Source organism: Ammospiza caudacuta, chromosome 7 (genome assembly GCF_027887145.1).
Source record: "Ammospiza caudacuta isolate bAmmCau1 chromosome 7, bAmmCau1.pri, whole genome shotgun sequence".
NCBI lineage: Eukaryota > Metazoa > Chordata > Aves > Passeriformes > Passerellidae > Ammospiza > Ammospiza caudacuta.
The window spans coordinates 40,241,414-40,383,116 of record NC_080599.1 but is presented as its reverse complement, the minus strand read 5'-3'; the positions used below and the strand labels follow the sequence as shown (position 1 = coordinate 40,383,116).

At 47.9% G+C, this 141,703-nt stretch overlaps 5 protein-coding genes across 7 annotated transcripts; 2 read left to right on the top strand and 3 right to left on the bottom strand.

Annotated features, from left to right (window-relative positions):
- Positions 1-44,650: 44,650 nt before the first annotated feature.
- On the bottom strand, positions 44,651-45,982 carry FOXD2 (forkhead box D2). Its single transcript, XM_058808903.1, is given in 3 exon segments — positions 44,651-45,145; positions 45,147-45,190; positions 45,193-45,982. Coding segments are annotated over 3 exon segments (1,329 nt in total).
- A 15,411-nt stretch (positions 45,983-61,393) lies between these two features.
- Positions 61,394-62,554, bottom strand: FOXE3 (forkhead box E3). Its single transcript, XM_058808929.1, has one exon. It carries the CDS (start codon positions 62,552-62,554, stop codon positions 61,394-61,396), a length of 1,161 nt encoding a protein of 386 aa, XP_058664912.1.
- Positions 62,555-92,429: 29,875 nt separating this feature from the next.
- Positions 92,430-107,209, bottom strand: CMPK1 (cytidine/uridine monophosphate kinase 1). Its single transcript, XM_058808297.1, has 6 exons — positions 106,980-107,209; positions 98,051-98,197; positions 97,024-97,176; positions 95,453-95,529; positions 95,272-95,368; positions 92,430-94,806 (listed from the first exon to the last, which is right to left on the bottom strand). The coding sequence occupies exons 1-6, from the start codon at positions 107,052-107,054 to the stop codon at positions 94,765-94,767; spliced, it is 591 nt and encodes a 196-aa protein (XP_058664280.1). The 5' UTR covers positions 107,055-107,209; the 3' UTR covers positions 92,430-94,764.
- Positions 107,210-108,843: 1,634 nt separating this feature from the next.
- Positions 108,844-126,291, top strand: STIL (STIL centriolar assembly protein). Its single transcript, XM_058808513.1, has 15 exons — positions 108,844-108,944; positions 109,271-109,386; positions 109,488-109,675; positions 110,654-110,901; positions 111,691-111,774; positions 111,892-111,978; positions 113,612-113,759; positions 114,874-114,983; positions 115,792-115,906; positions 116,699-117,748; positions 119,035-119,185; positions 119,917-120,142; positions 121,974-122,166; positions 122,758-123,011; positions 124,819-126,291. Exons 1-15 carry the CDS (start codon positions 108,853-108,855, stop codon positions 125,630-125,632), a joined length of 3,876 nt encoding a protein of 1,291 aa, XP_058664496.1. The 5' UTR covers positions 108,844-108,852; the 3' UTR covers positions 125,633-126,291.
- Positions 126,292-129,623: 3,332 nt separating this feature from the next.
- Positions 129,624-141,096, top strand: TAL1 (TAL bHLH transcription factor 1, erythroid differentiation factor). 3 transcript variants are annotated; one of them, XM_058808564.1, is made up of 5 exons: positions 129,629-129,929; positions 131,215-131,364; positions 132,558-132,986; positions 133,751-133,842; positions 138,003-141,096. In XM_058808564.1, coding segments are annotated over exons 2-5 (942 nt in total). In that variant the 5' UTR covers positions 129,629-129,929; positions 131,215-131,362; the 3' UTR covers positions 138,422-141,096. The 3 variants fall into 3 exon arrangements, with proteins under 3 accessions (XP_058664546.1, XP_058664547.1, XP_058664548.1); XM_058808563.1 differs by lacking the exon at positions 131,215-131,364 and having other exon boundaries at positions 129,624-129,929; XM_058808565.1 differs by lacking the exons at positions 131,215-131,364; positions 132,558-132,986 and having other exon boundaries at positions 129,840-129,929.
- Positions 141,097-141,703: the final 607 nt, after the last annotated feature.

Here is a 141,703-nt window from a genome sequence, read left to right as displayed (position 1 = left end):
GCTCTGGAAGAGATCCAGTAGATGGGCAGCTTTCTTCTATCCAAATTTAATTAAATTCTTGACCTCAACCATTAGATTCTAGTGCCAAAACCTTGAAGTTACAGGGAAAACTGTCAGCAACTAGGCAGGACTGTGGCATGCAGCTGTGGTGGGGACTCTGCCAGACCCAGCATTGTAGATAAATTTGCTCTTTCTACCAGATCTAATTGCCAGATGACCTGAGGTCCACAGCAAGCACCAAGGCAATGAGGGACACTGCTACAGTGGTTAATGGATCTGCTGCAAGCCACAAGCAAAGCTCTTTAGGGCTCTTTGATGCCGTGGGTACATTGCTTTCTGATTAAAACCAGCTCAAGTTTGCTTACATGTGCTGCAATCACATCCTAGAGACCTGCTTAGTGCAAAGGGTGCACTCACTATGACAAATATTAGATGTCCATTAAAAGGAAACAGACTTCCAAAGCCAGAGAAGGAAAGATTAAGGGAAGAGGTGTGAAAAGAAAAGAGCAGAGGAATAGGAATGAAAGTCTCAGAAGCAAACTCAGGATGTAGAGAAATAAGAAGTGATGTAAAAATAACACAGGAGGTCAATCACAAGTGATACAGTTCACTGTTCAAAACATGTATATCTTAAAAACAATCTGAACTTATTCAATCCAATAAAAGCACCAGTTCTCATTACACACTTACTATAGGGAAGTATTATTTCTGTGTTGGCTTACAAATTGTCTCCCTCTCTTTTTCTCAAACTCATCGCAATCTTAACTAATACAAGTAAATCTCTGCACATGAAATATGAGCCACTGGCAGCTCTCAGGCTCACTTTTCATCCCAAGCCTAATGGGCAAAGCACTGTGATTTCATTTCACAAGCTTTTCCAACTGAGCTCAGAGTCGATCATTTGCCAGGGTTTGACTCTTGCAAACAGCCTGCTGGAGCCACTGAACTCACAGGGTCAAATCCATCAATGGTGCAACCCCAGCTAACCTGAGACACTTCAGGCCAGAGACTGGTTTGTTCCAAAGCATTAAACATCCCTCGAGACCTGTGATCACAGAACATTGTCACAACACTTAGGCAGCTATGGTATGTTAATTTAAAGTTGTCAAAATACGCACACAGCCCTGCTTGTGCTTCACTTGGATGCACACAAAGTCCATTTATAACATGGAGAATGTCCCCAGAGTGCTACAGCTCCATGAGATAGTAAAGGGGCTGTCCAGCACAGTGGGACAGGCTTCCAGTGGAAACTCTTTGCCTCTCCAGTACAAGGTTCTTGCTCCTTCAGCAGTGCTACCAGGCTCAGCCACTCATTTAGATGCCTAGAGCAAACCCATGTATTTCCCATCTTAAGTAGCATCAGCACTTGGTCATCCTCTCCAGAAAGAGGGCTCTGGTAGCTTAAAGGAATTTTAAAACCCCTAACTCTCAGGCTAAAAGCCTATAAAGCTCACTAGATAGTGGGGTTTCCTACACCCAAGGGAAATAGAAAGATGGCACATGTATTCTGATGCATTTGCTGCTGAGTGCTCTCAAATGTGGCCAGATGAGATGCAAACACCTCCTGATAGAGTTAAAGGCTGCTATAAAGAGTGGAGCAAGTCAGACCTCAAAGCAGTGGGGTCCCATGACTGAAAATTAAGCCTGTGATTACACACAAGAGCTGATCTCCAATCAATTCCCCATCTCAATTTTTTTTTCCCATCTATTGGAAATTTCTTCCTGCAACAACATGGAGGAAAGCCAAGCCTACAGGAAGAGATGTGCCAACCCTTCCCCACTCTACAAAGGGGCCAAAAAGTGGGTCCTGGCTCCATGGCATTCTCAAACACTAATCTAGGAGCACTGGGGATCATCCCATGGTAGATATCCCCAGGACCACTGCTGAGGGAACCAGAGCTCTGTGCTAGAACTCCATGCATACCAAACCAGGAACATTGCCTTTTGCACTCCATCCTGGTGCAGGAGGACTTGGTATTACAACCCTGCTCCACCCCTCTCCTGAGCTCTTCAGAAAACCCTAAACAGCCCAAACCATGGCTTGCAAGAGAACCAGATCCCCAACTCCTACCTACTGGAGACTGCTCCACTCCAGAGGTGCCTTGGCCAAAACCCCACATCTTCCCCAGCAGAGTAAAGCCTGGAGCCACCCCCATTATTCCATCTCCATGTCTTTACCAAAGTGCTGCTGGGAGGAAACACTTCCCACAGAAAACACAGCAAAAGCATGAACTTGATGTTAAAATTTTCATTTTTGATGAAGGCTTCAGTTTCCAAATAGGGGTTAGGGGACAGCAAGGGGGAAATGGGTTGTCAAAGAATTCTCATAGTGCTTTCTTTAAGTGCTTTGTTGGATCTGGATACGAAGAAATAAGAGAAAGGATAAAAAGCGTGGTCAACATGCTACGAAATATATTAGAATCATTTCAATCCTTGGGAAAAGTATTTTGGTTCCCATTGCTAATAATTATATATCATAAAATGTCAGAAAAAGCATTGTGGCTGCAGCCTGTAAAAATAACCTCATCTTACAATAAAATACTTCATTATTGCTTTCTGTTGCCCTAAAACAGCAAGCTACAAGAAAGTGGAAATTTCCAGGAAATGCATTAATTGGAAAATAAGAACATGTTGGATTCCTCATCAGAGAAAAAACCACTTTTACTGAGCAAAGATCATTATTAAAATTCAAGTCATGCAGCTCATACTCTGAATCCAACAGGCAAGAACTTTCCATAGTTACTTACAGTACATTTTCATAGGGTTAAGATGATACACAGTTCGTTCTTTTTAAGCCAATTATGCAGAACAAACAACATTATTTGGGTGGATCTAGGAAAGCAAATAATATTTGTTTCCAAAAGAGCTACATGGAGCATTTGTTGACTATTCTGCTAGGTAGCTCTCCAGTTATTCACTTTTCAGGGGAGTTGGCAGGAGCCAGCACTGCAGCCTGACTTGTGGCTACATCCCTGTTACGCTGAATAATGGGAGAAGGGAAAGTTAAGCCCAGAATCAAACCAATACAAGTTTTAAAAAGTCAGAAGCCTTAAATTATGTTGGTGTTTCCACTTCAGATGGTCTCAGTGAAAAGAGCAGTGTTCCCACCACCACACACCCTGTTTGTTCTACAGTAACTGCAGTGGGTGTAAGCCCAGGAGGAGAAGAGAGGGACAGAGAGCACCTCACATCCTTTGGACTCAGGGATACCAAAAGCAGCTCTGGATGCAAGTTCAAGCTGTCCTAGAGGCACAGTTTGATTTACAATTGTTCAGGGGCCTGGCAGCTCTCTGCCAACAGCCACTCAAGGATGCTCATTGGCAGAAAGGGGATAAAATCCTGAGCACAGCAGGTCCTTCTTAGCTGCAGGTTTTGTGCCATGAGCACCAGCAGGACAACAAGAAGGAGAAAAAAATATTCACCTTATCCTCAACTTTGGCACACCTGAGCTACCAATTATTCTTCTTTCTCCTGGGTTATTTCACCCAAATTCCTAATCCTGTTCTTGAAACACCAGAAGAGAAAAAAGAAAAAGTAACTGAAATGCACATTTTACAAAGCTCTGCTGAACTTGGCAGTAGGCTCTGGATGTCCTCAGAGAGCTCAAAATTTAGGGCCTGAATCAATTCCTACTGGAGCTTTTCCATTCATTCAACAGCAGAGAAATTGGGATTGTCAGTAAGAAGACAGGGGAGGCAACTGCATAGGAAAGAGGACAGCCCGGATGCCTGGGTTGCTTTCTCATCTTCCTTTCCCAAACTCATAGCCCAACAAGCCCCTGCACCTCCCCACAACTGCTCCCCCTTCACCCCACCTTTGCAGACAGCATTCAGGCCATTTTAGCGGCTGCAGTTCTGCCCAAAATAATTTCACCCTTTTCAAAAGAGTTTCCTTCCCCATGATTCATGAGCTCACAGACCAGAGGTGAAGCCTGGGAAAGTCCAGCCCAGAAGGGAACATTTTGGATAGGCATGAATATGTAAAAGCAGGGTGTGGAGACTGCACACTTTGGTTTGCCAAACCCAGGCTGCCCAAGTGCTAGAAAAACCTCTTCCCTTCCCTGGGACAGTGAGCAGAGCAGGGAGGTGGGAGGCAGCTAAGCATTAACAGCTTGTGCTGCGGAGTCAGGGCCTCCATGGAGGTCAAAGATGTTCATTCCTGGAACATCCCCAGCCCCTGGCCTCCCCTGGAACCTGGGAACACAGCCACCTTTGCCCCACCTTCCCTGGCTGTGCCAGCCCCACGCTGGCCACCACCCAGATTTGGGGCCACTCATTCTCATTCTGGAAGTTAAAAAAAGGGGGAAAGGGGAGAAGAGAGGAACCAAGACATGGAAAGGTCAAATGATTTTGCCAAGGTGAAATGGCCCATCAGTGGTGGAGCTGGCATTGGAGCACAGGAGCGCCTGTTTTCTGCACCACTGCTAAAACATCCAGACCACCCTGCTGCCTCCGAGACCACACCGCCTCTGTGAAATGTGTGGAAATTTGCAGGCATTTTCCCTGATTTTTACAGGGATTTTTTTTGTTGCTGTTCCACACTTGGCTCACAGCTGTTTGCCAAAATCAAATTGCTGAGGTGTTTCTGTCTCTTTAAAACTTCACGAACAGACACTTGGATAAAACCCATCAGTGAATTGCAGCTGCAGTGGGGGAATTTGATTTAGCCATGGCAGGCTGAAAGCAAGAAACCCAAACTGAGATCCAGCCCAGTCCCTCTGCCACTGCAGGCTGCTCACAACACACAATCCCCCTGGCATCACCAACTTGCTGTGAAAGGTGCTGGTATATGGAGAACCAGACTGCTCTTTCATTCCTCCCAACAAATCAAGCAGCATTTTCTGCAATAACTGTTTTACTCCATACTTCCAAAGGAAAATAAATAAGAAAATATTCAGGTGGCCTCCTGCTCCAGTGTCAGCAGGTTCTGCTGCAGCTTGCCATCCATATTTCTGGAGGATGATGACAATTTGCTCAGTCAAGCATCTGCACCTTACCATATTTCCCCAGCTGGTCACCACTCTGCTCTGCTTGTGAGACAAGCACAGCCCCAGCATCTTGAAAGCCAGACAGAATCCTCTCCTGTTCCTTCTCAGAGTTCATTCCTAATGGATGTGCCACAGATAAGACTTCATTCCTGCCCTCAAGGTCCCTGCCAATTCCCCTGCACCATGCACCTCCCTACAGAGCAACATCCAAGCACATCAGGTGTATCAGAGGAACTGAGAAAGATATTCAAGGCTTACCCCAGGCAGAGGCAATGCTGCAAGCAAAGCACATGGAGATGATCTGACTATTCTTTCCTCCTTAAAAAAACCCAATGTAAGACACCAACACATCTGCAGTCAAATCACATTCTGCAACTTGCCACCAAGGTTCTGAACAGCAAACAAAAGGTTAAACAAACAAACCCTGAGCAATATCTCAGGCTTGACAGATGCAGGAAAAAAAAAAAGAAGCTTTCAGCCAGTAACATTTCTTCCCCAGCTGTAGGTTCATATTTTTAATGTCAGACTGCAAAAATAATAAAAGGGGGGTGGGGGGGGAAGAAGACAAAGAAAAGCAAACATTTAGCTCACAACTGGATGGGAAATGAACTGGAAGCTCACGTTTGTGTATATTTTTCCCTGGCGAAGAGAAGCCAGCTGGTATGTTGGAAGGTCCTGAAAACCTGTCCTGACATCAGCAGAAGTGTGAGCAGCAATACCTCTCCCGTGCTGGCTCATGCATTTTCTCCTATCTCACTTCATCTCTCACTGAGCTCGAGCAAGCCCACACTATTGCAGATTTATCGCCATCTGAAAAACATTAAATATCTCAGGGTTTCAAATATTTGCAGACAGCTGAAGAAGTGGCTGTGATGGAACTGTCTCTTTCTGGCATAAAGCTATCAATTTTCCATGAAAGTTGAGGCCTGGATTTTTTTTTTAATTCTATTTTTTTTTACCCCTGGTAAAACACTGTAACAAATGACTCGCTCCCCTTTTAGCAAGAGTGAGGAAAGCGGACAGTCATTATTACCAAATGTGTGCATGCACAAGTAACTAAGGGAAAATAAATCCCATTTGAAGGTTAATTAACTAAGGCAGGGTCACAGCTTGACAATCTGCCCTCAGCAAAGGGGAAGCACAACATTGGAGGGTCTATGAAGCAGAGCCATAATGAATTGTGACTTGAGGCTTGTCTATACAGGGAAATTACCGCGCAGCCAGCCCAAAGCGGGATTTATAGTGCTCACTCCACATTTATAGCATTAGACCCTTTGTGCAGACTAATTAGGAACTAGTTTACCTCCTTTACCTTCTGACAAATGCTACTTTGCACAGAAGCCCAGAAAAGCAAATTGAGCCCCATCAACTCCTTGGTTTTCAGCCTCACTGCTGGCTTTGCTCAGTGAGGAGCAAGTCCAGGTTGGAGAGTAATAAGGGGGTGAGGACAGACACATTCAGCCCCCAGAATGTGAGCAAGAGCTTGGGCTTGAGCCAAACACCCTTCAGTGCCCCAGATGTGCACAGAAACAAGCCCGCAACAATAGTCACATCCATCCTTGTACAGAAAGATGAGGGTGAAGCACTGGAGGAGCCAGGGTACATTTGACATCTCAGCATCTCATTCAATCCACTCCTCTCTCCATCCCTGCCTGGTTGTGGTGCCTCTCATAGCCTCACAGGCCCAGTGGATCAGGAAAAACCACAGAGGTTTAGCTCTGGAGGCTGCAGGAGTCAGAACAATGCCTTTGAGGAGAACCACACTTGCAGTGCAAAACAGGAAGGAGTTCTGGTGGCGCAGACCAGGGCTGAGACCAATCTAGATTTCTTCCAAGGAAATTTCTAAGAACAACCAACTGGCTCACTTTCACTCTCCCTGGCCTCTTGGCCAGGCTGAAGGGCACCAAGCCAACACCAGGCCACCACAGTGCTGAGCAGACACACCCATCACAGAGGTTTTGCACAGGTCGTTCTACTGTTACCCCTCTGCCATGCACCAAGCACAGAGGCTGCATGGAGTCAGTGTGATGGAGGGGGGCTGTGTCAGGCACCAGCTGGCACAGGGACAAAGGGCAGGGCTGGCATGGGCAGCATCAGGCCCAGAAGGGTGACAGGATCAGGCTCCCACACACTGATTGATTGACAGCTAAAGTCAAGTCCTTTAAGGCTGCTTCACAGATGCAGGGTCACACATGTGAAGGCAGTCAAGACACCAGGTGCCAAAAAGTGCTGGGGTAGGTCAAATATGCCATCGGCAGTTAAAAATAAACACACTTCTTTTGGCATTTTGGCCTTTTGAGGCACCATACAGACAGGGATGTTAACATATGTCAGGAGGAGGAGGCGTGGGAAGAGCTGTCATGTGGGACCCTACAGAGACCTCAAAGTCAACTCACCTCCCTGTGCTGCTGTTTTCCTGCAGTAACAGAAGAAAAGTAACCTCCTCTGGGGGAAAATTTTCCAAGTCTTAAGGGGTGGCAGAGATAAGAAGGAACCCAAGCCATGGCTTTCAAGGTGAAACATGGCTGCTTTCACTCCTCATTTCCCCCATACCAGAGAGGATGGGCACATTTTAGGGGTAACCTCAAGGTGCAGAACACACTTTTTGTCCAGCAGGGTCACCAACACAGTGAAACAGGCCAGCCAGTGGGGGACACACCATATGGTGGGCTAAAAGCTCCCCCTTTTGGGGAGATCCCTTTGGAGACAGCTCCAGCACAGGGAGGAGGTGTCTGGCAGACACATTTCCGTGCTAAAACCAGAGATAAGAGCAGAAATGACTGCCTATCTCTCATCTGCTGTGGCAAGAATGAAAGGGGTTCACTATGAACATTCACTCCCTCTCTTCCCCTTGGGGCTTGGAAGTCCACCATCTCCTGTCTGCAGCAAGTTTTTCATTTGTCACTTTATCTCAGTTTTCTTTTCCTGCTTACCAACTGTAGGTTTCACAAACCTTCTGAGAGATCTGCTTTACTGAAAAGGAAATGCTTAAAGCCAGCTTGACTACAAGGTGAGCCCTGCTGAAGGCTCAAGTCAGCTGGTAAAAAAGACTGCCTTTTCCCCAGTATACCAAAACCCAAAGGACGTGGAGATAAAACCATCAGAGAAGCTGCTGAAATGAGAAACAGGCACACAGGCCACCGAAAGACAGAGCAAACCCCAAGAGGCACCATCTAAGCAGAACCATATGGCAATCTTAGCCCAGCCATCAAGAGATGGATTCTTTTCCTACCCGGCGCCTGCCTGTGTGCTCTCCAAGTGCCTCCTTGAGTCCCTTCCAGCATGGAAGCATCCCAAGTGACCTGCCCAAAGCGATAACACGAGCTAAAACCTCCTGCATGACCCTTTTATTTCTCTGTCCTCAATCTTGCTTCTGTTTTCCCTCCACCCCTGCATTTTTTTTTCTTTCCATGCATAAATAGTCTTTCACTAGTCACATCCAACCCACCATCATCTAAGACTCTTTACTTTCACCTACTGGATATTGGGAAAAAATTCTTCACTGGAAGGGCGGTCAAGCATAAAGACAGGCTGCCCAGGGAAGGGGTGGAATCATTGCTCCTGGAAGTGTTCAAAGAACTTGTGTTCAGGTGGTGCTTGGGCATGTGGCTTAGTGGTGAACCTGACAGTGTTATGGTAAAGGTTGGACTCTGTGACCTTGAAGGGTCTTTTCCAACCTTAATGCTTCTGTGGTTCTCAACCCAAGCACCTCACAAGCTTCCACAATGCTGGCATCACACTACCCACACTGATCAACTACAAGACAATATTCCATCATGGCCCACCAGATGAGCTCTTTCATGAGCAACTGAGGGGAAGGAAAAACACCAGTGAGAAGGGGATTAAAAAAAAAAAAATCTGTGGGTATGTAGTTGTATTTCCAATGGTCCATTCCAAAGTAGATATTCGCATTCATTGCTGGTTATGCAGATTTCATGCCCATGAAAATATAGATGGCCCCTTCTCTATGAAAACAGCCGGGGGAATAAAATAGGTATAAAGCTATACAGTACAAAATCTGCAGGCTGGTCCTATGAAGTCACAGCCCACCGATGTGTGCATACTGTCATATATTTACCTAATAAAATATAAATAATATTTTATGCAGGAGTCAGTTTATGAGGCTGTGTGTATGCAGAAATGGGAGGACCTGTTATACAGGAGGGAGGGAAGGTTAAAAGACCTGTGTTGTCACACTGATTTACAGGCTGATTTAAATGGTATTTAAATATGATTATTTTGGGGGATGTGGGTGGTCATTCACAGGGGAATGCCAATATCATTATGAAAAGGATTTTCATTTATTTCTTGGGCTCATGTAGTTGTATGAAATCTAAATACAAGAAACTGCCAAAAACTCTAAACATCCATTTTTGGGTACATTTCTACGGCACCTTTACCCAAAACACCACAAAAAACAGGTAAGAACCTTTATTCCTCAACCTCTAAGAGCAAGGCTGTAACATCCATGGCACAGACAAACCCTCTGGGGACAGAAGATGTCCAGCAGCCTCCTTCAGCACAGGGAGGAAAGTGGCTTTCACCAACACTGTCCTGACCATGAGGCTTCTCTCCCTCATGCCCTCACCCACCTCATATTTCTACACTGTGCACACTCATACAGACTTATTCTTATTTTAAGAACATGAATATATACATCTGAAAACCCAAACCATTAAAAAGTAGTTGGCTCAGACTTTTACTGGAACACGTGCACAAATATGTTGTTTGGATATTTTTACGGCCATTAACTTTTCCATATATAACCCAGACCTCCCATTAGGTGTTGTGAACTGGATCGCCTCTTTACTTGCCAAGTTATATTTCAATTAAATTAAAGTCACCTTTGGTCCTAATGAACCCCCGTTGTTTGCCTAATGCCATGATTAATTCCAGCTGCAAGAAATGGTATTAGCCTGGGTGGGTACATGGTTGAAGACTCTGATTCTCCTCCAAGATTTATGGGTGTGCTAGAGAAGACTCCATAACTCATGTTGCTGAGTCTATAACTTTTCAGGCAGTAAACAGAAGCCTCTGCCACAACAGGCCTCCAACTGGTGGATTCACCCTTAATTTGTTCCTGCAGTAGGAACTTGACACAATTCTTCAGGCAAGGATAAACTCATTTTTTCCCCCAAAGCTCAGTAGAAAGAGAGGCATCCCAGGCTCTGCATAGACACTTGGTGACAGACACCCTCACCTGCACAGCCAGGAGGGACTGAAGCCTCTGCTCTCCATCCTGACCCTGCAGAAGGGAAAGGTTCCCTCAGACCATGCTGCCACACCAGACTCACAGGGCCCAGAAGAGAAAATCAAACAGGGCCCAGATTTTGTGCTGTGGTCTGAGAAGTGCTGAGCTCTGGTTTTAGGGCTACACATTTATTTTGGATCCAAGACGAGTTATCCAATTACTAGTTAGCATGGAAAAGTTGTATTGGAAGAAGAAGTCACAGGCCACTGAAACCCCAGGTCACTCACATACATGTCCAGCCACTAAGATGCTCATAAGGAAGATGATGGCTCTCAACACCCTTGCTCAGGGCCATCATAGGGATCCTAGACACACCTAGAGCACATCTAGAGGTGCTCCAGGAGATGCAGACATGAGAGACCTGTGAACCAAAACCCATCCTTGTGATGAGGTCTCAGCTGTGCCAAAAAAGGTATAAAGCAGATAGTGCTATAGCAGAACCCAGACATTAGGCACCCCAGCACTAAAGGGCAAAGCTCCATCTGAGTGCAGAATCTTTCTGAACAATCTCCTATGCAATAAAGATCTGCATGATCAACAACCCCTGCTGAGCTTCTCCTTCATCACTGCATTAACCCCCTGTGACTCCACTTGCACTTACAGTCATCATGGCACCAAATGGCACAATCTCACCCCCTCCCCACCTCTAGTGGTGGTGCCTGCCAGGCACAGCCCAGTGATGGAGGAGTTGTGCCAGCTCTGGCCACAGCCTCTAAATTCCCACTGTACCAGGACATCCTAAAGAGAGCATCATAGTGACCTACAAAACCCTTAAGCTCTTTTATTTAACAAGTATACTTATGGCCAGCCCCTTCTTCATTCCCTTCCCCTCCTCCCCTCTGTATTAAGGCCATAGAAGTTGCCTGAGTATTCAAAAACATGACAAGATTATCAGTCCTTTTATTAGTTCCAGTGGCAACCTGATACCAGGTCCCATGCTGGCCACTTGCTTCACACCTCCCAAGGGAGCATAAGCCTTCCTTATTCATAGCTGCAGAGATTTCCAGAAAAGAGAGGGAAATCAGCAAGTTTCCAGAAAATTAAGTACTGTTCAGAGACTGAACAGGGTAAGAGCAGATGGGACACCTCAGCTGTATGAAAATTTCTGTCCTATCTCAATAAAATCATCATTACAGAGGTGAAAAAAAAAGTGTTCTGTTGCCAGAACCCTGCTTTAGGTTTGTGTCTGTGTAAGACAAGACCTGTTGCTTACATCCAAGGCAGTCTTTCCCTGGCAACCAGCCTAGAGGATCAATTCCTAGGAGAATTATCACCTATTTAAACCCAGGTATATCATGAGTAGCTCAATCTAGATAGAGTTTAAGACAGAGATGAGAATAAGGAATATGATTTCAGAGGGGCCAAGGCAGCAGAAGCAAATATTCCTGATTCCAAGGCTCAGAACTCTTAGTCCATACAGCAGCTCAACACAAAACACAGCCTGAGCACAACATGACCATATTCAGCTCCCATGACTTCTCTGGCACCCACCTCACCTAGACCAGCACTGCACTTGAGCAAGAGTGAAGAGGCAGAGCCAAACCATGTTATGCAACTCCACAAAGAAATACAGAGGTTCAATGTGCTTCAGACAAACCCAAGAATAACCATTGCACTGTGGAAAGTATTTGCCACTAAAGCATTTTTCATTAGAAGTGGCATTTCTGAGCATTCTATCCTGCTGAAAAGCAATACCAGCCTCACATCAGAAATTCTTTAAGGGAAATTTCCATTGCTATAATTAACTTCTATGTTGAGATTGTATTGTTCCTTTTGCACAGAAAAATCTCAGCAAAATTTCCATGGTTTAGAGGCAGCCAAAAAGGTGTCCTATTCCATTTTTCAGGAAAAACTTGTGGTCACAAGGCATCTAGGAGAACTTCAAGTTATACACGGGGTGCAGAGCAAACACAGGGTAAACATCTACTCCCCTGAAACCCAAGACAAGCCAGATGAAAGGCCCAGCTCATTCTGTGACACTGGAGCAGCTACAGAGCCCTATCTGTTGGCCAGCAGTTGCCATGGGACCACAGAAGAGTCAGAAATAATACAAGATCCAGGCTTGTACAGCATGTTTCTTCTCCCAGTACACCTCTTCTTACAAGCTTTATTATTAACTAGCAAAATATGTGAAGAGAGCCCAGAATGAAGGCAAAACCTTAGACAAGGAATCTAAAAGGAAACCCAGGGAGCTCAATCAAACTGGGCCCCTCACTGCAGCCATCTTCTCATCCAGCTTGGCTCCAACAGTGAGAGACCCCCACACATGAACTGATATTAGTCCCCACATGACCAAATTCACTTTTTCCAGACAGGAACAGCCCTGAATGAAGCCCTGTAATTCCCCTGATCTCTGGTTTTGGGTTGCTAACACATGCAGATCAATAGACCAGCCACTACAGGAACCTGCCCCACACATTATTGCAACACACTCTGGTTTGTGTGATGTATTTCAGAGATGTGGAGGGGTAGGCAAGACTCTCCAAGGTAACAGCTAGAACAGAATTTTACTCAATTACCTGTGCATTGAGTGCAGTAACTTCCAGATTTCTCTGTGCAGCTTGTTCCTCGCTATTTAAATAAAATAGGAACATGCTTGATTTCTACTTTGAATATAGATCTAGTAATCAGGTGCTGGTTTTATTCACACACCTCCAAAGGATATTAATAATTCCATTTCCTCCTGGCAATAGCAGTCCACATACTGACAAACTAATATTAATTTCTTCTTTCTGAGATGAGAATATTTAACTTTCTTCTCTTAACCTCAAGACCTAATTGCAAAGATACTGGTGCACTGATTGTTGAGTTCTCCATCCCTGTAAAAAAGTCAAAGCCATTCTCCCACTTTTTATACGCCTTGATCAGACTTTACTGAACTTAAAAAATAAAGCTGCTGTGAATTGGGTGGGGAGAGGCAGAAACAAAAGAGAAAAATAAAGGAAGTCTAGTTTATGTCCATCAAGACAAAGGAAGCAAGAACTGTTCAACTGTCCCACAAACACAGAAATATGATCACCTAAACCCCACAAAGACCTCAGAACCAGATTCATCTCATGCACACTGCTGCCCAGAGAATCATTAGGAGACCAGGGAAAGGTGAATGCATTCTGGAAAAAAGCCACAGGAGAGTAAAGGTTGCAGCCATGATTGCATTGGATTCATTGCTCATAAAACCCTTATTTTCCTCTGCAGAATTTTCTTACATTTCAGGAAAAAGACCAGAAACAGCCTTGCTGTTGAAGCTGCACATTTCCAGGATACAATCTGGAGCTCACATGTCAGAGGGAGCAGACTCATGTCAGAGGGAGCAGGCTGAGAGTTTGTGAGGCAGCTGACCATATTCCCAGCAGAAGACACCCTGCCCAGGAACAAGGCACCATCTCAGCTTTCCTGCTTCCAAGCCAAGGGCCTCAGGCTGGTGCTCCTCTCCCAGCCCCCACAATACCTGATCTGCTGCTGCCTCCCAGCATCCAAGCAAACCCCAGGATTGTCCATTTCTGTGGGTGCTGGTTCCCAGGATCTGAAGCTGGTGTTGCCAGATACAGGGATTCCCTTTATGAAAGCCACATCCTGTTCTGCTACTGAATCTTGGTTCAGGAGAGTTATCTATAACACATCTGCCCTCACCCTGCCACTTCCAGACCACTGACAAGTACAATTAACACCAGGTCAAACATACCACTCCACATTTCAGAGACTCTGGTTTCAGCTGTTGTAATGAAGATCTCTGATCATGCCAATGACCAGTAACAAACACCAGGACATAAAGCAGGGTCAAGAAACACATGCAGGATTTTTCCCACCAAATCAGTGAAGATTTTAGTCTGTATTTTGCTTACTAACTGAAAGAAAAGGGATTTGTTAGGATTACTGTCTCTGTACTAATATGAAACCTACTAACATATAAATACTATATTTATATGTATTGGCTATTATTTAACTCTGTATAATATGTAAAATAAATAATATTTTACATATTATACAGGGTTAAATAATAGCCAAAAAATCAATATAAAGTTGAACAGATTTATCTTGACCCTCAGTTATTCAAGAAGACAAGTCACCCAGAGGAAAAACAAACAAACAAAAAAAAAAAGTAAAACAGACAGAAACCATATAATTCCCAATTTTTTTCCAGGCCTGCTTCAGTCCCACTGATGCATCTTCACTCCTTATTAAAAAAAAAATGCCCAATGCCTTATCCAGAGACTCTCATAACAACAGAGTGAGGATATTCCAGAATATCTCAGCAGAACATGAAGCTAACAGGAGTAGCAGATTTATTCTTTACATCTTTTAGCAACTTCAGCTTGAAACTGATTTTGTTGTTGTGGCATTAGACGCTGCTCAATCCCAGGATTTGGTTTCACATGTAGGGAACAGCCTGTGAAGGCTCTGGGTGGAGCTGCAGGGACAGGCACTTCAGGGGAGCACAGCTTCTGCTCTACTTGTGGTTTAACCCAGGAAGAAGGGAGAATTCCCAGAAATCCCATGTGCTGCAAATATCCTTTCCCAGGAAGAAAAGAAATAAGTTTGACATGGTTTCACAGAGCCAAAAGAGCTGGTTTGTTGGACTGATATTTGGTTACACTCCCAGCTACACCTGATCCCCTTCACTGCTCACTCACCATCCCACAGGGAACACCTGTAGCAAATCATCCACTTGTCCTAAAACAGCACATTTGGATATGAAAAACTGAAAAAATGAGACTTCAACAGCAGACTCACATCCTATGAAATGCTTCTTCTGCTACTCTGGACCTTTGCAAGCAAATCAGACTCACACTTGGCTCAGATGGTTTGTTCACCACAGAATCTCAGATTCTGCAGGTGACCTTCTCTCATCCCACCAGCCTGCACTACCACATGGGACAGCTGACACACAAATTACACGCAGCCCCTTATCTTCAGAAGGCTTCCAAGACTGCTCTTAAAAGGTCTGCACAATGTAGCAAAAGAAAAGAATGTTTCTTTTCAGCAAAAAAAATTCCACATTCCCATCAGATTCTGTTCACAAAACTTACATCAACTTTTTAACCTTCCCTTTGACAATATAACTCAAAGTAACCGCCATCCATGTCACATCTCAGTCCTCAAACCTGGAAGAGCATCACTACTCATCAGAAATGGAGAAAGTTGCCCTAAGCAACACCACGAAGAACTTAGCCAGAAGGAATTTTTGAAACACTAAAGCAGAATTGTGAATAAATATGAATAGGATAACACTGCAATAATCTCCACGTGGATAAAATAAACCAATAGCAATAAATACATGATGACAAACAGCTTCACCTTTAAACTCATCTCTCCAAGAAAAGCAAACAGTTCTCACCTGTGAGCCCATGGTAGATGGTGACACACGAGGATAAGGCAGCTGCATAGCTGGTGGAGCTTCTTCCTGGGGAGCAAATCTTGTCCTTACCTTACAATCCCAGTGAAGTTTACAGCCAGGCATTGCTGTCCTGAGGGACCACCAGTCCCAGCTGCTGACACATGAGGGAATCTGGGCAGAAGGCAAAACAGACTCATTACAAATGGCCAAAACGTTCCTCTCTCTCCATACCCCAACCATCCAACTCCATCCATCAAGAACACCTTTCTAAAGCAAATCCTGGTGGGTACATGGAGCGTGGACTGCCCTGGTAATAGAGGCTCAAAAGGTGAAGGCAACATCCCACTGCAAATGGGCAGAACAATCCAGGGCAGATCCTTCCCTTCCTCAAATGACATTCCAGGTAGAGTCACCTCCTGGAGATGGAGTGTGACACTTCAGTCAGACTAAGCTAACACTTTTCACCTGGGATACTCATAGCTAAGCCCAAAATGGATTTGTTGGCAGTGTTCACCCCTTGCTGTCATATTGCTGGCACCTGGCCCTACCCCGGAGCAGTAAAGCAGACAAAAGCACAGAGAAAATTATGGGATGAACTCTTGGAGCAACCATACACTCATCTAGAGTTTCAGACCCTTCATTTGCAAATCAGTTCTGGCTGACACTATGGCAACTGGGCCACACGAGTCTTCCTTCTCCAAGGGGAGAGACAAATTAGCCCCATTCCCATTGCTTATTTTTTCATGCTCAGCACTAAAAGCTTTATCCAGACTACAATTATTCCATCATTGACTTACAGCACAGGCAGCTTTAGAGGATCATCAGAAAAGAAAGGAATGTCTCTTCAGCAGCATCTCTCAACTGCTATGCCTTGGAAAAAAAAAAAAATATATATATATGTATATATACAACCATGCAGATGGCAGAGTTCTCAGAAGATAATGGAAGGAATTCTGAGCATTCAAGATGACTGCAATTTAAAATCCTTCAGTTAAACTACAGCTATTTTGCCAAAGTTTCTTTTAAAAAGTGAAAGGCTCATTCCACCACAATGCAACTCTTTCCAACCCATGTACTTCAAGAAGAAACAATGATTGTTCTCTAAAAATGTTTTAGAAATGCTTTTATCAAAAGATTAGGAGAAAAGGGCTAATCTTTTTAAATAATTTTTTTCCCTTCCTCAAGCTCCTTTACCTTTCCCCTACCATTTTAGTATAGAAAAAGAGGAAATGCCACTTAAACACAAAGTTCAGCTCATGCTTTTTCATTCCATCAAAAATAAATTCAGAAAGTAAAGTAAAACACTTTTTTCTAGGAAAAAAAAGTCAGGTTTTTAGAATAAAAAAAATTTAAAACCTTCAATAAACTTCCTTTACTGAGTTTTAACCTGGTGCTCTCTCCAATTAGGGCTACCCATTTAAAGTCTTTCTAACAGAGGCATAACAAACCTATACTAAGCTCATTTATTGTTACTTGGTAGCACAAAAATTTCTTTTTTCCAGCTAAAACACCAACCTGCAGTCATAGGCTCAGGAAGAGCTAGATCAGAGGTCAGAATCCCTAATCCCAAAGCCTCCTTTAATTTTACAATCAACAAATCCATCCCTGGTGAATATTCCAGAGATTACTTTCCAAGCAGCAGAGTGAGATCGCCTGCCTAACTGGAGGATAAGCAGGTAAGGAGGATAAACAACTTGCACAAGGCCTGCTGGCAAACCAAATGTCCTATCCTCCCCCTCCAAGCAGGGAACACCCCTCCATCCTCACCCTGCCTAGCACCTTCTGCTGCACAGCTGAGCCTGCTGGGGGAAGAGGGGTTTATATTGGAGAGGGGTCTGGGCTGGGCCTGTTGTCACTGGGTGGGACCTGTTGTTATGGGGTGGGACCTGTTCATTGAATCCTAGAATCACAGAATCACAGAATCATAGCATCACAGAATGGTTTGAGTTGGAAGGGACCTTATGAACTACCTAGTTCCAATCCCCTGTCATGGGCAGGGACACCTTCCACTGGACCATGTTGCTCCAAACCCAGTCCAACCTGTCCTTGAACATTGCCAGGAATAGGGAGTCCACAGTTTCCATGGGCAGCCTGTGCCAGGGCCTGGCCACCCTCACAACAAAGAATTTCCTACCAGTGCCTAATCTAAATCTCTTCTAGTTTAAAACTGTTCCCTGTTGTCCTGGCACTACCTGCCTGTGTAAAAAGTCACTCCCTCTCTGTTTTAGAAGCTCCCTTCAAGTACTGGAAGGCTGCAATGAGCTCTTCCTGAAACCTTCTGTTTTCAAAGCTTAATAACCCCATCTCTCTTGCCTGTCTCCATAAGAGAGCTGTTCCATCCCTCTGATCCCATTTGTGGCGCCTTTGGGCCCACTTCAGCAGGTCCAAGACTTTCTCGTGTCGCAGGGCCCAGAGCTGGATGCACTGCTCCAGGTGGGGCCTCACAAGGGCAGAGCAGAGCAGGAGAATCCCTTCCCTTGACCCTCTGGCTTTGGACACAGCCCAGGATTTGCCTGTTCTGTGCTGGGTGCATGTCCAGCCTTTCATCCACTAGACCCCCCCAAGTCCTCCTCCACAGGGCTGCTCTCCATGACATCTTCTCCCAGTTCACACCCACGTCTGGAATTGCCCAGTGACCAGCATCTGCCACTCGGACCTCTTGAAGTTTGTAAGTTTCCCATGGGCCTGCTTCTCCAGTTCCCTCTGGGTGACATCCCATCCTTCAGGAGTGTCACCTGCACCACCCAGCTTGGTGTCAGATTTGCTGAGGGCATTCTCAGTCCCACCATCTGTAGGAGATGGAGATTGATGCCATTGATGGAAATATTAAATAGCGCCAGTGCCAAGACACAGCTCTGAGGGACAGCACTTGTCACCGGCCTCAGAGCCCTTGACTGCAGCCCTCTGGCTGCAGCAATCCAGCCAGTTCCTTATCCACCAAATAGTCCTCCTTTCAAATCCATGTCTCTCCAACCTGGACATAAAGATATCATGTGTTGAAGGCCTGTTGTGACAGCATAGGGCTAACACACACACAGAGTGGCAACCAAGCTGTGATAGATGGCACCAGGGGCACTGCTTTCCTGGCTCCAGAGCAGTGCTGTTTTGCAGGGTTTGGGTTCTTTAAATGATCTTTAAGCATCCAAAGTGATGGCACCTACTGGCTCTCTGGAGGGGCACAGCCAGGCTGAATGCAACAGGATCCTACAGTGCTCCACACAAGCACTTGGCCCCACATGCTGCCTCCAAGTTAGTGGGTGCCTGGGTTGATTCCTTGGCCAGAATATTTGTCTCAACAGCATTCAAGAAACAGAGGACTCCAAGCCAACTCCTACAACAATTAAAGTCTCCAGTGCTATGCCCAGTAGAATCCACACTGAAACTTCTGCCAAGACTCATCCAAGTGCTGGCCTAGGAAAGCAAGAGAGAAATTCCCTTAGACAGTTTGCAAAAGCTCAGTTTTAGCTCATGAGTGCTGCAGATTTATCAGAAGAGATGGGAAGTGTCGAGCATACCTTGACTGGCTTTCTTCATGCTGAGCTCCATCATGTGCTTCATCACGTGCTGGGTTGGCCACAAGCCTTTTGGATGTGAGCATGGAAACCATTCCATGAGAGTAGAAGCCCAGCCAGGGCTTTGGTAGGTTCTGTGTGGTATTTCTGGGACTTTCCACCCAGAGAAAATCATTTAAAACTGTGCTTTTCTGCATATGTGCTAAAACCTGAGAAATAGAGCACCTCCATGCTGCAATAGATGGAGTAATAATTTCATGTTCCAAATAACAGGGTTCTTCCTTCTCTGACCGCAGAAGCAATGATTGGATACAAAGGTTGAAGGACCAAGAGATCCCCTTCAGCTCCTTTTCCTTGAGATTGTCTTATATACTTCTGAGGGAACAGACCTTGAATTAAATATTTTTAATGTCCTAGCACATGACAACTCAGAAACTAGTAGGGTTTCCAGGCAACTGCTGCATTCTCTTGAGAAAGCAGCATCTCCATCCTGCTTTGCCCCTAGAAATACTTCACTCAAACCATGTATGAATGGCAGAGATGTATCTGGATGTTCATAGAATAAATGACACAAACTGCTGTCACAGCTTAAAGTCTGTTTTCACTATGGTGGGGTGAAATGAAGAGCTTTATTTACCTGCAAAAGCAGATATCTCTTATCTATGTGTGTATATAAATAGTGCCTTCCCCTGAGTGGTGGAAAAAGTCACTTTGCTCCATAACTCCATGGTAAGCATTGTGTCCCACTGAAAACCATGCCCAGAATAAGTGAATTAGAGCCAAGTATTCCCCTTCTATGCAAATCAGGTTCCAATGAAGCCAAGAACAGCTCAGTGTTTCCAAAGACAGAGACCAAGGATGCCTCTTGGCACTTGCCCTCTGTGTGATCTCAGAGCTATGAGGATGCCCTGGGAGCCATGTGGAGTGGGACAGGAGGGTGCAGGCAGCTGGGAGATGGGGTTAGGGCAGGCAGAGAACCCCAGTAAATGAGCACACAGCTTGATCTCCAGCTGCCAACTGCAGCAGCTTTCCAAGAAGCTCTCTGGTTCCTGAGCTGGTCCCATTTTGTGGGCACAAGGTCTTTGCAATATCTCAGGCACCATCTGCTAAGGCACAGCAGATATCCTAATGGGTTATCTCACAACCAGATGCAAATACACCAAAAATCCCACTACACACAGATTTCCTGGACGGTGGTGAGGAAAGGAGCCCTAACTCACTCCACATTTGCACTGTTTGATGAGGTACCTGTGTGCCACCACTGCACCCACATGTCCTTCACCAACTCGCCCAGCCCTGACTGCACACATGTGATAGGTTTTCAGAAGGAGGTCAGAGGGTTCATTTGGGGATATCCAAACTATTTCAAACATATTTCAAACATAGCCCCATTCCTTTAAGCCACGGTGGCCTAGGAAATGCTGCCCCTTTCTCCATGCAGCACAGCAGATGCAGAGTGAGGAGTTTGAGCACAGCTTTAAACCATTGCTGGAGATGCATCAGCTTTCCTTGCTTCCCTCGAGTCTCCACCTCGTCGTGTCTCACGTAGCCCCCAGTCAAAGCAGAAGGCAGGATAAACATCTGAGACAGTCGGGAAAGGCTGGGTATTCCTCCCCTTTCTGCATGACCGCCATGGACTTGTCTTCCAGGGTTTCACAGCTCTCCCTGGGCTCGACTGTTCCTTTCATTGCTCCATGCCTGGCCTCTCCTCCGTCCTCCCCACGACTCCTCACAGTCGGGGGTCACTGAAGCTCGAGCTGCCGAGCCTCCCCAAGACCCTATCCCTCATTCCCAACCCATGAGTCACTTCCTCTCCTCAAACCTCACCTTTCAACTTTCATTTTTCATTTACTTATGATTTTCTCTCTATCCCCATAGGGGTTTTTGCTCTACAGCATCCAGTTGCAGCCCTGTTGGTGCAGGCAGGAGTGCTACCAGTGGTGTCAGCAGCAAATGGAGAGGGGTGAGGACATCACATAAACACATGAGGCTAAATCCTCCCTCCACGCAACACAGTGCCAGCCCCTGTGGGGATGACCTGGCTTACATCTGCTGAAAATCTAAGCTGTGTTGCTGCCATCACTTGGGGTTCCTTTCCTCTCAAAAAAATAACATCGTCTCTCAAGAAAACAAATCCATCTGAAAAAGGAAAAAATTCACTTTTTTCACATGATTTGAAACTGGCACCTTTTTATGATATTTCATGGGTATTTTGTGTTGAAATTATTGTTATTTTTGGAAACCATCAGAAATACAGCTTTTGGTAGGAAAATGTAGTGTCTGGCCAATAAAAGAATTATTATAAAGATTTCAAGCAGTACACTGTAAATTTATATCTAATTTTAAAAGAAGTATGAAAATACAATTAGTAATAATTTAGTTTAATAAATTGTCATTTTAAAAGAGCTTTTTAAAATCCCCTTTTTTCTGTGAAGCATCAAAAACTTTTATCTCATCGTAAAACCATGCAAGCTGAGGTTTGGGTGTTTTGCCATCCTCAGCTCATGGCAAGCATTAGCAAAGGGGCTTCTGAGCAGAGGGTCTGTCTGGGACTTCTGGCTTAATGGTCTCTGATGGGCACATCCTTTATGGCTCTGTCTCAAATAAAGCACTGAATCTTCTGTGGTTAAGTAATCCTTATTCTTCTACTGCATCAGCTATCAATAGGAAAGTCCTCTGTGAAGAAGTGGATGTTCAACCAAAATGGCCAGGCCTGGGATTTTAGGATCTACAATAAGCTGTACCTATGGTCAGAGCAAAGAAAATTCAATAGCCACTATGGCCCCTTTCAAAATGTCCCTCCTCCTTTGAGCATCCTCCTCCTGAGCTCTTCTCCCCTTGCACCCTCACTAATGCTCAGTGGCAGTCAGTGCCATTTCCTCAAGGACTTGCCAGCTGAGCATTCTCCCTCGTCACTGAGGTGGTGTAACTGTCCAAACAAAGTTCTTCTTTCTGGAGTGTCTTTTGAAGGTCTCCATCCTCAGCCCAGATCTCTCCAAACAGGTTTTTTCTTCCAAGAAAACATTGGGCAAAGATACCTCCAGGAATTCATGAAACAGGGGTAGTAAATCCACAACCACCCCAAGAGAGAAGAGCATACTTCTTAACTTATGCCACCTTCTGACAGCAAGCTCAGACCCTCCAAGGGCTCAGGTCTGAGCCTGTCCAAAGCCACCAGTCCTTACCCTTGACCAAAAAATCCCAGGCTATGTTGGGGTCTGGGCCTGCCTCTCTGGTTTACTGCTGGCTCATGTAAATCCCAGTTTTCTCCTCCTGCTTGTTACACAGAACCCAAATGCACTTTCCCAGAATCTTCCCTAATGCAAAGTCCAACACTTTGCCAGGGTTTGCTCACTCTGGCCATGCTTGAGCTCTCCCTTTGTCACTGCTGGAACAGTGACAGATGCAAACCAGGGAGGGAAGAGTGAACCCTGCCAGGGACAGGGGACTGCCCTCCATGGCTGGTCCCCTCAATTCCTGGTGACCATCAGCCTGTGGCAAGGGGTCAGTGTGGGTGTGCAGGGAGCAAGGGACAGACAGGGCTTGGGAGGGTGCCCTGGTGCCTGCACTCACCTCAGGAAAGCCTGGTGGTGCTAGAGGATCTTCCACATCCCCAGATCAGCAGGCCAGAGATGAATTACTGGAGACAGCTGAGACAGGAGGCAAATGGCATCACACTGAAGCCCAACAGGGCCTGTGACTGTGCACTGTGGGATCTTAAATATTTGGAGAGCAAAGGTCAGGAGAACAGGACACTTCTCAGAGATGATTTTCTTCGCGCCCCAGGCAGGGACATGGAACTGCTATGCCTGGAATGGCCCTGGGTGTTATCCAGAGCCAGCACCCGTACGGGTCACCCTGAGGTGCCGTGGTGCCCGCAGGCAGGTCTGTGTTCCCCAGGCTTTGGCTGCCACCAGGGCCCAGCACAGTGCCCTCCCTGAGCCTGGCCAGTGTCTGTGACAGACCTGATGTGGTGCAGGCCAAAGGCAGCAGAAAGGAGCCCTCTGGCCAAGCCACATCCTCGCTGGGGCGTGGCAGGAGCTGCTGCCTGGTGGCTGATCCTCCTTGCCATGAAGGAGGATCATGTCCCCGGTGCCTGCTGGCCAGGCCCCCGGCTGTTTCCAAAATAAACACTTGGGCATGACAACGCTGACATTTGCTTTCCACAAACAGGCACTGGGAGAAGGAGGCGGCTGCGTTCCTCTGTGCAGGCTGGTCACAAGGCAGGAGGCAACCTGCTCAGTGCAGGGAGTTTGGGATCATGTGCCACACACCATCCATCCTTCCCCCAAAAAGGGCATCCCCCCACCACAGGGTCAGAGCTTTTGATGTCCCACATCTGGCTGGTGGCTATCGCTGGGGTGTAGGCAGGGTTGGTGAGCCAGGATTTCACCTGTTGGCTCTTTTCATGCTGGAAGAGGTTTAAAAGGCATCTGGAAGGAGGTTATGAGGGTGGAGAAGCTGCCATAGATATGGACATTGAGGATCCCAGGGGTCACCACAGCCCAACCCACCCACAGGAACAAGCCTCTGTGAGACCCCTGATGGAGAAGGGTCCATTGGGACACTCACAGATGACAGGGAGAGGTTTTAATAAGGACACCCACCTCAGGGTGCTCTCTGATGCTTCAGCCTTTCTCACCTGTCTCAATTCCTATTCCCATCTGGGAATCAGGTGAGATCCACCTGCAGAGTACTGGCATCCCTGGGATTTCCCCTGGAGGGAGGGCTAGGGACAGAGGGCAGTCCCTGGGAATGCAGTGCCAGTCAGTTTTATTCTGGGAGAGATGCCAAAGCTGAGCCCAGCTGCCGAAACAGGGGCTTTCCTCACGAGCAGGCTGCTCTCCTGCTGCCCCTGCCCTTGGCTGAATGCTGTGGGGAAAGAGGGGAGGGATTGTACATCCCTGTGCCTCACCCCAAACACCCCCTGAAGGTGGGGGAGGCATCAGTATCCCCCCAACCACAATCCCAAACTCTCACGCTGGAGCTGTGTGAACATTGCTGTCACGCTCACTAATTACCCAGAGAATTCAGCTCGGTGAGAAATTAAGGGATTTATTTTTCTGGTTATTGCTCCAGCCACGTTAAGGCATCTGGAAACAACTCCCACATCTTAAAGCTGAAGCAAATATTGAAGGACAAGTTGCAGCAACAAAAGGTCAGGCTGTTAAATCGCATGTCTATAATTAACACTCCCAGCCCATTACAGAAATGGTCAGGAATCACAAGGCTGAGCAGGGAAACTGAGGCACAGAGCAGCAAAGCAGCATCCCCCAGGAGCAGATCATGGTTCTGCCTCATCCCCAGCACCATCCTGATCTCCCCTTGGAGGAAAGGCTGGACAGAATGCTTGCTGAGCCAGACCCAGTCCTGTCTCTTGGAGAGCAGCAGGCAAAGCAGTTTTGGAGGGTATTGAGGGCACAGAGCCCTCAGGGCCTGCGCTAACCACGGTGTGGGTGAATTCCTCCAAGCTGCTGGATGCTTCTCGCAGCTGCAGAACAAATTCAATAACAATACTCTGAGCAGTGCCTTTTTAATAGGCACGAGGTGAAAAGAACCCGACGAGTCAATATTTGCGAATGAAAACAAAATAAGCCGAGCTGTTAGCACAGAGGAATGCGAGGGAGGCCGGAGGCTGCCGGGGTAATTATTATTTCATCTGCCAGACAGCCGCGGTCCTGCCCGCTGCCTCCTTCTCCCTCTGCCCACGCTGGCTGTGCCCCAGGGAGGGCAGGGGGAGCCAGGGACGGGGCAGAAAAAAGCAAATTTGGAAATTTGGCTGCGGCAGCAGCGGCGTGTGGCTGGGGCTGGCTCAGCGCTGCCCTGGCCCGGGTATTTAATGTCAGCGCCTGGAATGTGCTTAACACAACATTTTACAAGGGAACATTAGTCAAGCATCTGCACTGACAGAGCGGGTCAGCGATAAGGAGCCCGTGCATGGGAGCTGCAGGGACACAGCTCTTGTTTCAGGCTGAGCAGGGCAAGCCTTGCAGAGCTGGTGCCAGGGCAGGCTGAGAGGGTCAGAATGAGCCAGGTGGCCCTGCTGTGGGTCTAGCTGTCCTGACAAGCATCACACGGGAGTGAAAGTGCCACAGTGACACTGTCCTGCATCCCACACTCCCCCAGCTATTGCCTGTGGTCTCTGAGAGCTCCCCTCCAAACCTCCTTCAAGGTGAGATCTGGGGAAACCTGTCCAAAAGCCATTACCCACCACATGCCCTTGTTTGCAGGAGTGCTGGTGTTTGGCTGTCCGTGGGTGGGAGCTTTCTCATGACACTTCTCAGGCTTTGCTCCCTTGCCACGGGGTCTCTTGAGAAAACAGCTTCCCCCTGAGCCAGCACTGTCAGGCCATGGCAAGAAGCATCCATCCCTAATCAGCAGGAGCAAGATGTGCCTGGAAATCACCCAGAAATCAGGTCAGTGAAACATTAGTCAGCTTTGCCTGTGACCTGAAAACAGCACTTCCCTCTGTCTATTCCTGGAGCTATCCCTGTTCATTAGCCTTCTTGGCCCCTAGGCTTAAAAAAATCGCCCAGTGTCATGACTCTTTAATAAGATGTCATCTTCAGCCATGACAAACACGAGCACTCAATAAATAATGGCCCTGCCATGTAATGTCATGCCTCTGCCATCTGTTGTAGCAATGACTGTGCCTCGCTCACCTGCCACCCTCTCCCGGCTGCTCTGTGTGAGCAGCGAGAGCCAGGCCAGGGCTTGGCCATCCCGCCCCTCTGACAGCTGCCAGGCTTAGCTCTGGGGTGGGCAGGGCAGCCAGCACTGCTGTGGGGCAGGGAACATGCTGGGACACAGGTGGAGATGTGTGATCCAGGGCAGGAGGGAGGGATCATGGCCCTCGGCACCTGTCTGCTTCAGAAGATGCAAAGGGACTTCCTCACTTTCCTCCCTCTCTTCTCCTTGTTCTCACCTTTTTTCTCATTTCATTATATTCTTTTTTCTTAATATCTTTTTCCTTCTGTCTGTTTTCCTTTTCTATTTCCTTTATCTCTGCCTAACACTGCTGCATCTCTGTGCTGGTTTCCTGCTGGCCTGTTTGAGCACGGTCTCTCTGCTTTTGCTGCAAACTCACTTCTACAAAGCTCTCCAAACATTGCCTAAGGGACAGAGCAAAGCTGAAGGCATTTGGAAACTCCCTTCAGCAGTTTTGGAAGTTTCCCTTGTCCTCCCCATCCTCTACCACTAGTGAGCCTTAAACCCTTTGTGCCTCGATTTACCCATCTGCAGGTCTGGGATTCATGACCCAGAGCAAACCTGTTGCCATGGGGTGGGTTTTTCACACTGGTTGGCTGTGGACACTTAACTCTGCTCCCCAGCTCCCTCCTCTCTGAGCCACGGAGAGGAGACTGCACTCCAGAGCAGCTGTTGCTCCTCACTGCTGAAGCAGCTCCTGTTTCCCTTCTCCACAACCCATTCCCATTCCCGCCCCTTGGTACAGCCCCATCCCAGGGCTGGAGGGACACAGGCATCAGGTGGGAGTTGCAGAGCCAGCAGGTAATTGTTGGTAGCAATTTAAAAATAATTAAAACAATTTTCAAAATGGCTGTGATTAATGAAAGCTGACTCTGAGAGGGATTCAAGTGTGCAGTGCCCTCGGTGTGCAAGGAAGGAGAAGGACACTGCCTTTCAAGATGCCTTTTTTGCCCCCTCCCTTTCCTGTGAAACTTGGGTTACAGCAAGTGCCTAAAGGATTGCAGGACGTGGCAGTGCTGTTTGCCATGAAAACTAATAGGGCCATGCCTGCTTTCATCAGGAGTGTAACCAGAGCCATGGATGATGTTTTAAAAGGCACAGCAGCTTCAAGTGCAAGCAGGGATTTATTAATGAAATCGAAACCACGCTCGAGGCTTTGCGAGTCTTATTTTAAGAGTCTGAAGGAGAGGGAGTGGGCTGCCTGGCTGGGTGGGCAGGAGGCAAGGTGGCCACAGCTCTGACACTGAGCAGTGGTGACAAGCAGAGGTGGCAGGGGCTCACAACACTGCTGGGCTGCTGTTCTTGCTCTGCCACAGGTTATGTGCCCACCCCTGCTCGTGGCACTGAGCCTCACTGTGCTTCAGCTCTCAGCCTGCACAGGGGGATGTGAATCACTGTCCTACAACACCTTTAGAGAGAGATTATACTTCTCTATAAATAAGAATCTTGCTCCAAGGATGCTTACTGTCTCTGCTTGGTTTTGGGCCCCTAAAGGACCTAAGGCAGTAGCCAAGGGCTCCCATAGGATCCTACAGCTTCAGAGAGCAGCTCTGGGACCTTTTCCCATTCTGGCACTGCTGTGCATGTGGAGACAGGATGAGACAGGTTAAAAATGTCCCAGGAGGTGGTTAGACCAAGCAAATAGATGCCCAGACTCTGAGGGTCTCTGGTTCTGCCACAGACACAAAGTCCATTCATGCTTGAGGTCCCTGGTTTCTGCTGCTTTGCAACAGAGGCAGAGCAGTGACCGCTGCTGGAAGGTTGAATTCCCAGTTTTGGCCAGCTCTCTGTGCTCCTGATGCTATTCAATAGACTCAAACAACTCCTGTGTGCTGGTGGATGTGTTCCCAGTCCTCAGTCAGGCTGCAGGAGGCAGCAAACACAGAGTGCTCCTTCTCCTTCAGGAGAGAGCTGAGTATGACCTACAAGTTCATCTGAAAGCTGAATTTGGTGCTAGAGGAAAAGGACAGTCTGCTCCTGAGAGCATGTCTTGGTTTAGCCTGTCTTGGTTTAGCAGACAGCTAAATACCATGGAGATTGTTGCTCAGTCCCTCTCACCCCCATGGGGTACGGATGAGAAATAGAAAAAAGTAAAACCCATGGGCTGAGAACAGTTTAATAATTGAAATTAGTTACTGTATAGTATTAAATAATTAATAATAGTAATGGAGATAACAAAAAGAGAGAGGACTAAAACCCAAGAAAAACAAGTGATGCAAGACACAACTGCTCACCATCCCATCCCCAAGCAGTAATAAGTGGCTCCTGGCCGACTCCCCCCTGTTTATATACCAAGGATGATGATCTATGGTATGGATTATCCCTTGGGTCACTCGGGGTCAGCTGTCCTGGCCGTGCTCCCTCACAGCTCCTCGTGCACCTCCACGCTGGCAGAGCATGGGAAACTGAAAAGTCCTTGACTTAGGGTAAGCACTACTTAGCAACAGCTAAAACAGCAGTGTGTTATCAACATTATTCTCATACTAAATCCAAAACACAGCATTGCACCAGCTACTAGGAACAAAATTAACTCTGTCCCAGCTGAAACCAGGAGAGAGCATGATTTGGGTTAGGGTCTGTTTCTCCATCCCAGGGACAGTGTGGCTGGTTAGCAAGTGGGAATTGTGCAGAATAGATATTCCTGTATCTATTTATCTCTTTTTAAAAGAGAAGAAACCCTGTAAAGAAAGAATTTCTGTTTGGGAAAAGCCTGTTGGAAAGGCTTTCTTATCCTCAGATGCCCTTGCCATCTGCACACATAAGAAACCCTTCATAAGGTTCTCATTTCCTCTTTACCTTTTTTATATAGCCCATAATAAGATCCCTAATTTTAATGGACTGTATGGATCTCACTAGCAGGGAATGGCTCTAGCAGAGAGGCTTCTGTTTCAGCAGGATCAGCAGTGGAGCTTTTGGTCCACTGCAGGTGTTGGTAGGATTTCTGCAGCCACCTCCACAAAACCCTCCCTTCCTGCCAGAAAATGCTCAGATGGACATGACCCATGCAGTGTTTGTGGAAACTTGCCCCTCTCCCTCAAATGCTTATGAAGCTGTACAAGGAAAATTAGCAGTACTTTGCCAAGCTGGAAGATGTGGAGAGAGAAGGGATTGTTCAGTCAGAGAAGGAGACAATGGAGCCACCATGCTTCTGGAAGCAAAAGGTACAGCAAGGGAAATTCTACCTAAATATTCAGAAAATAATTCCTAGTGAAACTAGTGACAAGGGAGTTAGAAAAGCACATGGAAGGGTGACTTCTCTGGGCTGATCCTTTAGGGAAAAAAGACCCTTAAAGGTGTGACCCCAGGGGAGTGCAAACGGTCACAACACGACACCACACCAGGCCTGGCTCTGTTTTAAAACCCTCTTAATGGCTTGGGTGAGATGCAGGGCAGAGTGAAACCCAGCCCAAAAGATGTTTTGGCTTGGTACCCCTTGCTCAGGGCACAGCTCCACTTGGGTGTCAGGAGCCTGGCTGGGATCTCATCTGGGAAAACCAGCACATGGGAGCTGAGGGAGCTGTGACTGCAGATGGGTGAGGGTATTGCCAGGCAGGATTCACAGAGCACATGTCAGCAGTTCTGGGCTGGTTCCTGGGTTTCTGACAGCTCCTTTCTCCCAGAGTTTCTGGACAGGAGACAAAACGTGATTTCTTGCTCCTTGCACTCAAAGACGGCTGTGAAACTCTGATTTATGCTGAACTCTCTGGAAAAGAAGAAAGCTTGGCTGTGGAACCAAGTTCAGCTCCCAGCCAGGAGAACCTTGTATGGGATCAGCAAGTTTTAACCATGCAAATCGAATTTGAGTCCAAACAGAGCCCTGTTTCATGACTTCTGCCTCTCCCTTTCTCACTGCACAGGGTCAGGCTACCTTTTCCCTCAACAAGCCCTCACATCCATTCCTAGAATCAGGGACAGGCCGGGATGTTGTAGACAACCTTTTTTCCTTTTTGTCCTTTCTTTTCTCTTTTATTTTTTATCTTTTTTTAATTTTTTTTCTTCTCTCCTGCAAGGCACAGCCAAACACGTCGCAGCTCTGTCTTTCACTGAGATGATTCCCAGCTGCCAAAATGTACTGGAAGAGGTCCACCTGCCTCTGAGCCTGTCACCAAGCCTGTCCACCTGTGTCTGAGCATGGCCTCATGCTGTGTGACCCCAGGCAGTCTGGAGGAGTGCTCAGGGCACTGGGGAGAAGGAATTTCTTGGCTCAGTTGTCAGCCATGAAGGTGAACGTGTGACCTTTGTTATCCATGCCTTTGTTTCCCCAGGTGGATGCAAGCAGGCCAAAGGCCACCACATGTCCTTTTTCTCCAGACCCAGCACCTCCTGGATAATCCTGAAAGTGGGTTATGGGAGGGATATTTGAATGCTGCTTGGGATGTCTGCAGTCACAATAACAGCAAATCCTCACCCTGTTACACAGGAGAGAGCCATTCAAAGGCAGCACTGATGCACCGTGGAGAGGTGACACCTCCCATCCAGGCCTGCTCACACTGGCAGAATCCAAGGTGCTCATAAGGCCCACAAACCTCTGTCTGAGACAGGAAATTTGTGCCCAATAATCTGGTTCAAGGGGAGGTACAACAGGCCCTGTGTGGATCCTGATGAACCTGGACATCTCCCTGGTATACACACAGACATGGAAAGACAGGCAACAAATGCACGTTGCAGAAGGGAAAGCTTGGATTAGATATTGGGGAAAATTAACCTGAAGATGGTTCAACACAGAGGACCAGTGGTGTGGGGGAATCTCCATCCTTGGGGACATTCAGAACTTTGCTGGTCAAAGCCCTGAGCAATCTGATCTAAGCTGATTTTGCTTTGGGGCTGTTGGACCAGAGATCTTCTGAGGTTCCCAGTAACTTCAATTATCCTATGACCTACATCCAAAGCTCTACCCAAGATTTGCTTGCATCATCTAGAGTTCAATGAGCCCATCTGGTTTTCTGCTTCCAAATCAGCAGGATCCTAATTCTCCCTTATGATTTAATCCCTTAATTCATTTGGCGTGGTCCTGTAGTGTGTGGCTGGAGGAAAAGGAAACAGCGCAGCAGAAGAGAAGAGAGAAATGCAACAAGTGCCCCTGAGATTAGTATATTACTCCTCTTCTTTCCTGTTTGCCTTCCTGCTGTTCTGCTTCCATGAAAATTTGTGGGATCTCATCCAAAGCTGCAGAATCTCCCCTCCAGCGGTGTCTAGGGATGGATGCTTAGAAAGAAAATAAAAGAAACAGTGAGCACAGAATTATTCTCTCCCTGCTACTCTCTGCCAGCCTCTGACAGCTGAAGCCTGAAGGACATCTGAAGTCAAAGGCCACATCCAGACTTGAGCACTTGGTAGTTACCACCTGAGAACCTGCCAGCAGAGTGAGAGCCGTGACAGAGTGAGTTTTACAGGATGACCCAGGGAAAGGTATTTCATCTTCTTCATGTGAAACAGGCTGTCCAATTCTCTCACTGGACACCTCCCTGTGCCCTCTCACCTCACCAATGCTGCCCTGGCAAAGTTCATCTGAGCTGTGGATGCCTGGGGAGCTGGATGGTGTGTCCCAGTACCCTGTGTTTCCTCAGAGGTGTGAGTGAGCTGAAGCACAGCTTCATGGAGGAATATTACCTACACACATACTCACTGCCTTTGTCCACCAGTGCAGCACATGGTGGTGGTAGGAATTCCCTCTCCATGGTGTTTTGGGGTACTCAAAGTTCATACAGCTGCAAGAGGAGAGAGAGGGGATGCCTCGCCTTCCCCCATGCTGACACACAGGGCTGGCTCCGAAAAGATGTCAGTGGAGTTTGGAAAAGAAGCAGAAATATGTATTTCCCTAATAAGCTGAAAACTTCAATAAATGTTTTCCCTCAGTAGGATGTAGCTGAGGAATCTGGGGACCATTGCTGGAGCCAGCCTCTCTGAGAGGAGAAAGTGAAAAGCCAGTCCAAGTGCAACAAATGCCTGGACAATAAAGGGATCTGAAGGGGTTCAAGGGTAGGAGGGATTTTTTTGTCTCTCTGTTGTTGTTTCTTGATTAATATTTACATGTCAGAAGCAGCACAGCACACCTCCAGATCACACACGGGATCTTTTTCTCCTTACTTGGGCAACAGAACATGTGGGCAGGACAATTGTGCAAACAAAGCTGTGTGCCAAGCCCACCACACCGAAGGGAAGAAATAAAAATACCAGTTATTTAAAACACGTGTATTAACAGAGGGGTTGACCTCTCCCCTGCCTTTGTGCTCTGCTGACACTGAGGAGGGAGATGAAAAACCTCATTGGAGCATCAGAGTGGCCCCAACCCCTGGGGATGGAGGGGCAGTGCTGCACTGGCCCATGGGCTCTCTGGGGCACCCATTGGCACCTGCTGCATCTCTCCTGATGGCACAAGCTGGTTGAAGTTCCCAGCCTTCCCTAGCAGGGAGAGGTACAGCTTTGGTTCAAACAAGGGGGAAAGGCAAGTGGCTGCAGTGTTGTGATAGCTGTGGGATCCTTCTGGCATGGCTGAGCCTCACCTGCACGTGGCTGCAGCATCTCCTGGGTTCAGGGACAATGACAGCCACAAAAGGTCAGGATTCAGACAAATCAACTTCATGCCAGCAAGGCTGTGGCTCTTTCTCCTTCTCATGCCCCTCTCTACACTCTTCTTCCCTGCCTCCCCTCTTCAAATGCAACCAAAAGATTCCAGCCCAAATGTTCCAAATTTAGGGATGAACAGTGTTCCCAGCATTTTTGCTTTGTAAGGGTGATAGAGGGATACAGAATAGCAAGGTGCTGCTGTCACCCAGCCCCTTCCCACTGGCCGGCTTTGCACCAGGCCTCCAAACCCTGAAGAGAAGTGCCAGGTCCTGCCTGGGGTTCTCCACTCCATGAGCCATTGCAGTGACCTGATCTGGGTGCTCCAGCACTGCCCCAGGAGGTGCAGGGCCCTCGGGGAGATAATGAGAGTCAGAAAGCCAGAATGTCTTATCACCTTGTTTGAGAGCAGAGTCAAGCCCTTCAAATGAAAGCCCTTTGGAGAGAGGAGATGATCTTCCCTCAAGTGTCAGGCACATTTCAGCAGTTTAGAAATGGAACTAATGTGTATGATGTCCTCCCTCCACCAAGCTCAGCCTTGTAGCACCGGCTGCAACATCAATCCTGGACCTGGTTCTGACAGAGCTGAGCACCTGTGCTTGATTCAGACATGGAGAGCCAGGGTCAGGCCTCAGGTGTGTGTTTCCAGAGGAACTTTCAGCTGCCATTTTTTAGTTCAGCCTTCCCAGGTTTGAGCTATGTGTTTTTCCCTATGCAGACCAAAGAAGGGGTTAAACCAAGCTTACCTTTTCAGGATCAGGACAAGACAGTCACTTGGCTGGAAAGGGAGAAAGATACAGCCTCCTTCTCTCCCCCTTCCATCCCATTCCTCTTGCCACCCTGTTTCTCTCCTGCAAAGCTGCTCTGGTTGCTCAGTGATGAGCTGATGACAGGAGAGGGAACAACATCCTGTTGTCCTGCCTGTCCTTCCCAGATCCTGACACCTGTCAAGGGCAGGAGGGAAGGAACTGAACACGGGATTTTCCCCCACCTAGGGCTGAGGCCACTGGCTTCCAGTGAGATTCCAGGTCTGCGTTCCCCCTGTATCCAGCTCCTGTTTAAAGTCGAGGGGGAATTGTCCCCAGAGGTATGCGAAGTTGCTGGTTTTATTCTTCCAGTCCTGAGAGCAAAAGGAGCATCCTGAGACACAGCCTCGAGTCTGCTAAGGCAGTCAAATCCCAATTCGCAATCATGTTTTATCCACGGGATGAGTTTTGGGATGGGCTCAGCAGAGACACCCAAAGCTGCACGAGGGCCGGTGCTGTGTCTGGGCTCTGGGGAGAGCGGCTGGAAGGGATGAGACGGGAGAATGGATTTGCCAGCTCTGCCTTCTCTCAGGACACCGGCCAGCCCGCCCAGCCGGTTCCTGCCTCTGCCCCCGGGTTCTTCCTAACGAGGTTTCCAGCTCGGCTGCAGCCCCGCGTTGCTTTCAGGACCGCAGCGGTCCAGGGCTGAGCGGGGCTGCGGAGGGAGGTGGGGATAGCCCTTCCCATCCCCCGGGTTCTCTCCTCCACGCTATTAGGGAGGGCTCGGGTTACACCGAACTAACGCGAAAGAGGGGCAAAACTGAGGAGGGGGCGCAGAAAATATCGTCACTGACTCGTGGAAATGCGGGCGAGGGGGTTATAAACCCTGTGCCGAGGATACCTCAGGAAGGGGCAGCTCGGGGCTGCTTTCTGCGGTGGTCCCTGCGTCCTGTGCAGGAGTTTGTGATGGAAAGTCTGCAAAAGCCATTAGGACTTTTGTGCTGGGGCACTAGAAAAGCAACGCAGACACCACTCACTTTTCTAAATAAACATTAGTCTTAAAAAGTTTGCACTGCTGACCCCCGCAGCTCTGATTACTTGTAATTCTCTGAACCATATTTTAAGGCTTGTAACTTTTTTTTTTTTTTTTTTTTTTCGGGGGAGGGGGCGGGTTTCGTTCGTTCCTTCCTGCAGCAGCCGTGCCACAGATGTACCGTGTGCTCCGGGGCCGGGGGGTCTCTGCCCACCCCCCAAAGCAGGTCCTTATTCCACAGCCCTGCAGCCAGAGCCCCTCTGCATATTGAACTCTCCCGAAGAAGTTTTTTCTTCTTCCTTTTTTTTTTTCCTTTTTATTTTTTTTTCCCTTTTTTTTTCTTTTAGCGGTTGTGAGCACATCGATGCAGGGATGCTGATCCCCTCTCAGTGCAGGGACGGTGCGGGCTGCGGCCCCATCCCCACCGGGCTGTGCCCTGAAACACAGGGAACTCTCCCCAAATCCCCCAAAGAGCCGCATCTTCGCGGCACGGCGGAGGCAGCTGCACCGAGGTATCAGCAGCATAATTGGAAGGGTCACATGTTAAACCCTCGCTGTTGTTCGCCGTAATGTAGCTGTGTCCCCCGGCTGCACATTTACCGATTTCTCGCAAACCAACCATTGTCACAAGGTTCATTCCAGGAGGAGTGATCCAATGGGTTGCCACGGCAACTATAATGACATTAAAATAGAGGCGGCAGCCGACCCCCCCCCCCCCCCCCCCCCATCCCCCTTCCCTCCTCTCCCTCCTTTAAAAACCGGCAGCAACCCGGCAAAATTCCGCACCTTCCCGTCGGGGCAGCCCGGGAAATAACACGGGCACCCAGCGGAAAACAAACTGTGTGTGGCGGGAGCTTGGTTTGTGTCAAACCTTCCCAGAGAACGCGGCCGCGGGAAGCCCCGAAATGCGGCGAAAATGACCAAAGTGCGCAATTTCCAGGCGGGAACGGCGAGAGGAGCCCGGGGATGAGGAGCAGGGATCCATCCCTGCCCCGAGCACTGGGAGGGAGCGGGGAAAAGGGTCCAAACCTAAAGGTTCTAAAGGTTCTAAAGCCCCCCGAGGCACCTGTGGGTTGGGCGGTGAGAGCCTCTCCCTCGGGCCGGCCCCGCGCTGGAAATCCGCTTTGCGCCTCTTGATTTTCCGGGAAACGTTCTTTTCCGATTAATTTGCCTTTATTATTTCTTATCGGTTCTGCTACGGTGCTTTCACGTATTTTTTATTTTTTCCCACGAATTTTCGGGCCAGGAAAGATGTTTTTAAAAAGGACCCCTGTTACCAATTATCACAAGACGACCTTCCCTCTCGATGAATATTTCTCTGCTCTCTGTCCCAGGTACATAAATAAGTGCGACCAAGGAATATAGTGCAAAAGCAGAAGGAAAATTCTGGGAATATCGACTATAATATCATCTGGATCTGGCAGGAGGCTCCACATGTTTAATTTCCGTATAGGACAGAAATTCTGCCAGTTTTTCCTCGTCGACAGCTGATAGCAGCGCCTGAAATCGAGCCTTGCAGGATTTCACTGACGCTTTCCAGAATATTTTTCCCGATCTCTCAGTGAGGTCGGGAAACGAATAAATTCTATCAGTTTCTCGCCTTTTTTCCCCTTGTGAGCCCGTGGGCGAGAGTTTGCCGAGCAAGAACAGAGTGGAAAGACCTGACAGCTCCACTCAGAGCCGTGGTTTCGTTGCCTCCATCAAAATGTGCCCAACACCTGCCTGCGGTTGGGCTAAATCCCCACTCCGGGAAGAAAGGGAAACGTGTCCACTGTTGGCAGCGCCGAAAAAAAAAAAAAAAGTAAAAACAGGAGGGGGTGGAGGGGGAAGAATTCAGCGCAGCCCGAAGCGGCGCCGCCCGCAGCCGGTTCACACGCGGTTTGCGGCGGCCGAGCGGCTTCCTCCGGCCGGCCCCGACGGCGGAGCTGCGGCAGCGACACTCGCAGCAGCACGCCCAGAGTCCGCCCGGGACAGGGCCACGCTGGGGATGCTCCGAGCTGACCCCTCGGAGCGGATGGGGCAGGTCCGGGGCTGCAGGGTCCGAGGGTACGGAACCTCCCGAGCTGCCTCCCTCCCCCGCACACAACTGCGGCTGCCACCCACGTCTCAGCAGAGATGGCCAGGGTGGGATGCGGGACCACCCCGCAGCTTGGACACAGCTTCCCACCTCAGGCTGCTGCTGGGAAACGCGTTGGGGCTGCGCTCCGGGCCGGCCGGGGCGGGCGGGGGTGGCAATCGCGGCCCCCGGGGGGACACGAGGGTGCGGTCAGTGCCCCACAGGAGCTGTGGGGGGAGAAGCAGCTGAAATTATGAGAAAGGACCGGCCGGAGCCGCGGGACAGACGGAGAGGAGGCCGCGGATGGGTGTCCCCTACCGCAGGGCCGAGAGGGGTCCCTGTCCCCCGGTACGTGTCCGTGGGTGTGGGACCCTCCCCGGGAGAGCAGAGGGGACCCAGCCTGCGCTCAGCGCGCTCCCGCTCCAGGGAGACCAGACATGTTCTTTTTGACGATCCCCTGAGCTGAAGAGCCGTCACAAACGTCCCTCTGAAGTGACCCTCTTGGCAGGGACTTATTGAAAGACGTACCCAGAGTAGGAGCATGCCTGAGGAGAGATGGCAGCCTCATGGGACAGGGAAGAAAACGAAATTAAAACCGAGTTTAAAACGAGGAAAGAGATAGAAAGGTGGGAAACCGAAATTATCTTCCTTATGAAACGTGTCGGGCTTCTAGGGAGCAACTGCAGAAGGGAGGCCTTTCCACTAGGGTGGATAAATTTACTCGTGTCCCACATGACCGAGGATGGGGGACCCGGGGCGGGGGGGGGGGGGGGGGGGAAGAGAAAGGTCATGGGATTGGGATTTGGGTTGTAAATCACAGAGGAGATGTGGATTTCAGTGCCGCGTTAGGTGGCAGCGGCCTCTGGTTTTGCAAGAGAAGTAATTAAATAGGAGAGAGAGAAAAAAAAATGGGGGGGGGGGGGAAGAAGAGAAAAGAGCATTTTAGGAATAACACGGTGAAATCTCAGGCGGTTATGGGTGGGAAGGTGCGCTGGGTGAGCGCCTCTGGGAGCCGCTGCTCGCCATGGGAAGGGACTGTCCCCGCGTGTCCCAGGGCCGGCGGAGGGTGCTCGGCTCCGCATCCCGCCCGGCCCCGGCTCTCTGGCCGAGCCCTGGGCGCTCCTTTTGTTGCCTTTATTTTGTGGCCACGTTTCTCTCCTGGAAAGAGGAGGTGGCAGGCCGGAGGGAGCGGGTCGGCACTGCCCCACCAGCTGATTCCCATTTCGCTCCCCTCGCCCCCTACGCGCCCCACCGGGACCCTGCGGAAGGGGAGCCGCGGTCCGAGGCGAGGGGCGCGAACCCTGAAATTTTTCGGCCCCTTCCCAGAGGAAGGAAGTTTTTCCTTCTCTGTTTGGTTTGTTTCAATTTAAAGAGTGAGCGGCGGCACCTCCATGCCCGCCCCGCCGGGCTCCGGCCCCCAGCTCCCAGCCGGCTGTGGAGTGTCCCCACACCCGAGGTCTTGTCCTCTGTCCCCCCTCTCGCTCTGGCGATGGCCGATGGGGGGACATTATGGGGGCTCCCAGCTAATCTCGTCCTGGTGGGGGGAAAATTCCCACGGACTTTGCAGGGAGTGCAGCTGGAATGAAAGGCGATGGTGTGCCCCGCAGAAAGCCCTCTCTCACTGCTCAAGAGTGGTTTGCGAGGGCGGGGGGTGAGCGGGGGTTCATCCATGGCCTTTCCGAGCGCTCTCCGCTCGCCTCCGTCGGCGGGGAGCAGTGAAGTATCTGGGAATTTTTGTGAGAGTGAAAGGAATCGCCGGTGTTGTTTCAAGGCGCTTCAAACCCGCGGTACTGACGGAAGAGGAATCTAATTTCACTTAAAAGCCGAGCTAAAGCAAGGAAAACGAAATATGAATGAAACGGATAAAGACGGCCCCGAAAAGCGCTTCTCCGCCACCCTGCGTCATGGAGTCCGAGCCTCGGTGACCAGGAAGGACCGAGGGCGGGAGAAACGCCACCAAACCGGCCGTGAGACAGATCCCAGGGCACCGACACTAAATCTCCCGTGGAGAAACTGACGGACAAACTCATTGCACCCCTTGGGTCTCCCTGCCGACCTCTCATCGGGGAGATTGTGTCCCTGGCAGGTTTCACGCTGCAGTGGCAGGGAGGGATGAGTGTGGTTCGCTCATGAACCTCATTCACCGGGTCCCAAGGAAAGGGATGCGGGCAGCCAGGGCGCTTGGGAAGCGGGAATCCGGGAAAGGCCGCCGGGCTCCAGGCTGCTCGGTACCGGCTGCCCAGTGGGGCTGAGCCCCTTGCAGGGCTATTTCGGGGCGCATCCCGGTACCGTTCACCCGAGGACATCATTAGCATCTGAATGATGAGGAAGGATCAGAAAGCGCGGATAAAACCCTCCGCGAGCAGGTTTTGTCCCGTGCTGGATCTCAGCGTCACCTGTTGCTGCCACGGGCTTGCGGTGCCCATGTACATCTCATTTAAGAAATAAATAAAGCGCGAATTGGTGCCGCACAGGACCAGGGAGGAGCGGCACCGGCACACGCTCAGCCCCGCGACCCCGCATGGGCCGGCGCGTCCCGGAGCGACCTCCCCGGGCAAGGCACCGGCGGGGCCGTGGAAGGGTGTGGGGCGTGGGCTCCAGGTACCCCGCTCCAAAAACTCGCCCTGAACCGCTCTGCAGCCACCGGGCACAGGCAGGGGAAGCGCTGAGCCCGGAATCCCCGCCGGAATCGCTCCTGGTTCAAAGGAATGGAGACCTCCCTCGCTGCGGCCGAGAGAGATTCCCGGGCATGGACACAGCTGGAAATCTGGACAGAGTGGGAAAGTGGCCCTCGATGTACCCCAGAAGAAGTGGGTGAAGCAGGAGAGACAGCGAGAGAAAATGGAGGAAAAAAGAAAGGGAGAAAGATGAAAGGAAGGAGAAAGAGAGTGGAAGGAAAAGGATAAATAGAAAAATTAAAAGGAAAAATAAAATAGAAAAATATATAGAAAAATAAATAGAAAAATAAAACCAGAAAATCGTTAAACAGGGTAAAAGCAGAAGAGAGAGGAAAAGGAAAAATGAAAAGGGAGAAAGACGAAAAAGAAGAGAGAGAGAAAAAACAAACCAAAATAAAATAGTTAAAGAAGGGAAAGAGGGAAAAACCAAAACACAAAGAAATTTAACAGGATGGGGAGACAGAAAATGAGAAAAAGAAAGGAGAGAAATAGAGAGAGAGAAGAAAGAGAGAAGGAGAGGAGAGAGAGAAAGAAAGAAAAGAAAAGAAAGAGAGAAAGAGAGAAAGAAAGAGAGAAAGAGAGAAAGAGAGAAAGAAAGAAAGAGAGAAAGAAAGAAAGAAAGAAAGAAAGAAAGAAAGAAAGAAAGAAAGAAAGAAAGAAAGAAAGAAAGAAAGAAAGAAAGAAAGAAAGAAAGAAAGAAAGAAAGAAAGAAAGAAAGAATTAGACATTAGACGAGTAGAAGAAGGAAAAGGCGAAAGAAAGAACGAAAGAGGGAGGAAAATAATTATAGAAAGATGAAAAGAAGGGAAGAAAGAAAGAAGATGGGAAATTACAAAGGAGAAATAAAAAGTGAAAAAAGAGCAGATGATAAATAAAAGGCGACGAAGAGGAAAGTCAGACGAGCCGTGGTCCGGGAGGTGAGGGCAGAACGCGGAGCCCCTGCCCCTCTCCTCGCCTGACAGACGGACACAGGGCGAGCACAGGTCCCTGACCTACCGCGAGCATCTCCAGGAGATTTCAAAAGCACCAATTTAATTTCCAAAGCAATTTTCCCGCGGCTGAGCCAACAGCTCTCCCTGCCCTCTCCACATCGGAAAACGGGATTTTTTAAATTATTTTTTTTAAAACCATCTCGTTTCTCTACGTTTTGCTCGGGGAAGGAAAAAAAAAAAACGAAAGAGAGATGGAGAGGGAAAGAAGATGCTGCAGGGCAATGTTTTCAGGTCTGGCATTGGGGCACAGGGAGATTGGGCGTTATTATTAAATCCTAAATTCACCGTGAAAACGGGAGTTTCTGCGCAGTCACAAGGAAAGGCCAGGGCAGTCCTGGAGTAAGGATCAAACTATTGGAAAAGATGTTCTTGATGTCTTAAGGTGGTTTTTATAATCCAGGATGATTTATTTTTGTTCGGGGCCGCGAGAAACTAGAAAGAGAGAACAAAAAATAACTACCGGAGAAAGGAATAAGATGTTGACCTTTCCTAATTCTCCAAATCAGCAGTAATGGAAAGCAGAAGGTGCCAGGGGAAGAGGCAGGGGGTGAGGGCCGAGCGGGGCCGGGGTCCCGCACCCACAGCCCGCAGCGGGCGAGGGAAGGGCCGCTCGCTCCCCTCCCCGGGATCCGCGCCGCTTAACACGGGCTCAGTTAAGCGAAAGCAGAGAAAGAAATTACACACACGCAGCCCTCCCGCTGCGGTCCCGACGGGGATATTCCGGGGCAGGATCGTTTTATCCCGCCCCGACAAACCCGAGGAGAATCCCCCGTTTTCCGCCTCTCCCGGGCTGCGCACACACGGAAATCCGCCGCGGAGTAACTGCGCAGAGAGCGTCGCGGTTTTGCTGCGAGCCTTTCATCTCACATATAGAAAGCAGAGGAGTGGGGGCACATTAGGGAAACAAAAAAAAAAAAAGAAAAAGAAAATCTCCATGAATGCGCGACCAAAGCCAAAAGCAAGGCAGGAAAATCTGCACTCCCCCCGTCCTACTCGGAAACAGCCGCCGATCCGAAAGGGAGAAGTGTTAAAAAATAAAATACCCAAACGTGCAGAAAAGGATCAGGCTCCTGGAGGGCTTTGCCCGGGCTTTAGCACTGACAAAACCAACTCCCAAAAGCAGCGCCGAGAACCTGGGCTACAGAGCCTACGCACGGGAGGGGAGGAAAAGGGAAATGCTAAGTCGCCTTTTTGGCCAGGGACTCCCAAGCAGCGACTGCAACAGCTAATTATTTTCCTTTCAGTGCTCGGTTATTGCTGGTGTCCTCCTCGCCTCCCCTCCAATAAATAAATAAAACCCTCCTTTAGGCAGCGAGGCGTGAAAAATGATCCTCGCCGAACGCTTAAAAATAACGTCCCGTGAAGATCGGGGCCGCGGAGCCAGCCAGCGCCGTAATTAGGGGCCATTATCCGTCCCGCCTAGCCGAGGAGAAATTTCTCGTGAAACCCCCGAGCCCAGCCCGGCCAGGGCATTCCGGAGCCAGGGGAGACCCCCGGGTCCTTCCCCCATTCCGGGCAGAGCCGGGTCCCGGGGGCGCTCCCCGAGCCACGCAGACACTGGCAGGCGGCGTGAGACTGATCGGGGCACGGAACGAGCTGCGGAGCTTCAGGGAAATTCAGGGAATGGGGAAAATTCTGATGTTAGAGACGCTTGGCGGTCTGCCCCCCAAAATAAACCCTCGGCGGCGCTTGCGGTCGCAGCCCCCGCAGGTCCGAGCGCGACCCCTCCTGCGTGGGTACCACGTTAAGGGGGGGATCCCCCGCTCCCCGAGTCAGGTCAGCTTCAATCCTATCCGGGTACGGCGGCTTAAAAGCCCACCATGACTCCGCCAGGCGAAAGGAGACGAACGGAGCCGGGAAAAGGTGTCCCAGTGGCAGAGATCGCCCCGATCCCCCTGTCCTGAGCGTGTGGGGGCAGGGGGCTCTCCAGGGAAACACCGCTTCCCTGCAGAGGACCCCCCTCCATCCCTTCCAGCCCCGAGACCACCAACTTGGAGAACCCATTGCGCCGGCGGGACTGCAGGGGCCACACGCCTCCTTCATCCCTCCGGGCATCCACTGCCATTTCTTATCCGCTCCTGGCACCCCTGGCTCCTTTTCCTCCTGCGCTTCACACACAAACAAGCCAAAAATTATTTAAAAATCGCTACTTTATGTTAAAATAACCAGCCCCCCTTCTGCCAGGCACACAACCACCACCCAGCCTCGCTGCACATCGCTTTCTTCCCTCGGATCCCGTCTCCTCAAAGCAGGCTCGGTTATTAAAAGAGGCTGAACAAAGATAGCCCCGAGAGCAGCTATCAGCGCATTTTAACTTCATCAAAGACTTCGGGGGAGAGGGAGAGGAGGGGTCTGGCACCTTCTAGTAATGAGCTTGTCAGGAACACCCCTGCCAGAGCAATTGAACAATTTGCACACAAGCAAAAGAAAAGGAGAGTGGAGGGAGGGAGGAAGGGGAAATGCTACAAAAGCCCCTTCAATTTCCAACCATGTGCTTGGCAATCTGGAAAATAGATTCATTGGCCTCCTCTTTTCTCCCATGTCGAGTCTTGTAGCCCCTTTTGTACTGGACATGAAAGGGAGACAACCAAGTGCCGGACACGAAGATCGCTTTTCAAAAGCAAATGTGTGTGAAGGCGAGATGTGAGACCGCTCGCTGCGGGGAGGCGGCACGTTCAGGAACAACATCAACAAACTGCGCGGAGGTTCGAGGTGGCACAGACAGGGGCAGCCAGGGGGGATAAAAAAGGGATGGGTGGGGGAAGAGAAAAGAAAAGCCGATCCCCCCCAGCTCCCCGGCGCACACCGCCCGGCTCCTGCTCCTCCTGAGCCCCGAAGGCCCCGCACAAAGCCCCGTGCCCGGGCACCGGCTGCGGCCCCGCTCCCTGCCTCGCACCGCTCAGATTTTTTTCCCTTTTTCTCCTTCAGCTGGCTGCCCGGTCAGAAAGGCCTCGATTCTTTCGATCAGGGTCCCTGCCAACAAGCAAACCAAAGAGCCACGTTTGGTCCCTGAAAAAAAAAAAAAAATAAAATGGAAGGTGGCGGGGAGAGAAGTTTGGAAGAGAAGGGAGCGCTTTAAGATGTTTATTTACTTTGTAAGTTGTTGCAAAATTTAGGTAGAGATCAAGTTTCATTCGGTCATTCAGATACTGCAGGCCCGAGGGGGACGTGTATGCGGGGGGGAAACCCTCCAACTTATTTTCGCATGTGTCAACTTTTCCAAACAAAATAAAAGAAGGTTTGGGGGGGGGGGGGGGGGTTGGGGAGGGAGTGAAGCAGGGAGAACCTTTTTCCCGGCCGCCACCTCCTTCCCCTTGAAAACACGCGGGGTAATTTTTTGGTTTTGGTTTTGTTTGGGGGGTTTTTATGTGCTATATTTTTGCTTGGTTGTTTTTGGTTTTGTTTTTGTTTTTTTTTTTTTTTCCCTAGGAGATACCAAAATCCAAGAAATAAAAAATAATATTAACAAAAAAATATATATATCGGGACATCTTTTCTCTCGGATCTTTTATCCGGACGGTGCGGGAGCCCGCGGAGCAGCCCCGCGCAGGATGCGCGCCCGGCCGCGGAGGGGCTGCTCAGCCTCAGCTGCCGAACAGCCCCAGCTTTGGAGCCTCTGGCTTCCCCGAGGCCCGAGCGGGGCTCTCGGCTCTCAGCGTGACAAAGGACATGGCAAAGAACGATTTGAATTGGTTTTGTTTTGGTTTTTTTTTTTTTTTTTTTAACCAGGTCACAAACATTTATTAATTTACACCAACGGTGGACAAAATTCTGTTGCCTTTTCCACATCAAATTATTCACAGATTCTCTCAATAAAATAGATATGACGGATGCACAACCAGTGAAGAGTTAACTGGACTCCGCTCATTAGCTCCCGAATAATCTATATACAAATAATTACCAATACACCAAAAAACCCACGCACGGAGGGGGTGGGAAAACGGGGATTTAAAAAAAAAATAGTATGGTAATGCTCCAAACTTCCTGACGGATCCGATTTTCTTTTAAACGTACATTTGAATGTCTAATTGAGAAAAAAAATAAAATGAAAAAAAAAAAAAAAACCGCAGTCCTGAGTTTCACCGACTTTTCTTCTTCTCAAAAACAAAGAAACCTTAAACAGTGCCTTTTCAAACCAAACCCGAAGCTTCAAAGAAACTAAAAATAAGATCGGACCATTAAAACATTTTCTTTGAGAGCAGGGGAGAGACGGACACACATGGCAAAACCACCCGGCACGGAGACGTGCAGGAACCCGAACGGGCTCGCTGCGAGCGGGGCCGTCCGCAGCTCCCCTGGCCCATCTGGGGACCCCGCGGAAAACCCGCACCTCTCAAAGGAAACATTTCCGACCCCGAGACCGCTTCGTTCTTCACATGCCCCCCTCTGCCCCTCACACGACGTTGCGTGTTCGAGCAGCCCAGGTCCCAGCTTATGTTACGGCCGCTTTATAAATACGCTTTGGCGCTTGTAGGACCAAATCGTGTTATTCTTTCCCTCCTCCCGCCCTCCCGATTTGTTGGATTATTATTTTTTTTTTTCCGAGCAAAGAGAGACAAACAGATCTGGATGCCACTGAGCCTGGAAATTAAGTAAAAATTAAAAAAAAAAAAAAAAAAAAAAAAAGGAAATATTTCCTACCTTAAAACACAACAGGAGGAGATGGGGGGGGACACGGGGAGAGGGAAGGGGAGCAGTTTCGGAGGAGCGGGGGAGAGCTGGAAAGGGGCCGTTTGCTTCGCTACTCTCCCCCCCATCCCCCTCCCCTTCCCCAGTCCCCAGCACACTTTAAAAATGACAGCTGCTGAGGGTTGTGATTTTACTGGAAAAGTTCTGGGCCGGCTGGAGGAGCGGCTCGTGTGCCAGGCTGACCTGGGGCTGTGCCGGGGCCAAGGCGGGGCTGAGCACGGCCAGGACCTGCGCCGGGGGGCCCGCCTGGCCGGCGGGGTAGGGCGCGGCGGGCGCGACGCTGGGGTTGGTGCTGGGCGGCGGGGGCACGGCCCCCCCGATGATGTTGTCTATGGAAAAAGAGGGCCGGGAGGGGTGGTTGGTGCCGCCGCCGCCGCCGCCGGCGGGCGAGGGGTCCGGCTTGAGGGTCTGGAGGAGGGCGGCGGGCAGGGCGGTGGGGCTCAGCTGGGGGTGGTAGAAGGACTTCCTGCAGTTCAGCTCGCCGCCCAGGAAGGAGGGCAGCCCCGAGGCGGCGGAGAAGACGGAGGCGGCGGCGGGAGGCGGCGGAGCCGGTAACGGGCAGTGCGGCGCCGGGAAGGGGAAGGCGCCCGCGGCGCCGCCGCCTCCGCCACCGGGATGGTGGTGGTGGTGGTGGGGGTAACCCTGGAGCTGCAGGCCGTAGTTGTAGCCGTAAGGTCCGTAGGCGAAGCCGGGCAGGAAGGCGGCGGGGTCGGCGGCCCCGGCCCGCAGCAGCAGCTCGGGGTGCGGCGGGTGCAGCTGCTGCTGCCGCTTGAAGCGCTTCCTCCGCCGCAGGAAGCTCCCGTTGTCGAACATGTCGGCGGACTCGGGGTCCAGCGTCCAGTAGTTGCCCTTGCCCGGGTTGCCGGGCTCCCGGGGGATCTTGACGAAGCAGTCGTTGAGGGAGAGGTTGTGGCGGATGCTGTTCTGCCAGGCGGGGAACTTCTCCCGGTAGTACGGGAAGCGCCCGCTGATGAACTCGCAGATCTCGCTCAGCGTCAGCCGCTTCTTGGGGCTCTGCAGGATGGCCATGGTGATGAGGGCGATGTAGGAGTAGGGCGGCTTCACCAGCGGGTTCTTCCCTCCCGCGCCGCCGCCGCCGCCGCCCGCGGGCGCCTTCTCGCCGGGCGCGGCGCCGCGGGCGCAGGCGGGCTCCGAGCCGCCGGCGGGGGACAGCCGCTCCGGGGACCCCCCCATGCGCGCCTTGGCGGCCCCGCTCCGCGCCAGCGCCAGCCCCAGCGGATCGCCGCCGTCCTCCTCGTCCTCCTCCTCCTCGTCCTCGTCGTCCTCCTCCTCCTCGCTGTACTTGCCCCCATCCTGGGGCGGGCCCACCACGTCGATATCCGCGTCCTCCACCTCGGAGAGCGGCTCTTCCTCCGGGGAGCGCTCGGACATGATCCCGCAGCCGCCGCCGCCGCTGCTGCCCAAAGTCATTGTTGTGCGGCCGGGGCGGCCGGGGCCGGGCTCCCCCTCCCACCTAGCGGCGGCTCCCGGGATGGGCCCGGGGCCGTGCCGGAGGGCTGCGGCCGCCGCTGGGACTCCGCGCCCCGGCTCCGCTCCGCTCCGCGCCCCGCTCGCCGCGCCGCTGCTGGCGGGGCCGCGCTGCCGGCTGCGGGGTGGTGGCTGCGGAGGGAGGGGCGGCGGAGGGGGCGCGGGGCGGGGGCGGGGGGACCGGGGCGCCCGTGGGCCGGGCAGGGCGCTTGGGAGCAGCGGTAATAAATAATGGTGATAATGATAATAAAAGGAGAGAAATTGGGAAAAAAAAAAAAAAAAAGGTGTGTGGGGGGGGAGAAGGTTAAAAAAAAAAGAAAAGTGGGTTTTGTGACGGCTCCTTGTCTGGTTAGGGGGAGGGAGGGGGAGGGGGGAGGGAGGGGCAGGGGAAGAGGGAGGGGGGAGGGCAGAAGTGGGGAAGGCGGCTCCCCCCTCCCCACCCCTCCCGAGCTGGGACCCGGTGGAAACGCTCCCACACTGCGCCTGCTGCCAGCGCTCCCCAGGCCTTTATACGGCCGCCCCGGCATCACGTGGCGCCCGCCGCAGCCCCCACGGGGCACCATGAGGGACTGCCCGGCCCGGTCCCCGGGGAGCGCGTCCCCCGCCCGAGATGCTTTCGAGGAAAGGCGCTGCCCGCTCCCCTGGCGCTCGGATGCCCCCAGCTTGTCTGGAGCAGGCTGCTGTAGGAGGGGGGCGATCGACGCTGGATAAAGCCCCTCCCCGCCCCGAGGGCCCCGCGGTGCTGGAGGCTCTCAGACCCCATTCCTGCGCCATGCGACGGTCGCCTTCCTCCGCCCTGGGGTCCGCGGAGGGTCCGCTCTTCCCCCGAGAGCTGCCCATCCCCGAAGCCGCGGGATGAGCTGCAGAGCTCCCGCAGCCTCGCCAACAGGGACCCTCACTCCGCCAGGACCGAGCCTTCGGCCCCCTTGAGGGGTGCTGTGAATTTGGGGATCCCCGCTCTCCTTCTCCACGCGCTCGCGTCACCGACACGTCGCGGCGGCCGGAGCACCCTGCTGGAAACCCGCCTCCTCCTCGGGCTCCCACCGAAGGGGTGCTGCGCCCGGCAGGTGCGGGCCGGAGGGCGACGAGCAGCGCTCTGCGAGCCTCTCCCCCCGCCAGCAATAACCAAAGCGAAGCCGTGCGTGTCCGCGGGGTGCTGGGACCGCTCCAGAGCCCCGCATCCCCGCCCGGCCGCGCCGGGTACCACTTTCCGAGGCGGCCCGGCCGGGCCCAGGAACCCCTTGGGATGGGGAATATCCTGCGGGCCCGGCATCTCCTGCCTCCGCTTCCCTGACGGCTGGCAGGAGGAGGGGGTGGGCAGCAGACACCCACCTTGTCGCGGAGAATTTCCTGCTAAACAGAGGCACACGAGGGCCTTGGGAGCCACCGCGGTGTCCCCGCGGGTGGCAGAGCCCAGATGCCCCCCTTGCGCTTCCCTGGCGCAGTCCGGGGAACACATCCGCGGCTGAAGCTGCGCAGCCCATGGCCCGTGGGTGGCTGTGACAGCAGGTTGTCCCTGTCTCTATCGCGGACGCTTTGAACCACGCTCGCGCTGTTAGGTTTTGGTTCGGTCTAGTTTGTTTTTTTCCCTTGGAGGCTCTGCAAACACGAATCTGCTTTCCCGTGGGAGGATGCTCGGGGAGGGAGGAAGGGGATGGGCTCCTCCAAGGGGGTACCACGAGGAGATGTCCCCCCGGCAGGGCCACGCTCGGCAGTGTGAGAATCCGCGGTGATGAATTGCCAGGCTCTGCCGTTAACAGGTGCGAGCATTTGGTGATAAAATCTCCAGCACTAATACCGGGGAGCCGGGCCAAACAGCTGCGCGGCCCCGCTTCCAAATGCCGGTCACAATTACTCAAGCCCTAACGACTCGGTGCACAGGCTCGGCGAATTCGGTGGGACCCCGAGGAGAGGGCAGAGGCAGCGGACGCCTCCGTGCGCACATCTCCAGAGCGAGCAGCGATTTCAGAGCCGGAGCCTCTGCGCGGAGTCGGTCGCATCCTCCTTCCTCGCCGCCAGCGCGGACATCGGGAAGAATTTCTCGATCAAAGCAGAAAAGTAGAGGGGAAAACGTGCTGAGAGTTTCTCGGGAAGGTGGGAAGTCTGTCCCGCGGGCGCGTCTCAGCTCTGGGGGAGCTTTCCTGAGCTTTCACTTTTATACTTCTTCGATGCTCCTAACCTGTGTTCACAACACATACGCATATATCTCCCTCTCATAAGTTTGTGTGTATATATATATATACATATACATATATAACTATATCTATATTTATTTTCTTTCTTTCCCCTATATGTTTTTTTTTTCATATATAGAAGTATATATAATTGTCTAACACGGAGAAATGTCTCAGAGATGCCGCATCTTTCCTACCAACATTGTTTAAACTCTCCGTTCATCATCTCCGTGGAAAAGCGATGGGAGGAACAAATGGAAGAGAGTGGAGAGGGAAAAGACCCGAGCCGCTTTCCATTTTTATTAAGTAAAATAATAGTTATGCCTCCCCTACATAAACGAAAGTGTCATAAAAAATTCCGAAGCAGCTGCCAGAGATTTCGACCACACACACAACGGGGCGATTGAATTTCCACTTGGTGCATTTCATGGCAGCGAGGAACCGCCGGGACCTGCGCCTTGTGCCTCTGCAGGGCGGCCAAGGGGAGGGCTGGGGGGCAGCAAAGTGACGCGCTGCGAGCGGCCGGGGCAGGGGACACCGCCCGGGGGATGCTCCGGGCCAGAAGATGCTCGGCCACCCCCCGATCGCAGAGCAGCTGCCTCCCGATCGCTCCGTCCCTCACGGCTCGAAGTGAAACAGATGTGGGTGTCTGCTGCCTGCCCGCCCTGCCCTGCCCTGGCCCTGCCGCCGGCTCTCCCCCTGCCTGCAGAGGCGGGCACACCTCGGGGGGAGCCCCCGGCAACGCAGAGCTCGGGTGGAGCCGCTTGCTGCTATAATTATGGTCATGGGAACCCCGATGAGGTGGGAAATGCACGGGGCAGGCGAGAAGGGTTGATCCGAGGCGCTGCCGGTGGGATGCGGTGGGATGCCTTGTCCTGCTCCCGGCTGGAGCTGGCTCTGCCGCCCAGCACCGCGCACCCCGAGCAGCGGCGTGTCCCGCTCACCCGGCACCGACACCATTCCTGCCTGTTTCGAGGCTCATTGTGGTCCCCGATAAGCGGGGGATGATCCACAATAGAACGAGAGTGAATATGAATCCCGCTCTCTCCGTCTCCGAACGGCTTCTGCTCGCCGAGTCGGTCTCAGCCTCCGCTTTGCCACGCAAGATCGGCTGCAGAAACGAATCAAAACGAGAAAAAGTACCTAAACTACACCCGTCCCGAGACGATTTAGAAAAGGGAAACCCTGGAGTGAAACAAACCAGATGGTGGGATGCCAGACACGGTACACACACACGCACACACACGCACTCCCGGCCCAGCATCCACCCACACACGGAGCGACGGACGCGTTTTAATGTGCGCCGGGGTAAGAAATGATGTCTCCCGAACGAAAACCCCTATTGATCTACACGAAAAGATTGCTTTGTCATCGCCCCGCTGAGCCCGGCCATGCTAGGCTGGGAGGGAGGGAAACATTTTTACTTGGGCAGATTTTTAATTTTTCTGCTCTCCTCTCTGCAGTATTTCCTTACAGACAGCTTTGCTTCCCGTTTGAACCCAACTCTGCTTTACATTTCTCGTTAAATTCCTGAATCAAACGTGCGTGGGGATGAGTGCTGCAGGAGTGGAGAGAGTCTCCAAAAAGTCTCAAAAGTAGAGAAATAATAAAAAAATAAAGGCCATCAACCGATCATTATGATTTTTTTTCTCCTTTAAATTGATTTTCACTGTCTTTCCCGCCTGCCTTAATGAGGTGTTTGATCCAGGCGTGTGGGGTCGGTGTTTGATGCCCTGCTGACGGCTCCAGCAGGTGGATCCCCACGGCCGAGGTTTTTCCCCTGGGTGTCCCAGTGTCTCCGCCCGGGTCGGAGATCCTCATAGCTGCAAAACTGGCCACAACGACCGGGCACCTTTTGGTTTTTTCTTTGTTTTTTTTGTTTGTTTGTTTTTGTTTTGTTGTTTGTTTGGGGTTTTTTTGTTGGTTTTTTTTTTGTTTTGTTTTTTTTTTTTTTTGTTGCCCTGACCATCCGCCCAGGGCGTTATTTGGTGGGGCTGTACCCGGAGGGCAGAACACGAAGCCCGGAGCAGCGCAGGGTGCAATCGCTGCTCCTGCCCTGCCCACCCAAAGAGCATCTCCCGGCCCCGGGGTTTAGCCGGGGGGAAAGCCCCTGGAGGTGAAGCTCTTGGGAATTGCGAAAAGTTCAGCTCCAGCCCAGCAGATGTTGCTCCCACACCCTTCCAGATGATCTGTTGGGTTTGTGATCCACAATCGTTCTTGCTGCTTCTGCCGAGCAGCATCTAAATTCGTTTATTCTGATGAGAACCGCATCTACAAGTCCCCCAAGGCTCAGAGATGGATTTTTCTTTATTACCTCGTTATCAAGCTTGGCTGACCTCTAGCTTCTCTGAAAACATGAACAAGACGGACCTGCTGCTGCCTGGGCTGCCCCAGGGGGCTCTTTTTCCACTTATGTGATTTCCTTTGATATTATTTCTCCTCTTTCCATATCCAAGGCTCAGCCCTTCAGTGCTCCCTGCAGTTCAGCCCTTTTACCAGCCCCTCGCTGCCAGCTCCCAGCTGCAAAGATCAGTTTGCAGCCTGCACACCACGGGCTCCCAGCACAGGGAGGTCAGGGGGAATGGTGGTGACAGATAGTGAGAGATACATGAAATTCCCAGGCTGAAAACCCCTGGAGCTGAGTGCCAATATCCATCCCTGCAGCGTTCAGGTGTTGGACAGCTCGGGTTTGTTGACTTGACTTTTCAAATGTAGGTGTCTCAAAATCCACACTAAAAAAGGCCTGGATTTCAGTGAAGGCTTTTCCCGGGAATCCTCTTTGCAGGGCTGAGCCCCCATGAAACTTTGGAGCACAATTATCCCTGTCTTTTCTGTTCCTCGGACGAGTGGGAAACATGGTAAAAACACGTTCATTTAAGTGCTATGATCTGACTTTAGGACCTTAGTTTTGAGCTTGCAGTTCCAAAACTTTGCCTCCTGCTCTTTCTTCATAACAGATCCCATCCCATGTGGGTTTGGAGCCCACTAAAAAAGCTCATACACAGCTTAACACTCAGCTGATTAACTCTGACTTGCTCTAAGCCCTTTTTTTGTACCATTCTTCATCAATCTGACGTGAAAAGAGATACACACACTTACATGACTCAGAGGAACACAGCATTTTCAAGCCATAAACCACCAGGTGCACTTTTGAGACTCACCAAAGCCAGCTCTCCTGGTTGCCATAAAAAACACATTAGCCAAAGGCCAATGCATGTGGAAGGCAATTATGCTCTGGCACATGGCAATGTGTATAGAACAGCCTGGTAACTGTGCCTACCACACAAGGAAAAATATCCCTGTGAAAACAAGCCTGCTAAATCACTTCATTCTTTCCAAAATCCCCTGAAAATAGAAGGAAGGATTTTCTGGGGTTTTTTGGGAGGTGAGAGATATATGTGGGAAGGAATCAGATTTTCCAAAAGTGGGTGCACCAGTGCAAGAACCTGAATAAATGACCAGAGCCACAAGGATTTAGAAACTCATTATGAGGTTTCTGAATCCTGGTTTTCCATGTTAGCATCTGATCATGCCAAACTTGTCCAGGAAATCCCTGATGCTGAGTTCTCTGCATTCAGCATTTCAGCAGCTCATGCCCACCTCACCCTCTGAGATCACAAAAGTCCATTTCTGCCAAAGTGCCAGTTGAGGACCTTCAACTTGGGTGCCAGAAGCAATACAGAGAGGGGTTTCAAAGGAGGGAATGACAGAGAAGGTGGAAAATTACTGGAATATAGTTTGATCAGTATAAAAAGATTTTAGCTTTTTTTTTAGCTTTTTCTTTTTTTTTTTTTTTTTTTTTTTTTTTTCCGTGTAGAAAATGGTTGGGGATAGGAGTCTTTGAGTATCCAGCAATCTCCAGCTGGGAATCAAATCCTGGTCCATCTGTATCCTTCTGAAAAATCAGCCCTGCATGAACATGCTGATATCTGTGGAGCTGCCTCACAAACAGCTTCATAAATACATTTTGCCTCTTAGCCTTATATAAGATTGCACAGAAATATAGCATAGGGCTACTTTTCCCTGTTCCCTTCTTGGGAAGGAGTTGAATAAACAGAGAGAAACAATTGCAACCTAAATATGGGAAGAGACGTGAGGCATCTCACACATGTAGAGAAGCAGAGGCAGAACCAAACCCCTTAACCCTCTCCTCTTATTTAGTAAAGGACTGCCAGGTGGAAAAATTACTAAAATGCATCCCTTTAATATTGTGGCTGAATATGCACAGAAGGGTGAATCTCAGCTCCAGATGGGTGTGAACTTCAGTTTCTTTCTTCAAACCACTGGAAGAATTTGCTACCCTGAGCTGCACAGGGGCAAGAGAGGGGAAACCTATCAACACACAGATTAAAATTAACCCAGCCACTCTGGGGGTGTTGAGGCTTCACATACACTTCCCCACTTCTTGCACTTACTACAGGTAAGCTGCTGCTTACTCTAGCTGGGAAGAGGAAAATGGATCACTCACATGGAAGAAGCAGCACTGAGGGCTGATGATGGGAAGGCTGATGTTTCACATCTGGCTTTATGTTACTTGGAAATTTCTATGATTTCTTCAAGATGGATATTTAGCATCACCCAGCTAACTGGATCGCAGCAGTGCTCAATATGAAATGCCTTTTCTTATTATCATTTTTCAGGCTTTTATATAATCTAGCTATTGAGCATTCAAATTGTGATACAAGAGGACATAAGTTAAACGTTCCCTGAAAGTACATGGCCGGGGTCCTGCAGGGATCCAGCCTGGTGGGCTTCCCTCCAGTGCAGAGATAAGCGTGCCATCTAGAGGAAATCCCTTTCATTGCCAGCGCTGGCAGCTGAAAATTATCCAATAAAGCATAATTAACCTCTGGCTCCTGAGAAAATCCTCCAGCCGTGCCCTGCTGCTCTGAGCTGCTGCACAGGCGCGCCGCGGCAGGCTAATGATGCACTGAGGCATCGGGGTGGCCTGGGAAGGTCCTGGGTGCTCGAGGGACATCCCAGCCCACCCTGGCACCAGCTGGCCTGACCCTTCCCCAGAGCTGCTCTCAGCTGCCCAGTCCCCCCTTCCCGGCCCTGAATGGGCAGAAAGGAGAAAAAGGCGGTGTGGGTGTTTCCATAGCAGTGTGGGTGCCTGGGAAAGGCAGGGAGGGGCACACGGGGCGGGATGAGCAGGACATGGAGCAGACAATGCCCTCCAGTGGCTGCCAGCGCGGCTGGAGCCGCGGTGCCCATGGCCAAGGCACAGCCCAGGCCCCAGGAGCAATAAGGGAGGCGGTGATGGGGCCAGCTCCTCCACCAGCAGCTCCCACCATGTGGAGCACATCCCTGTGGAGCCTTGGGGGGCTGACAGAGGTGTGCAGGGCACAGCCTACAGTGGGGAGGGGGGCCTGGCCTCCTGTGGGGCAGATCCTCCTGTCCACTCATTTTTCCTAAAGAAAAATCTCCTCCATAGCATCGTCCCCAGGCTGGACTGCTCTCACATGAGCTGCTGGCATGGGCAGCCTCACCCAGAGCTTCAGGCGTGGTTGTAGGTCTGGGACATGGGACATTCCCAGCTCCTGTGTTCAGTCAGCCCCCTGAACCTCACAGCATCAGTATCCCACACCTTTCTCCTTTTCTACCACCTCCACCACAGCACATCTGCAGTCACCAGCACAAGGCTGTTGTCCCACTAATGAAAACAAACTCTTCCAGCCCTAAAGACAATTGAAAGACAGTGATCTATGTTCAAACGGAGGGACAAGTGCTACTCCTCAGCAGGCAGCTGTCTTGTAAAAATGGGAAGCCTTGCAAAAACCAAAAGCTTCAGAGATGGAGAAAGAGCAGGAAAGATCTCACACTGAAGAAAGATCTCACTCTTATTCTGCAGAAAAAGTAGGTGCATGCTTCAGCAGGGATTATTTGGAGAGAAGCTGCTAATGCATTGATTTGTTCATATTCTACAGGATTTTTTATATATATTTTCATTAGTTTTACTGAAAATTATTCTCATTTTCCACACCATCTCAGAAACTCTCCAACATGTTGCTCTCTGATGCTCCCAAGTAAAGTTGAACTCCAGCAGCACTTTTTAGGTTTTAATGATCATCTTTTTCCATTTTGAAACCTCCAAACCTTCTCACCTGTGGACTCTCAGGCTCCACTCATGACTGGGAGATTCTCTCTCACCACTGCACAGTTGTTCTCTCCCCAGCTCCATGGCAGGGAGGGAAGCTGTGGATGTGCCCATGGCTCACTGCAGGTTCCTGTCACTCACATGGAGCAAAGGGTTTCATGGCACTGCCCTGGGATCTCCTGCACTTTATACATCTCCTATTGCCTGTCATTACTGAGAAGAGCCTAGCTGCAATAAAAATCTGGGCTCCAATCCTACAAACACTTATGCCTGAGCTTAACTCTAAGCACGTGAGCCGTCAAAGGGGACTATTCATGTGCTTAAAATTTAAGCATGTTCTTAAGAGCCTGCAGACCTGGAGTCTGTCAGTGGAGGGATTTGTGCCTTAAGCCCATATTCTGGGTCATTATCCTTTTCATGTCTTCTCTGCCATCTCAGAAGATGCTTCAACAGGGAATTTTCAAGTTCTTCAATAAACTTTGTCTTCCAGAGCAGGCTGGATTCTTGCCTATTCTATGGGGCAATTCTCCTGTGTTGCCTCCCCTCCCCCTGTGAGCGATAATCCTGTGCTATTTCATGCTTGGCCAGACAATTAAGCCCTCTTGCTGCTTGGCTCTGTCTTTGTTATGTATAATTGTTCCAAATAATTAGCCACTATTGCACGCTATTCTGAAACTACTTTGTATTGCAATTATACTTAGAGGGTGAGCATCAGCTGGGGAGAATCCAAGCAGCAGACAGCCTGGAAAGAAAGGGCTCAGAGCCGGGGGAGGACGGATACGTGCTTAAACCAACACTGTGGGAAACCCAACAATGAGTAACCAGGCAGGAGCAAATGCGGCTGGGAGAGGGTCTGCGGCTGGTGGGGTCCGGGCCGCAGGGCCTGGCCTGGCTGTCACCTGGCTGCCACCTCGTGGGTGCTGCCCACAGTGCAGGAGGCAGAGCCACAGCCCGCTCCCATCGCTGCCGTGGCCACCTGAGGGGAGCAGCATCCTCACCAAGTGGCCGCTTTAGCCACCGCCAGGGAGCACGGAGCTCTGCAGGGATGCGTCTGGGGTCTGGCAAGAAAATGCTCCCCCCTAACTGTGTCTTTGGGATGGCAAAACTTGTGATTTCTTGAGGGTGAAGGCTCTGGACGATGAGAAGGCTTGGCAGCTCCTGTTTTCCCATGGGTAAACACATTTCTGTTACAGAGGAGTGCTGCATGGGATGCTCTCAGGAGGGAGTTGCAGCTCCATACAAGCATCTTTCTGAAACTAAAAACAATGAGGCACAGCAGAGTCCCCTTAGCTTTTCTCAGACTCCTGTCTTTCAAGCAGAGAACATCTGAAAAAGGTTCAACCAAGACCTGGGTTGGCCTGACCTGTACAGGTGAACTAATTCCTCTTCTGAAACCCATGGCCTGCTGTCACAGACCCATTTTATGAAAAATCCTTTCCTTAGGATTTTTTTCTCCTGAGAAGCTGAGAGGCCTCAAGAACAAAATGTAAACATTGATATCTGCTGCTGTGGAATGCAACAGGTGCATCTGTGGTTGGTCTCATGTGGTTGTTTGGAATTAATGGCCAATCACAGTCAGCTGGCTTGGACTCTGTCCGAGATACAAGCTTTTGTTATCATTCTTTTTCTATTCTTAGCCAGCCTTCTGATGGAATCCTTTCTTCTATTCTTTTAGTATAGTTTTAATATAATATATATAATAAAATAATAAATCAAGCCTTCTGAAACTTGGAGTCAAATCCTCTTCTCTTCTCTCATCCTAAGACCCCTGCAAACACCACCACAGCCTGCTCTGAGTGAGGAGCCAGGGAGGTCAATGAGCTTGGACAATTTTGTGCTTTTTGAAGCCCATTTGCTCCAGCCAGATTAGATCACTTGAAACCTCCTGAAAATGGGTCTACAGATTAAATTTGGTTTCCAACACCTGATTAGCAGAAGAGTTTTAAAACCAAGATGAGATGACTCTGGTGCAGATGGAAAGCACCCAAAATGTCTGACACCATCGGGCCCATTCTCTGCAGAGGTCATATCCTGCAGCAGTGCTGATGCAAATGGAAAATGAACTTTTCCCAGGTGTGTGAGTGGCTCAGGTTTGCCTTTTCTCCATGCAGCACCCTGAGCTGCCACAAGCCAGAGCTGCTTGCTGTGCTGGCATGGCACAGTTGATTCATTACATTCATAAACCCAACTGCTGCAGTGGAACCACTTCAGCAAGCACAGTACAAAGGCTGTGAAATGACTTCATCCCAGATTTCTCCCAGGAGCTTGTAGGTGCTGTGCTGCCAATGCTCAGGCTCTGCTGCTTTGCCTGGCACTTGGGGTGCTGTAAAGAGCCAGGCCAGCCCCCAGCTCTGCCATTCAACCATCGTGCAGCACATTTCAAACACAAAGTCAGGCTGCCAACGAGACTGGCTGCTGCAGAGGAGTGATCTGTCATCACCAGCCCCTCCCCTTCCATCAAGGACACAGATTCTCGCTGTGCTTCTGCTCCTTTCCCTATTTGCACTCTAGGGAGGAGAGCTGCTGCAGGGGACAGCCAACACAGCCCAATCCTCTATCCTGTTCCCAGCGATGGCTTAGGAAAAGGGTAAAAGAAGGTATAGCCAGAGAAACCCTTTCCCTTTGAGACCTCCCCAGAGTGTTTTAAGCGCGGAGGTTGTATCCAGTCCACCGTATTTCACAATTATCCCTGAACAAACTCTACTGTCTCTCATCGCACCGCACCCCAAAACTCCCCGATGTCCTGATCCCCGTCAGCCGTGAACAGCACCTCCAAGGCCGGGATGCTGCCGGGACGTGCAGAGCACCCCCGGGAGCCGGGAGCGGCTTCCCAGGGCTTTCCGCTGGAGGTCAGTGTTGGCCTGGGCATGCCGGCTGTCCCTCCGGAGGTCAGTGATGGCCTGAGCACGGTGGGTGTCCCTCTGTGGGTCAGTGTTGGTCTGAGCACGCTGGGTGTCCCTCCGTGGGTCAGTGATGGCCTGGGCATGGTGGGTGTCCCTCCGGAGGTCAGTGATGGCCTGGGCATGGTGGGTGTCCCTCCGGAGGTCAGTGATGGCCTGGGCATGGTGGGTGTCCCTCCGGAGGTCAGTGTCACCCCTTCCTTGGCATTACAGCCCTGGAGTAAAGCGGCGGAGGGCAGCACGGTATTGCCCTTGCCCTGTACAAACACAGTGGCTCCATCACCTGCTGCTGTCCTTGCAGGAACTTTCAGAATGTAAAGGATGTAAATTTTACATAGCAGAAGTGGTGGTTGACCCCCAACACCCCGAGATGTGGCTCAGAGCTTGGGCAGTGCTGACCCCCAGATGGTCCTACTGCACCCACTGCCCATCTCCCCATCACTGCCTGACTTTGCCAGCTCAGTGTTGACCTCCAAGAAACACCACTGAATGTCTTCAAGCTGCATATTTGCAAAGGGCCAAGTATTGCATGGAATAACAGCAAGTTATGGTGTAACATTTCCAGCACTGAGACTGTCAGTGAGCAGCTGGCAGCATCCAGGAAAAACCCAACACTACCAGAGGGACTGATCAGTTCTTCAGGAAATGTGTTTCAACTAAAATTCCAGCTAGGGCTGTGTTTGTTTGTAACAGGGTGGAAAACACTATTTGTAGTTTGGGAATATAATCTGGAAAGAGCATTTTTTGCTGCTTGTTTGAACCTGTTGGAAGCAGCAGGAAGGTGGTACAAGCATGAAACGTGCAGAATGCTGTTGGGCACAGACAGACACGGCAGCTCAGTCGGTCCTCCCTGCACAGCCAGAGCTTCCCAGCGAAAAACAAACATCTTTTCAAAGTGGCAGCTCATTTTGGCTGTGTGCTTCTGAATGTGCAGCCTGGGTTATCTGAAATCAGCCTGGTTTGCAAGGAGTTATTCCCTGAGAAGTCAGAGAAGATAGCCCAGATCAGCACTAAATCTCTTTGGTGCTCGGGATGGATTCCACCTCCCCCATAAGCATCTCACAGGCTCAGGACAGGGCTCTCCCCACCACAGGGAAGTCCAGAGTACCTCTTGCCATCACCCTGAGGTATGACATTCTTTCCACAATCTCAGAAAGCACAGAAAGTTTTTTGTGAAATAAAAACCAACCCTCTGTCTTTTGTGTGAGCTCAAGATTGTTACGACTGTCATTACATAATATTCCCTTAACTCCCTAAATAAAGAGGGGAGGATTTCCAAGGAGACTTGATTTCACAACTGAAATCTGAGTGACAATTACTCCTGTTTCATTCAAATCCCTCTTATTCACTCAACAGGGACATCGAAGAGACGCTAAAACAGATGAAGAGCTCAGGTATAAACTTTACAAAGCTTAAAACTACTTTGTCCCAGCAAGGCTCATGCTTTACATGACACCTTAATCCTACTCATTTGCTAGATTCACCCTAACTGTAAACAAAGCTTTGAAATGGAAGCTTAAAAGCCTCGTTGGGATACATTAACTTAACCAAGAACACACTCTTAAGGCATTAGTTTAATGACAATCACAATACAAGTTGCCAGAGTTTTGTGCATGTGAGGATTAATATCTACAGGAAAAAGAAGAAAAGGGGTTTGTTCCCCCTGTCTTCCAGCTGTTTGGCAGTGAAAGACCCACGGTGAGGGTGGTTTATTGTGATTGCAGGAGGCTCTGGGCTGTCTGGCAGACAGGGATATTCCAGGGAAGATGTGCAACCCAGTGCTGCCCACCAGGGGTTGTCCCAGCACGCCAGGATGGGGTCATCTGCTCTCTCCAAGCCAGGTTTTTGGGAAGCCAGTCTACTGTGGGGACTCACTCACACCAGACCCCCTCTTGCACAGGAGTGGGTGGATCTCTTGCAGACACATCCCTAAATCTGGAGCTGGATGCCACTGTCCAGAAAGCCCCACAGCAGGAGGGCACAGGTGGCTGGGGGACAGAAGCAAGTCACAGGCCTGTCCCCTTCAGCCCAGCCCTCTTGGCTCCCCCAGCACCTGAGTTAACACTCAGAGACACCAGGAGCTTGGAAAGCCCTTTCCAACACCAGCTCCCTGCTGTCTCCAAGCCAGCTCAGCTTGGTCTGAACTGTCACACCTTGGCCAACTCTTCCCAGGGCATCCCACCCAGGCAGAGCCACAGCACCTCCTGCCCACCCCCTGCAGCCAATATTGGTTTTATTTCAGGTCAGCAGCTGGTTGTCCCCTGCCTCAGCAGCCCTCCTGCTCAGGGTGCAAACCCAGTGCAGTCACTGCCCCATCAGGCACCAGACCCAGTGCTTCTGGCACATGTCTGGCTCTGACACCCTGGGTACTTAGGCAAGACTCCAAAAGTTCTTTTGTTAGCAAAACATTGCAGGATTGGGCCCTGGGAATGAATGTGAGCTATGACAAATGTCCTTTCTGCTGACTGTCCTTGCAAGTGATTATTTCAGCACCCCTCCAGGTGATCTCTGCAGACAATATGTCACAGGCAGGCATGGCACGTTGCAAATTTCCCTTAGACAGAAGATGTCTGCCTATAGATATTGTGTGGAGAGAGCCAAAGTATTTCAAGGGCTGAGTTCTTTCACAATGCCCTTTCTGAGCAGGGTTATTGCCAGGGGAAAAGCACAGAAGCTGCTGCTGGGACCAGGTGAAAGCTGAAAGGGTAAAGCTGGATGGACCAGAGAGGAGATTCAGCACTCAGCATCTCAGCTGAAGATGGCAGACCAGATTTTAGAGACAGATGGAGACCAAATTTTAAGGAAACCAAGAAGGAAAACACATTTTCTTCCCTCCACTCTCATACTAAACCCACTCTGTTTCTGTGGAGCACCTAGAATGAAAGAATGAAAAGCCAGAAGGTCCCAGACTGTGGACAAAAGCTGATTCTGTGATTCCTGCCAGCACACCAGCTTTTGTTCCTGCCCAGCAGCTGGGGAATGAGATGCTGTTTTACACCAAAGACCATATGACTTCCAACTCCTTAGAAAGGAGAATGCCATAGGGACTACAGAAAACTGCTCTGCTTCAGAAGACACCTTTGAAAAAAAGGAGAGAAATCCTAGCTTGGCACTTTTACCCAAAGAATGTTTGTATTTTTAAAATATGTAAATCTGGGGATGGGGAGTTCTCCCTTCAAATCTTGTCATGTGGTCTGGCTGGGAGTCCTGCAAATAAATAGCAGCAGCCCAGCCAGTGAACAGGTTAGAATTTTAATTGATTTTGTTGCTAGGAAGAAAAACTTTGATCTCCTAATTTGATCAGCTAAATCAGAATTTCACCTGCAAGGTATTCCTTGGAGGGAAGACACATTCTTTTTATGCAGATGGGAAACTATCAAGTCAAGTAAGGGCTGCGTGGGCAAGCCTTATAGGATTTACCATTTGGTTTTAAGAAAATCAGAATAAAAGAGAGAGCTTTAAGAAGCATCACTAAAAATGTAAGATGCAGCAGTGTCACAACAGCAGCACGAATCCATCTCCCACCGGTTACAAAACTTTAATTTCCTCTTGCCAAGATCCATCCAGAGCCAGAGGAACAGCAGCACTGGTCATGTTGGAAGAAAAAGCTTTATTTTAAAAAAGTCCTTTCTAACAATAAAAGTAATTTTTAAAAATAGTAAAAAGAAGTAGTCAAGTTGGGGTTTCTTTTCCTACGGGGAAAGGAAATTATAAACATCTTAAATATTCATTTAAAATCCAGTGAACTTATTTAGTGGTTTGGGGGCTTTTTTTGATAACTTTCATTCCAGTTACACAGGAGGCACTCAGGGAAGAGAGAAAAAAGCCCATTTGAGAGGGAGTTCCTGCATGTTACACCATGCACACACCTTCTGAGCGTGCTCCTGCCGGCCCCCGGGGTGCGATGCTGCAGGTGGCATCCCCTGGGCAAAAGGACAAGCTGGGAAGCCCTGCCTGCCAGAGCCACAGAACTCCTTTTCCGGGAAGGAACGGAGCAGATAACAGGTATCACCTTGCCTCCACTTCAGAATAAGAGAGAGGAACTGAGTTCTCCCACACGCGTGTGTCCGCACACAGCCCAGGACCCCGATCCACCCCAGCTGAGCCCACGGGAGGGAGAGGTCCGCTTGTCCAGAGCCGCCGGTGGGAGCCCGGGGTTGCGCGGCCCGTTCCCTCAGTTCCATCACATGTATCGCTCCAGGCCGGCGGGGAAGTTGGGCTGCCTCATGTACGTGTTGCTGGAGCCGAACTGGCCGAGGGGCGAGGCGGAGAGGCCCAGGAGCTGCTCGCCGTGCTCGGCGCAGGCCGGGGCCCGCATGGCCGGCAGGGCCAGTCTGTTGGGAGCCCCGTAGAGCTGTGGGCTGCCGGGCGAGTAGCTGCCCTGAGCCACGGGCAGGTGAGGGGGAGAGGCAGCATAGGGGTACGCCAGGGAGTTGGGGCCGGCCCGGCCCAGCAAGCCGGGGCTGACGGGCTGTGCCTGGAAGCAGGGCGGTTCGGAGCTGCCGGCAGAGCAGGCAGGAGCCAGCTCTGCCCCGGGCAGGCCCAGCGATGGGTGGCCCAGCTCGGAGGGCGGCGAGGGCTGCAGGGCCTGCTGCCCGCTGATGAGGCTGTCGATGCTGAACATCCTGGGATGCTGAGCCGGCGGGGCTGCCCCGGCCGCGTAGGGGTGGAAGACGCTGCCGGAGAGCTGTGGGCCGTAGCCGGGCGAGCAGAGGGCATTGGGGTAGGGCGCTGTGGGTGCCGCGGGGCGGCCGGCGGGCGGGGGCGTGAAGGCGCTCGAGTTCTGCATGTAGCCGGGGTAGGTGGTGATATCGGTGCGCTTGAAGCGCTTCCTCCGCCGCAGGAAGCTCCCGTTGTCGAACATGTCCTCTGCGGCCGGATCCAGTGTCCAGTAGTTGCCCTTGCCGGGATGTCCGGGCTCCCGGGGGATCTTGACGAAGCAGTCGTTGAGGGTGAGGTTGTGGCGGATGCTGTTCTGCCACTTCTTTGGGTTCTCCCGGTAGAAGGGGAAGCGCTCGGTGATGAACTTGTAGATGCCGCCCAAGGTGAGCTTCCTCTCGGCGGCGTTGGCGATGGCCATGGCGATGAGGGCGATGTACGAGTACGGGGGCTTGCCCCGCTGCACCGGCCGCTTCCTCCGGCGGCCCCCGGCGGCGGGCGGCGGCTCCTCGGGCGGCGGCGGCGGGGCCGGGCTGCCCCCAGCGCCCCGCGGCTCCGGCTTCACCGGCGGCGCCTGCGGAGAGCCCCGCGGCGGCCCGGGGGAGCCGGGGCTGGCCGCGGCCGCGGGGCTGGGCGCCGGCAGCGTGCACATGCCTCGCAGGCACGGGAAGCCGGCCGCGTTCATATACGGCCCTCGCCTTCCTCCTCCTCGGAGGATGGGGGGGAGCGGCGGGAGAAAGAGACCCCCCGAGGGGAGGGGAAGGGGAGAGGGAGGGGAAGGGGAGGGGGACAGGCTCGGCGGCAGCTCCCTGCGATGGGGAGCTCGGTCCCGAGCCGCTTGGCAATATATAGGGCTGTCGCCCCCCCGGAGGGGCGTGCGGTGCCGGCCCGCCCGGCCCCTCTGCCCCGGCGGGAGGAGGAGGCCCCCGGGGAGGGTCCCAAATCCCAGGACTAAATCCCCCAGCCTCTCCTGGGGTTCCTTCCATGGCCATGCCCCGCAGCGGTCCCTCCCCCGGGGGTCCCGGGGCCAGCGCTGCCGCCGCCTCTCGTCCCGGCCCTTCTCCGCGGCGCTTCGCTGTGCTCGAAACTGCTGCTTCCTCCCTGGAGAAAAACCAAAAAAAACGATCCCGACCGCCAGCCCCGGGCGATTTGGGTGCCGCTGCCAGCCCCCAGCAGTGGAGCAGGTAACCTCCCTCCGCAGCCTCTCCTGCGCTTGGATTTCGTTGTCTTTTTCTCCCGTGAAAAGCGCTCAGAGGTGGCCCCAACTCAGCGCCGGCAAGAGCCAGCGACTGTCTTCGAAACTAAGCCCGTCGGTTTAGTTATTTTGCATCTTGGTGAGACCTCCGAGGTAAGAAATGGGAAAATATTTTTTTCTTTTCCCCAGGAGAAAGGGAAATGGTCTGCAGAGCCCAGGGCTGCCCGGAGTGTGCAGGAAGGACACGGGACAGCACTTTGGAGATGGACAGGGAAAATAAGGATCTCTTTATCACTGCAGAGAGTATGAAACTGAAGGAAGACACCAGTTTCAGAATTCTCTACTGGAATTCTGGGTTTCAGGAAAAGCTCTTCAGTTCTCCAGAGCGAGTTGGCTGGGCAGAACTGCAGCCTCTCATCCTCGGCATGTGCCGCTGCCAGGGCTGAGGGCCTGCTGGCTGCTTGAGCTGCACCAAAAACCTGTGAGCTTCCTCACTGTGCTCACCCACTGCTCCTGAGAGTCACCTCCGAGCCAAATGCCCGCCCAAGGAGCCCCTGGCCCAGAGCAGGGAGGGAAGCCAATGCTTAAGGGTGGGCTGGAGAAGCCCGGGGGAAGTTTTATAACCAGCTCCCAGCCTTAGGCATGGCCATGTGTCCATGTCCTAGGGACACAGATGAAAAGTGCCACGAACGCAGTGGCAGATCCCTTCATATATCCTGCTGAGAGTGAAACTTGAAGTCTTCATCTTTGCAACTTGTGTGAAAGTGTTTCCAAGAGCAGAGCACAATAAAAGGCTTTTTCCGCAGAGGCAAGCAGGTGAGCTTGACCAGGTCCTATCACCCTCCTACCTTCCCTTTTTTGAACTAAAAAGCCATCCAGCCTTTTGGAGAAGAGTCTCCAGCCCTTTCCTTTAAGAATTTGCTAGTGGTTTTAAATTCACTATCCAGGTTATCTCCCACCATTGCTCATTCCCTTTCTTGTGCCTGCATGTGGTTTTGTTTGTGCTTTATTTTTCCTGCAGATATTTGTGGCTCTTCTTGCACTCTCCAGGGCTCGGGCAGGGAATCGTGTGTCCAGTCCTGATCTGACAGGGACCAGTGCTGTTTCAGCTAACTGCCTCAGTTTCCACTCTGCCAAATGAGGATAATGGGAATATTGGTGCTGGCTGGAGGACAGAGAGGAGGTGGAAAAGAGTGAAGGGTGCCTTTCTCCAGACACAGATCTTCAGGGAGGAAAGCAAATAAAGACACAGCTGAGACCATTCATTCATCTTGTGAGAGCCAAGGGAAAAAGAATGGAAAATTCATATTTCTCCTGAAGCACACATTTAAATCAAGCAAGTATCTGAATGGAGGAGGTTAATTTCAGCCAGAGGATCTGACTTTTCCACTCGCTGGAGAGGGCAGCAGGACAGATATCCAAGAAGGGAGTCACTAAAATCACTCCAGACTGCACAAAGAAAGTTACCCAACTGTGGGAGATGGAAACCTTCAGCTTTGCCAACATTAGCTGGTGAGATTTTCATGTCAATGCAAGGATTTTAATGTATTCTGATCTGGCAAGAATGGGCTTGGGAGGGTAAAGGGTTATGCAGTGCAAAAGAGGAACAGCTTTTCTCAGTCATATCAAACAACCCTCATTTATCCTCACTATCTCCCACTTGTTTCTTTGGGGGGAGTTGTTTGTTTTTGTGGGCTTTTTGTTTGTTTTGGTGTTTGGTTTGTTTTGCCTTTATTCCTAACAACTGAAAACGAGTTGAAAAAGAAAACCCATCCATCCGTATGGCTGGATCTGGAGCTGCCTGCACCTGAGACCAGATCTAGCAGAGGAAAAACATCCCATGGACAATGGGCTGTGAAGACCCAACTGCTGTGAGTGTTTACAGTCCCAGGCCCTGATCTCATGTCATTTTACACACAGAGGGAGAAGCCCTGGCCGTGGGCTGGCTCAGACTCCAGCTGGTGAGTAGTTACTTTAAAGCTGATGGGACCATTCAAACTGCTCTCAACGTCAGTGTGTTAAGACCCAGATGTCAAAATAGCTTTGGCAGACGGATAAAACAGCAGGACAGAGGTGGGCAGGAGCACACAGGCAGGAAGCTGTGTTTTACCGTGGAATAAGGAAGGCCAGAACACGCAGACTTTGATTCTCACATATGTTTTCTCACTCAGGGTGCTCTTTGGCCCAGATCAATTATTAAAAAGTGGAAAACAATAATGAAAGTGGCTACCAAACAAATGTGATCTAGACCTCTCTTTAAAATGAGGTGATGAGAAGAGAATAAATCACATTTACTAAGCAAGTATAAGTTTTACCAGCATCTGCTGCCTTTTGCATCAGTTCATGCTGAGTACACAGAGAGATTTCAGCCTCCAGTTCCTGAACTGTTTTGCACTGGAGCTGCAGCCTCCTCTAGGAATGTTGTACACACAAATCACTTTATAGCACAGGTGAACTTGTTTCACTGCAGAGGAATGGGGCTGTGCACCCTCAGCCAGATTCTGTTTCAAGCCCCCCATGCAGGAATTGCATCTGTGGTACCCAGGCCACATATCCAAGCTACACTTGACAATCACATGGGTTAGAAAAATGTGTGGTTTTTTCTCCCCAAACAAAGCAATCTTCTGCTAAACCACAGGCAGTATAAGAGTACCTGGGTGAAAGATTTATGATCTTTAATGTAGCCATGTTGAGAGACCAGTGGCTTTGTCCTGTCCTGAGTAACACTGTTGCCTGGATGTCTGCACAAGACACATGCATTTGGATCATCCCTATTTCCAGAGCCCTCCAACTACCTGTGAACCAGTCATCTGTTTCTCAGTCCCCCTGGGATGTTCAGGGGAAAAGAGGGAGTGGGAGCCCTGATAGCAATGACTTCTCTGCTTTCTCTCCCCAGAAATTCCACAGTGAACAATGCAAGGCACCCTCCAGCCTCAGAGCCTGCAGTGGCCCCTAGGGGATGCTTCAATGACACAGAACCTGCTGATGGTGCTCTTTGGATGGCCCTGAATTACCCCATCACTTACCAACAACCAGGTGTTCAGGTACTTCCCTGGCTGCCAGCTGGAGGAGCAGCACTGCCCTGACATCACACTGGAGCCCATTCCCACCCCCTGGGTATCCATGCTCCAAATTCCCAGATGGAGACTCTTGAGACAGCCTCCCACCCATCACAGGTAGTCAGTGCAGTGGGAAGGCTTTGCCACCAGCAGGTGAATCACATTGCCCACAGACTCATGGAATGGGTCAGGCTGGAAGGCACCACTGTGGTCATCTGGGCCCAGCTCCCTGCCCATGCAGAATCATCCCAGAGCACAGGATTACATCCAGACAGTTCCTGAATATCTCCAGAGAGGGAGACTCCACACCCTCTCTGGACAACCTGTTCTGGTGCCCAGTCACTCACACAGCAAAGTTCTTCCTCATTTTCAGGTGGAATTCCCTGTGCATCATTTTCTGCTCATTGCTTCTTGTCCTGTTTGTTGGCAGCACCGAGGAGAGCCATGTAAGAGCTCAGCACGTTTGCATGGGGTGATGACAGCTCTGGAGTGTGTGAGAAATCCTCTCCTCCTGGGACATTTCCCTGATGGGGTGCCACTCTCAGGGCAGGAGGAAAGCAAACAGCAGACCTGGAGGGTTCACTGTGTGGCTTGTGAGCCCAGCACATGTCCAGGAGTGGGGCCACCACGCTGCTCAGGACCAGCAGCCACCCAAAAACCAGCCCAGGACACCAGGCAATGGCTGGGGTCAAAGGAGCCACAAAATAAACACCCTTCCTGAGCTATTCCATTTTTTCAAGATGCAGGAAACTGATAACCAAAGCAAATAAATTCTTCCTGAGAACTAACTCTTTGAGTTCCTTATGTATTTGTAGGCAACTGCGCAGTAAGGTCCAGACAAAATAATTTCTTCCCAAGAAGTATAGGTGAAAGCATGTACCAAAACTGTGCAACAGCAGGGAAAAAATCTAGATAAAGAAACTTTTGAAGTATTCTGCGCCTTTTTGGGTAAGTTTGGGGTTTTTCCCATTATAACCAGTCCAGATTTTCTTCCAAGATCATTCTGATGTAATATTTTTAGGTTTACTTTTATTCCTATAGAAAAAAAAGGGGATGGGAGGGGGAAAAATTTTTTTTGTTGTTGTCTGTTTATAAAAAGAAAAGTTCCTAACAGAAGCACATTTTGTTTAAATTTCAAAGAAAACAGAAAAGATTACAAGGGACTTCAACTGTTGAAACTCTTGGGGGACAAATTTTGGTATGGAGTTTTGGCGACTTCACTTCTATAAACTTTGTTGCTTTTTTTGCTCAAGACAAGCCTCAATATTTGGGGTGAATAAATATTTAATTTTCCCTCTTTCTGAAACAAAATACTCCTCAAATTTCTGCCCCAGGTCCATACCTCATGGGCAGAATCCAGCCTAAGGGAAGACCATGCACAGGGCCAGGCTGAGCTGCTCCCTCTCCCTGGCTTCTTAGCTGTCCTGCTGGCTTCAAGACACTGAGAAGAGCAAAGTGTGGGCCATGCATGGGGTTAGTAAATAATATTTAATTATTTGGCTTTATGAAGCAATATTAAATTCTATAGAAACCCAAAGAGGCTTCATCATTGTGATACAAGTACAGCATTTGTCAAAAACACTTTCTTGGTGAACCTGCCCTATCAACCTGTGGTTTCAAGCAGGGCACTAATCCATCTGAGGATCACAAGAATGGACAGAGACTGGCAGGAAAACTTATCCTGGACAGGGGCACTGCAGCAGGAGTGTTTTGTGCATTGCCACGCTATTTCCCTCCCCCTGCTCCCATACATTATCCCACACTGGGAAGTTCTGCCTCTTCCCAGTGCTTCCTGGCTTTCCTGCTGCTCAAACTGTGTGCCCAGCCAGCTCCCCAAGCCTGCTGAGGCTCAGGTTTGTCAATGAAATCAAGGATCCGATGCCCCAGGTGCTGCACACCAGATCTCCCAAGCCAGGACTTCAGTGCAAAACTTTCACTTTTCCCTGTTCATTTGCTACTCCCTTATAACTACCTGACCAATTAACTGCAAACCTGGGCAGGTGGTTAAAATCCCACTTTGCTGGCTCACTATCTGCACTCTTTTTCCTCTGTTTAGTGCTCCTGCCAGAAGAGATTTCATTGATTCCAACCATAATAGCCTCTTCCCTCCCCTCAGGCCAGAAGCACACCTCTGTCACGAAACATTTCCCTCCTGTCTTGCACCTTCAGACTGATCTGCCTGCAGCCCAACCTGCAGGTTGTTTTTCTTCTCACCACTTGAAAATGTTTTTGAAACAAAGGCTCCTTAATCCCCCCAGCCCAGCCAGGCACCTCTGGGAAGGCCCTGCTGGTCGTGCAGGGGGAACACTAAACTCAGCAGGGACAGGGCACCCCATAAGCTGCTGGGACCAGGTTAATGGGGTGGGACCAGGTGAATGGAGGCTGTGTAGGAAACAGGGTCTCATGAGGTGGTGGGGATGCAGCAGGACACAGAGGTGAAGCCATTGGATGGTGATCAGGAGGAATAAGAAGAAAGATCTTCACACCTGGCCACTGCCCAGCCCTTTGATCCCAAAAGGAAAGAGCTCACCACATGTCTGTGATGGTGGAGAATGTGGCTGAGGTTCTGACAGCCTTATCTGCCTTTAAGGCCACTCCACAAATGACCAAAATCTAAGATTCCGTGAAATTACTTCAAAGTGCATGAAAAAGTGGTACAGGAAAAGTCTCCAGCCAGGACAGACTGGTGTTCATCACATCATTTCCTGGTGAGAAGGGAGACAGGTGATACAGGCTGCTTCAGCAAGTGGGGTGTCTGTGCTGTAAATGTCCTGTGAGACCAAGATTGGCCTTCTTCCCAGGGCTGCCAACCCTCGTGTTTTCATCACAGAATTCTCAGAGTGGAAAGGATTTGCCCCCATTTAACTGTTTTGGTTTCTTTATTCCTTACACAAGTGAGGAGTCTAGGTTGTAAAGGATAACCTGAAAACTGTGGTCTTTTGTGCACACCCCATAGGCCAAAGGAAGACTGTCTGTTGCTGACAGTGGCAAGAGCCGGCAGATGGGGTAAAATGCTCTCCTTTATTTTAATCCAGTCTCCAGAATCTGGCTGGCTAAGAGCTAAACTTGAGGTGGCTTTGGTCCCCCATCATCAGGTGAATCATGGAACACCCCAGAGCTGAGCAGACCCTACAGAGGGGATGTCAGCTCTGGCTGGACAATGGCCCTTGGCCTCTAGAAATGGGAACTCACTTTTTCCTCACAGTCCAAACAAGAGCCTCCCCAGGGAGCAAACCAGAGCTCACACCCTCCACCAGCAGGAGCCATTGCCAGCTGCTGTCATGGAGCCACCAGCCAAGAGCTGGGCTTGGGATCACTGCATCAAAATCCATTAACCTAATTATTGCTTGTGTTCCCAATGGGTGGAGAGGGACTGCAGCAGGGAGGACAAACATGCCACAGCAGCAGCAGGTGCCTCTGCACAGCCAGTGCCAGGACTTGTGAGGAGGCTCTGCCTCTTCCCTTTCTCCCCAACACACACTCAAATTACAAACCTGCCAGCCCCCTGCTCAGCAAATGCCTCATTCTGCAAACAGAAACTCAATGCCCCAGAGGGTCTCACAGGCCTTGTTCAGGTTGGTGCTTGTGAAGAAAGTCCCCCATTCTTACCCATTCCAGGGAAAACAACAGTGGCAACAGCAGCCACAGGTAAAGCCTGCCATGGGATGCTCTGTGCAGGATCCAGACCTCAGCCCTGCACAGCACATACTCCAAGAGCAGCCCGGTCTCCTTGGCCACCTTCAGAGCATCACTGCTCAAATATCCGTTTAATATCCCATCCAGTCGGATCTGAGTCTGAATCATCCCTCTCTCCCTTCTCAGTAGGAAATGATGTGATGAACACCAGTCTGTCCTGGCTGGAGACTCTTCTCCTGTGCCACTTTACCATGCACTTTGAAGCCACTGCACAGAATCTTAGGTTTTGGTCATTTGTGGAGTGGCCTTAAAGGAGGATACAATACCAATTTCTCCCCAGTGGCCTTCACTGGATGTCCCCACAGCAGATCTCATCACAGGCAGGGTGATTCCCATGGGCTCAATGGGAGAGAGCAGACTGCATCCCACCTCTCCTCTGTCTCAGACCAAAAGTCTTCCAGACACTCCACAGAGCAACCAAAATCCCAAAGAGAAAGGCAGGACCAGAAGGGCACCAGAAGGGCCAGAACAATCAGCTTACATGTGTGTGGCAAGGGTGGGACAGGCTAGTTTCAACCTTCTGGTTGGGCTGGGGGAGATTTCAGGTGTGTTTAACAGCTCTCAGCAGTGCTTTGGTCTGTTGGCTTCAACAAGAAGAATCAGACCCGTGCTGAGCATGTCTTCCTCCCGGGATAAGGCCCAACATGGACACAGTGTCATCATTCCCCTTGTGTATCTGGGGAGCTCCCCAGCAGACCATTTAAGCATCAGGGCAGAAAAGATTCTTGGGATGCAGGAAACCAATGGAGAGTCATTTCTTCTATGGGACCTCTTTGCATAAATACACCTAAAAAAGGACTCTACCAGCAGATAGCTGCTGGCCATGGCTCATTTACTTTGAGATGAGGAGTCAGTAACACCAAAGGCTGGATTTACACCTGTGGAACAACATGTCTGCTCCCACCTTCCCCCTGTACCCCATTCTGAGAACAGAGATAATAATGTTCACCACCTCAGAGGCATGTGCAAGGGTTATCTCACTAACCTGCCCATTTAAAAAAGCTCATGAAGATGCCTGGTGTCAGCACTGTTGGGTGAATCACACCCAAACTGCTGGGCCAGGACTCTGGGAAGCACCAGGAAAGCACAGCAAGGTGCCACTGCCAGCCTGCACTGCCAGAGAGCAGCAGTCACATCCCCACTGGCCCTGGGCTTCACGTGTCACTGATTGACTCAAGTTTTAATTATGCCCCAATATCTCCATGTCTCCCAAAACACAAAGCTTTCAGCCAGGCAGTTCCTGCCAGCCAAAATTTCATAAAGAGCAGCAAGTGACTAAGGCAGCCCAACCTTCAAGTCAGATGCTAACAGCTTTGGACAAGTGTGGGATTTTTACACCCCTATCTGCAGGAAAATCTGATGTTTAGTGCCCTGACTGTGAGCAGGTCACTCTTAAACCCCTGAACATCCCAGGCAAAAAAAAAAAAAAAAAAAAAAAAAAAAGGCAGAAAAAGAAAAAAAAAGCGCCGGAGGGGAATTGTACTGGCTCTAATCCCTTCTGCCATTCTGCATATTCATGGAACATTGTCATAACACATCAGCAGGACAAAAGGTCTGTCGGCACCTCCTCCTCATTCCTTTGATAAACCACGAGACAAATGCTGAGTAAACACTTGGAATCCATTCACTGCACTATTCTCATCGGGATGAGAAAGGGCTCCTCTTTCTTGCAGGCCCAGAGCTGCTCAGCCTAATAAAGTACGGCCCACGGCCCGTGAAAAGAGAGGCCTATGGATGATGAAAACATGGATTATCTCATTTCACCCTCCTTGTATCAGACCCTGCTCACATTCTGAGTGCACTTGGTCTGACACGCAATTACACACCAAAAAAATAATAATAATAAAATTAAAAAAAAAAAAAAAGCCGAGGGAAGGGGGTGTTTAACAAGTGGGGGGAACTGTCCCCATGAAATTTCACAGATGACCTTTTCCTAGTGGGAAAGTAATTAGTTTCTGTCCCAGCCACCAGAAAGTGTTCTAACTGATATAATCATTGCCCTGAATATTGCCGTGGGTGGGAGAAGAGACATTACCGAGTTCAAGGCTTTGCAGGTCTCTATGGCCTGATTTGTGCTCCCTGGCCATGCTGCTGCCTCAGCTCCCTGCCTGGCAGTGGGGGCAGGCAAAGAGCCCCATTCTCCTCACACAACTGGAAACCAGGAGTCCTGAGGTCACACAAACAGCTGGAGAAGGAGGAATGACTTCTGTGCCTGAGAAGGGGTAAAAGCACCTCGGTGGTTCAGGATCTCCAGGTGAAAACCACAATGCCGGCCAAGCAGGCTGGGGCATGGGATCTCCAAATTCCACTCTAGAGTCCCTTCAGTCAGGCTTGGACCCCACCAGAGCCAAGAGCAGGCTGGTGAGGCTGGGAGGAGCACAGCAACCTCAGCCTTCCTTCACACCCCACAGGTAGGCAGAGAGACCAGAGACACATTGCCAAATAACTGATAAGAGCACTAAAATCAGCATAAAAATCTTCTTTACCTTCAGGCATTCAGTGACTTGACCCAGTTCTGCAGGACATCCATGAGCAAAGCTGACCCCAAGTGCTTTCCAACATCTACAGCCGCCTCCTCTGTCGCCCAGGTTTCCAAAGGCTGAGCTAAAAAAGCCTGCAATAAAACATAGAAAATTATTTAATAATCCAAAACAGGGCAAGGAATTGGTTCTTTTGAAAGCAATAATCTGAAATAAATATTTTCCATTTTAATACTATCCTTTATTTAAGAATATGAGCAATTTTCAAAGGGAAAATAAAATTCAGAGATGGTACATGGGGAGCAAGCACACTTAGTGCAATTGTGCCCATAATGAAAAACAAGACAGTTATGAATTACTGCCAAATTATGAAGAAACAATAAATAGACCGCTGATTAACTAGGGTCTCTTTGTTAAATAAATGGTTTATAATCCTGCTCACTAACTGCAGGATGAGGATGTAAATGGTGTATTCACTGCTTTTGTCTCTGGAAAATCCTTACCTTCATCCTTTAAGTTTCAAACAGCCAGCAAAAACCATAAGCAGTTGTTCCTCGACCTGGCACATTAGCCGAGAACGTCGCCATTCAAATATTTGCGTTTTACAAGGTGTTTGTTCCAAAACCTCCCGGAGAGCTCGGGGCAGTCTCCAGGCCTCGCTCCAGCCCGGCCAGGCACTGATGCCGGCTCTTTGTTCTCCTTAAGAGGGGACTCTCTCCTCTCCTCTCCCCAAGAAACCAACAAGCAAAAGCGAGTGTGAAACTTGCAGGGCTTCCAAGAGGCTGCTTGGAAAGCTCTGCTGCCCTAAAACAGTTTCTGGGCTAAACTGCGCTCGTACAAGTGACAGTCACATTTCTGTGCCCGGGGATGGGTGACGAGCCGGCTGCAAACACCTGACCTGCAGGGCAATAGTTCTTCGTTAAAATATTGGGCTAATGAAATTTTTTTTTTTTTTTTTTTTTTTTAAGATCATGCTTTTATTTCCCCAGTTGCTGCATTATTAAAAAAAAAAAAAAATCAGCGATGCTGTTAAGCCCAGATCCTGTGAGATTACTCAGGCATATAACTCCCATTCACATCCAAATGATCTCAGGCATCTTTGGGATACGAGCCTCGGGGAACTCTTCACTTGATATTTCTCACAGACACAAGTCTCCAGGCAGTTCCTCTGCCTGCCCAGCAGCAGCTCCAGCCTGCAGGGCTTTGGGGCTCTGAGCCCAATCCCATGGGATAAACACTGGCTCTGAACACGCAAAGATGCTGAGCGGTGTCCTGCTCACACAGCCACAGGTACCAGGCACCCTCAGCTCCCTTCCCCACAAGTTGGGACCAAGCTGGGGGACAGGCCAGTTTGAAGGGAAGCACAAACACCCCTCAGCCTGTTCTGGGCAGCTTCCCAGAGCCTCTCCTATGCTTTGCACCAGGTCCCGGGGTGTCTGCATGGTTTCCCAGGGCTGGGATGTGAGATGTGCTACAAACAAGCGCAGCCCAGGGATGCTCTGTACTTTGCACAGTAGGAGGCTTCATACATCCCATTCCAACCTGTCGACTTGTAGAGCTGACTCTGATACCCCTGAGAGCTGCTGGGCCCTGGGGAAGGGCCAGAATTTGGCCCCCAAAGATTGACAGGGAGTTTTCTCCATCAATTCCTGCAGAAAGAACTTTGCTACCTATGGCATCCTGTCAGCAGCACTCAGGTTAGAGCATCCAGCCTCAAATCGACAACGTTCCCCTCCAAACCCAATAAGTAATTGTGGGATTGGCTAATAAGGCTTGTCAAAATCAATTGGGGTTAAACACCTTTGGCTACAATAACAGTCATCTGACCCCAGGCTCCAGAAACTGCCGGGCTCAGAGGAACCCCGAGGGGTTATTCCTGGCTTCCCACTGCTTTGAGACACATAAAAGAGCAGACTATGCAGAGCTGGGTAATCCGTTCAGCCCATCCCAGCCATGCACTGAAGTGACAGCTCCCAGAGTTTCTGCAGAGCTGGCTCCTCCTGGGAATTGTGTGTGCAGGGACCAATTTGTTCAACAAAACCTGGGCAACCAGAGTTTTCTTAAATTCAATTGCCTGAAGGAGAAGGCAAATAGCATTTAAGCGGAGGAAAGTGCATTAAAACCACATCTTTGATACAATGGCTGATACACCCCATGCTGCCAACGCCTGAAATGATAATATTTTTTTTCTTAAATAAATAGCTCAGCAGCAGGATCCCAGGCTCCCCCAGCACAGGGAGGCTCCACGCTGCAGCAGCCACATTTCCAGCCCTCCAGGCCAAACTGCTGCAGTGCTTCCCCTCTTTGCTGGGCTCATTGCTGAGGGTGGAATGATTCAGGAGGGACCAACAGCAGTGTTCGTGCTGTGCTGTGAGGATCCACACATCCAGAGGGCACTTTCAGCTGATGTTTCCCCACCAGTTCCAGGAGCAACATGCAGGAACACCAGCTGGTATGGACATCCTTCCCAGGTTGATACAAATGTCCTTTCCTGCTCATGTGAGCTCTCTGCCTTTAGAGACCTTGATGCAGAGGAAGGCCAAGCAAGGTGGGTCAGGAAGAGAAATAAATATTCAGGATTTGGGGCACTTGCATAACCCAGTGAGCTTCTTGCTTCTTCATCTCCAGTTGTGGGAGGCACCACCACACCCCACTCCTTGGCAGCTTTTCCTCCTGTGCCCTCCTCCCTTCTCTACCTGGGGACATTGGGGTGTCAGGAGAGGCTCCATGGGCACATGAGACCCTGGGTTGGACAGCAACAGTGCAGAGGGAAGGGCACGGCTCTGGGGTGCTGCACAGACAGCAGGCTCCATGGCTGGCTGTCCCTTGGAGCAGCAGCTGACTTTACACTTGAGCACAACATGTGATATTTGGATAAAGTCAAGACTATAATCAGGGATTTTAAATTGTCCTATCTGGTGTCAAAATTTTTGTGGAACTCTGACAGTCAAAGAAAAGTATCCCTTGCCTCCATAAACTGCAGAGGAATCTGCTTTAAAGCCTTCCTCCCTGAAGATTTCAGTTTCTGCTGATTATGAGGAATCCTGGCAAGGTTATCTTCTCTCACACTAGACAGGCATTTTACCTTCTTACCTTGGCTGGGGACCAAAAACCCAATGCCAAGGTGGAAATATGCATTACAGTGAGAAAACAACTACCCCAACAATCCCAAACAAGCATGCTGAGGCAAAACCTGAGCAGAAGAAAGGCGGGAGGTGATAGCAGGGATTACAAACAGGTAAAACAGGAAGGATATAACTAAATAAAATCTTCCCTACAACACCAGGGAAGGATTCCATCTGCAAGGGATGTCACACCATGGAGATCTGTGTTGTTACCAGCTCCAGATTTCCCCCAAGCCACTCTCAGCCCTGAGCCCAACCCCATCCAGCAGAGATCAGACCCCCACATGTGGGATGCCAGCACATGAAACCTTCACTCTCGCAAAGTTATTATGGCAGGAGGAAAAACAACTTGCCAGAGGAGCCTGAAAAGGAGGGATTGGTTGTGAATCATCATAAAGAGCAGGAGAGGGAAACCTGGAGAATCTCAGCAGTGGAGATGCCTGCCTGACCCCAGGGAACAGCAAAGCCCTGTGCTCCTGACAGGGGGACACAGCCAGGAGCACCCAGGCACTCATTCACACACTGAGGCTGTTCTCTTCAAGTCCAAAGAAATAACTTCTTAAAGTTTGAATCCCAAAGTGTCCCTGCATTTAGAATTGTCTTGCCTACACCTGGAGTGGCTGCAGGAGGGCTGTGCCACATGTGTGCTGCTGGAAATCAAAGGCTGCAACCAGTCACACACCAGATGGAATCATTCTGCTGGCATGGCTTCATTCCCCAGGTGACATCAGCATGGACCAGGCTGCAGGCAGCATCCCTTGGGTGCTCCCAGAAGTGTAGACAGGAGCAGACAGGGCAGAGCAGCATCTACAGGGAGCTCCTCTCCTGCCCATCCTTGGGGTGCAAGGGGAGGGCAGCTCCAGAGCTTGGTCCTTTCCTGCTGGCTCTGCACAAGCCAAGATGAAGAGCTGCTGCTGTCCTCAGCCTTTTCCTGAGTCATTGCAGCAGGGCAAGCACACCCCTGCATGGGAAGGAGGAGCTGGCAGGTACCAGCTAAAGGGGATCCCAACCACAGCTGGGACAGGTGCCAGCTCACACCTGTCACATTTTACAAAACCAAAGGGAGCCCACGTGGTCCAGTGCATTTGTGGTGCCAGCTGCAAGATCCCTTTGCAGGAAAAATCAACCTGCACCTTCACCTGGGCTCTGTTTCACCAAAACCCCCAAAATATTACATGTGAAAGGAAATTCAGAGTGAGTTGAAGGGCTCTGCATTGCTCCACTCAAAGGAGATTCCACTTTCTAGAGAAAGTCTAAACCTGTCATCAGCCAGGGGCACAGTGTCCCTCAGAGCAGTGGCTGGTGCCACATAGGAGGCATTCAGCCTAAATTAACTCTCCCCCTAATACCTGAGCAAACATTTTCAGATGGAGACTTAATATCCCTGGGCATGCCTGCTGTCTCCCAGGTGAATCCCCAGATAAACAAGGTCAGCTCAGCCCTAATGCTGCTGTAAAAAGCTGTCAGTCAGCCCAGGAGATCTGGTTGCAAGGTCAAACCAGTTCTGAAGGTTGCTGGGGCCAAACCTGGCCTGTCACTCATTTTAAGTGCAGGAAGGTTTGTTTTCTCAATACCATGTCAGGTATCCCAAATTTAGGATTAGCTGTTGGCCGCCACAACATTGTACTTTCAAAAAAATAAAATAAACACAAGCACACACACATCCCTGGCCCTAAATAAATCTGTGTGCTGAGCCTGCCTGCAGCTGGGAGGTGAAAAGAAACCTGTCCTTCAGGAAAAGGGAAAGGGGACTTTCCCACACATTGTGACAGCTTCTGGCACAAAGAAACACCCAAAGCACAGAGAAACATCCTTCAGTTAAAATACCCAGTTGAATTAAGGCATCTCCACTGCTGAAAAGCCTCTTTGTCCAGCAGATGAGGAGAAAGGCAGTGGAGATGCCCTCAAAATGGAGGAGGAACGTATGAAAGCTGCTCCCAGGCCAGCTGCAAGCAGAACAGTTTTGCATGGGATGAGTCCTTGGTGCCATGTGTGAGATGCACACATCATCTTCCGCAAACACCTCCAGCTATCTAAGAGTGGGGAGCAGTTTGCATCCTTCCTCCCAGCCCTTGTGACCAGATGAAGCTCTGGGAGCAAGATCCAGACCAAACCAGCTGCCAGAACCCAATCCAGCCTTGGCTTGGTCCTCCCACTGCCCTTGTGGTGCCAGCAGCACAGCACAGGTACAGCACTCACAGTCTGGGGGACACAGACCTGGTAACAAGGGGAAAAAGCATCCCTGGTGCTCCCCTGCCACACTATTTAAGGGACAATTAGTCTCTGTGGGGTAGATATTTTGGAAATAATTCCACAGGGAAAGACGTATTAAAGAGGCTCTTAAGACAACTTGTCTCTTTCAAAAAAGCATCAACCACTACCATAAGACTCACTTGGAGTTTTTGCCTCTCACCAGATCCTACATTAATTTGCTTCAGCCCTTTACCTTCTGATGCTTAAAGCAGAACTCAATCCATGGCCATTTATCCCTTGCTGGGGGAACCAACAGGATTCCTGAACAGCCTCCCTTCTCCCCTTGGCCGTTCAGCCACAGTGTTGCTCCTGCTGGTGCTTAAATAAGTTTTCCTGCTGCTGCAGGAGCTGGCTGGGCAGGGATTGTCCAGAACAGTCCAAGGCATTGCCAGGGACTCTGTCTGCAGCCAAAGAGGAGGATAATTTTTCAGGCTGTGTCTCAGCAGGGAAGGATGGGGAGCAAGGGGTTGGTCCAGCCTCTCAGAAAGAAAAAGCAAAGACAAATAAACTCCTGCAGGAGGAATTACCAGACTGTGTGCACAAAGAGGCAAACCTGAAGGGACTTGTGCCAGGAATGCCTGAGTGAGACAGGTGATGACTGACAGCAGCACCCTCCCTCTGCAGCAAAGAGCAGGAGAGGTGGGCTCCTCTCAGCACTGCAGGTTTGATGTCTCAGCCCTCAGCTTGCATTTTCATGCTCCAGCCATCCATGAAGACTAAAGGGACCAGGTGGGCTTGGATGTGATACACAAGGAGAGATACCAACCCTCACCCCCACAGCAGACAGATGCAGCAGAGGTGCCCCAAACTTCACAAGCAGTGTCTCAAGGGTGGTCAAGGGGGCAGGTACACTTTGGGGCGCACATCTTTGCTCCCCAAGGCTGTGAAAAGACCCTCTTCACCTCTAGTTGTGCTAATAAGTATTTATGTCAACACATCCATGACTGAGGATTGGCCATGGGGATGATTTATGGAGAGAGATCATCTGCATGATGGAATTTCCAAGTACAACTCTGCAAAGCCTTGGCTCCCAAAGCAGAGCCAGCCTCAGAAGTTACCATCCCAAATGCCTGCAGCTCACGGTCACACCCCCAAAAGGGATTAGTTTTTAACCCAGACCATTTGGGTGTCCAGCTAAACTCTTGGCCTTATAAAACACTTACAGCCACACAGCCTAAGGGCTGAAGAACTGGGGCATAGCTGGGAGAGCAGCTGGGCCAGGAAAAGCTAATTTTCAGCCGAAGTGAGTGAATCATCTATGACTTCAGCAAAATTGAGTTGACACCATCTGCTGCCCATCCTGGAGCAAACTCCTAAAATGATATCTCATGGTGAAGGAAACCTCCAGAAAGCAAAGACAACAAAAGCCCATGGAATGCCAAGAGTGATCATCCATCACCTGCAGGGCTACAGCATCTCCCCAAGAATCTTCTCTTCCATGCTGCCTCTCAGAAGGACATCCCACATTCAGTTAACAATATCCAAAACTGTAATTTTTATGTTCTTTCCCTTTTCAAGTCATGTTAATTTCAAAACAAAGACACAAGACACTGTCCTTAAACATCCCCAATATTTCAAGTGCAACTTTGTTTCAACATCCCTAAAATTGCCTTTTTCAACAATTAAACAATTCATCTTTTTCAGATCCACTCGGGACCTCATCTAGATACACATTAATCTTCCTGATCTCAAAGAAGCTCAAAGCCAAGGAGAAAATAGGCATTTCTTTCCCCTGATCCTACAAAACAATACTGCCACAATATTTGCCACCACTTCCAACACAGGCTATCAATGTGTTCAGACACAAGGCTTTCCTCATGTTGCAGCTCAACTTAAAATATCTGATTCTCAGTCTCATCCCATTGCATCATGCTCTCAATATCCTAAAAAAAAAAAAAAAAAACCCAAAAAAAACAACACACAAAGAAAAAAAACCCAAATAAACCCAAACTCAGCCACCTATTCAACAATCTGGTTCTTGCTGATGGCCTCAGAGAGGTCTCAGGCGCTGCTGTCTCTGCTGGAGATCATTGCATCCACTGAAGAAGGGGAATGATCCATTCATTCACCCCTTCCTTAACCCAACTCCTCACCATTTGACCTCACTCGTTCCTACACCATCTTGCATGTAGGTGCTGCTCCTTCCTCTTCTTTCCTCACCTCTCCCCTCTTCAGGGGCTGCAGCTGAATCAAGATCCACTCTCCAGCAATTGATATGCTGCAGTGGAAGAGAAGCTTTGGGCCAGCACCCAAAGCTCTCTCCCCTTTCCCAAACAATGTCATTCCCATTCTGGAGCAGAGCATTATGGATGTTTTCACCACTACCAACACAGACAACATACAATACAGCACAAATACTCTCAGGGTTTACAAAGCATATTCCTCCCCTCTCCTCCTGCCTTGCCTGCTTGAGTTCAGACATGGCCAACAACTATTAAACACATCAATGTAAATGTTAGTAGATTGCTTCTAATAGGAAACAAAAATGTTTTGAGCAGAGCTAATTGCCGGGAAATAAGGTCGTTCCAATATTTCAGCAGGGGGTTATAAGTCTCTTGGTTCCTGCCTCCTTCCAGCATTAAGGTTTTACAGATGTTGCTGTCAGAAGGAGAAGAATGATTTCAGATGCTTGTTTCCACTGTACATTAAAAAAAGAAGGGCATAAATGTGTGCAGCAAATTGCTGGGCAAGTTTTCTTTCTACAAGAGAAAAACCACAGAAATCTCAGAGAGCAAAACATAGAAAATCTGCATTGGGACTCCTAAAATCTTATAATGATACAAAATGCTCAACACACTGACAACTGGCAAAACTTTAGCACAAAATTCAAGCCAGCCAGTTGCACTGACTGCCAAATTGCATGTTCCAGTCCTCTGCTGCTTTTTTCCTCTTCTGCACCACTAAATATTCACTGTACATGGAGAGACCCTCTAGATCCAAAAGAAGAATGTGAACCAATCCATTTTTTCCTGAGCTGGAATAGGAGGATGAGAAGAGTCTAAGCACTGATAGAGAGGACAGCTGTGTTCTTGAGAAGCTACACCTAGACCCAAATTCAAATGCTAAGAGGGTGGGGAGAAGGAAGAAAGCTTATACTGAGTGTAAGACAATGATTAAAGAAAAAGAGACTTGGTGGCTGTCTCCAAGTTGTCTTGCCAGGGTCGTTCATCATTTGCGTGGGAAATATCCATGAAAGGGGCTGGCTCAGCTCCTTTCCCCTGGCACAGAGCGGCTGATGAGCTCTTGGGAGCACCCAGACAACTCCAGAACCGGGGTGAAACTCCCCAGCCCCATGCTGACACCCCATGGTATGTGCTGTACATGGACACACAGTGTGCTCTCTTAGGAAACTATTCCCCAAGCAGAAAGATCATGATAGTTTAAAAAAAAAAAAAAAAAAAAAAAAAAAAAGCAAGACCTACAACAATAAAGCTCTCAGCTGCACAACCCATTTGCTTCCTGGAAAAACAGGGGAAGCAAGGAGAGGACCAAAGACAGACCACCAGAGATTAGAGGTGAGTCCCTGCAGGAAGGTGCCCATTGAGTTTCTCATCATTGTTTTAATTGGGATAATGTAAGCATTACAAAGGACAATGCTCTGGCCCCTGCTTAGCACCACCACAAGATCTGGGTCACATCCCCAACCAAGCAGGTGCCCACACTGTCAGCAGTGCCTGCACCCAGCATTCAAGCCAGGCACCTGCCAGAGGAGGACCTGAGAGGGCTCTGGATGCCCACCCCCAAACCTGCCACCACAGCAGCCAAGGGACCTGAGGTCCTGATGGGGACACGTACACCAAAGCACACAGCTTTGCTCAGATTTAACCCAGTGAGCCAGTTTAGCTTTCACAGGTGTCACCAGCACACATTGCACTGTGTTAAGGTGACCTTTTATTCCAGCAAAGCACAATCCCCTCATTCTCCTTCAGCTTCACTTCCTTTAACAACACCACCCAAAGGAGGGGAGGGCTCTGCATCCCCATGCCCAGCATCCCCAGGGGTCTCCTTGGGGCTCTGTGACTTCCCTTGCAAGGCATCAGATTTGCTCCAAACACGCCAGACTCGAGCCAAGGGGCCAGGACCTCTCACGAGAGGCATTTGGGCTGCTTTATTTTTCCAATTCAGCAGAAACTGTGACTCTGCCGCTAAGAAGCCTGGAGCCCACTCTGAAGACTGTTCCAGATTTACACTGTTTTTCCTTAAGCTCAGAGATCACCACTGAGCTGTCTCTCATTCTGCTTTTGGCACTTTCTTTCATTTTAAAACGCAATCATACTCCCTCCCCCAAAATTAACCAACAAAAACAACATATCCAGACAAGGGACCATCCAGTTCAGCTCCTTTAACATTCCCAGGACAGCAGTACAACTTCTCCAGCCGTGGTGGGGGTTATGCTTTGGATGTGATTTCCACTAGACACAAGTGGCACTGCTTAAAAAAATAATCCAAGCCAGAAATAACCCACACAGGGACAGAGGAACTGAAGTCCAACATTTCTCTTAAGTAGAGGGATTCATGCTTCCCTCAGAAACCAGACAACCACCACATATGAAGAAGCAGTGTCCATCTCAAACCTCTCAATGTGTCCATGTGTGTCCATCTCAAACCTCCCAATGCTCACACAGAGCTGGACCCCAGGGATTCATGTTCTCATTTTCTATCTCATGGCTACTCTAAGGACCCATGAGTGGGGTTATGTTGAGGCCAGCTGGGCCTGGGACTGGCACCTGCAGCTGGCAAAGATAAGGATGCTGAGCTGGCCCATTTCAGGATCAGCCTGTTCAATCACAGAGGGCAGTGTGGCATCCCTGAGCTGTGGGTCAGCAAGCACAGTGAGGAGGAGATGCCCCAGCAGCTCCACACCCCAGCCCCGTGCAGGGGGGCGGCACAGCTCCAGGTGTGCTCTCCAGGGTACCCATTTTGGGAAGGCTCCCCTGCCCTGGCTGTAAACACCAGCCCTGACCACGGGACCCCAGCAGCTCCCCGTGCTCTTCCAGCAGATGTGCCAAGACAAGCTGATGTGAGGCTCTGTAACCAGAGGTTTGTTGGTCCCCTGGGAGCAGTGAAAGCCCAGGCTGGGGACTGAAGCACTGACTCGAGAGCACAAGCAACTTAGCTCTGTGAGGGTCACAAGCAACTGTGGAATGATTTAGGAGATGAGACCTTGAATTTGCCAATTATTTATCTTGCTGATGACTCAGACAAGCAGTTTTACTGTCCAATCCTTAGGGGAAAACATGTGGAACTAATCAGGCTACACCAAAATAAGAAAGAAAAAGATCAAATTAACATAAAATAAATTGAACGACGCACACAATACCAAACCTGATTTTTCCTTCCAAATGGGCACTGTAACTGAGATTCTTGCTCATTTATTATTCTTTAGCTTTTAAAGGACAACACATGGCAGCAGAAGTCATTTTTGCAAGCACAACAAAACAATCTCTTCACAAAGAAAGGCAATAGCTGTTTATTCAGCAGGCCCCTCCTATTCATGACGTTGCCATCTGGAAATAAGAACGTCAATGAAAATAATAATAAACGAAGACATTTTTGTGATTAACTTAGACACCAATTTCAGTATTAAAGCAGCCAATATGAACAAGGTTTTGTGCTAATAAGAACCATGAGTTTGTTGCCTGTTAATGCAGGCTAAGGAAGAGACAAGATGCTTTAATGTTGGCTGGGATATTTGGAGGCTTTTACCTTTTGTGCCCCAGAATCTTTGGGAAAGTCTCTTCAGCTCCACTAATCAGGAGCTGGATGCCTAGCTCCTACTGAAATCCACAATTTGGGATCTTGTAGGATTTGGGACCTGTGATGGGACCCAGTGATGTCCAGAGCCTCATCCTTTCCCAGCCAGGATCTGTGGTATGTTAGCCTCTAGTTTCAAAGGTGTGCATGCAGATAAAAACTAAAACTTTTCTTAAAAACTATGCATTTTGATGAAATTTCCTTTTGGGGGAGGGATGATCAAGTTAGCAACCACAACACAATCTCAAATCTCCTATCCCACCAGCATTACCCTTCCCTGGGATCTCAAGGCTTGACTTTGAGCCAGAGGCTCCTTCCTGCCTGCCCATTTCACTGCTTCCTCCTCAACACAGCCTCCCAGATAACATCAGCCCCAGGTGATTATGTCCTTCCCAGGCCAGCAAACCAGATTTTCTGAATGACCTGCCCAGATCACTTCTCATCAGCCTCACGCATCGGTCGGTGCCAGAGCTCTTCCTCTACACAAGTCACCAGGTATTGTCCTGGAGCCAGACAGCTTTTCCCTCCTTGTGTTCACTTAAAGACTGAGAATTTTGGAGCTGGAGCCATTCATTTCACCCACGCTCCAGTGGTTTGTGTCCCCACCCCATGCTCAGGTCACTCAAACTTGCCCTTCCACTGAGCTCTTCCTGTTTGCCTTCCCTTCTCCACTGCCTTTGACTGACACAGTTAAAGATGGCCCTGTCAAGTGCTCTGGGACCAAAAAGGGAACAGACCCCACTCAGCAGGAAAAGCTGTGAGAGCTTATTCCATCCCTGTCAGAGGGATAATGTTTCACCTGGGCTAGATCATCTCCCCGCTGAATCAGCCCAATGCTCTCAAGCCAGGCCTCAGCAGAGAACATCCCAATGCTGGTCCATCCCCAAAAGCTTCCTGGCAGCTGCTGGTGCATTTGTTACTCATGATGGGTGTTTCAAGCTGTTTCATGGGTGTGTTTTCCATCAGGGAGCAGCAGGACCCCAACTTCTGCCTGCCTCATCCTCACCCACCCCAGAGCTGAGCTCTCACCCATGAGGACAGGGGTGACCCCAGGGTTCCTGTCACCCACAGAGCGTGGGGGACCTGCAGCCACCCTGGGTGTCTGTCATTCCTCCCCTCCCTACCAACAGCTCTAAGAGACCACAGTGACCCCAAAACAGGTCTGTTCACAGACTGCTAGCCTTCCCAGCAGCCCCACTTTCACTAAAACAAACCTTTCATCAGGAATGCACCTTCACTGGAGCCACAAGGCAGAGGAGACCAGGCAAATGCCACAGAGCAAGTGACAGCACACCTTAAAACAGAGCCACAGCCTCATGCAGCATCCCAGCCTCTCCTTTTAGTAAAGAGAGACAATCAGCATTCAGGCTGACTTAAAAGATTGAGCAGGATGATGATGACAGCTCCCATTTCAGGGAGAAAGGCAGAGGGAGAGGGGATTTGGTTTCAGACTAAACCCTTGCAGCAGGCTCCCATCAACACACACCCAAGGTTACACGTGGGAGGCAGCTTCTTTAAAAGAATAGGAGAGCTCAGGGCTTTATTTACCTCCAGAAAGGCTTTTGGACTCTGCTGGTGGTGGCTTCAACCCCCAGAACCTCATGGGGTGCTAGAAATGTTCACTTGTTATCCTTTACTCATTTTCTCCATTTAAATTTAAAGTCTGCAGTACAGAGACAGCAAAGGAAGTTTTCTCACTGAATAGAGCTAGCCATGCTTCCTTAAAGCTTTCAATACTAGAGTCAGAGGGAGTTGGGTAGGATTTTTTCCCTTTAAATAAAGCTCCAAGAGATGATACAGAAATCTGAGTCCACTTAAAAAGAGAAAAAAAAAAAAAGCAAACCATCTTTCCTACTCCTTGTGGTTACTGGAAAGAAACAAACCAAAAAACAACAACAACAAAAAAGAAACAAAGAAAGAAGAAAAAAAAAAGACGAAAACCAACCCAACCCAAGCTTCAGATGATTTCTAACTGGATTTCATGCTCCATGAGTGCCTGGCAGGCTTTCCAGTCACGAAGGTTTTGGGGCACCAAAGGCCCTCCCCTTAAGTAACTCCTCAGTCATCAAACTCCTCAGCAGCTTGGGAACTTTAGGGCATTTACTGGTGGGGAAAAGGAGCCGGGAGCACGGGAAAGACCTGAGCTCGATAAGGACATCTGCCTAAGGAATCCCGAGGTTTTGGGCCCCAGTGAGCACCCTGTCTCCAGTAATGCTCTATGAGATGGAGCTCCTTGGCACTGGTCAAGACCACACTCACACAGCCCAAAGGACCCAACAGCTTTGCCCCTGAGCACACGGGTTCAGTAACAACCAAACCTTCAGCACCAACCAAACCAAAACAAACCGAGAGCTCTCACCTCTGCTCCTCGCCCGGATCCGAGGCTGGGGCTGCAGGAGCAGCTCTCCTCCGCTGTGCGCGATGTCCTGTCAGCAGCTCCACACTAATCCTGGGGACCAGGAGGAGCCCCGCTGGTAAATGCCTGTCCTCACCCGTCTGGGCTGGGCTCGCTGCTGGAACCAATTAGAGCAATTAGCAGCACATCAGCGTTAGTGCTAAGGACTCTCACATGTGGGTGCTTGCCGAAGACCTTGCCCATTTCCCCGCTGTCAGCATCTCCGGTGCTGTTTGTGGGGGCTCCCATGTCCCCCTTTCCCCCCGAGCTCGGTTGTTAAGGGACTGGGCAGTTCGGGGAACAGCAGCCTAGATAAGGCAGCAGTTAACGAATTGCTCATAATGGAAGAATAACAACCAGATAATTAAGGGTCTTCATGTGCCTCCTCCAACCTTCATTAGCTGTTGTGGTGACCCTGAGCCTGCTCAGACAGCAGAAACCTACCCACTCTCTCAAAGAGACCCCAAATCTCCCTTCTCCAGAGCAGTCTCTATCACAGTGCCAGTTAATGGAGGCATCATTTTACCCTAATTTTCGAAATTAAGGCTAAGACTTTTAATTATTATTATTATTGATGCTTATGTCACTTGTGCCTTATCCTTCTCATTAACTGATGTTTTTAACTTTTAAAAACGCACGTCATCTGAAACAATTATCTACTCTTTTACTCTGCAGGGCAGGTGGGCTTTAGCAGGCTGGATGTGACTGCTGACAGATATCACATCCTTCAAGGACAACTGGACATCCAAGCTAGTTTTGGTTCTCTCTCCCCCAATTACGATAAATTGTTCTTGAGGCATTTCTCTACCAGCATCAGCAGGTGCTCTAAAAATTGTAAGTTTTCCCAGGGAAAAACCCCTCTCCTCTCAGTCCTTTGGAAAAACAGCAGAATTAACATCCTGACTTAACACCTGGACTAACTTTGGAGGCAAATTGAAGCGATGCACTGAATTCTCCTAAACCCCAATTAGCCTGCCCTTCTTAAGGGACCTTGTCCTGCTAACTGTGGTGAGCTAGGAGCCAGTTTGGTCAAATTTGAGCAGTTGCTCTTTGCCAAGGCCATGTCTCCTTTTGCCAGACATGTACAATGTACTTCTGTCAAATTTGGGAATCCCTTTGTACATTGATCTCCTGGTCTGTAATACAGGCTGCTCAGAAAATGGGAACACATCTGAGCAGAGAGGAACAGATCTGCTGCAAAGGGGCTGCAAACTCCTCAGTGCTGAGCCCTAGGCAGCAGTGGTGCTCTGCTGTCTATTGGGGAGTGCCACAAGACCCAGATGTCACCCCAGATGTCACTGGAACAGCAGAGATGCTGAGCCTGCCTGGGGATGCCTGCTGGTACCAGTCCTGCTCGTGCCCCACGGTCAGAATGACTGGCCATGCCCCAGCACAAAGTGTTGGTAAAACAAAGTCTAACCCTGCTGGCACCTCCATGCTCCTCATTCCTGCCCTGCACCGGCCAAGATGCCAACCCCATTCTGTCTCTTCCCATTCCCCTACCCTGGGGTCCTTCTGGGAAAGCCTGGGCTTGTTATTGCTGAAGGATACTCAGGTAGCATCTGCACAGCCATGCCTGAAGAGTAAACTAGCCCATGCTTTTCCACCAGAGTAATTTGGAAGGAATAATAGGATATATGAGAATCCTAATAGAATAATAATAGAATAATTAATATAATATTAATTATATTATTCTATGGAATAATAGAATATTAATATCAATATCTTTTAATAACTAGAAGATTTTGACAAAAAACATCTATCAACAGACACAGCAATTAAGGTTTTGACTGTGTTGTTACTGTCTTTTATCTCTAAAATTTTCCTGTGGAAGGGAATCAGGTGTTTACTACTCAGCTCTTCCCAGCAGCTTCACTTGTAGCGTCCCCTCTGCCATCCCAGGGTAGAGCTCACTTCTGAGGCACTCTGGGATGGAGAGACACCAGAAATATTTCTCTGCCATAAGTACCAGGTATCAAACTCCTTCACTAGTGGCAAACTCTCACTCAAGATTATCTGAGAAAGTTACCTTTTGGTCCGTGCTGTCACGAATGTAGTTGCACAGAACAGCCAAAATAATTAAGTTGTCCCCATCTAGTTGTTTTCTCATTAGATGGAATTAAATAAAATTGCTAATAATAAAAAAAAAAAAGAAGAGGCATGGCAATGACTCTTGTCAAGTTACCAACATAGCATATCCATCTCAGTGCAACAAGAAACGAATCAACGAATCAAAAATCTATTTCTTTATAAGGATTTTTTCTTTTCTTTTCTTTTCTTTCTTTTTTTTTTTTTTTTTTTTTTTTTTTTTTTTTTTTTTTTGAGTTACACCGTTAAAAAAAGTCAGGCTTTTTAACTAAAAAAAATAGTTCTTTCAATATACTGTGCATCCCAAGAATGCCCCTTCCAAGCTGCATCTCCGCGGGCCTTGCACCCCTCCTTGTGGTGCATCGGAGCAACTGTCGTGTGAGAAAAATCCTCTCTGCTGGGCTCTGGCTCCCAAAAAAGAGCACAGACACATCCATCATCTCTGGCACCAAGCACCACCTTCTCCATGTTGCGAACGTCTCCGAGCTACAGATATAAACAACTTCTGCCTCTTACTAGAAGTCAACTCTAAGCACGCGTTTCAAACATCATTAAACTGGAGGGAGTGGAAATGTGTGACACATTGAAACAGTTACACTTCTCAATCTTAATGTTTGTTTAAAGGTTACTTTTGGATGAAAGCTGGTTAGAGAATAAATAACAGATGCTGAAAGCATCCATTATGTATTTTTGCAATTAGCAGAAAATCTTGGTACTTCTCTTAAAGAACATACATAATTTTGTGGGATGTTTATTGCTGGAAGCAATCTGCTCTTGCTGGCAAGAGCAGCATCCAAGAGCCCAGGGAAGCTTCACAAGGATTCACACATAGTAAGCCAAAAGCAATGCTTGCTTCAGGAACAGCAATTAAACCCCTGTGCTTGCTGTTGCAAGGAAGTGGTCAAATGCACTTTCTTTCCACAGAAAATTTTAAATTAGAAAGAGCATGGTGAAATCATACCTGCTTCTTTTCCACAAAGATTTTGATTAACCAGCAAAAAAAAAAAAAAAAAGAGAAGTGGTTCCTGATTTCCTGATTATACTTTCATTTGAAAAATGCACCCAGGATGTTTCATGCTATTGTTGTCTTCTCTGCCCAAAAGATTTCTTCCATGGCCCAGCTACCACCTCCCCTCTTGGGGTATGGAGATACTGCTGTGCCTTGGGAACTCCTGTGCATCCAGCTTGCATGGCCTGGAAGGGAAAATGGAAGTAAGGAAGACACTGCAGTTCCCAGAAAGTATCTCACCCTCATAAAAAATTGTGTGTGGTAGATGAGGTGGAGCAGCAGCTTTAACTGTGCCAGTCCTCCTTCTCCCTGATGATTTCCATCACATCCAAAAGAAGCTGGAGGGAGTATTCAGACAGAACAGAGGTATTTGTGTTAAATATACACTCAGTATACTTAAGTGACCATAGCTGGGAACTTCAGCTGGTTCTGGTTTAAGAGGACAACAGTAATAATGCCCTGAACAGAAACCTAAAGAGCTGCCCTCTGCTCAGCCAGGAGAGAGGACCACCACATATTACATCCTCCATACACCCTGACACATCCTGAAGACCTCCACCATAGATTAAGCTTTAATCCTAAAACTTAGTCTAATTCTATCCCTGAATCTCTTTTTATACCTCTTGGCACTAAATAGAAGTTGTCCAAGACACCATTTTCACATGTACCGTACCCAGCCCATCACACTTTGGTAGTCACACAGCAATCTGTGCCATTTCTCACCACACAGAAACAGCATTGTGCTAAAAAGCCCTCCAGAGTAAAGCAGATAATATCTTTTGGGATGGTGCCTTGTATTTTCCAAGAGTTGTCTCACTGCAGCAGTTATTACAAGAAACTAAACCAAACCCTCCTATTTGCAAATTGGATAGAAAAATCACAACTCAAACTGGCATTTGGTTTAGGACTGAAGGATTCACACAGGGCTTAAGAAGCATTTTAGACAAAAGCAAGCTTTCTGCCAAACATTTGAGGGGGAAGAGAAAATTTCTGCTTTGCTGTCTGAATGCAGTTATAAGCCAGGATGATGAAAATGCCTGGCACTGCTGCCCACAGTGAAATCCACTGTGCATTTCCCACCTCACATGCAAGGCTCATGCTGCTTTCATCCTGCCCAGTTTAGTTTCTACAGTGTTATCCTGAAGAAAAATTTCTGTCTCCACAACTCCTGGCATTAAAAGTGGCAGGCTCAACAAGAGGAGATGAGGAACTTGTAGGCAGGGAGTGCTTTTACAATAATTTCTATCCAACACAATGACGAAATAGCAGGACTCCACAAGCACTGCTGCCCTGTAAAACAGGTATTTATCTAAAGCTGAAGTCTTAGGAGTGAAGCAGAATTGACTGAGCTTCTCTAAGCATCTTCTCTCCGCTCTTCAACCATCTCACTTGCCTCCACTGATGCACAACTCGTCACAGCTGGTTTAAAACCTAGTGACTGAGGAGGTTTTCTCATGCACTGTGCTGAAGCAAGGCAGACATAGCTGATCTGACTCACACAGGAGAAAAGAGCAGAGGTACTACGCAGAGATTTCCTGCAGCTGGGAAAAACCCCCAAAATAATGTGCTTTATATTGGTTTTGTAACAGCTTATGTACCAAGCTCATGTCAGAAACAGGTTCAGATTACTCCAGAGGAAGGTTTAAAGGTTTTCTTTATTTAGCAAGCAGATAGAGATTGGCAAAAGCACGCCTTTTCCTATCCCAAAGAGCATCTGCAATTCAGAAAGGTAAGGAAAAGGCATTAAAAGGCAGAAAGCAAAGAGGATAGAGCATACCTCAGCTGAGGAGATTAGAAGACTCAGTAAAGACACCTATTGTTACCAACAGAAATACTCTACAAATACACAGGCTGAAACCTACCATCTTAAATTAAGCAATCCATGAAAAATGGCAGAGAGATGCAAGATTAAATTCTTCCATGCTCCCCTATCTTCACTGGAAGGCTTAAAAAGGTCCGCAGATCACAAGAGTGGGCACATTGCTGCTATGTAAAACCATGTATTAATATTTTTATATTATTGAATGTTTTGTCTCCTTTGTTACCTGATCAGGCAAATCCTCTTCATATTGTCTCGCAGTTTTCATTAAACCTGAGGTGTTTGGACTGTGGCAAGGGCACAGCCCTGGGTCTCCAAGTCCCGCTGCACCACAGCTTGAAGGAATAATCTGCCTGTGCCAAGGAGCCAAGCGTTGCCCCCCAGAGCAGAAGGCCAGCAGGGCTGTCACAGATCACAGCCTTCAGAGACATCTGTGCCACAGCAGGGACTGAACTGGTTCTGGAGCTCACACCAGAGGAGGAAAGTAATCCCCTAAGCTGCAACTTTCCTAAATGCTGGCAGCCAGGAACTGCCAGCCGGTAATGACAGCTGGCAGCTCTGCTCTGAGCTGAGTGGTTTTTCCATTTAACTCTCCCCTTCTCCCCAGCTCAGCCGGGGCAGCAGCACACACATGTCCCCACTGTTGTAAGAGACAGGATTTTCCACAAGACCTCACAACTCCCTCATGAGCCACCTCTCCTTATTAAGGAAAAATTGTTCCTAGTGGGGGATATCTTACACTGAGGCAATCCTCAAGTGTGTGTTTATGGTCTTCTCTGCCTGCTCCTGCTCTCAAAGTGGGAATCTTAACTCAAAATCTCTGTCCAAAAGGTGCAAATCCAATGGGCAGCTTTGCCCCTTTCAGCCCATCCCTGAGGAGATGCTACAACTTCAGGGTGAGGTTTCAGCAAAAGTTTAGTCTCAGCAGATTTACCAGCAGAAAGGTACCTGGCACAACTGAAAAATCCCCTGCTCTTCCCCACCCCTTTCAAACCTGAAAATCTTTCCAGTGTAAAGTTTCAATTTGGAAGGGATGTTCTGCCTTAGAAGTCTTTTCCAACCCAAATGATTCTATAATTTTAAGTTCAACAAGTTGTTTAATGGGAAGCTACACATGACAAAACAACCTCTTTTGTAACAGACCCTTACATAAAACGGGTTATTTTAAAATGAGCCTGGCAGCCTCTCAGTTTCTTTTCTAGAGAATATTATGCTGTGCAAATCTCCTTTAAGAACAGCCTGGAGTATAGCACGTACACATGTGGAGCCAGGAGAATGGCAGTCAGGGGATCAGCTGCTGATTGAGCAAGGAATCCTGAGAAATCCAGGCCAGAAATGTCTCCAACAGCAGGTGCACAATAGGTTTGTGTTTCCTACACCACTCCAAGTCACTTTTCTTTCATACATGTGCCAAATGAATGATCACTGCACAACTATATGAACACAGTCATTTGATAAGCATGTATAATCAAGAAAAGGTATCAATGCCACAGGCAAAGGTTTGATCTTCTCCTGTGCCTAAAAGGATCTTCAGGACTTCAGTTTTGATGGTGAAAACTGAACTTTTATACACATACCTGTGCATGTAGCCACGTGAAGTATTTAACTCTAATACATACTTACTTTATATAGATGGATATACTTGAAAAATATCCCTTGTGACAGATAACTGTAAGGCAAGCACTCATTAAGCCACAGAACAAAGTTTATTGGATCTCCTCAAATTCTTTATACAGTTTTGCTGCTAAATGGACAAACACATTCACATATTGCCTTTAATTTTTATTTCAATCGTAAGTCCATCTTGAAAGAAGTGGTAACACATTTAATGGCATCTTCAATAAATAAAATGACAAAAAAATCTAGTCCTTGCACAGACAGATTACAATCCACTCCAAATTCAACACTGCCAAAACATTGTTGGGAGTTTTTCTAAAACTTGCTTCAGAGGTTGGGGTCTTTTTGTTTCAGCACTTAAATACACAGAAAAGTGTATGATGAGAGAAAATTCTGAACAGAACTTGTAAAAAGCAGTAACTTAGAAGCAAGAGTTAATGAAATCTCTCTAATTGGATTAAAGAACCCAGTTGGAAGTATTTGAAAAACCCTGATTCTAACCTTCATATTAAAACATGCAGTTTTGCTGGATCTTATCCATGTCAGTATACTTATACAGGAAGAGTTAAATTCCAGGTTTTCTTCTTTTACTTTTTTTAATGAGAAATTCATGAAGTGAGAGCATTGGCCTCCCACACTAACAGGTTTTCTTCTTTTATTTTTTTAAACAAGAAATTCATAAAGTGGGAGCATTGGCCCCCCACACTCACAAAAGCAGTCATGGTCCATATATTCAGCAGTAGTAAACAGCTATTTGTGGCCATTCCATTGCCTGAACTCCTACCAGACTGGAAAAGCTACTGCAGTTTACCCTTGGTTCTGCACCCATCTCTTGCCCAGTCCAGGAGCCTCAACAACCTCAGCGAGGTGAGAATTCCTGAAAATACAAATCTGACTGCAAGATGAGGACCAATACATCTGATTCTAATTAAAAATTAAGCTTAATTTAAACCTTCTCCTAAATAGAGAAAGTAATGGCTAAAGAAAAGCTGAGCATTGAGATTTCCAAATTGCAATTCTGTGTAATTAGCACGTCACAAAGCAATTAGAGTGTCAGTTAATGTAGGAACAACCACTCTAGCACTAAAATTAGTTAACACTCTCATCTTCATGCCATCAGTGGAAGCTTAGGGCACAAAAGGAATGCATGGTTGGGCCCCTCCAGACCTACGCATACTATATATGGGACAGGAAAGCTTAAACAAAAGACAAAATTGCACCACATCTGTGCAAACGCTTCAACCGGGTTGTTTCAACCAGTTCCCTGCTCACCCCAGCTCCTCCTGCTGACTGCACTTGGATTATTCAAGAGAACATGGGGAAGCAGGACTCTGTTTCAGGGAATTAAACTTTTTTTCGGCAATTATCTTCCCCTCAGCTGACCACATTGTAACAAAAGTGCAATAACTTACAAACTTCTCAAACAAACAGCTATTAAAATTACACATTTTTAGGGAAACATATTCACTAGTTTAACCATAAAAATATTTCCCCAGGTAACAAACCTTAAAGCATTTGGTAACACAGTATTTCAATAATAATAAAGAAGAACCCTTCCACTTGTTACAAAAGACAGAACTGTCAGATTTTGCCTACTGTATACTTTTTAAGAACTTTGCCATCTTGTGAAGACTATGCTGTAGTTAAGAACATAACTATCATTTAAGATAAATGAGTATTGAAATGTTAAGCTGACTTTCTTAACCTTTTGCAAATTAAAACAAGGAAAAATCCAGGGTCATGTCATCCAAAAACCTGCAAGACAGTTTACATCCAGAGTCATAAGGAAGCACCACTTTTCATAAAGTACTTTGTATGTCTGTTCCTGAAAAGCATATTTCATAGTTTTTTGACAATTGTTAAAACAGATTCTCACACTAACTGTAGCTTGACTTAGAGAATTCAGGTCTGGGGATATAAGGGAATTTGGGGCAAAATTATACTTAAAAAAAACCTGCTAAATTTGGTCCAAGAATCCAAAAAACCCAAGGTTTATGGGTCCTTCATTGATTAATGCTGCTGTTCAGTTGATCTTTAAAAAGAAAGTAGGTGTACTTTCTTTTTATATAAGGAAAGCAATAAGGAAGAAGAAGGACTGCCCACGACAGGCACAGAACTGTGACAGAATAAACAGTTTGTTCAGAAAGATGTATTAACTGTGTTTCTGCCATGTGAGTAACTGAACTTGCACTAATGGAGAACCCTGAAACTTGTATACTATAGCCACAAGAAATGATTTCCTATTTAAAAAACAGATCCATTTCTAATCAACTGTTTTACCAATCATCATTAGATATGTGAAAAAAAATAAAAAATCTTTTAAAATAATTACAAAGAGTGGACTGCAGTAGCAGCTATTCAAGCAAGATTCAAGCACAAGTTGAAATGGAGTTTCAAGCTGGGAATTAGCCTTCTTTGTCGAAAATTTGTACAACATTTTCAAAAACCTAAAAAGATAAAGAAGAATTTTATGAAGCATTCATCTAACAGTTACTCCAAGTTAAACCAACTTAAACAGTATTTGACAGTACTTTAAAAAATATATAGGGTTTTTTTAGAACATTCATTAGTAATTCTTTAACAGTGAGACTAGCATCAATTTTGGGAAGCAGACAGAAGAGCAACACTACTTGAGAAGAGCAAAAGCTCATGAAAATGTAAAAGGCAAGACCCTGTTAAACACAGAAACACTGGAAATGTGTTAGGCCAGTTCACACTCAAGCAGAACAGATCAATTTCCTCAAGTTATTCACATCTTACTTGGTCCTTCAAGAGTCAAATCAAGAGCTCCTGAGTAATAACATCAGTGCTTAATGAGCAGGCTAATCACACACACACACACATCAGAAGAATGCCAGAAATATGCACCCTGCCACCCTGTCATCCCCATATTTTGGCATATATATACTTACTTCATCAACAGATTTAGAGGCATCCACTTTTCTGACTTTTCCCATTCTCTCATACAAATCTATGATAGGCTTGGTAGACTGCAGATATGTATGAATTCTAAGAGAAAGCACAGGGAGAATAAAACCACATTACAAAGAAAAGTATCAAGAGAAGGGACCAGAAAAGCTTTTAGGACTGTACCTCTTCTCCAGGCTCTCCCGGTTATCGTCGCTCCTACCGCTGCTCTTGCCTCTCTCGAGACAGCGGCCGATACAGATCTACAAAAAAACACCAGAAGCATGACTGCAGCCAGGAACACCAGCTGCCATCCTGAGAGCAGGAACTAACAAATATCCTGCAAATCTAAACTGGCCTGGCACACAAAATACAGCCCAGAACTGGTGGATGTAACCAGAAGTCACATAGGAAGTGTCTTCTAGAGGAGGATGATCCACAATGCAGTTTATGAAAATGGGATTGGGGTCAGAGGAAGTAAAAGCAGCATCAAGTTCTGTGATTTGACTGAATCCTCAGCCTGAGACATAAAAAAAGAAAATTAACTGATTTGCAAGGATGTGTTCAAGCTTTCTGAAAAGCAGCATGTCAAATGGGACTATTAATATATGTCTGCACTACAGGAAAGTCACTATATGTTCTCTCAAGAATTTTGTAAGGCAAACTGACAATAATAAGTTACTGTCAGTTAAAATGTTCTTACCTGACACTGCTATAATGAAGACTTCAAAATCTAAGTAAAAAATAAAGAACTAACCATAGCTAGAAATGTCCCAATGAATTAAGTTTTTTAAACCTTTAGCTAAATAAGCAAAGCTGACACATGTGCACTCCATGAGTACTTTTATCCTACTCATGCAAGAGGACAACAGTTAAAAATTATTTTCCCTCCACAGTACAATCACAGTAAAGATCATTTAGGCATTGTGTATTTTTAGATCTAGTAAAAAATTAGAATCACAAAATTAATGCCCCAGCAAGAGAAAAAATTAATTTAGTCTTATTTAATGTTTTAACAGAAAAATCGTAATCCCTCATGTGTTCTTTAAGATTACAAAATGATTGCAAATAAGTTAAAAAAAAAAAACAAAAACCAAAAAACCCCAAAATCTCAGGAAGCTGGGCAAAGGGGTAACAGGAAAAAAGTCAGCTTAAGGTGCTGGGATACTCATATCAGTTTTTATGTTCAAGGGCACTGACAAATTAAGAAGACAGCACATCACGGCACTTGTTAAATGAATGCAATGCATCACTGTCAAAATGCCCTTGTAATTTAATGACTTGCTGAATAAAATGTTGATTACTGACTATCCCATAGCACAGCTCATAACTATGAAAATAAAGATTGCTGCTGCATTTCAGAATTAAAGCAGACATTGCACCAAGGTAATTTTGGACTAAACAACAAATTACTAAGAGTATATAGAGTAATATTTTCTGAAAAGTAATCAAATAATTTTGTAAAATGTATTTAAAGTTTTGATAAATTTTCTTTAAGAATGGAATTGCCTGGAGTACTTCCCCAATATAATTTATTCCCATATGATTATACCAATTGTCTTTAGCTGTCTATTTCAATAAACAGGCAGCTTTTTATCGGCTAAAACAATTTGCCAAAAAATCCTTCAAACACCCAGGCCAAGTTTTCCTTCTACTCTTACATTAGTCCATTCTCCCTGTCAGAGTTTAATTGTTCTTCTTGAATGATTCCCACAATATTGCAAGAAAGGAAGTTACAGAATTACACACTTCATTACCTCATTGTCACAATCAAAAAAGAGAACAAAGGAGACATCCGCTTTTCCATCCATAGTCTTATTCCAGCCTTGAAGATTATCTTCATTCCTGGGAAATCCATCAATCAAAAACTTGTTCTTCTGAGAATTGGCAGCCATTGTTTGATCCATGGCCTGATAAAAGATAATTCAATTCACAATCTCCTGCACATATGCTGATTTATCTACTTATTAATTTACCCCCAAGATGTTGACATGGTAAGTTGAGAAGCATTCATTTTAGGATTATTGCAGATTTACAAAATGTGCTTTTTGTTTCACTTTCAATGCATACTGGTTAATTCACTGATGCACCAACACAACTATTGTTCAAATTGAATCAATTCTTTCACAAAGCTCAAAAATCTCATAACAAACAAATCTCGTAATAAATCCCAGCTTTAAAGCTTATTTTTTACAAGATACTGGGAAGTGTCTTTACACAATAAGACATCAGAATATCCCTGATCTAAAGTTAATTTGAAGGGAAAAGCTCCAGATAAATTTAGTGCCATGAACAGCAGCCTTTTTTTGACTTAAAGTAGATACTCCCATTGTTTTCATGGGAGAAACATCCAATAGAGGCTGGAGCTTCTCCTTTCACAAGAACATCAGTAGGTGTTCTTCTCTTTCACCTGACTATCTATTTTGACAAAACTTACAAATCTTAGTGTCTTTAAGGCCTCTGACCTCCAATCAAATATGACTGAATGGACCAAGAGGTGCAAAAGCTAGTGCAGGGAAATAAGAAATACAGGTTCACTGCTTTTCCTAGAGCTACTAACAAATAAAGGAAAAATAAAAATAACCCATTTTCACACATCCCCAGAGAGGTCATCAGCTCTCCAGCAGTCAGAAAGAAACACAAGTGATTGCTGAGAGAAGCAGCTCCGTGTCTGCCCATTCATACTGCTCACACTGGAGGAAAAGCAGTTCTGCCAGAACACAGCCACTGCTTTGTTGCTTACTCTGCAGGAGTGACCCTGCAAGGAAATAGCCTTTTCCTTACCCTCTTCAGCAAGCTGATTGTTATTTCAACTGGCACAATCTCCCCCTCTTTAATGTAGTTCTCAATGAGTTCTCCATACTGGGAGCCCGGCCTTTTCCGCTCGTCCCGGAGCAGGTCACCGGCAGAAAGGTGAGTGTAGCCGTATTTCTGCAACAGCAAAGCAAACACAGGCTCCCTTCAGACAGAGCATTTGTGCAAACCCAACACCAGCCAGCAGTGCCAGCCCTGTTTATCCTTGCTTTGCAGCAGAAAAACCCAGAGAACAGCATCTTGCTAGTGACAGATCTGTTCCATCTTCAGTGTGCAATCTGACAGTAGAGCACACTCTGCACACAACACACACAGTAACAATCAGAGTCATTAAGGATGGAAAAGACCTCCAAGATCATCAAGTCCAGCCTTTGACCAAACACCACAGTGACAACCACACCAAAGCTTTAAGTTCTACATGCAGTAATTTTTTGACTGTTTCCATGAATGGTGACTCCACCACCTCCCTGTTCCAGTGTCTGACAACCATATCAGTGAGGAAATTCTTCCAGATGTCCAACCTGAACCTCCCCTGCTGCACCTTGAGGCCATTTCCTCTTGTCCTGTTGCTGGCTGCCTGGGAGAAGAGGCTGACTCTTAATACAAATTCCTTTCAGGGAGTTATGAATGACAGGGTTTCCCCCAAGCCTCCTTTTCTGCAGGCTAAAACCCCCAGCTCCCTCAGCTGCTGCTCACAGGACTCACTCTCCAACCCTTCACCAGCTCCATTACCCTTCTCTGGACACACTCCAGCACCCCAATGTCTTTTTGAGGTGAGGGCCCCAGAACTGGACATCCTTGGGTAAAATGCTCAACAGGGCTTTGGTCAGGTATTTCTGTATACCATTTTCAAGAGCAATTTTGTTGTGTTTAGAAACAAGACAAGACAAGAATTTTGTTTAATTACCTACTGAAAGAAAACACATAGGGTGACTTCAGGTCTTTTGGAGCTGGAGGAATGTCCCAAGTACAGGCTAAATCAGAAATCCCTATGTTCATGTTGTGGTTCTAGCATCAGCTTCCTCCCCTACCGTGGTGAAATTACCTATAACACAGCAGCTGCACAAACAGTCCCCCTGCCCCTGCGACCTCCTTCCCTGGGATGACCACGGAGAGCAGCCCTTGGGGAAAAGCAGTGACTTCTCCTGAGGATGACGTGGTAGATGAAAGTCAGTAGCTACACTGGTTCCACCCTCTGCCACACCACACAGAGTAAACAGAGAGGTCAGATTCAGATCCATCAATATGATAGCAGTGTGCAGGAAAACAGCACACACCATTGCTCCTTCACCTTAAACTACAGCTGAAATTGTCACTTATGAAAAATACTGATGGAAGTATTTATTAGACATGAATTTCTCAGGCATTTATCATTGTAAATAGATACCTAGTACAAGCAAACAAATACATTCCTACCAAAGACAAATGCATGGTTATAAATAATCATTTTCTCAGCTCGTTTAACACTGCAAGAAAACTAACAAAGTGCACTATGCTCCTTGACCAAATATAAGTCCATCAAAACAGGCAATAAATACATCTCCTTGGTATTACCTAAACTAGTTCTACATCCAAAACAGCACACACATACATTCTCATCTGGAAGTTTTTACACAAAACAAAAGCAGCAGCAAAAAACTTCAGGGTTATCAGTTTGGCTGCAGCAACATCCAAAGCAAATTTCAAACAAGGTGTCTGAGAGGCATAATAATATGACTACACACTTGGAGAGGCTGTGAACTTTGGATTTAAAAACTTGGCTACTGAACTAAGTACAACAGAAATATTACACAACCCACTAAGTGACTTTAAAACATTTCAGTTGCTTTCCAATTTCACCCACAAAAGCATGGAAAGTTAGTTCTGCCATAGTCATAATTTAAGAAGGGATATAATTACTTAAATCTCCAAAACTGTACACAGTTGGCAAAAAACAGAAGCAAGATTTTGCTGTAAGTAAGTGTGAAGGAAAAGCTTCACAGACATCCTCTGTAAGCTCACTGTACTCTTGCTTTAATGTACATTGCATTTGGATATGCCTAACTAATTGCAAATCTAAATATTTATAACCTACAGAAGCCATAAACCAGAATAAATTGTTCCTTATAAGCAAGAAACATTACTCTGCTGAATGCTAAATTAACATGCAGTTCTTCTTGCTAAAGTTATAGAATGATGATTTTTTTAACATCAGGTTTCTACAAAGAAGAAAACAGGAGGAAAATATAATCCCTTAGGTTTTAGAGGATTACCAAACCATTTAATTTTCCTTGGCATTTTCCTTTTCATGCATGAAAACAAAATTGAGTCAGAATTTTTTCTGAATTCTCCATCTTTTGCAAGAGCAAACTAAAATAGTTTTTAACAGCTGAACTGGAAAGCAAAGACAGAAGTGTTTAAAAGTGCTTTTGTACAAATAGACTTGTTTGCGATAATAATAAATTATATTCAAGACTAACCCTCAGAATGGCTTAACCAGGCTGTAAGAAAAACAAACCTCTCCTTCAGGGGCAAAACATCTATTTGTGAACTGTGCTGAGCCAAGAGCCAAAGAAAACACATGGGTTTAAACAATGCAAACAAGGGGGGAGAATGGCTTGGCTGCTGCTGCAGAGATGTGGAGCTCCTGCTACCCTTGCCAGCTTTAATCAAGATGTTCAGGGCACAAAGTTTTCTTTCATTTTAAGTCATAGAAACCCTCAGCAAGCATCCTGAGCTGCAGCAAATCATTGCAGTGCCAAGGGCTTGCAGAAGAGACTGTGATGTAACAGCACAAAACATGGGTCAAACACTCAGGTCTGGACAAGCTCTGCCTTGTGGCAGCAGGACTTCCAGCAGTGCCAAGCACATCCCGATGCAATCCCCAGAATGTGACTTATTGCCACTCCTGCACTCTCTTCTGCAATCAAACAGGGGGCAGGACTGTGGCTGCCAAATAATGAAAAAGCAGTTTCCCAAGCTCCTACTAGGCACATAATGTCAGACTGAAAGGATGACTTAGAAAAAAAAAAAAAAGAGGTCATAAAACAATTTCCAGATACTAGGATGCCAAGCACTTAAAATCTGGAGAGATTTTGGTATTACACAGAAGAAAAAGGAAAATACAGAATTAACTATTCTAAAATGTATTTTAGAGATAATGCTTTCTGCTATGCTGTCAGACTGGTCTGATCTAGAAAGAGAAAAAAAGATTAAATTGGTAAGTTACTATTACAAAAGTTCTCATTACTACACAAGAAGTGCAAGCTCTTGGTGCTGCGATGATTTGCTCCAATTCAGGACACTTGGTGCGGGTTTCTCTCATCTAAAATAAAAGAAAATTTTGTGCCCTAAATACCTTGACTAAAACTGGCAAGAGTAGCATGAGCATCACGTCTATTTATTACACAAGTTCTCATTGCTTTCAAAATTAATTTTTTGAAGTATGGGTCTCCAAATATTACTTACAAAAATCAACTGTGAATGAAAAAGTGCCGCCTTCAACACCACTCAAGACATTCTCACATTTTGCTTTAAAAAAATAAAACATAAAAATAATTTTTAAAAATTCCAGTGAAATGGAAAGGTGAGCTAAGGTTTCAATCAATCCCATCAGAGCAGCAGTGGATAGAGCAGAGCAGATCAGAATAGCACTTGCTGTTTGCCTCTGCCTGGTCAGTCACAGCAGGACAAACTGGGTCACACAAGCTGTGAGCTCCACATCTCCAAATTCCAGCCCGAGATTGCAGCCTCTCCGGGCTGCCCTTCCCTGCCCTGTCCTCCAGCCCTTCCAGCTTCCTTCTGCCAGCCGGGATTTGCAACTTTCACTCTGCAGACAGAACAGGCTTTGTTTTCAGGAAGTACAATAAACAGATGCATAGAAATGGAAAGGCATGAGTCACATCGGGCTGGAAGCAGGCGGAGCGTGCCCAGCAGTGTCGGGCAGTCAGGAAGGATCAGGGGCGAGCAGCAGCTGACGCTGGGACTCCTTCACAGCCCCTTCCGAGGGACACGGGCTTTATTTCTGATTCAGCCCTGGTGGTCCTGCAACAAATCTCCCCACTAAACACACAGATTGAGACTTCCTTAAGAGAGCAGAAGCCAAGGAGCAAGAGAAACACAAATTACTGCTTTGACCTTGACTCCTATCTTGGCTTATCATTGTTAGTTTGAAAATGAAAGTCACAGGGCTTAAGATTTAAACAAATAAAATACAAACTTTTATTGCCCTGGTTCTGACCTGTCATATCTTGGGCAACCTTAATAAACAACCAAAATCTCTTACATACACCATTTGAGAACTAGTAAAAATAAAAACAGAACTGTGCAAAGCCTGCAGCCTTCAGGGTTTTTTTAGCCTAGAAAGCTTTTGTCTGTCCTACTAGCACATGAAATGAAATCTTTGGGGTACAGGTTATAATGCAGTAATAGACTTTCTGTCTGCTCATTCCAATTTAAAAAATTGAAGAAATTTTCTTACTTTGAAATATGTTATTGTCTCTGGGAAACACAACCAAACAAAACCCCAGATTAACAAACCAAAACATACAACGGAGATCCCAGAGAGCCTCCAAGGAAGAGGGGGCAAACAGAGCACCCCAGGTGCTTCAGGAGCACTGACTCAATACAAGGCACCCAGTATGTTCAGGAAAGTCCAAAGTTTAATGCCTAGTGTTCTGCAAAATGGAAATGTTCAGGGATAATTCTTCAGGGGGTAGATTTAAACACTCACCATGTTTTTTTAAAAAAGCTCCAAAGTTCAGAAATATAAATTTATATTCTAAAAATCAACTATGAGAACTTAAGGCTAAGTAAAATACCAATACATGACATTCATTAAAGAGATTTCAGAAGCTGAGTTTAAAGCAAACAATTTAAACCCTGTTTTTACTTCAAAGAAGTTAACACTGTATCTCAGCAGACTTCTAGAAGACAATTAACACATGACAGCAAAACCTAAATCCTCTGCTACTTTCAGAAGAGCATTTCGGATACAATGAATACTTCTTTGCATTGTTTCCTTCACCCTAGGAAATCTCCTTATCATATATCCCAAAGCAACTTAACAGCTTTTTCCATTTGGATATCAACTTACGCTCTTATAAAACCGAGAAGGCTCAGCATCCCACTTTGTGGAATTAATTTTAGATTTAACCACAAACATACAGGATAGGGCTGTGGTGGAGGTGAATTATATTTTAGGTACACAGAGAGCAATGCCTTGCGTAGCCCAAATCTCTACAGATCACCTTGCCAAAACAAACAGACAAAAAAGTACAACTCAAATATTGCTTGGAATAAAGAAAAATTATTTCGTTATTATTCTTCCCACAACCAAAGAGCTTTACCTCCCAAGCAGAGGTTGTAAGGATTTAAAATTTAAGCACAAGAAAGCATATTTTGTGCAGATTTGCTGAAAGCATTTTTTTTCCTTGACTTTACCGTAGTGATTTTATACGCAAAGTTCAGAAGTCAGCAATAAAGCACATTCCATTATCTCACAGAATAGTCACAGAAGAGACACCGTGGAAAGCATGAAGGTTACTGCAAGAACCTGCATTCAAATGACATCACTCAACTAGAGCTCAAATATTCTGCCTCACGTGACAGCTACGCAACAGTCCCAGATGATGGCAAGCTCCACCTAACAAAGCTGTGGGAGGTTTCAGGAGTTAATCTGCAGGGCTGCAAGGGAGAGGATAAGAACTTAAGAGGGAATTCTGCTTCATCCCTCCCTAAATAGGAGGAACTGCTCCAGAACAGCAGCAGTTCTGCTGATTTGCATTTCCCTGACAATTCTGTGTCTGTGGAACAGGAGTCGAGTCTTCCCTCTGTATCGGAGAAAACCAGTCTGGTTCAGCTGTCTCATCCAACCTTATCTGTGGAGATAAAGAATCCTAATCACTCACCCACTGTTCCCTTTCTTACACTGTGTCAATACCCATTTCCACTTGTTACTAGGTCTTCCCTCAAATCATTTCTCCATTTGTGTCCAAATTTGGCATGCACACATGCCTTCTCCACATTTAGGGATTCCAGCACACACATATTGAGCAGTTATGATTTACACTAGTATTTAACAAATACATATTTCACCTACAACATGGGATACCCATCTCCCTTTTTTGGGAATGTAAAGCACAGTCTGCAAAAAAATTACAAAATTCCTTTGAGAAATTGTTCCCAGGTACTAAGTACATAATATCCCCTTTACTGTACAAAACACAAACACCCTTGGTTTTTAATAAAAATAGTTTGATGCTCAATTCATACAAGAGCTCACTTCAGCCAAATGAGACTTCTTCCACATGTGATGTGCTCTGTCCCAAATCTCCAGTATGAATAGCAACCAAGACATATTTATAGCTCATACTGACTTTTTGTTCAGCACAACCTTCAAGCTCTACAGTAAGATACTGGGTCAGATTCATTCCAAATGTAAACTAATATTATTCCATCCATTTACAACAAGGATGAATGAGGTTTATTATTACTCAGCTACAGCCCCCTTTTCTCTGTGGCAAACTGCCAACAGGGCTTCAAACACAAATAAAAACACACTTTCAACCTAAAGGCAGCACTGACTGCACACAGGCTGCTCACTTGCCTGCAGCAGAGCTCTCTGGGGGCTGCCAGGGGCCATGGTGAGGATCTGTGCTTAGAAAAGCTCCTGCTCTCCAGTACCTCTCCTGTGTTTCACCCACACTTCCCTGCTCATGTGCCCTTTTCTTAAAGTTTTCCAGCACACCTGCACCAGTTCAACTGTTCTTTAAACTACCTCAGACCCTCTCTGCCTCCCAGTTTAGCCAGTGACTCTCCTGGAGGTGTCTGAGCCAGCAGGAAGGTTGTTCTTTGTATTCAACAGGTCTGAGTGCTCTCTACTGTCAGCTCACTGACTTCAATAAACTTCTTTCCATGTAGTGAACAGGATTAGCAGAATTAAAGCAAATTTGCATTTCGAATTTGGATTTCCCTTTCCACGCTTAGAGAAGAAAATAAATACTGCATAAGCAAGGTTTTTCTTTTTTTTTCCTTTCTAGCTGGAAATACTATTTGAATAGCAATGGCTCATTTGAACTCCTCCTAATAAAATGGTCTTTATCCAATTATATCAGCCTATCCAGCCATAGGCATTTATCCTTCTAAACACAGGGCCAGCAGCCACACAAGGTACTTCAGCCCCGAGGCCACACTAATGGTTTGCTGAAAGCCATTAATGACAGCCTACAAGGTTCCCCTATAGTTTAAGCTCATTTATTTTCTACGTGCCAGGGGCTGAATTTGACCTTACCAAAAAGGCTTTATGAGCACTGTGAACCTTCCATGCCACAATTTAATTTAATGAATATGCTGCTTTGAACGCAAGTCTGTAATTTGAGGTTTAAATCCTTCAGAACTAAAGTCATAACGGCGTTTTTTAGTCTGGACCAAATTCACTTAACTTAGTTATACAAGTCTGAAGTCTGGGATGTAGCAGCAGCATGGATAAACTGTAACAGCACTCCCAGAACAGAGGACACACACAACGTGGCTGTTCCAGGAGTTTTGGGGTTCTTTCCCACCAACAAATTCAGGAACATGGCCATCACCACAGTTCTTAGCCATATCTTTCAATGAGGGTATGCATAAGCTTTGATCCTATATGGCTTTTAATAATAAAAGTATATGCAACTGCTCAGTAAAAAAAAAAGGGGAAAAAAAGATAAAAGAGCTGTTTCAAATCCAACATACACACATGTTTGGAAGCATTCATCCCTAACTACTTCCGTAATTATCCACCTGGACACACTGTAATTATCCCTGCGGTTTTTGGTGTTTAAAAGGACAGTACTACAGCATGTATCATCCACCATTCTTTCTTACATATTTGTTGTCTCAAAAGGCTGGAAAAAATGTATTTGGAAAACTGAAAATTTGCAAGTTTAGTCAAATTATACTGTCAGTCAGGCTCTTTAAAAAGAAGGAACAAGATGAACAATCTATGGGATCAGGATTTCCTTTGACCTCTATCACATTGTGTCACAGAAAAAAAAAATAATTTGTTCTATTTTTAACATATTACTTCCACAACTTACTGAGATGGCACTGGGTAAAAAAGCCAACACCCTGCAATGCCTGCTGTATCAGCTGTAACATTTATGGAACAGGCCTCAGGGGGACGCGGACCTTGATCCATTTGAAGCACACGTATCCCAATGGCTGTCAGACACCTCACCCACCTCCTCTGCCAGGCCCCAGCTCCGACGTGGCCGTGCAGACGTGTACGGAGCCACCCACTCGGGCTGGGCTGCGGGACCGGCCCGGCAGGGCAGCGCCGCCCGGGCACCGCGAATCCTGCCGGGCCGCCGTGCTGCCCCCGGCCCCGGTACAGCGGCAACCCGCGCTCCCGGCACAACCGGAGCGGGCTCCGGACCACCGAGGGTGGATGCAAAACCCCAACGGTGTCCCCGGGGTGGATGTAAAACCCCAGCGGTGTCCCCAGAGTGGATGTAAAACCCCAGCGGTGTCCCCAGGGTGGATGTAAAACCCCAGCGGTGTCCCCAGGGTGGATGCCGGCACAGGAGCCACTAGCAGTGTGTGGCCCCGCGGGGCTGAGGGAAAAAGCAGGAGAAGGGAAAGGGCCAGGCGGCCTGACAGGGGTGGAAGGGGAACCGAGGGGCTAGACTGAGGGCTGCCCCATCACTTCACCCACTAAAGGGGAGATGTGAGTCAGTTATTTGTATTTATCGCCTAGAAGGAGCAAAGAGTAGATGGAGACTCGACAAGAGACCAGATCGAAAGGCAGACAGTGGTCCTGCCACCCCCGTCTGTGTAACACGACCCACAGACGACCGCCCCAAATAGGGTCCCGGGCCCCACAGGGGGATCCTACAACTCCCAGGGCCCCCGCGGCCGGGGTGCCGCACCCCCTGCCCCTCACCTCCACGATACGAGCGCACTGCGTCCCCTTGCCCGCCCCGGGCCCGCCGAGGACGAAGACGACGACGGGTTTCATGAGGAGAAGGAGGCGGCGGCGTTGCAGCAGCAGGACAGCGGCGGCGGGGCGGCGGCCGTGGGGCGGCCGATAGGGAGGGAGGTCGGGCGGGCAGCGGCGAGGCCGAGGCCGGGACTGTGACCGGGGCTGTGACTGAGGCACCGCTGCCGCCGCGCTGTCCCCGCGGAGGGAAAGTGCTTCCGGGTCCGGGCGGGGCGGGGCGAGCACGTGGGCGCGGGGCTGGCGGCGGCGGCTCTGAGGGGACTCACGGTTTCAGGCCCTGACTGGGGAAGGCGGAGGCCGGCGCGGCGCTCCAGCGGGACCGGGAGTGTCGGTTCATTGTTGGCCCCGCCACAGCCCTTTCCGGCATGGCACGGCCCGGCCCGGCAGCAGCGGCGGCTCCCCCGCTGCCATGGCAACGCCGCCGCATCGCCGCACTGCGCCTGCGCACTCCCCGCCCCCTGGCATTTTTAAACCCCCTGCGCGCGCGCTGGCGGTTGGTTTCCCCGGGGCGCGCCCTGATTGGCCGAGCCAGCCGTTCCCCACCGCGAGCCGATTGGGCTGCGTCAGGCAGTGGGGGCGGGTTCAACTCTCTGATTGGCCGGCGGGGGCAGGGGGCCGGCCGGGGCCGCAGAAGGCGCCGGGGCGAGCGGGACGTGGCGGGAGCGGCTGCGCTGGGATTGGAGCTGCGGGCGCTGCCACCGGGGCCGCTCCGCTCTCACGGCCGCTGCCCGGCCGAGCCGGGGGCTGCACCGGGCGGACTCCGCGCTGGGGAGAGGGAGAAGAGGAGCGGGCAGAGTTGCGGCCCTGCCCGGATCTGAGGTACCGCATCGCTCCGGCCCCGCCGCGCACACCGCCCCTCTGCCAGTGCGGCTCGGGGTATACAGAGCTGAGGGAGGGAGAGTGGGCTTCTGCTTCGTGCTTGTCAAGTTGAGACACTGATGCTTTAAAAAATGTCCTCCTCTACAAATTTAAGTTTAAGGCTTGTTTGGCGTTTGGTTTTTAAAGGGTGTTAATTAACTGCTGCTGGAAGCATCGTGGCTGGTTCCTTGGAGGGCTGCCTTTAAAGTAAAGTTCTTTCCTGGCAAGTTTAAATGCAGAGGAAGCACCTTTGCTTAGCAAAGTTTCATGCTTGAGATAACTACAAAAAGGCTTGTTGCTTATTTGCTAAAAGGTAGTGAGGTATTTGCCAAATTATATGGGCTGTCAATTGTTTTGTATGTTGCTTTGTCTAGGCACCTCAAGAAAATCTAATCCTGATAGTGTGAATAAGTTAATGTGATTACATAGTGATTTCTTCAGGGCTCTTTGAAGTCTACTATTTGAGTTAAGCCAAGGCCTTATTTCAGAAATCTTCAAAGTTTAAGTAGTGTGAATGCTCACTTGAAATACAGAGACTAAAACAGGGCTTTGGGAAGCTGATCTAATGTTAAATTTGCTAAATCAGTTTTTTTGTGCCATGGGAGTTTCTGATTAGTGGTGACTCTTTTTCTCCCTAAACTATATCTAAGTAGTTTTTCCTTAAGCTTTATCTGCAAGCTTGTATTTTGGCCTACCCGTCTTCCAAGGTTCCACAGAGAAACTGTCAGGTGGACAGTAAAGTTTTTGTGTTGACTGTAACTCTGACAACTTCGTAGGACAAAGTTTCTGCTTTGTTGGCCTGGACTTAAACAAAAAAAAGTACCAACAGTTTATGTATCCTATTTCTTGATTTTCTTACTGTGTCATGCCTTTGTTCCTTCTTTTAAACATCGTAAGATAACAATGTCCCTTAATCCATTTTTTTATCTCTGATCTTTCCAGATTGGTTCCCTAAAGGATGGTCCCTTTCAGTTTCCCTCTGTCCAGGTGTGCACTTTGGGACCCAGTCCCCATGGGCGATGTCATTGGCACACACATCACCTATTACAGGTATTGATACCCTTTTGGGGCAAGCTAAAGCTTAAAATAAATTATGGAGTGTGTGATGCAAAGCCTCATTTTGTCTTTTGAGTCTGTTCTATGGCAAGGCCCAAAGGAAAATGAAGCAGTGTGTTTGTTATAAGCATATAGGGATTTTCACTGGAAAAATTTCAGTTTCCTTTCCTTTGTGTAACACAGTCTAGTGGCTTGAAGGTGCATCAATTTAAAGTAACTTAAAATTTATTTCTATTTTCTTCTCATATGGATAAGTGATACTTAAAAAAAAAAATTAAAAAGAATTTGTGACTTAAACTTGCTTATTATCTCTTTTTTAGAAACCCCAAAATATGTCTGGTGGAGAAAACCTTGCGGCTTGCCTACCGCCATGCTAAGCAGAATGAAAAGAAATCATTGTCCTGTTTTTTGCTTGGCACCCTGACAGTAGATGAAGGTAATTCTAGACATGAGGTAGACAGGCAGTGTTGGTTGATTAAGCTGTAGTTAAGCTGAGTTGTTTCTCTTGGACTCTGACTTTATTTCTTTATTTTGAAGATGGGGAAGGCGTAACGCTGACAGTAGATCGCTTTGATCCTGGCCGAGAAGTTGCTGGTGGATCAGGCAAAATCCCAACTGCATCCCTTCCTGGAGACTTCTTGATTCCATGTACAGTTAATGCCTGGGGACCTTGTTCAGATAATATAATAGTGCACAGTGCTGAAGATATCAGCTTGGCTTTCAAGGTAGGCAGCTCTTAGCAACTTTTGGGTCTCTCAAACAGTGAACTCTCTGCCAGGGAGGACACTGGACTATGCACAGAGCTTGATTTCCAGCACAGCAAGGTCAGGGCTGAACCAAGACCATGTAGTTAATTGTGTGCAATGAGCTGCTTGAGTGTCATTGAAAAGTGTATTGGAAACTGGTAAAGTCAGTTAATCCTCACAGGTGTTTAAGGATCACACAGTCGTTAATCTTGGATGAAAATCTTGCTGGCTGACCAAAGTGTTTCAGCTGGTCTAACCACCAAAACCAGCAAAGCAACAGCAATTGCAGCAAACTTACTTGTTAAACAAGAGAAAACAGCTTTTTTTTTGTCTTTTTTTTCCCCTCAAAAGTGTCATTAATCAGTTGCAGTATTGGGCAGTTGTTGCTGAAGTGTTGCTAGGCAAGTGACCCGCCCAAAACGTGTGGAGCCCTATGTAGGTTAACAGCCATAGCTGAAATGTGTGCTCTGCTGTAAGCTATTAAATATGCTTTCCATTCCTGTAGATTTCCATTCCATTTTCTCTATTGTTGTTGTAGTGTGTATTTAAAATCCAAATTAAGCCTGCTTCACATCTGAACTTTCTCATGATGATACAGCCAGATATTAAATTACATATTCTTGAAAGCAAGTAAGAAAATGTTGGCAAATCAGCTTGAGCTTTTTAGTTGTCTGTTATTGTATTAATTTTTATAGCATTTAGTAGCCCCATGTTTTATAATACGTCATAAAACAATGCTGAGGTGTGCATAGCTAATTTTCAACTGTATTCTGCATTATTCATTATATTCACTAGAGCAGTGAACTTTGGAGACCTGGAGTAATGGGTTTTTGTATAGTACCTACTGCAATAATAGCTGTGATGAATGATTTGAATTCCTAGTGTAATGCATCTTGAATCATGATAATCAGAAAATAATTTAATGTGTTTAACTCTCTTTTTTTTTCTTACTTCTAGAGTCTGCAGCAGAGTCTGTGCAGTAAAGAATCTCTGGATCTTTCTAAACTGCTCACTGTTAGAGCTCACATTTTTTTCACAGAAAACCTGGATAATCTACACTTTAATTTTTACTGGGCTTCTCTTACTCTGGCCAATATTTTGGAATACACCCCTGTGAAGTCTGTCCCAATTATTCCAACAGCCCTAGCAAGAAATTTGACCAGTCCTATGAATATTGCACAAGTTCAAGGAACTTACAAATGTGGGTGAGTAAAGGGTGGTGCTAAAGCTGTCAAAGTTGCCTGTCAGTTTCTTGCCTTTCCTAAAGGAGGTGGGTAGGAGAGATTTCAACTGTACTTTTTAGTAAAATAACTGGCATAAACATGGCATGTGTTCTGGCCTTGGAAATGTATTAAAATTATGAACAAGAAACAGGAAATGGGGTGGAGCAAAAACATTAACTGGTTGAGTAGAAATTCTTTTGGCTTCAGTGAAAGTGGCAGAACACACCTCTAGTTAACATAATAAATGTAAATAGCTTCCAGCTTTTTAAGCACCATAGGTGCTCGCCCTACAATGAAAAGCAGATGAATGCAAACCAAAGCTTTCTTTTTGTGCTTCTGAGATGGTATTGAGAAGTCATCATTCTGACTGGTAACTAATTTAACAGGATGAACCAGGGATAGATCAGGGAAGTAATTTGAAATAACTGAATGTCATTTTATTTGGACAGTTTCTTTATGAATGCCTCTCTGCAAATTACTCTTCAAATTTAACATGGCTTGTACTTGGGGATTTGTTATGAACGCTAATTCTAGTATTCACTAAAATACTACAAATAGTACTATGTAAGTTTTGTCCTTGATAACTCTTTGATACACAGGGAATTGCTGAAAAGCTGGGGAGCTGCTGTTAAGTGTGGAGTAAGAGTAGTTTTGATCTTTAATTGTTATTTTTTCACAGTATTTTCTAAACTTGTACTTTTCAAGATTTTTTTTTTTCTGAAAAACTGCCTTCCAAAATAGTAAAACAACCCAAATTTTGCTTTCTTTCAGCTACCTTACTATGGACCAAACAAGGAAATTGCTTTTACTGCTTGAGTCTGATCCCAAGGCTTATGCTCTGCCTTTAGTTGGAGTGTAAGTGTTCAGATTAATACACACACACATAATTGATTTGAGATGTATCTGAGGGATTACATAGCAAAAATTTGGTACCACAGCTGTCTCTAATTAGATTTTTTTTCTTATTTCTAGTTGGCTGAGTGGAGTTACTCATATCTATAGTCCTCAAGTCTGGGCCTGTTGCTTGCGGTATTTGTTCAGTTCTTCAATCCAAGAAAGGCAAGTCACTTTTATAGGTAAAACATAGAAGTACCTAAAAAAGTACTCCACAGAAATGCATGACAGCATAGGCTCTGCTCAAATATATTTGAGGAAATTCTGTGTTGTATAGAGGTAAGGCTGTCTGGTTTAAATGTTATTTTTGGTTTTGGCTTCTGCATAAAAATTTTCTGTGACTGAAATGTTGAAAAGCTGAGCTGATATCCCAAAGTCAGGAGAGGGTGAACATTAATATCCTTGAGGTCACTGCATTTTAGTTTAAATAAGAAGCCACAAGCAGGAAACAGTAGTTTAAACAGTGATGGGGTTTTGTTTTTGAGCTTTTCTTAGGGGTATTTTCTTTGAGATAAGTTGTCTTCCTGGTTGTGTCTGACCAACATATTGAAACATACTGGTTTGCTGCCTATGCTGTCCTGTTAGACTTCCTGTTAAATGTTCAGGTTGTTTTTTAAGAGTGTTTGCATTCTGGGGTATTTTTTGATTGTGATGTTAGAGCATAATCATTCCTCATTGTCTAGATTTTCTAATTTGTAACATTTGCTGAGTTCTATTTGTGTGTAGCTGGGAGAGAGTTCAGGTGTTAGTAGTTTGAAACTGCACCTCAGGTAAATGAGACTCTAGAATATGCTGTATGCATAAGCACTTCTTCTGATTGCCCATATTTGTTTTTAAATTGTGAAATGCAACCATGTTTGGTGAACAGATGTGTCTGCAATTACAAAATAGACTTCTTTCCCTTAACAACTGAAATATGTCCAAACACAGATAAGAGACCAATTAGATTATTAGATAGGCAAGTTGGATGCTTGACTCTCATTAACTTTAACTGATGCCATCATGGAAGTGGATTAGGGAGATTTGATGAACCATGCAAACAGCATTAACCTCTGCAGGCTAACTGCTTAATCTGTGCATCATACATTTTTAACTCTTTAAGTTGTAAGTAAACTTTGAAGTTGCATGAATGTGTTTTTCAAGCATCCTGTTTCTACTGCTTTTTCTATTGCATATATAATTTAATGAAAAAGCAAACAAAAAAAGCCATTAACAAGCATGTTACAAGTACTATAAAAAGAAAAACTGTTCTGAAATTAGTCCTACCTTTTATTGGAAACACACATTGTTGTTGTTATCCTTGAAATTGTGTTAAATGCTGATTGTTGTTACTCACTATTCTCAACTTATAGAAAAAAAACCCTTCAATAAAATTTTCCAAAAAAATTTTCTTTTTGCTAATTAATGTTTTTTGAATATTTAGGGGTAACTGAGTCATTAAGTGTCTTTATAATGCATCTTAACTGAAAACTAAAAAGAAAATAAAACACAATATCATTCTTACAGATGTTTTCTTCTGTTATGTTTGAACTCTTCCAGGAATTCATTTAAAGTACTAAGTGATAGTAAAGGTTTGGTGTACAAAGGACTTGGATTATTCCTATTTCTCTACTTTTCTTTGGTTCTTGCATGTGGCTACAGTCATAAATCCCTCTGCACTATCTATAGCTAAGCACCACTCAAAATGCTATGATTCACCAGTTTGATAAACTATGTGAAAATTTGTTCACTGTATTGCAAATCTAAGGGCTTTCTTCATGTTTAAGTTATTTAAAGATGTGTTTTTCTTCTATTTCAGGGTTTTTTCAGAATCTAGGAGTTTTCTTGTTGTGCTTTATTCATTGACACACAAGGAACCAGAGTTTTATGAGTGTGTTCCATGCAGTGGGCAGACTGAGCTGGGGTTTCAGATCCTAACTTGCCATGAAACAGTTCACCTGTTCAAAGTAAGTGTCTTGCTTTCCTCCTGCACCGTGGTGCTTCAAATTTTGCCTTGAAAGAGTCATTGTGATGTGACTCGAATGGATCTGCAGTGTTTGAAAATGATGTAGCTCTATAAAGCTGCATCATTTGTCCCTCAAATTGAGAAATTACTTCCAAAGGCAGCACTGCTCACTTTTCTAATAGCATTAAGCATCTGTCTTTTAAGTACATCATGCTGTGTTGGCCTTGGTTAGTGTTCCTTCCTACTAGTGACCTTCTGGCCTTGTGAGCAGAGACTCAGACTTCCTGCAGCATTTGTTACTCTGATGTGCTGTGTTCAGCTTGGCCACATCTGACAGCTGCTGTGGGTAATGCTTGCTGGAGAGCAAAGCTGAGTGTTGTGCTTTGCTTGAAATTGAATGCGAAAAGGAGTTCAGAGGTTACTAATTTCATCAGTTTTACTAATGGAGAATTTTATCTTTGCGCAAAGTAACTCTCTGAAAGAATTTGATGATAGAAGTCTGGGAGATGGCTAGTAAGGTTTGAGGAAGTTCTAGGAAATCTCAGTTCCTTATGTGTTTTCCAAGGCTTGTGCAGAACCTGAAGTTGAGCTGTTAATTTGCTCAGTAAATGCTGCTATGCTCTGTCAGAAGCAATGAGTGTAATGTGTGTGCTGTGCTGTGTGCTCAGCTCTCTTCCCAACTGAATTTCCTTGTCAGGGCTGCCTTCTCCCTTTAGCCTAGGGCCAGCTCAGCTTTCTAAGATGACACATCCCTCCACAGAAGCTCACTGCTGTTGCCTCCAGGAGCTGCCCAGCTGTGGTGTGTGAGGCAGTACAGGAACGTTTGCTGTTTCCTGTAGTGGTGGCAGCTCTGGAGGAGTATCTGAGCAGTTACAGTGAGGAAGCATCTGCTCATGGCTATAATTAGCCCAACTACTTTACAGAGTAGCAGGGGAGCAGTGTTAAACAGGAAGGGAAGTTGTCTGCTTCCTTGTAGTGCTGAAAAATTTGCAAGTAGGAGACAAGCAGCAAATGATCTTATAAATGTCTTTAAAGCTGTTTCTTTGGGAGTAGTACCTCAGTGATTGAAAGTTTGAAGGTTTCCTGCCTCACAAATATGGAACATCTCATTCCAGAACGTTGAAGCATCAGACAAGAGCCCTATCCAGTTTGAGTTGAGTGCAGAAAACCAAAATGCAGAAACTGAGTTCTTCAGCAGAATTTGCAAGAAACTTCCAATCAAAAGGTAAATCTCTGCAATGCCATTTATGTGCAAAAATTAAATATTTATTGGTTGAGGGGTTTGATCTGATCTGTGCTATGTGTCAGTTGTGCTGTGCATACATTCTATTGCATTAAAATCTGTGTATGTGCTTTTATTTATTCCTGGAGTTAGTATTTTTCAAGTAAGATGGTCAAGATGTCTGTATTCCAAAAAAAACTACTTGGTACTGGTGGTTTTAATTTATGCAGTGGATGTTTCTAAAAAGGCTTCCTCACGGATGAGGCTTAGTTCACTCTATTAAGCTTTAAGTGAGCTCTGTCCTTTGAAGCAAATCTCTAATTGAAATCTACTTAAGTAAAAAAAAATTTCTTTTTTTCCTTCCCACTTTTCAGAGCTCCAAGACCTGGATAGTTTGAAACTTAGTGATTTTTTTTTTTTAAGAACCTGGCTTATCCATCAGATTTTTATCTATGACTAGAAGGTGGCCTTTATTTTCCTTCAAACAATATTAAAATCTTTACTGTAGCACCTCCTATCTTTTTACTATATATCATTGCTTTGCTGTTAGAATGTCACTTAAAAGCTGTGTTTGTGTGATGCTGTGGGGAGGGAGGGTTTCTTGCCCAAAAGCAGCTTTTCTGTTTTCATTGTTTGGTTTTAGAACTGTTTGCTTGGTTAACTCCCCAGCTGACCAGGGAGAAGATGGATAGCAGCTGCTTCTCAGAAAAATTATGCACTGTAGATGGCACATTGAAAAATGTGAAGTTTCATGTTACTGCTGCCAATTCTAACAAGCAGGCATTTTTACTTTGCTTTATTTTGGTTTCAGTCCTCCCCAAGGCTCTTCACCCAGCAAGTTGTCAGCAAGTGATCATGACTCTGGTGTGGAAGATGAGGATTTATCCCCCAGACCAATTCCAAGTCCTCACCCAGTGAGTCAACAGGTAACTAAATAATAAATAGTTGCTCTGGGTATCTCAGATGTGACACTTAGAGCAGCAGAACTTATTGTAAGGGAACTGTAGACAAAGGCTTCTCTCTCTCAATTCCTAGCAAGGGAAAGCAGAATTAAAGAAATTAACCATGGGTCCCACTCCTGTAGTCAATCTGCCATTTTCCAGGATTTTAGACACTTTAAATTCCTGTACATGCTGTGATTTGGAAACAGAGAGTAGTTTCTATTTTAGGAATCTCACTGTTGTTGAATGGAAGAGCTGTAGTGTCTGAGATAGAGACAGCCAGCTCTTGTGATTTTTTTCATTTCATTTACCCAAAAGATCTGCTCTGTCCTTTTTTCACTGAAATGTGTACAAATACAATAAATACCAGCCCTTGTACAGCATAGGTCTAGAAGGATGTGATAATTGTGTATAAAATATGTCCTATTGCAGCTATCTCCTGGATCTGAGAATAGTAAGAAGAGACACAGAGTCCACCTCTAGAAGGGAAATATCCATATTCTGACATGTACTCCCAAATGACATGGAGCATTCATTTGGCTGACAGGGCTGTTACTATATAAAAGCAATTTTCCTTTAAGAATGGTCCTAGAGATCTTGCTGCTTTTTTTGGATTCTCCAGTCTTTAAGGAATGTGTTTAACTTGTGTTTGGTTTGGAAGCTGATAATCATCATATATTGATTTTTAAATGAAAACATTTTATTTGAGGAAATTATGCATTCAAAGAGCAGACAATATTTTTAAATTATCATCTATGTGTGTAATTGTCCTTTCAGGTTACCAGAATTTTTCCTTCAGTGCCAGAGCTGTCACTTATTTTGGATGGGAGTTTCATAGAACCAGGACAATCATCTAAGCCTGTGGGAACTTCAGGTGCTAAAAGTCTGCCCACAGTGCCAAATCAGCCTATGAAAAAGAAATGTTGCATGAGACCTACATGTCACCCCAGCCAGCACTCTGAAGACAGGCAGAACTTTCCTGCTAATGTGGGAGATCCCTCTTTGAGACGATTACCAAATCCTATAAACCAGAAAATTCCAGCTTCAATGCCTTGCAGAGGAAATCAAGCTCTACTACAGCAGCAGGTGCAGTGTAAAAAGGCTTCCCCCCAATCAAGAAAAAGTTCAGGATCATCTTCTCCTTCAACTCCTTGTAGTGGGCCTTCCCCAGATGTGTCTGTGCACCACCCCAGAAAGCCTTTGGAAAAACTTGTGTTAAATCCTGAGAGTGTCACACCACAGGGAGAGCCTCTGCCTAGGAGAGCATCAGTGTCTGGTTCCAAGCAGCTTCCTGCTGCCACACAGCCAGTCCTGCACAACTCTTTGTCACCACAGAGCTGCAGACAGCCACCAGACCTGCAGGTGCCAGTTCAAGTGCCACCTTCCTGTCCAGCATGCAGCTGTCAGTGCACTGCTTCTCTCCAGTACAATCCCATAACCCCATGGCAAGGAGTTGGGAAAATGAGCCCCGGTCACAGAGTGGAAATCCCACCAGAGGTGGCTCAGCAAAATCCTTGTGCAGTGTTCCATCAAAACATCATTTGCCCAAACGTTTGCTGCAACCCAGGGTATGCCACGAGCAGCCCTATAAATGTGAGATATCCTGGGAAAACAGGGAGCTGCTCTCATGACAATGGCTTATCAGCTGGGATGAGGATGGCATCGAGTGCAAGCCCCTCGAGCGTGCAGTGCTGTGCAGCCCACGCCCCGTGCCTGCACACGCCTGCTCCTGCAGCTCCATCAGATAATGGCATGATGGGATTATCTCCAGATGCATTCCAGCTCCTCACCCAGCAGGACAGACAACTCAAATTACTGCAAGCTCAGGTCTGTGGAAATGTCAGCTTTCTCCTCTGCCCTCTCAGTGACTATGCTTTGATAGTTCCCCTGCTAAAGGAATTAAATTAACTGTTGTCTATCCGTGTTGGAACAAGGGAGCCTGTCATACCAGCTGCAGTTTGGGCATGGAAAGGGGACTTAATTAGCCTTACCAACTGATGTCCCTTTAAAAATTATTTTACTTTTATCTAATTTAAATTTTGCGTTTATTTCTGTGATATTTCCATAACATGAACGTTTATTTTTAGTAGATTGTTTGTAATGCAAACTGATACACTTTCTGTATAAATGCTTTTCTGCTTTCATGCTTGTCCATGTAAAAAAAATATTGCATCGGCTATAGGCTTTGGAATTTTTGTAAATAATGAAGCACAGAATGTTCTCATATGTTGCTTTTTCCACCTTCAAACCAGCAGCTCCCTGAGCTGTTGCTTTGAAAACTTAAGTTGTCTACATCAATTCCTGGTTCACCAGATCTTTTCTATGCTAGAAAACTGGACTTTGGGGGTCTTGCTGTGCTCTGTTGCCTCACCAAGTTAAGTTTCTTCAAAACACCGATCCCTTGATGAACCTACTGGCCCTGTATTTTGCAGGGTATGATTTGGGGCTGAAGAGACAGAGTTTAAATTTTGCTGCTGGTGATGAATAATACAAACAGAAAAGTTTGCAGTACTTGAACTAGAAAATGACAGCTGGAATTTGTTTTTGGTATAGTTCCTGTTTGTAAAGTCAAGCTCCTGAAGCATGGGTTGTGCATGTGGGAAACCTCTCCTTACTGCAGCCTTCACTGTTAGTGTATTTCTCCCTGGAGCTGCAAGCTAATCGTTGAACAGGGTGGATGAAAATCCTAGAGAGAAGATTGCCTGGCAACCTTAATTTTATCATTTAATTGCTTAGCTTTGTAATTAATACAAAGTTGGTGTAGGGGCAGTTGGCACATAAATGCTTGGCTGGTAAGTCGGTTAATAGGCTTTGTACGTGAATGAAAGGGAGGGAATACTTCCAGCAAGTGTGGTGCAAACAGGCTTTACCCAACTTGTCTTGGTGCTGCCTCTGCCAATGTGCTTAAAGATCTTCTTTGCTACCTCTGCCAACATCAAAATTGGTGTTTTGATTTATGCTGTGTGCACTGCTGACAGCTGGAAGGTGTTCAGGGTGCTGTGGCAGCGCAGCCTGTTTGAATCCAGATCTTAGCAGAACCCGATTAATTCCCTTTTGCCTGTCACAGCTGATATTTTCTTGTGCAGACGCTAACTTTGCGGTGACTGTTACAGATCCAGCGCCTGCTGGAGGCTCAGGCTCGCCAGGAGGGTTCCTCAGAGGCAGCTGAGAAGGGGGAGAAGGCCGGGGAGCTGGTGTCCATGGAAACCCAGACCTCACCACCACCGTGCCCCAGGAGGAGCGTGAGCGTTGCCGTGAGCACAGGTAACGCTTCATTCATTAGCACAGACTGGCACCGCTTCCTTCTGGACGTTTCTGTGCTTCGTTGGGCCATGGAGGAAATGTTTTTGCAGAAAGAAGTTGTGCAAACATGCACCTAGATCCAAAAAACACCTAAGTTGTTGAGGTGTTATTTGCAAGTTTAGGCTGGAGTTACTTTTGTCTTTGATTGCCATCACTGAAAGAGTTATTTTTCCAATAGGCTTAGAAAGCTGTTCTATTTAAAATGTTGTCTTGTTGACGTGTAACTCCACATCTTTTTTTATTTAATACACTGTTTTGTAAAGTAATCATTTCTATGCCAATATATATATTATTGATGTTGTTTGTAAATCATGCATGAAGAGGAGGTTGTATTTGCTTTAGTTTAGGAGAGTTATGCAGCTGTGTCTGTACAGCTGCATATTAACATATTGGCTCCTGTTAAATCCATGGAAATGTTGTGCTTAGTCTGGAGTAAACTTTGAAACAGGCTCAAGGTCAATGCATTAAAGTTATTTAATGCAACCATTTATTTTCATCAAGTATACTTTGGAAGAAACTAGAACTTGAATGATGTTTTGGCAGCTTTTAGCTGATTTAAACTGTAGATCACTTTTTAAATAGTGAAAGAAACATGAATGGGAGAAAGTTATTCCTCTAGCTATAGAAAGCCAGAGAATCTCAAAAAAAGTAATGACTCTTCCTAAATGGTTAAACCTCTAATTTTGTCCTAGGTGCTAGTTTATTTTGGAATACAGCCTCCGAAAAACAAGGCAACTCCATACCACGAGGGAAAAAAGAAGATGGAGAGATTTCTAAGGAGGACATAAACATTTCAATTAATGCTGAGCAAGATGCAAGTAATACAAGCATTGCTTCATCCTTAAGGGTGGTTGACATGCCCAGCTTTGTAGAGAGTATTCACCTTGTGGAAGAAGGAGCTAATCAGAACACTCCCCAGTAAGTAACAGAAACACCCTGTGCTCACATAATGTGCTAGACTGCCTTATGTAAGTTATTACTTCTGTAATATTTTTTCCTTCAGGAGTTATAAATAGTCTGACCTCAGCTGTTGTGTTCTCTCCCTTCTGTATTTTTTAATTATGCTTTGAATTGTACAGCTCACCAAAGACATCTGCCTTTAGAGTCTGCATTTATCAGTCATGCAGGTTTAGCTACCTGTCAGCAGCAGCTGATGGCAAAAGCCTTTAACTTACAAAAGCATGCACTGTGCTGGCAGCATTCCTTTTCTTACCTTAAATCCTGACTGGAAAAGGGGATGCTGCTATACTCAGTTGTTTTCCTACAGTGGCTTTTCCTTGTCAGCATTCAGAACCTTTCCAGTTCTGAGGGGCTTGGGATGAGGTGTTTATATGTGGCTGTTCCTTGAATTTCTCTTTATTTTATGCCTGATTACTTTGAGTGGTGCATGCAGATACTGACTTCACTGCTGTTAATAATTTTTGAGCTCAGTTGCTTTATAGTGCAGTGACTAATTTGGGAAGTGGTTTTTAAAATATTTTTAATTATCTATATACATGCTATTTCTATGTAGGGATAGCTCAACAATTTAGCACTTTAGTGATCTAATATTGCCTAAGTATAAAAAGCCAAAGGAGGGGGAATGCCCTTCCAGTTAAATTAGGCTCCTAAAATGGTCATATTGGGAAAAATGATAGTAATGAATCTATAACTTAACTATTTATAGTCCTTGGTTAAAGTGCTGTCTGCAAACATATACTGCTACCAGAAATTTTATGGATTCAGATCAGTCTTATGAACATTGTATTTTTGGACAATGCCATCTTAAGGTTCTCTTCAACTTGGATTCATAAACCAGTAAAATAGCTTTAAAGTATCTTATAGTGAGAATGTAGAGCATCACCCAGATTCCTTTGATGAGGAGGAGGGGAACTTTTTTGGGAATGATGAATAATTGCTAGTGTAACAGTAGCTGATAACCTACATTGACTATCTGGTATGTCACGTGCTTTAAATCTTATCACTTTCAACACAGGCAATTGATCAGTTGAGTTCTGAAATTCCCTTATCTTACACTTGTCTCCTCAGGAGGAACAGGAAGGGGGAGGAGGTTGCTTGAGGATCTTCTTGGGATGATAGTAGTATTGATATGTCTGGTCTCCAAAGGCTTATGCAATGCACACACCAATGAGGGGCGTGCAGAGCATTGTGTTGTAACTCATTCAGTGTTTAGCCTTTGTAGCTCCTCTTTCACATCTCCTATTGAAAAATATTTCAGCTAGGTGTTTGTGATACTCAGTGTGCATGTGTGTACTTGTAACTGTCTTTGAGAAGTTTTTAAACTGCCACAGGAATCCCATGGGAAGTTATGTACCTTGGTAAAAGCAGCTTTTTAAATAAATCATGTGTCAGAGCATACAGAAGATATTTGCTTCTAAAGGCTTATAAGTGGTCTGCTGAAAACATAAATTCCAAATTGTTAATAATTTTCCTTTCATCAGGTTTAAGTCATGGTGTGTCACTGAGTTTTGGCCAGTCCAGAGATGCCATTGCCACTTTCAAATCATGTTTTGGAAAACTAGTCAGGCTGTTGTAGTTCCACAGTTGGAAGTCTATTTCTTCAGTCTTTAAATGACTTTTGAAACTTTTGACTGCAGAAAGGGGCAAAGCCTTGAGCAGCAGGCAAAACTAAAACCCCTTAGGATTGATTGTTCTCCTCCTCTGATGTTCATGAACAAAGTACATATAGTGATAACGATGCTTTTGCTGTTTCAAGGAAATACGTAGCTATCTTGGTGTTCTGTTCCAGAACTGGAAACGTTTCCCAGGCACTTGCTCGTGGCTCGTCCTTGGAGGACAGTGCCAGTGTGTGTTTACAGAAAGAGCCATCGGAGGGAGCCAGGAGCCAGGTGGTGGTAACAAGTGAGCAGAGCTCGGAGGCACCCGCCCCGCTGCTGCCTCAGCAGCCCTCAGAGGAGCTGAAGCTTTACCAGGACTTACTGGTAACTCATGCACGTTTTATATTCTGCACTGAATGCAACAGTCAGAGCAGCACCCTGCTGAACTTACGATGTGGTGTTGGCAGGAATGAAAGCTGCTTGTGGTTTTCAGATTCACATTGTGCTCTACAGAAAAGTCTGAGTTTGTGGTTCTTCAATTTTTTTGAATGTTTAAGTGGTTATTTTGTACTTCTCTTTCATGCATACATGGATTACTTTCTATTATCTAATAAATATTTTTTTATTCAAGGACCTCAGCTGATAACTTCCCAAATTAGTGGCCTTTAAAATAACACAGCATTTTACCTTCAAGTCCCTTAAAGGGCAGATATTTTCATCTTGAAGAATATCAGTATGTGATGTGTTTAAATTCAGAACAGACTCTCTTAGAAAGCTTGAAGTGTAAGATGTTGCAGTGTTTGACTACACTGCTGTGAGTTTAAGTGATTGCATCTGAACTATATCTGAATTTGCCTTCTTTGTTAGAATAAGCTATTAATCCATCAAGTTGTATTTGAAGTTGTGTAGTCAGGAATTTTGCATTTGACAGTCCCTGTATCTCATTGTTTTTGCCATGTGCTCCTTTTTCTGTAGGGCCAAGTAAACCATCTCTTAAAGACCTCAGAAGAGCAAGATCATTTGCCTTTAAAATCAGAATTTGTTGTTGATGATGGTCCTACATATCAGGATATTGATGGTACAGCAGAAGTGGCTTCAAAGACTCACACAGGAGAGGTGGACAAAGAAAGTGTCCTTAGTGCCACACTCAAACAGCTGAGGAGCCTTGGAGTGACTGTGAGCTCACCTGGCAGTATGAAGGAAAATACACACAAAGTAGACAATGCCAGGTAAAAAATGCTGGTGGTTTTGAGTAGTAATGTGCAGATCCAACTGAAAATGAAGATTTGGCTCAATGAGTCAGGAGAAGACTGCTCACTGCCACTGGGATTTGGGTGCACCTTGATCTGCATTTCCTGCAAAATTGAAATGCTGGCTCATGCTATGGGCATTTCAGATAGGTTTAAGAGCTCTGCTAGAAAAACTCAGAATATTTAAATAGAACACAACCCTGTTGCTGTTAGAGCATCTGGTGATTCTTAAAGGGCTGTGCAGGCAATTCCCTAGAATAACAAGGAAGCTATGGGCAATTCTTTGGTCTGTCTCCAAGTATTCCAGAACAGCTCTGGACCTGGTATTTTGTCATTGCTTCTTAACCTTTGCCTTGCTCTTTACCAGTATATGTGAAATTGTTACTGTGTCTTTGGTATCTAATCAAAACTGGTTCTGTCCTAATTGCTTGTTATTGTGGGTGCTGTGCCTTGAGCAGAGAAAGTGCTGGGGAGGGAAGCAACAGCCTTGTTGAAACAGAGGAAGGAACAGAGAAGTAACTTCTGAAGGAGGGTTTTTAGGCACAGGAATTTACTTGCATAGCTATGTAGGCATAGGCTGACTGCCTGGTACAGCTTCACTTTCATCCTTATTGTCTTCTTGATCCTAGTGTGTAGCTGTTATGTAAACAAAAAATCTCACCACCTCCTAATTAATCTTCTCTTCAGCCATGTGTCAAAAGCTGTTTGTAGTCATACAGTTTCTAACCTCTTTTCTCTCCTTTTCACTTGTGTTTTATTGGGTGATTTTCTGGGATTTCTGGACTGCCTTCCTGGCTGGAGTCTGTCAGTGTTCTTTTAATGTGAATAACATGCTAACATGTGAACCTGTAAGGCAAAACTTGAACTCATGGGGTTTTTTCCTTCAAACTTGGGGAGTGGGGTGGAGTTCTTCCTTCTGCCACTTTCAAGACTGATAAACAATTCTGAGAAACGATCTACAGCTCAGTAGAGAAGGAAACAACAGTGCAGCTCCATAGCATAATAAGTGGTTGTTGTTGCTGAGCCAGTTTATTTTCCCTGGGCAAACTTCAGAATTTGTGCTCAGTGAAATAGGAAGCCTCTTAATTCTTAATATGAGGAGCTTAGGTTTATGAACTAATATATGATGTGTGAGCTAAATGCAATGGTTTACAACCATTACTGGTGCACCAGAGCTTGTTCTTTTGGTCTTCAAACACATGATATATATACAAGAAATTGCTGCACCAGGCAACAGAACAAATGAACATTCCTCATTTGAAGGTACTTCAAAAACTAGAACCTTGTAGGCTTCTGGAAACAGATGCTATGTCAGAGTTTCTGTAAAAATCCTGGAATTACCATGCATTGGGAAAGATATTCTTGGTCTCAGTCATTTGGCTTGTATTTCTAGCTATAAAATTTGGGCTGAATGGTAGAATTTAGAGTTGTAGGATCAGACATACATAATGTCTTGTTCACTGGTGAGAAAAGACCAAGAGTTCAAACCTGCTTTAAAACCAAAAACCAGCACTGTAACCTGCTAGAGATGGGTGACTCTTCATATGAGAGTAGTGTGTTTTGAAGGAGAAGGGAATATCATCCATCCTGTGGCAGTGTTTAGATACTTATGGGGGTGAGTAGCTAGTTTTAATTATGTGCAGATCATATGATCTCAGTCCTGATGAGGAAAAAAGGAAAAATCAGTACAGTGAGAAAAAAAAGGAGAAATCAGTACAGTGAGCAAAATTGTGAAATTGATGCTTTTCCTGTAATGCTAAGGTAACTTTTTGCTGCTTTATTTCAGCATCTTGGCGTGCATAAGTCCTGAAGCAGTGGTGCCTGGGTTAAATTCCATGTTACTTGCCAATGTCAGCATGTGTCCCAACGTTGTTGATCTGAGCATGGAAGCCAATGCCATAGCCCTGAAGTACCTCAGTGAGAATCAGTTATCCCGGCTGTCCCTCAGCCGCTCAGGCCAGAACCCTCCCACAGATTTCTCCTTCCAGGACATCCTGCAAACAAATACAGACAAGAGCATGGTGGGTCTGAGTTTAATTTCTCCCAACAACATGTCCTTTGCAACCAAGAAGTACATGAAGCGATATGGGCTGATACAGGGCAGTGACAGCAGTGAGGATGAAGAGGAGCTGCAGGCTCAAGATGGCAGTTTTGGCACTGCCAAAAGCAAAAGCATGCCAAACAAAAACTGTGCCCCTGCATTGGACAGCTTCAGCCACCAGACTGAATTACCCAAAAGAGTGGATGGAAGGGTTCCCATTCACCTAAAAAGTCACAGCAGAGAGTTGGCTAATGCTTCACCAGAATTAAACAACCCTGTGTTAAGAAACATTACAAATGAAATTTTCCCTCCCAGAACAGATCAAGCAAATGAAAACCCACTTCAGTTCCTGAAGGATTTAAAATCAAAAACCAGATTGTTACCTGGGAGGGTTGAATTCACTGAACAACCTGTCAGGAAAGATGAAGGAGATACTCAGGCCTTTCGTGGAAATCTGCACACTCCAACCCTTGAAATGTTAAACCAGTCAAACAGCATCAATTCTGTTGGCACCATTCTTGATGTCAAACAACTCAGGCAATTACCAAAGCTGTTCTGAACATCCCTTGAGATGGCTGCAACCACTGCTTCAAATCAAGAGGGCCCTCTCTGTAAAGGATCACAGGAAACCACAGATTGAGCTCTCTTTGAAGAGGTCACTCTGTTGTACAGTGTAAAACTTGCAGAACTTTCAGCCAGCTCAGGGACAGCCACCTCAAAGTGCCTGGCTGAGGCAGTGCTGATCAGCACAGACATATGTGTACATTTTTGTTTACAGTTAGATGTGATTTTAGAGCATATTGAAGGTGAATCAACCTGAGCCCAAGATGTATTTTTATATAATTTTTAACAGTGGTGATTTTTTACTTAAGTGTTCTTTTGTTAACTTTTTAAAACAGACTTTTTTCCATGTTTGTGCCAACTGTGAGCCACTGATAATGTGTGTGGCAGAGCAGGGGCAACAGACCTAAAGCACTAATTTTTAGAAGTTTGCTGAAATGGTTGGATTCCTGTTTGTGGGTTGTGTCTGTGGGGAAGGGAAGTATAACTTTGGCTTTACTTTGCATAAAATTATTTTGAATTCAGCCCAAATGGCACATGTAACTCTGTGTATCATGAAATCTTTGAAGAAAACAGGGGAAAGCTGGCACTTTTAAGACTTGTAATTTTTTTCATCTCTGTTTTCTATTTATTTAAAATTACATACTGCTGATAAAGGTCAAAGTTTCCATTAAAAAAAATTAATCTTCACTTGACTAATGCTGCCTTTATTTAAGACACATGTGGCTTTCCAGTCATTGTTAAAATTGTTAACTTGAAGTTCAGTGGTTCACCTGCTGCTGAACTCATCAGGAGTCTGATACTGGGTGGTGGGATAAGCAGAAATAATTTTCTTTGTTCTGAATGAACACATAAATTTCTGTCACCAAGACTCCAGTCTATTAATGAAGCAGCTCTTTTCCATAACCTTGTGGTGATAATATTGCACAAGGTGAAGAATTGGCTGGAAGTGGTGATTCATTCCCATTCCCACCATTCCTGGTGGGAGGACAGTGGGATGATGGTGGAGCCATGTGTTTTCTCACTGGCCTTTTAGGTGCATCAGCATTCTCTCACAGGCTTTGGAACAAACTTTGTTTTAGTGATGGCATTGTCTCAGTAGCAGTTCAGCCTGGTGCTGACCTTGCCTTTCCTGTTCTGAGTGTTAAAGCAGAGATCAAAACACCCTCTACTGAAATCCTGGGCCTTTCCCAGTCACATCCTAAGGACTGCAGTGTTCTTGGTATGTTTGAGTGGGCACTGATTGCTAATTAATTTATTACAGAACTGGGCTGAGATAAACCATGTGCTGTTTTGAAGCAGTATAGAGAGAGGAAGGCAGCAGCTCCTTTTCAGCCAGAATTTCTCCTCTCACGCAGTCTCTTCCATCAACAAGGGTATTTGCTTCCTTTCAGGAAAGGTGCTGCTTTACTGTGCTGAAAAATAAAACCTTTCTCAGTCCCTGAATCTCCCCTGGATCAGACATAAGCTTATTATCTGCCAGCACATTTTCTGCTGAATCAGTCAAAAAACAGTTAATGTTTTTGAACATTCCAGTGAGATGAATGAGGCAATTCATACCTCTGAGCTATTGTTGCAGGGTTTTGTTCTTTGTTTCCTATTGTAAAATGTCTGGAAACACAGGAAGATGACAGCTGTATTGGTTAATATTTTAAAGACTTTCTTCAAATGCTCAAGGGCTAGAAACAATTTGAAAACAAAAGCCAAACTACTTGCACACAGCTCAGGACAAGGGTGTGGTGTTATAATAAGTTACACAAAGCATATAATCCTGGATAGCAACCTCCAAGCAAGCAAAATGTCAATTTACTGGACCAAAACAAAAAAAACCACCCTTCCCTTTAAGCAGCATTTTCCTTTCTTAGTATGGTGCTGAGTAATTTCAAGATGTCTGGATTTTTTTTTTCCCCTGAAGTGTCCGCTGCAATTTGAGGTAAAAAAATACACATTAAGCCAGGTCTGGCTTTGTTGACTGACCACTGAGGCCCAAGCTCTAGAGCTGGCTTGTGAGATGATGGCATGGCTAATGGGGCAACGTTAAGGCTTTATTGATTTGGGTTTTGGGTTTGTTTTTTTTTAATTGTTTTTAGCTATTATTTATTATAATTAAGGGAAGATATTTATAGTGCTAGCTGAAAAGGTGCTGGGCCTGCTCAGAGCATCACTGACTGCTTCACTTTGGATCATTTCGGTGCTCCCCACCCTGACTGAAGGGTTTGATCCCTCTTCAGTAAAATAAAAATGCGGGCCGGAGGTGGGCTGGGCACGGCCCGGCTCCCAGCGCAGCGGGCCCAGGCACGGCTGGGAATGGCCCTCGGTGCTCAGAAGATGCTCGGCTTCCTAATCTCCGCCGCCCAGCCCCGGCTGTTCTATCTTTAACGCTTCCTGTTGCCGCGAGGAGCCGGCTCGAGCACGGTCGTGTTTCCTGGCGGGAGGCACGGCGGGCTCTCCGGCGCGTCGTGACCGCCGCGGCCCCGCCGCCCCCCGCACGCCGCCGGCATCGTGCGGGCTCCTGCGGCCGGGACACGGCCCGAGCCCGTGCAAACCTCTCCCACGGCCGCGGCCAGAGCGGGAGGCTGAGGGGAAGGAGTGAAAGGAAGAATAACAGCTCCGGCATTTCCCCCTGAGCCGGGCGCGCAGGTGGCGGGGAGACAATGGCGACCCCCGCGCCCCGGCCCCGCCGCCGGCCCCGCTCCACGGCAGGTGCGGCCGGGCCGGGCCGCCGCTTGTCCCCGGGCCCCGCGCCCGGCCCGAGCCCCGCAGAGAGCACCGGGGGTGTCCCGGGAGGGGCTCAGCCCGGGCCCCTTTCCTGCCGCCCCGCGCCCGCCGTGATTTCGTTGATTTTCGGGTTCCCGGTGCCCGAGCTGTCCAAACCCGCTCGCCGCCGCCGCCTTTGGGGCCGCGCTACCCGCGGGTGCCCTGAGGAGCGGGGCTGGGACCCTCCAGCCACTCCTGCCTTCTCCCGTCCATGCCGGGTCCCTCGGGCATTTCGGGGAGCTTCTCACGCCTCCCGTCGCTTTGGGACCGCCGCGCAGGGCACCGCGACCCCCGCACCGCCCGCTCCGGGGGCACGGGGCTCTGCCCAGCCCGAGGGTCCCTGTCCAGCCCGGGGCTCCGTGTCCAGCCCGGAGGTCCCTGCCCAGCCCGGGGCTCCGTGTCCAGCCCGGGGCTCCGTGTCCAGCCCGGGGGTCCCTGCCCAGGCCGGGGGTCCCTGCCCAGGCCGGGGGTCCCTGTCCGCCCGGGCCCGGAGCTCTCCGGGCCTGGCTGAGCCCCTGCCCCGACGGGGCGCGCAGCCGGCCCCGAGCTCCGGCTCCCGCAGCCCGGCCCCAGCCCCGCTGGATCGCCGCACTGCTGCAGGGCGAGCCAGGGCTTTTTTCTCCCTTCCCCAAGCCCCTCTCCTCCAGGGTCCGCCAATAACACCCCAAATTTCTCGAGGTGCCGGCTCGGCGCCCGCTCCGCTCACGGTGCCCAGCATCCCCCAGCTCGGCACGGATGCTCGGCCTCCTCCCACCCCAGAACGGGAGGCGAGACAGGGAGCTCGCCCCAGTTCAGCCCTTCAGCAAAAATACACAATACTGGGGGCGAAGGCTGGTGACTGGGGCCGGTTTTCTCCAAAACATCTCATTTCGATGTGCTTTATTTACCTCCTCTTGTCCCAAAGCAGCCCACACCCTTTCCCCCTCTCTCAACATCTCTAACAATTTATTTTGGCTCATTAAATTTAATTAAGAACGGAGTAGGTGTTCCATATTTAATAATAATAATAAAAAACAGCAAAAAAAGGGAAAAAAACACAACAACAACGAAAAACTAGGGGCATAATAACCTCCAAGAGGACTAAAATAAAGAATCGCTATTCAGATGCAGGCAGCCACAGTGCAATTTTTTATTACTTTTTTTTTTCTTCTTCTTCTTTTTTTTTTTTTTTTAGTGTCTTTTTAAGAGCATCTAAGCACACACACATAAAAAGCTAGAAGGCATGCATTCCGGAGTTATTCCTATGCATATCCCTGCAATAATTTTCCGCTTTCCTTCGATAAAATTGCCAAATAATAATGAATCATTTCATAAATAATGGGTTTAGAAGCTTATCAGGGCAGGCGGGCCACTGCTGGGGTTTTATCTCTCTCGGCCACATTGCAGTAGTGTTCCGCTCTCCATACTAAATAGGAAACTGGACGTGATGTGGAATTAGAGCCTACCCAGCTGAAGCCACCCAACACTTACTACAAATATAGCCGCGATGCGTAGGCCACAAAATGGCTCCACTCACTTTTCCCAATGAAAAGCAAATGGTGAGTAAAGAGGAATCGGCTCCGCACGAGTCTGGGCGCTGGGGGCGGCGGGATGCGGGTCTGGGGGGCTCCGGAGGGCAGCGAAGGAGCTTTTGGGGGCTTCTGCCCCACATGAGAGACGAGAAAAAAAAAACACAAAATCTCTTCCGCGGTTGGGTTTTAATCTGTTTTATTCTTTGATGCGGGGCCGCTGTGGAGGGGAATACGCTTTCCCCTTTGAAATCGCGGGGTGCGGCCGCCCCACGGCGCCGGGGCTGCGGCAGCGAGGGACGGGCTGGGGGCGCTGGGGGCGAAGCGACCCCCGGGCCCGGCTGCCCCTGCGCTCCCCAGGGACAGACAGCGGGACACGGCCCGGCCCACGGCCACAACCCGAGCGCTGCTCCCCGAAACCCCCATACCCCGCTCCCCGCCGCCCCTTCGTTTTGGGGCGATTTCCCTACAAAGGAGAGGTGCGCTTTAGGGTTGGAAATTTCCTGCCGATCGGCTGCTGGAAAACAAAAGGATTTTGCGAAGCAGAAACCAGCGGGCGGGGATTTAATGCCCCCCCTCCATTTTTTTCTAAACGAAACCACCCCAATTTAAGGCAAAATTCTGCTGATATAATTGCGGTTTTGCGTATTTCGTTTTTTAACAAATGCGGGAACAGACGGCATCGGGATTATTCATCTTTTTACGAAGGGGAAAACCTAATTTTTCGTGATTTCGTTGGCGGGTTGAGCCGGCCTCACCTTCCTGTGGCCGGGCGGCGGGGAGCGGGCTCACTCCGCCGGTGTGAGCTCTCTCGGTTGGTTCCTCGGCCGGTAACCGGCCCCTTGAGGAATTTCATTTGCCCCTTTAGGAATTAAATTTTCCAGCCGGACGTGGGAGAAACGCCGCCGCCGCTTCGTGCGAGCCCATCGGGAGAAAAACAACCCCGTGTCCGGCCCCGTCTGTGATTTCCTCCCGGGAAGACCGGGCTTGCAATGTGTCCAAAAAACCGCCCAATTCGCCCCAAATATAGGGCGCTTTTTTCATGCCTTTTTTTTTTTTTTTCTCTGTTTATTTTTATTTTTCCACGCCAGGCCATGGCCGTCGCTCGCTGTGGCCCCGTGTGCGAGGCGGCGGGGGGGACCCGGGGGTGGCCGCTGTCCCCTCTCCCAGGGGCCTCCCCGGGGTGCTGTCCCCTCCTTCCCTCTCCCCTGCACCTTTCTCCCTCCACTGATCTCCGGCAATCCGGACCCACGAGATCCACCCTCTCCTTTCTTTTTTTTTTTTTTTTTTTCTCCCCCCCTTCTCTTCCTCCCAGGATTTAGCAGTTTTATCCCGATGCGGGTGTCCTTCCTCTCTGTAAAGTCGTAAGTACCTTGAGGTGGGAGGAGTAAATTCAGCCTGACACTGAGAGCGCTTTTGTTGAAACAGGAGAGACTTGCGGTGTCCCTACTTAAATATGACACATGTGAGTAATCTCTTCCTATACAATATCGGAATAGGCAATTAGATTTTTCTTTCTAGAGGGCTGGCGGGAAGGTGGCCGGAGAGAAGGAGGAGAACTTGTGCTTTAGGTTGGGTGGTTGTAATTATTTTTATTTTATTTTCCAGAGAGAAAGTGATATATGGCCAAAAAAAACCCAATTGGTTTTTTGTTTTGGTTGTGTTCGGTTTGGGGGTTTTTTGGTGTTTTTTGGTTTTTTGTTTTTCCTCGCGACTCAGTTTATCAGAAACGGAATAAAAAATAACCCGGGGCAAAGGAGCGAGAAGGATGGGTGGCAGCTCTCTGCTCCGCGAAGCTCCTTATTTAAATAGAAACTAATAATCAATCAACCAAAACAACAACAAAAAAATCCAAAAACGAACGAGGGCATAAGTGGGAGATAAAGCATAGAAATAATCGCGATATGTGCCCGAGGCGCGAGGTGCCCTGTCGCGACAGCGTTTGTTCTGCGGGAGCAGGGGGACAATGCTGAGCGTGCGGCCGCGGCCGGGCCCCTTCCTCCTTCCTGCGGCAGCGAATGCGCGGGGGATTGACTCCGTTAGGGGCTGCGTTAACCCCCTCTCCCCCAAAAAGTGGTTTCATTTCGATAGTTTATAAATAACAATAAAAATAACCATGGGCGGAGAAGGAGCCGCCCGTGAGGATAAGGCCGCTACGGGCAGGCCGGGCGGTGACCGGGCTGGCTCCGCAGGGCAGCGAGCACCGCCGAAACGGGGATGGGGGACTCCAAAACGGGGAGAAATACCCCCAGAAAAGCGGGGATGGGTGCTGGGCCTCGGCTGTAATTTGGCCGCATAATTTGGCCGCACAATTTAACCCGCACCCTCGGGCGCTGCCCGAGCCCGCTCTCTGCCCGTCGGTGCCGCTGTGAATCCCCGGCTCCGGCCCGTCCCCACCGTGCGGGACCGGGGCGCTGCCAGACGTCAAAGCCCCGCTCCGCCAGCCTCCGTGACGTCACGGCAGGGCCGGGGCGCCCCGTGACGTCACGGCACCTCACGGCTCGGCGGGGTGGAAGGACAGACCGCCCCCCCTCCCGCCAGCAAACCCCGAGTTATTTGGGGTGATCGGGAGCTCCCCCGTCTCTCCCCGACGAGGTGCGGGCCCCGTCGGGCGGTGCCGGTGCAGGGGCCGGCCCTGAGCGCTGCCTCTCTCCGCAGGACGATGGACAGGCCGCCCGCCCCGCCGCCCCCCAGTGACCCCCGCGATGCCCGCCCCGCCCGGCGGCACGACTCGGAAGCGGAGCCCACGAGCGAGCCCGAGAGCAGCCGCGGGGGCATGGAGGCGCCGGCGGACCCCCAGCTGCTGCTCAACGGGGCGGCCAAGGAGGCGGGCCGGCCCTCCCCCGGGCCCCCCGCCGCCGCCGTGCCCGTCATCGAGCTGGTGCGCAGGGGGGGCTCCCTGGACATAAAAAGCCGTGAGGCGGCGGGCGAGGCGATGCAGAGAGCGCCGGGAGCCGAGCCGTGCCGCGCCGCCGAGGCCGCCTGCGAGGCCCGCATGGTGCAGCTGAGCCCCCCCGCGCTCCCGCTGCAGCCCCCCGGCAGGGCCATGCTCTACAACCTGGGCCAGCCGCTGGCCACCATCAACAGGTCCGTGTGTCCCCCCCTGTCCCATCCCCGTCCCGGAGCGGTGTCCCGGGGTGTCCCGCGCGGTGTTGGAGCGGCGGGAGGCGCGGGGGGGAGATGCGGGGGCAGAAGCAGCAGCATCCTTTCGTCTGCGCGGGGCTCGTCGCTAAAATCATCGCATCGCAGTTTGCACGCCAACTTTGCAAAGAGAGAAAGGGGAAAGGCGGGGGGAAATCAAAAAAAAAAAAAAAAAAAAAGAAACGAAAAATTCGTTCCTCGAAGGAAAATAATTTGAGGGGTAAAGTCCTGGGTAGAGGGGAGGGGTCCGGCAATAAGCGGACGAGAACCGGTTTAGCTCTGCCAAGCTCCCCGGGCTCTCTCTGTTCTCCGACGAGTCCCGCAGATGAGCGAAGGGACAGCAAGGCTCTGACAGGGGCTGAGCCATCCCGGGGGTGTGCGGACGGACCCCACCTCGCCTCCCGGGGAAAGCTGCGGTCGGGGGACCGAGCGTGCCCCAAGTCCCGGGAATGGGGGGATTCTGCCCAAATCCGCAATCCTGGACTCCCCACGCCGCTCACATCCCCCTGCCCGCGCAGGGCTGGCGTCTCTCGCTGCGTGTCCCCGGCTGGCCGCGTGTGCTGCCACCGCACGACCCCGGGCTCGGCTTCGTGAGCCGCGATCTCGCCCCGAGGTCACGGAGCAGCTCCGCTTCCCGCCTGCCCTGGGCAGCCCCATCGGGCCAGGGGGATGTCGGTGCGTCCTCACGGCCTGTCCGCCTCTCTTTGCAGCGGGTTTTTCGGCGAACCCGACTCCTTCTCCATGTACGGCAGCAACCGGGTGAAGCGGAGACCCTCTCCGTACGAGATGGAGATCACCGACGGTGAGAGAATTTCGCTCCTGCGCCGCATTTTGGGCGGGGGGGGTGTCTCTGTCTGCCATGGGGGGAAAGTTCCTGCGCAATGCCACACTCTGGGACTAAACACCCAAAATAGAAAAGGACCAAAACCCCAAAGCGTAAAACGCGAGTAGGATGCCCAGGGAGGCAGGGGGCTCTCCGGTAAGCAGAGCCCACAGCCATCCCCAGCAGCGTGCTCGCCGAGTTTGCCTGCACCCAGCACCCAGCGATGCCTGTGGCTAATTACATCCCTGTTCTGCGAATTACTTAGAAGTTAAATCCGAAAGAAGACAATAAATGCGTGTCTTTGTTGAGGTGCGGATCAGGGCCATTGCCATTGCGGTGAGATGTTGGGTCTCTAAAACCATTCCAGCCCAGAGGCGTTCGCCCTGCAGAGCACAGCCCTGGGCAGAAAGGATAACCTGCCTTTAAACCAGCTCCTGGGCATCCTACTCGCGTTTTAGGGTTTGCCTGCTACTGGCAGCAGGTTTGGGGTGTGCAAGGGGATCTCTGCCCACGCAAGGGGACACTCGCAAGAACGATTTGCACGTGGAAGGCCGGCCTGTTTATCTCTGCAGTTAATAGCTCGAACACGCTAGATTCGCTGAAACGTGTTTTATCTTTAGCGATTGGAAACACTTTATTTCAATTGCTGGACAATTAATTCTCCTCCTATGCAGCTAGCTGTCCCTTCCCTTCTACCCAGCTAATCTAAGATCGAATCATAACCTGCATCAGTCTAAAATAATGCATCCCGAAATGACAGGCTCAGGGTGTTATCAGCATTAATCAGAATCCTCTCCCCTCCCGCTCCTTTCAGACTGCAGCCCCGTGGGACAGGGGATGTTACAGCCCCAGTGCAAGAAGGGCTTTTTGTCTGGGTTTTACCATTTATGGGGAAAAGCCCATCAAATCTCGGTGCCTGACTAAAGCTTTGCACTTGCTATTAAATTACGTATTAAGGATTACAGAAATACTTGGTTGTAACCAAGTTTTTGAACACATAAAGTTTTGATGCAGGCGTACAGATTGGACCCAGTCCTGCAGGTTCTGGTTCATGTGAATTTCCAAGATTGGACTCAACGTTTTTTGAGGGGCAAAAAGGGTATCAGATTATGTTGTGTAAACAGGAATAATTTGTAGGGATGGAATATCCCATGCTGAGGCACCTGTGTGGTCTGAGGCACTTTGCTCATTGCTCTGATGGGCACCTGATGGGTGACATCCAGGAGCATCACTCTCGAGGGTCCTCAGTCCTTGGGAGCTGCAGAATGGCAGGAAAGTCTTCCCAGACACTTTGTGGTTTTGTTTTTTTTTCTGTGAGAGAATAAGTGGTGCGGTTTTTGTAGTAGTTCTTTATCTATTTTATGGAAATTTTGTTCCATTTAATATCTCTCTTAAAAATATTCAGAAGTGAAGATAAAAATGCAAAAAAGTATCTCTAAAAAAGTACATCCTGGAACTTTGGAAGATCTTCTTTTTATTAATTTCCCTCATATTTCTAATTTAAAAAAAAAAGCATCAGTCAATCCATTAGAACAAAATCCAGGCAAAAATTCTCATCTGATTGCTTGAATTAATTATGAGGCAAGTTTTTTTTTTTTTTATGAGAAGTAGATTTTCTATTATAACACAGCTATGGGGCATTTTAATTTCCTCCACTGCTTGATATGTTTTGGCCAAAGCCTGATCTCTTTCTGAAAGATATGTTTAATTCAGTTGGTGCAGGAATCAAGAATTTGACTGGTGTTAGAACTTGTTTTATATATACTAAAGCTTGATTTGGGTGCCTATGGATGAAAATGAACAGGTGTTTTTTTGTTTTTGTTTTTGTTTTTTTTTTTCTGATTTTTGACCAATTTATGAATAGATGCCTTTTAGTTATCAACTTCCAGTGAACAGAAACACATATTTGAAGACTGAAAGCCTCTTGAGGATTTTTTTTAAGGAGCAGTATCCAAGGTGTGGTTATTTCTCATACCCTTATGGGAGTAAATAGCTTTTGAGCACCATCTCTCTCTGGATTCAAACCCAGTTGCTTTGTCTTGTCTGGAAGGAGCAGTAAAGTGTTAAAAATGTCATATTATTTTAGTAGGATGTAGCACATTCTTCACTGCTTAATTGGCAGTGCTGCTGAGGTCCCTTTGGTCCCTGTCACCTTCCCCACAATCCTGTGGCACAGCAGGCTGCTGTGACACACCAGGGACAGAAAACCTTCCCTTTGCATGAGCTCTTGTACCTAAATTGATACCGAGGGCATTAGGGGCTGTTTGGAGGTGAATATTGCCTTTATTGAAGCATCACACTGGAATCCTAGAGGTCAGGGAGGTGTTTGTCATTTCTGCATCCCCCAGCTTGTCCCAGGGGCTTTTTGTGGCTTTAGGGGACTCCCAGCTCTGAGCACACCATGAGGAGAAGTGAGTTGTGAGGCTGCTCACACGCTGGAGAGGCTGGCAGCTTTAACTGGCTGATTGAGTGATTGAGGGTGTGTCCCCATGCAAACCCTGCAGGGCAGGGGGTTCTGAGGGGTGTGCTGGGCTGCAGGGACCCAGCTTCCCCCAAAGGGAAGAAATATGATGGCATCTGATGGCATCTGATCAGCTGGAACAAGGGATTCCACTTCTCCTGTTGTGCAAGGTGGGATTTGCTGAGGTACAGCCTGCCCATGATACTCATAAAAAGTCACACCTGTTTGGTTCCTGTGCCACAGCCAAGGCAGCCAAGAGTTGTGGTAGAAAAGAATAAAGGTGTTTAAATGTGCCCTGGGGGGCTGGCTCTGCTGTGTGATGTCAGAACTGTGGCTTGAACTGCTCACCAAGGCCAGGGACTTGTTCCCACCGGGAGGGAGAAGTTAGGCAGGTGTCACAGAGTGGGGGATACAGGACAGAGATGGGGGAATGGGAATTCCATGGTCCTTTGGGGTAAATCTCACCAATATGTAACCTGCAAGGCTTTGCTTCCCACTCTGTGGTGATTTTTCATTGTATGTGATGCTTCCTATCCCATGGGAATTTCTGCCCTGGTCATTCTTCCAGATTTTCATGAGATTGATGTGACCTTCCATTGTTGATGTCTCCTGGAGGAGATGATGGGAAGGATGTAATAATAAAAGCATCTTGTGATAGTGTTCCCTCACGTGAGCTGGTTTCCATGGACCCAAGGACCTGCAATCCTGATTTGCAGCACTGCTGCTCCTGCAGAACAGTATTTTTCAGCAGATGTGCTTTTGGGTCTCTCCTAGCACAGAGACAAAGCTTTTCTCATGCACACCAGGAGGTGCCCTGATGTGCTGAAAGGAGAATTGGTGTGCTTTGTGCCTTCCTCCTGTGTAGCATTCCCTCTCAGAAACATGGATGTAAAATTTCAAGGTGTAATTGGAGGTCACACGTAATTAGGGCAAGCAGACACCTCCAGCAATTTGAAGCCCCTTCTCCAATCATTGTCAGAGGGAGTTTTTGCCCTGTGGCAGTGGTGACAGAGAGCAGGCAGCCCTCAGGTCAGCTGTGAATCTGTTCCAAACAGGGATCACCCTTCCAGCAGGACACTGCCTCCACTCTGTGGTCAGTGTGGTCATTTCCTACCTGTCCTCATTGCTATGGGACAAATCCCACCACCCCATTTCATTCAGAGGCTGCTCCAACCCCCTGGTGTCTCTCAGCAGCGAAGACCTCTGGATCTCAGAGTTGTCAGAACCTCTGCTCAAGCTGATTTCCTCCTGTCCCAGTGGTGTGTTCTTTAGACAATTTTTGGGGTAGAAAATAAAGCCATCTAGTGAGATAAACTTTTAATAGGACCATGGTTGCTGATTTATCCTTGTTGATGAGATGAGATACTCTAAAATTACAGCAGCCTTCTGCACACATATCATGGCCTAAGCCTTCTTCCTTGGAGAGGTAAATTTCAATACCTGAGGAGACATCCAAAGAGATGCAACTCCATTTTTCCCTTCCACTGAATTGAACAGAAGTTATGGCATTCTCAGCTCATGGGGTCAGCTTCCACTTAGCTAGAAACTCTTGTTTCACTGCCTTGCTGATTAAACCTCACTAAAATTAGTGAGTTAGTTAATTTGCAAAGCAGTGACCTATTCTGCAAAGTAATACGTGTTGAATCCAGTTCCTAATTGTGCGTGGTTGGCGTTGCAGGCCCTCACACGAAGGTGGTTCGTCGCATCTTCACCAACAGCCGGGAGAGGTGGAGGCAGCAGAACGTCAACGGGGCCTTCGCGGAGCTGCGCAAGCTCATCCCCACGCACCCGCCCGACAAGAAGCTCAGCAAGAACGAGATCCTGCGCCTGGCCATGAAATACATCAACTTCCTGGCCAAGCTGCTCAACGACCAGGAGGAAGAAGGAAACCAAAGGGGCAAGGTGAGCAAAGACTCGGGGATAGTCCAGGAAGACCTCCTGCAGGACATGCTGTCCCCCAACTCCAGCTGTGGCAGCTCTCTGGACGGGGCGGCGAGCCCAGACAGCTTCACGGAAGAGCACGAGGCGCTGGACTCGAAGCACACGCGCAGCCTGCACCACGCCATCCTCCCCGTAGAAGGCAACGCGCAGCGGTGATGACCCCCACGCTGCTCCCCGAGGGCCACGGGGGACAGGCCGGGCCTGTGCAGTGGCTGGAACTTGTGCCTGTGGGATTTGTGGCTCTGCCTTTCCCCGGGAGCTCGCTCTGCCCAGCCCAGCGCGCTGGCTGAGGACCAGCCCAGCCCAGATGAACGCTGGGGGTTTAGGTACGCGACCGTACGGAGGAGAAAAGCGTTGAGGTCGTCTTCGTTGTACAGAACTGCTTGGGATGGGACTCTGAGGAGGGGAAGGAGACGTGGCTGGCGCCTCTCCGGCATTTAGAGGGTTCCCAGACCGCTTGGTGAGCGTCTCTTTGCAAACATCCATCTGGGTGAGACATGGAACTCCTCTTCCTCTGCCCGCGGAGGCCGCCGGCGCTTTCCAGCTCCACGTGGTGCTGGAAACTGCTGCATCACACCAGTGCTACAGCGCTCCTCCAGCCTGAGCACATCCAGCTGGTCTGAGCAGGAGCTTGGCCACATATTCCTGTTGTCCGAGAGCTTTTGACTGTACCTTTTTAAAGAGGTGAAAAAATACTCTCAGCAAAAGAACTATTAAAAGGATTTAGACTATTTCTTTTTCTCTTCTTTTTTCTTTCTTTCTTTTTTTTTTTTTTTTCCCTTCCCTTTCTTCCTTTCTCTTCTATCTGATTTTGGATTGTTTGGGCTTGTTGTATTTATGATGTGGGATTACTTCCGTTTAACACTGTCATGCAGTATCCATGAATGAAAAGGTACATAGGTATTTTCTGCCACCCTCCCAGTCCCTGATTCTTCTGCTGGTTACACTCAGCAGGTGAATTTCAAGCCTGCTGTGGTCTCCTAGGGTTTTTCCAGTGGTTTCTGTAGGGCCAGAGCTTCTCTCCAGAAAGATGAATTTCAGAGTTGGTAAAGGAAGAAAATATTTGCTAGTGAAGTATCTCTTTGGACTGGGGGATTTTTAAATTCAAAAAAGCAAAAAAAAAAAGGTCAAAAGGAGTCAATGATGTATCAACAGTGTGCGTGTACATAGGGTTATAAAAAGGTTTTTTGATGGTATGCTTTGAATTTTTTGGTTTTATTTTGTGAAATGGTGGTTCAGCTGTGCCAATGCCCACAGTGTGGACAATAGTGCTGGATTTATTCTGGTGTTAGGAAGGTCCTCTCCTCTTGAGGCTGGTGGGAGTCCACAGCCTCTCTGAATCTTGGGGGAAGCAGTAAAAGAGTGGTGGGATTAGCCTGCACTCCTGAGTGATAAAATTGCTGCAAAGCTGATCTCTGTGACTTGGCTGATCCCCTGACCCTGCTGCCCCTCAGGACGATGTTTGGGAAATGGGAGAGCAGGGGAGCAGGAGGCTGCTGCTGCTGCAGTGGGAGCTGAGAGCCACACCTTGCCACCCCTGCTGCATCAGGCCACCTCTCACCAGCCCATCTCCTGAGCCTGATGGAGCAACTGCCCCAAACCCATCCTGTCCCCCTGCACACGTGTCAGGGCACAGAAATCCCTACCATGATACAGCAGGAAAAAACCCCAAACCCACACACAAACCTCCTTTGGAAGGGAATAAATCTCTCTGAGTGGGGACACCTTCCACCACACTCGTGCCTTCCCAAGGATGCTGAGGTACAAGGGAACACAGAGAATTTGAGTGGGTGTCTGCAAGCCCATCCAGGCTTAATTCAGAGCCCTGCCATTTCCATCCCTGCTTGGTTTTGATGCCTCTTTGTAAATAATAGGGAAGAGTCTGGCATGTGGCTTGGCATGCTAGGCAGAATTAGTTGCCTGGGAAGGAATCCTGGCCCATGCAAGGATTTCCAGCATAGCCCCCAAATTTTTGGAAAGCACCAATCTCCCCCATCCTAAACTGGGGAAAAGGAGGAAAACTCTTGGGTCTGGATTGCCTGTGCAGGGTTTTTTATGAGAGGGGGGGACCAGGGAAGGTGCTGGGGGTGAGGAGGCGATGCTGAGGGAGAGGTTGGACTGGTACTGGTGCCAGGGCTAGGAGAGACAAGCAGGGGGCTGCCAGGGTGCCCTCGGGGTGAGAGGGGAGTAGGGGGGTGCTGTCACACAGGTAAAGCTGTTCCTGGTTCCCAAGTAACCCTGGGTGGGTATGTGGGGTTTTACACCCTTGTTATTAACCTGACGCAAGAAAATAAAACAATTCACCCTCAGACACCCCTCATTCCACACAAATCCATTGCTTCCTGTCTGTGTCTTCTGGGGAGCTGCACACTTGGGGAAATGGTACAACCTTGTCAGCACCCCAAACACCCCCAGACACCGAGCAGGGAGCGCCGCAGGTCCCCGGGGCATGTACAGTTGTACTTTAATTGTGATTTGAATGGTACATTTCCTCTGCCCACCTCTCCTCCTGCCTGCTTCACCTCTCGCTCTGTGGCCCATCACCCCCATTCCTGTCGGGAGCAGCGCCCTGCGGCAGTGTCGTACCGTGTGAGTGAATTCCTGCCTTACCAGTTTTGGTTTTTTCAGCCCCATCCCTCTCTCTGCCGCCCTCCCCTTGGATTTCTGCATTTTTTCTGCAGAAATGAAGTAACCAGACCTGGTACCCTGAGTCTCAACCCACTGTGGACGTGCTATTTAGAAAACACATTTGTTGTAATGTGTGTGTATATATAAATATATATATATAATGAATATATCAAGAATATTTCTAAATAAAGTTTTACAAAGCAGCCTCCACTCGCTGTCTGCCTCTCTCCCACCTCATCCCTCGAATCCATCATTAGTTTGGAGCTCCATCCCTGACCGTCGTGGGGTGAAGATGCTGGGGTGGCCCATTCTCAGCCAGCCAAAGACATGAACGGGCAGCAAAAAGCGTTGCAGAAGGATCTGCTAATTGTGTTTTTTTTTTTTTGCTTGCTTGACTCACACGGTCCAGCCTGGGCGGGGGAAGAGCTGGCAGGAAGGAAGGCGGGCGATGAAGCAATGCCCACGGCAGGAGCGTTACCAGCCACCCCCTCCTCAGCCAGCTGTCACTGGCGCGTCCCCAAAGGCTCCCGCGGCCTTTTCCCTTCTTCTGGCCAGGCTGGCTGTGCAAGGAAGGGGCTGCCGGGGGCCACGCCACTTCCCTTTGCGCCAGGGCAGGCGCTCGGCCATGGTTTAACAGGCAGTGAGAGTAATTCCTCTTTTTTAGGGAAGAAATTATCACAGCCACGCGCATAAATGCTTTGAAAAATACACAGGAATAAGTTGACAGTGTTTAAGGCTAAGCGGTTCACTGAACATGTGTGTGTTTTAAAAAATATATATATAGAGAGATACATATATATATAGATAGAT

What these genes read in the sequence shown, in the direction of transcription:
- FOXE3 (XM_058808929.1), bottom strand. Translation starts at nt 62,554, where the DNA reads ATGAACGCGGCCGGCTTCCCGTGCCTGCGAGGCATGTGCACGCTGCCG.
- CMPK1 (XM_058808297.1), bottom strand. Translation starts at nt 107,054, where the DNA reads ATGAAACCCGTCGTCGTCTTCGTCCTCGGCGGGCCCGGGGCGGGCAAG. An exon ending in CGGGAGAGCCTGGAGAAGAG is followed by an intron (nt 95,369 to 95,452) that starts GTACAGTCCTAA and finishes GCTTTCTCTTAG; the next exon opens with AATTCATACATATCTGCAGT. An exon ending in CCTCTAAATCTGTTGATGAA is followed by an intron (nt 94,807 to 95,271) that starts GTAAGTATATAT and finishes TTATCTTTTTAG; the next exon opens with GTTTTTGAAAATGTTGTACA.
- STIL (XM_058808513.1), top strand. Translation starts at nt 108,853, where the DNA reads ATGGTCCCTTTCAGTTTCCCTCTGTCCAGGTGTGCACTTTGGGACCCA. An exon ending in AGTTCTTCAATCCAAGAAAG is followed by an intron (nt 111,979 to 113,611) that starts GCAAGTCACTTT and finishes CTTCTATTTCAG; the next exon opens with GGTTTTTTCAGAATCTAGGA. An exon ending in GAGCGTTGCCGTGAGCACAG is followed by an intron (nt 119,186 to 119,916) that starts GTAACGCTTCAT and finishes ATTTTGTCCTAG; the next exon opens with GTGCTAGTTTATTTTGGAAT.
- TAL1 (XM_058808563.1), top strand. An exon ending in CCGCTGGCCACCATCAACAG is followed by an intron (nt 132,987 to 133,750) that starts GTCCGTGTGTCC and finishes CTCTCTTTGCAG; the next exon opens with CGGGTTTTTCGGCGAACCCG. An exon ending in CGAGATGGAGATCACCGACG is followed by an intron (nt 133,843 to 138,002) that starts GTGAGAGAATTT and finishes TTGGCGTTGCAG; the next exon opens with GCCCTCACACGAAGGTGGTT.